At 39.8% G+C, this 144,179-nt stretch overlaps 1 protein-coding gene across 1 annotated transcript; it reads left to right on the top strand.

The window, feature by feature from the left end:
- The first annotated feature begins 25,532 nt into the window (after positions 1-25,532).
- On the top strand, positions 25,533-106,742 carry AAT (aspartate aminotransferase). The gene is made up of 10 exons (XM_089435857.1): positions 25,533-25,970; positions 98,178-98,415; positions 98,527-98,620; positions 98,754-98,857; positions 104,488-104,736; positions 104,911-105,024; positions 105,321-105,404; positions 105,627-105,797; positions 105,934-106,047; positions 106,259-106,742. Exons 1-10 carry the CDS (start codon positions 25,819-25,821, stop codon positions 106,409-106,411), a joined length of 1,473 nt encoding a protein of 490 aa, XP_089291983.1. The 5' UTR covers positions 25,533-25,818; the 3' UTR covers positions 106,412-106,742.
- The last annotated feature ends 37,437 nt before the right edge of the window (positions 106,743-144,179 follow it).

Raw genomic sequence — 144,179 nt, 5'->3', positions numbered from 1 at the left:
ACCCATAAGAAAAGCGTATTTCCTTCTGGCAGTTGCATGTGCCACATCCGTAGCTCGAACTAAAGTGCTCCAAGAGGATAAGACAATGTTTATAGTCCAAATATTATTAAGAGCTAATAATATTCGACTTTTCTATTTTTAGACTGACAGTCTAAAAATAGACTCCGCCCATATGTCTAAAAATAGAAGTCCATCTATTTTTACCAACATGACCAATCATCCACAAATAGCATCCTGCAACTCATAGACCATGATCCATATGTCTAAAAATAGACTTTGCGCCAAAAATAGCCTGCGGGCCCACTTAGTGAAGGCGACTCCTTTCCACTAAGCTCCATCATCTTGTTGCATTTTCAACATTTTGTCGAATTAGGAATAGTCATCTGAGCAACTCTGATATCTATGGAATATGGGAATCCCATCTCCCCAGGTATTACCTTCCCTCAGTCAATGTGTTCCCAGATATTATTCACCAATGTTGTGCCAACTATGACCCTATCAGTAAAGCAGTTATGACCCCATCCCAAACTGTTCTCTGTTACATAACTGTTGAATCTATCAATGAGATGTTACACTTCCATCTCACTTAGCCCCTTGCTCCTCTTTCCATGGGATTTTTGCTCGAGCAAGGCTCTCAATTGCCCAGTTCTGAAATAACCTGAATTGCTAAATTATTCATGAAACCAGATTTCCAGCCTCAAGGCCCACCTCCCTATGTGCATTCCTGGTTCACTGAAATAGGCAAGCTTATTCTTGACATGATATCCTTTATATTGGGATTCAAAACTAGTGAATTTTTTTATGAAACCATCTTAGTTATGTTGTCAATGTTTACTCCAGGACAGCCCGCTGCTGTCAAATATGATTATGCCTCTTTCATTGCCAATAAAATCAATGAGAAATTCATAAATCTGGAAAGAGAAGGAGTCTTCAAGTACACCTCATTCATATACCACCTTCTGCTATATTATTAGCCAAACAATTTTTCATTTCCCATCAGGAAATTGGATTCCAAATGAGAGAGGAGGTCTGTGATCTTTTGGACCTCGGTCTTCCACAATGTTTGTGAATCCCCTTATACTTACTGTGAATTCATTGACTTGTTTATACATCCAGCCTCCACCCTGTTGATAGGAGGTCATCCTCCTAGAATTTCTGGTGATATGAGGAAAATTTTGCAGTTGTCCAAACAGTACAGGATAGGTGAATAGTACCTCTACCAGAATCACACTGAAATCAGAATATATGGCTATGAACTGTGCCCTTACAAGTTGCCTAGGTATGTGCCTATGAGACTATTTTCACTGGAGTATTTCAGGCAGCTTATCAATGCAAATTTAACCCACTTTTGCAACGTAAAGAAAAAGGCACAGCTGAGAATAAAAACCCAGCTAGGCCCTTTTATCATCCATAAGAGAGAGGCATGGGAAGATGTTGATAATATATTAGGGGAAGACCTTAAATTGAAGAAAAGTTTCTAGTGGGTGCCATATGACCCAAATAGCTTTATAAGTGACAGAAAAGTAAGAAACAAGCTATCGGCTTATATACATCATAGGATCCCTCAAATTGAACAATTTGCTAATCAGGATGAGTGGGTAGAGGGTACATTAGTAGAAGAAATTACTGAACAAGAGAATATGGAAAAAGCCATGAAAGATTTAGAAAAAACCCTTGACCTGGACTCTTTTGGACAAGTATCCTTCAAGCTGCCTCAGCAAACCGGAGTGAGTACATCCTCTGCTGAAACTTCACAGCAACCTGTACAAGAAACCAGCGCACCAGTTACAGGGTCTTCTAAGGGCAAGGAAGTGGCAGACACGGAGCAACAAGCAATGACTGATCAGCAGGGGAAAATTCCTTCGGTCCAAACCAAAGCACCAGAGATCCTAGCATTATAAACTCCTCTGAATGAGGAAAAAGGCAAGAAAAGAGACAGAGAAGAGGCCACACCCATCAGTGGACCTGCAGAACAGCCGGGTGCAAAGAGGCAAAGATTGGATCCTCTGTCAGAAGAGGAAATCATTGAAGAAACAACTGAAAGTTTAAGAGGTGAGAGGGTTACCCAGCAGACTTCCCCAGTGGTGGACACATCAACTAGCTCACACAGGCAGGAGCTAGAAAGGCAGCATAGTGTGGAAGTTTCATCCACTAGGCCACCAAGTAAGCAGACCTCTGACATCAAAAGAACATTCACAGAGATAAAGACTAGAAATGACCCACTAAGGCTGCAGATTTACAATCAATATCTTAAGATGGCCCCCACAAAATAGCAAAGATTGATGTCTGCCTATGACATTAAGGAGGGCAAAATGATCATGAGCAATTTCAAGCCCAAGGTATAGCAACCACAATCAGCAGCTGATTACATCAGGACAAATATAGAAGTCTTGGCCAAGGATATTCATCCAATCGACCAGATTGAGCTGCATAAACAGACTGGAGAGATGGTATACTCCACGCTAGCTGACAAAGCTATGTTAGCTCATAAATTGCAAAACTCCTTGAATAACACCTCTGCTCAGTTGGATTTAGAGAAAGCTTCTTCTCTAGCAAAGGACAACAGGATCAAATCCTTGGAAGAAATTATCATTGAACTGGGACATGATCCCAAAGATGCCAAAGGCATAAAGGCACTAATGAAGAAGAAAGAAGAGGACATCGCTGCATTGAGAAAACAGCTTAAAATGCCTCCTTCCATGCATCCACAGACTGCAGATGTTGTGCAGCAGAAATCTGAAGAGGACATGATGGACCTGCTCATGAGACTGAATGAGAGATTGAGTGAGACAGAGCAGGCATTGGAGAAATCTCTACAAGAAAAGCAGGGAGAGTCGACCTCCCAGCCACCCGAAGTAGCTCCAACAGTCACTACTGCCCCTCCACACTTATAACAACAGTGCCTCCCACTGTCCCGGCATCAACAGCAGAGATCACCACAGGTACCTCAGCAACAGCAACAACACCAGGCAGCAGTACTACTATGACTACAGAACAACTAATAAAAGCCATGGAGGAATTGAAACTCCAAGTGTCAAAGCTGAAGCAAGTCAAAGAAAAATTGGCAAAAGTTGAACAGAGTTATGATAAATCCAAGATGAATGTGGTAGAGAAAACAAGGGAGATCAAAACATTGGAGAACAAGGTGAGAGCATTAGAAAAGGACCTCTCTCTGCATAAACCTCTAGCAGAAATCAGGGGAATTTTGTGGACCAACATCACTCAATCCCTTAGTGATGTGTGGAGGTCTATCCAAACCATTTATGAACAGATTGACTTGATAAGAGTGGCCCAAGTGGAGATTCAAAAAACAAGAGCCTTATTGGGACAGATGCCTGAGCAAGCTAACCGGCTAATACATTTTTTGAACACCAAGACCAGTGAAGAACTGGAAGCACTGGAAATTAGAGACAAAATAGGCACCATTCTAGATATAAGGAGAGTTCTAACCATGAGAAATCTAATGCAAAATTTGGACAGAAGATGTTAGGACGTGCAGGTAGAGATTAATTATTTCACAGAAAGTTTACAGTCCTGCATCAAAAAGGTTTGCCAAGTCCTTTGGGAAGTAATGATCGTCTGATGAAACAAAAAGACTATGTATATAAATTGAATACATATGTTGTTGATCAAGTTAATACATCATCAAGTACTTCAGGAGAGAAGGCACTTCCATCTGGCCAGGCCCTCTACGACAGCCTGGAAAATTTGTTTTACATTGAGCACGAGGTGAAGCATCTGTTCACCATCCCACCTAATTTCTTCAGATACACAGAGACTGACGAAACTTTAAGGAAGCTTCAAAGACATAAATTACCAGGACCGGAGTGGTGGCAAAGTATGTTAGAGATCCTATAAACTTATCTTTGGTCAATTCAAAATTTTGGACCATCTACTATAATGCGGAGAACAGAAATGAATCACAGTCATGCGGGTCAAAGCGCATCACATCAGAGTTAAAGAAAGTCCGGCCAAGGTAGAATAACTAGCACAGAGTATCAGTAGAAGACGGTTGTGAACCGACTTGCAGCACCTACCTCCAGTACATCTCATAAAGATGGAATAGCCAGCACAACATCAAATTTATTACATCAATTTATTGTTCCCCTGTTTTCGAGACTGTTCGTCTCTATCTCTTGCAAAAGAAGCATTAATCACCACTAGATATTATTTCTACCAGATATTCTGTAAGATATTTGACATTTTTGTATAAATACCCCGAGATGAAGTATTTGGGGTTGGTTGGTGGTGGATGTTCACAGTCTTGACTGTAATACTGAAGAATTTTGGAATAAAAAGCTGTTGGAACCATTTTTGTCGAGCTCACTGGATGAAGAATTGATGCTAAGGATCTGTTATAGAATTCTTGAATCGTTTTATGGATCAATAAGTCCCTCTAACTTGTGTTTTACAGTTTCTATGTTTTATCATCTATGTTTCATGATCTAAATAATAGAGAGAAAGAATAACTCAGAATTTTCTTGATTGCGCTCTGTGTTCAGTCTTTGTTATTACCAATGGTTTCTTCAGAATTAGAATAAACAGTGAATTCTTAATTGCTCCTGTTTCCCCTGATTCTTTCATCTTGAATATTTGCTAAGGAATTCTTAACTGCTCCTTAACAATACTCATCCATTTTCCCTCTGTCAACATGATGAAGGATTCTTAATTTCCCTTCACCCATTGGCTCCATTCCATCTTATTTCAGCCTACAAATTGTTCCATATTTGAGTACCTTGCTCTGTGACACCTTTCTCTATTCAGAAACCTAATCCAAGAAGCTATCCTCCTTTGACTCCATCATGCCCAATGGACTGAAACTCTTCAGTTTTACCTCACTGTTCTATTGAATCTCCATTTCTCCAACCAAACTCAAAACAAAACTCTTGTACTTCATAGTTAGCCTAATATACATCAAAACAAAGCTAAATTATAAAGAGAGAGCCCTCTCTGGATGCAGATTGGCTAGAATCTGTATCTAAAAGATTGATATGTGGTTACCTCGGCCGTATTCCCTTTCTTACAACTTTGGGGAACAACCTGAGTGTTAATAGTTAGCACCCTCCTAGATGCTACTTCATGTTACTTCTCTAACCATTCCACAACGATGTCGACCGGTTCATTGGGTCTGGAGAAGCTGTGACAATATCTCCATGGGTATTCCTCAGCCCAATGACACGCCCCATGGATCCAAGGAAATTTTACTCTTGCACAATGATCCCTCACAAAGCAATGTGGGTCGTGCGGATTGAAGCTTTTGGTGCCGAAAGTAAATCTTTTGAATTCTTCTGTCTCGGCATCAACATGCTTGAGATTTTGTATCTCGTACAACTCGGTGCACAATGGAAGAGTGGGCCAGGGTGCCTTCTTCTTTCGATGCAGTCTAGCTAAGAGTCATGCCGACATGTGGTACGACACTTCTTACATAACGAGCTTGTCCATGGCAAACTTTGGAAAAACATGTAGAGGTTTCTCCGCGCTGTACATCCATATGAAGGTGCCAAAAGGTAAGGCATACTAATCCGCTATGTCGATCAGTGCCTCCATTGATGCCTTCAACATGCAAGTTGGATCCTGCTCAACTATCATCTTGTACACAGGGGTGAAAAAATGGTTTGACAATTGTGTGATGACTTCGCGAAATTTGCATTCGAAAAACAGTTTTCAATAAGTGTTCACAGAGGTTTCCACTGATGTCCATGCCCACTTCAAGTTGGGAAACTTCTGATGAGCACAAATTGCATCAAGAATGTACGTGAACATGTATATTTTTGCTTGCTGACCTTTGGGTAGCTGCCGAGCTCCTGCTACCTGTTCCTTCAACCCGTGAGCCAACATTTCGAACCAGTTGCATGCTTTGCCTTCACTGGCCAGTTGGTCCAACATGATCACCCAACTCTGTGGGAAGGTATCTGTGCTCTTGTCCGTACCAGCAACATGCAAAGATGACCAAGTATTGATATGCCTTCCATAGTATCTTCGTGTTGTAAATCTGGTTGGGTGTCATCCTGAACTTGGTTGTCTCCTTCACCGAATTCTTCAAGATATCCCTGGAGTTTGCATTGCAGCTAGGTATGTTGAAGGGTGTCTCCATTATGATCATTGGCTTCGGCAAGTGGTACATCTACTGATAGTCATGTGCCCAGAAGGTAGCAATATCTGTCCCGCTGACACTACTTAGCAGCATCATCACGGGATCAGTGTGTGAGACGATCCAATGTATCATGTCCGCGCAAGGAAACATGAGATACCTGCATGCAATCCGGTACAAGTCAGACTTGTGAATGTTCACATAGACCCTGTGGTCTTCAAGATCTTCCTCAAATGTGATTGTGAATGCATCATTAATATCCTGCCATTTCAACTTGATGTCTTTGTCTACGATCAGCTTGGTGTCTTCGTAAATCGGCAAACTCATAGACACTCGCTCAACTTCTTCTCCAGTTGCACTTCCGTCAGTGTCCTTTCTCCCTGATCTCTTGGAAGCCATTGATCCTAAAATACTGAGAGACGGATGAACACCTGCTATACCTTGAGACATGCGACATGCATGGCAAGCAACTTGTTAGTTGAAACCAAAGAAAACTTGAGGACTCACATGCAACATACCCAGGAAACTGATCGCAAGGATTGCGCAATTTTCACTGGGAGGCCAAGAGACTAACTGCCGGAACTACGCAAAAGGTAGTCCAGACTGTCGGGAGGCTGGTTGACTATTGGAATTGCGCAATGCGCAATCCAAACTGACCTGTTGGGTGTTGAGATTGCACAATGCACAATTTCAGTCAACAAGTCATGAAGGCCCAAGGACTGCATTGCGCAATTTTCTGGGCCAGCAGACACTGCCTCTCAGAATTGTGCAAAGCAAGTCTAGAGGATAGTGTCTGGCTAGATTTGTGCATTTTCTGGGATGAAGGCAGAGCCTTCCATCTTAGAAATGCACAATGTTGTCCGGGCAAGGCAAAGTCCGGGCCAAGGTTGCCCAAACACGCTAACTGGTGACTGAAAACATATGAAGATCTGAGTGCATGGCGAAATTGAGTGCAGGGAAGAGTGAATGATCATGCATGGAAACAGGGAATACAAGATTCAAAAAATGGGAAAACATGCATGTGTGTGAAACGAGTCGTCGAATCAGCGACTGTCCGTGCAACACAATGTCATGCATGCGACAACAGTGAGATGCAAATGAAAACTGAAATGAAGCTTGTATAGGCTAACACCATCGTCTCGCGAACAATGTGTGAGACGATCCAATGTATCATGTCCGCTCAAGGAAACGCGAGATACTTGCATGCAATCTAGTACAAGCCAAACTTGTGAATGTTCACATAGACCCTGCGGTCTTCAAGATCTTCCTTAAATGTGTCTGTAAATACATCAGTAATATACTTCCATTTTAGCTTGACGTCTTTGTCTACGATCAAATTGGTGTGTTCGTAAATTGCAAAACTCATATACACTCACTAAACTGCTTCTCCAGTTGCGCTTACGTCGTTGTCCTTTGACCCTGTTCTCTTGGAGGTCATTGATCCTGGACTGATGAGAGATGGACAAACACCTGCTATACCTGGAGACATGCGACATGCATGGAAAGCAACTTGTCAGTTGAAACCAAAGCAAACTTGAGGACTGACATGCAACATACCTAGAAAATTGATGGCAAGGATTGCGCAATTTTCACTGGGATGCCGGGAGACTGACTGTCGGAACTGTGCAAAAGGCAGTCCGAACTGTCGGGAGGCTGGTTGACTATTGGAATTACAAAATGTGTAACCGAGACTGACCTTCTGGGTGTTGAGATTGCGCAATGCATAATTTCAGTCAGAAAGTCATGAAGGCCCGGGACTGCATTGCGCAATTTTCTGGGCCAGCAGACACTGCCTGTCAAAATTGTGCAAAGCAAGTCTGGAGGACAGTGTCTAGCCAGATTTGCACATTTTCTGGAAGGAAGGAAGAGCCTTCCCTCTTAGAAATGCATAATGTTTTCCGGGCAAGGTGGAGTCTGGGCCAAGGTTGCCTAGACCCACTAACGGGCGACTGAAAACAGATGAAGATCTGAATGCATGGCGAAATTGAGTGTAGGAAAGAGTGAATTATCATGCATGGAAACAACGAATGTAAGATTCAGAAAATTGGAAAACATGCATGTGTGTGAAACAAGTCGTCGAATCAACGACTGTCCGTGCAAAACAGTGTCATGCATGCGACAACAGTGAGATGAAAACGAAAACTGAAACGGTTCTTGTATAGGCTAACACCATCGTCTCAGGATCAGTGTGCGAGACGATCCAATGTAACATGTCCGTGCAAGGAAACGCGGGATACCTGCATGAAATTCGGTACAAGCCGGACTTGTGAATGTTCACATAGACCTTGTGATCTTCAAGATCTTCCTCAAATGTGCCAGTGAATGCATCATTACTATCCTGCCATTTCAACTTGATGTCTTTGTCTACGATCGACTTGGTGTCTTCGTAAATAAACAAACTCATAGACACTCGCTCAATTGCTTCTCCAGTTGTGCTTCCGTCGATGTCCTTTGACCCTAATCTCTTGGAGGCCATTGATCCTGAACTGCTAAGAGACGGATGAACACCTGCTATACCTTGAGACATGCGACATGCATGGCAAGAAACCTGATAGTTGAAACCAAAGCAAACTTGAGGATTAACATGCAACATAGCCGGGAAACTGATGGCAAGGATTGCACAATTTTCACTAGGAGGGCGGGAGACTGACTGTCGAAACTGTGCAAAAGGCAGTCCGGACTCTTGGGAGGCTGGTTAACTGTTGGAATTGCATAATGAATAATCCAAACTGACCTGCTGGGTGTTGATATTACACAATGTGCAATTTCAGTCATCGAGTCATGCAGGCCCAAGAATTGCATTGTGCAATTTTTTGGGCCATCATACACTGCCTCTCAGAATTGCGCAAAGCAAGTCTAGAGGAGAGTGTATGGCCAAATTTGCGCATTTTTTGGGAGGAAGGCAAAGCCTTCCCTCTCATAAATGCGCAATGTTGTCCGGGCAAGGCAAAGTCTACCCAAACGCGTTGACAAGTGACTGAAAACATATGAAGATTTGAATGCATGGCGAAATTGAGTGTAGGAAAGAGTGAATGATCATGCATGCAAAAAATGAATGCAAGATTTAGAAAATGGGAAAACATGCATGTGTGTGAAACGATTCTCCAAATCAGCGACCGTCCGTGCAAAGCAATGTCATGCATGCGACAACAGTGAGATGCAAATGAAAACTGAAACGGTGCTTGTACAGGCTAACATGCATGCAAAGGATAGCAAGCGTTCACAGAAATCAAGCAGACAACTCACACAAACCAAAACACAAAAGCGACATAAATGCTGCAAAAGCCAAGTAAAGCGGACTTACCCGGAAATAGCTGAGCTGGATGTGCCGAAGACTCCTAGATGTGTTGCGGGATGTCAGAGCTCCAAGATCGATGTGAAGAATGAGCTTTGAAGCGTCGAATAAATAAGTTTGAGGCTTATGATGCACATGCCAAAAATCTAGGAGAAAGCGACACTTGGAGGAAAGTTTCTAAAACGATCTTTGCATGTAGCCTCCAGTTGCTAAAAATAGATCCCTAAAATCTAGGGATGTTTTTTACATGTTGCTTTTTTCTATTTCGGGGAAAGCAACCTATGCATGCAAATCTGGTTTTCTGAGTCCCAGAGGGAACCGATCGACCTAAAGGCAAATGCAACAACTTGCAAGACTGAGAGAGGGTTTTACTCAATTTCTGGGAGGAGTTGCACTGGTTGTCCCAGAGGATTTGCGCAATTTATGAGCTGAGTTGCAGTGCTGGGCCAAATTGCACAGTTTTCTCTAGGAAGCTTATTTGACTGCATTGCACAATTTCTAAGCCCAACAGGCTGCCCAACAGATTTACGCAATTTCTGGAGGGAAGGCTGGTTCCCCTCCAGAATTGCACAATTTTCTGAGGGAGCTGCTCAGCCAGCAACTAGCTTAAGTCCAGAATGGTAGCCTGTGAAAGGAGTGAAGCAAACTGACATGCACAAGTTGGAAGGCCACTGAAAAACCAATGAAGCCTATGTACTTGACAGTGCAAGACATGCTGCTAGGATGGTTGGTAGGGAGGCTCCAAAACGAAGCTAAGGCAAAATTTTGGAGGGTGGTTGTAGTGGCTACAATAGAAGGGTAACCAGAAAAGGTAAAGTAAATGGATCTGAGGTGTAGGATGCCTTGGCTTGTGGTTCTCAATGTTGTGCATGCTATGCACAAATAAGGAGTTCTCTTCACCTAAACCTTATGTTATCTGGTAATTATGTTGTGATCATGACTATGTTGATGTTTATATATGTATACATGTATGCATTTATGTATGTCATTGCCTGACAAGATGATGATTGTTTTATGCTAATGATTACATATGTATGTATCTATGTATCTATGTCATTGTCTGACAAGGTTGTCATGGATCGTTCTTGTGGAGGAATCATTGCTTATGCAGGTGGATGGCATGAAGAGATTGTTGGTTCATGAGTAATTGAGTGGAAAGAGTAGCCTAACAGATCTCTGAGGTTAGTATCGTGTGGATGCAAATTGATATTATGTGATTATATTATGCCTATGCTTAATATATGGACAAGCCAAGGCCGAGGAATATATCAGCTAAATGAAAGCAGCGTGGTCTGCGGCATGCTAAGATCAGCATGGATGGCGGGAAGGCACTAGAAGCAAGGTTGCTTGGTAGAGACAACGTGGTTTTGGGGGTGTGGTACTATTGTTGTGCATATGTTGTACATATTGCATCTGTGATGTTGTGCGCGTGCAGTGTTGTGTATCTAGTGTGTGTACATGTTGTTTATGCAATGATTATGTACAAGGTGGTACATATAGTGTTGTGTGAATGTTGCATATGCAATGTCGAGTATATATGGTGCTATGTACATGTTGGATATGTGGTGCTGTGTACATATCGTATTGTGCACATGTTGGATATGTAGTGTTGTGTACATAAGGTGCTATGTACATGTTGTATATGCAGTGCTATGTGCATATGGTGATTGTGTGCATGTTGTACATATGGTGTCATGTGCATGATTGTATAAGTGGTGTTGTGAGCATGTGTTGTCGTGTACATGTTGTACATATGGTGTTGTGTGCAAGTGGTGTTGTGTACATGTTGTGCATATGGTATTGTGTACATGTTGTGCATATGGTGTTGTGTACATGTGGTGTCATGTACATGTCGTGCATGTCGTGTTGTGTATGTCTGGCATTGTGTACACATTGTACGGGTGGTATGATGTACATGTGGCATTGTGTACACGTTGTGCAGGTGGTGTTGTGTACATGTGATGTTGTGTACACGTTGTGGAGGTGGTGTTGTATATGGGTGGTACTGCGTACATGTTGTACATGTGGTATTATGTGCATGTCATACATGTTGTGTTGTGTACATGCAGCACTACGTATGTGCATTGTGTAGTCGTGGTATTCTGACATGTGTATTCGTTGTGTTGTACTCTGTGTACGTTTGTGTATTATGTCGTACACCAGGTGTAGGTGTATGTATGTATTGTGTTGTGTCGTACACCAGGTGTATGTATGTGTTGTGTAGTACACTCGGTGTAGGTAGTTGACAGACTCACCAAGTATGCTCATTTTATTGCAATGAGGAATTTAGACTCAACAAAACAAATCGCTTAGATATTTTGCAAAAATGTTTACAAATTACATGGATTTCCCAAGGTCATTGTGAGCGATAGAGATGCCAAATTTAAGGGTAATTTTTGGAAGGAATTTTTCAACCATATAGGAACCTATCTCAACATGAGTTTAGCTTACCATCCTCAAATGGATGGCCAAACAAAGGTTGTCGATAAATGTTTAGAAGCCTATTTACGTTGTTATGCCACAGACAAACAAAATAAGCGGGTTCAATGGTTACATCTCGCTGAATGGTGGTACAATTCCACTTACCACATGTAAACAAAAATGACTCCTTTTCAAGCTCTATATGGTTACGAACCTCCGAAATGGAAGGACTTTGCTATCATTAAGACGAAGCTGCCAGGTGTTAAAAACTAGTTAGAAGAAACCCAAAAAGTCGTACAAACTCTAAAAGAAAATCTAAATAATGCAAGGAATCATATGAAGCAGCAAGCTGACCAAAATAGAACCGAGAGAGAGTTTGAAGTTGGAGATTGGGTATTTGTCAAACTTCAACCATACAAGCAATTGTCCTTAAAACAAAAAGGAAAAAATAAATGGGCAACAAGATTTTATGGACCATATCATATCAACAAAAAAATTAGCCAAGTCGCATACAATTTAAGCTTTCCTGATAAAATTCGTGTTCATAACGGCTTCCATGTATCCTACCTCAAAAAGGCACTTGGTGAACATCAATAAACACAGACAACACTTCAGACTTTAGATGACGAAGGAAGGGTTATTATAGAGCCAGAAGGTATCATATCCACCAGGGAAAGGAAGTTGCGATCATGAGTTATCAAAGAATACTTGATCAAGTGGAAGGACTTACCAGAAGAAGAAGCTTCTTGGGAGACTAAAGTGTTTCGTCAACAACATCCGTCGTTACATATGCTTTGAGGACAAAGCATCTTTTTGGGAGGAAGGCAATGTTATATAAAAATTAATTATTCTGTAAACTATTAGTTTAATTAGGGCATAGGGCATGATCAAAGATCATGCCCATTCACCAAGAGGCACGTAGGGTTGTATTTAAGCTCAGGCCTCTCACTCTGTAAATGATCCATTCATTTTTTTATTATTAATTAAATATATATCGTGCTCATAATTGTTGATTCCTTCGACTGCATGTGGTCTCAGAGTTGTTCGCTCCTCAGACCCGGTTACTGTTGGGCCAGTGTTGTACCATCGTTGCTCCACCATGCACACACAGCCACCTATATCACCTGCCTCTTCTCCGTCGGCGATGTCCAGCACCAATTCTTCCGCCATTCCTCTCTGCATCTTGATTTCCGCCTTCGACTTTCGTCGTTCACCCTGAGTATGTCTTTCTTCAAATCTTCTATCGTCCCTCTCCGTCGTGCCCCCACCCTCGACTTCTTCCATCGTTGAACTGTTGTATTCCCCGACCTTCGTCGCTCCCCATCCACGTTAATGCCTTTAACCCTGTTGTCCCGACGAGCATGTCATACTCACTATCGACCCTGTCTTTTCCACTGTCGATTAACCCGTTCATATTGTGACTTATATATATTTTATATAGTTATTATAATTATATAAAAAAATAAAAAATAAAAATTAAAAAAAATAAATAAAAATAAATAAATAAATAAATAAAAAATAAAAATAAATAAAAATTATTACACTGGATAAGTATACCCCACCTCATACACGCTCGATGGTTGCATCAATGTCAATGGCCAATTTCAATAAAAAATTGATAGAACTTGAGGCTAAGGTGACCGAACATGGCAACAAAATCGAGGCACTGCAGGACACAACAAAGAGAATAGAGAGTCAACTTGAGGAGAACAAGAATGAATTTAAAAAGGATTAGGCAGACCTTTCAGTTAAAGTGGATAAAGCAATGGTGATGTTGACTTGTATTTGTAACACTATGAAGATTACACCCGATCAAATACCCCAGAATAATGAAGCTACTCAACATCTCAATTCTCCAGATTCGTCAAACTCGTCAGACTCACATGAGAAGCCCGAGTCTCCAAAGACATCTTCCACACCTAATCAAGGAAATAGTAACACAAATTTTGAAAATAGGCAGCTCTGGAATCCATACACCAATATGTCGTTTTCAAATCAATACCCCTTCTTCGCTTCGTCGATAGCAACATATCAACGAAGAGCAAAGCTTGAGCTATCCAAATTTAACGGTAATGAAAAATGCAGCGTTGCTTGGTTCAATAAAGCAAAACAATATTTCGAGATTTATGATATTGACAATGATGATGAAAAGATCAGGCATGCTTCCATGAAAATGGAAGGTGAAGCATATAATTGGTATATGTCGTGGAAGAAGACGACACTTGCTATTAGTTGGAGGAAATTTAAGGATGTGTTCTTTAAAAGGTCCCGAGGTGTCAAGGAAGAAGAGTTCTTCTCAACAATCACTAGATTGAGACAAAAAGGAGATGTGGATGAATACACTCGAGAATGGGATACTTTAGAAACATGAGTACCTAGGTTATTAGAAACTCGTCTCTTTCAATCGTACACCTTGGGTCTTAAACTCCATCTATAAGCAGAAATTGAGCTTCATGACATTACATCGATAGAAGTAGCAAGACAAAAAGAAAAAGTTTCTGAAAAGAAATTTAAAAAGATGTTGTGGTCAAAGGTTGAAAGAGTATATTTGAGACGAAGATTTCCCTAGTTTGTGAACATGGATAACATAAAATATGTTCCACCACATCTTCTTGAAGGAGAAAAAACTAACATGGAAATACAAAGGATGAAAGAGGGCAAGTGCAAATGCTGTGGCAAAAAATGGGACCCTAAACATAGGTATGCTAAAGGAAAGGAGACCAAAAACATGTATAAATGAAAAGCAACTAATGATTCAGACAATGATAAATCAGACGTAGAAGAAATTGAAGATTCCCCATAATTCTCTCCAGAATTAGATGACGAGAGCATTCTGCAAGCATCAGTATCAACCATGATAGGTATATCACAACCCCAGACATTAAAATTAAAAGGATATATCAAGAAGAACAGTGTAATGGTTCTCATTGATACCAATAGCACCCACAATTTTTTGGACTCAACCATGGTGAAGAGACTCAACATTTTCACATTTCCCATGCCCAACATGAATGTTATGGTAGCCGATGGTAAGAAAATTGAAAAAGTAGGGAAATACCATAAAGTCAAATTGCAGATTCAAGAATTTAATTTAGAATCTTTGTTCTACACGGTACCATTAGGAGGAGTGGATGTGTTCTTAGGTATCCAATGGTTCCAAATCCTCGGTACTTACTCTGCCAACCATCAAAAGCAATTTATAAAATTTAAATGGGAAGGGCATAAATACAAATTATATGGGTTCCAACCACCTGAGAACCAAATTGTATCATCATCCAAGATCATGAAAATGATTTGGAAGGAAGCACGAGCCTATGTAGCACAGTGTCATCAATTAGAAATGTTAATTTCGAATCTAGTCAACGAAGAAGCACCATAAGTCCAAGAGCTAATTTAAAAATACGAAAAAATATTCCAAAAGCTACCAATGAAGATGTCACCTAAAAGAGAAATCGAGCATACAATAGAAGTCAAAGCAAGAAAACATCCCATTAACATCAACCCATATCTATATCCACATCATAAAAAAACTAAAATTGAGAGATTAGTCCAAGATCTTTTAAAGTGTGGCATCATCTCAAAAAGTAAAAGTCTGTATGCTGCTCCAGTTGTATTAGTTCGAAAGAAAGATAGATCGTTTAGATTATGCGTCGATTATCTAGGGCTAAACAAAATAACAATTAAAAACAAGTTTCCAATTCCTTTTATCGATGAAATGTTGGATGAACTACATGGTGCTAGATACTTCTACAAATTGGACCTAAGGTTAGGATATTACCAAATCAAAATAAGATTGGAAGATGTAGCAAAAACTGCATTCTGAACACATGAAGGTCATTACGAGTTTAAAGTAATGCCTTTTGGTTTAACCAATGCACCAACAACATTCCAAGCTACTATGAACGAGTTATTCCGTCCATATCTAAGGAAGTTTGTGTTAGTGTTCTTTGATGACATTTTAATTTACAGTAAAACTTGGAAGGAGCACCTACAACATTTGGAGAAATTTCTTACTGTGTTGGAAGAGCATCAGTTCTATGCCAAGAAGTCCAAATGCACTTTTGGGAAGGAAGAAGTAGAATATCTCAGACATGTAATATCCAAGGAAGGAGTAAAAGTAGATCCTAATAAAATCAAGGCTATAAGGGAATGGCCCAAACCAGTTAATATCTCCAAGCTAAGAGGATTCTTAGGGTTGACCGGGTATTACCGAAGATTTATTAAAAACTATGCCCATATAACCACACCCCTATCGAACCTCCTAAAGAAGAACTCATTTCGATGGAATCATGAAGCAAAAAAAGTGTTTTGAAGACTTGAAGGAAGTTATGTTTAATGCCCCTGTATTGGCAACTCCAGACTTCTCAAAACCATTTGTAATTGAATGTGATGCTTCGGGTTTTTGCATAGGAGCAATACTAATGCAGGATGGTCACCCAATCGTGTTTGAAAGCAGAAAGCTCAATAAGCACGAACGTCTCAAGTCTACATACAACAAGGAAATGCTTGCTATTATGCACGCATTAGCCAAATGGAGACAATATCTCTTGGGAAGTAAGTTCTTAATACAAACATATCATAATAGTCTTCAACATCTCCTCCAATAAGAAACACTATCTACAAAACAATAAAAATAGATAGAAAAAATCACTACCTTTGACATGTATATATTACATAAGAAAGGGAAAGATAACGTAGTAGCTGATGCATTGTCAAGGAAAGATGAAGAACCATCATTACTTTCAGTTTCAGTGGTTGTGCCTGAATGGCTTAATGAGATTTGAAGTGAATATGAAAAAGACCCAGAAACAAGTGCTATAATCAATAATCTTCCTCAAAATTCAAAATTTGAATGGAATAACGATATTCTATGGTACAAGGGAAGAATTTATTTGAATGCAAATTCCAAATTTAAAGCCAAGGTTCTCAAAGAGTCGCATGATTCATTGTCAACCGAACATGTAGGATTTTTTAAAACCTACTATAACGCACGTCAACCATTCTTTTGGAAGGGAATGAGTAAGGATATTCAAAAGTATGTAGACAAATGTGACAAATTCCAGAGGAACAAAAATGAAAATATTATGGCACCCGCACTGCTTCATCCCTTCAACATCCCAAACCAGAAATGGGAGGAAATATCAATGGACTTTATTAAAGGTTTAGCTGTGTTCAACGACAAGGATAAAATTCTTGTAGTAGTCGACAGACTCACCAAGTATGCTCATTTTATTACAATGAGGAAATCAAACTCAACAAAACAAATTGTTGAGATATATTGCAAAAATGTTTACAAATTGCATGGATTCCCCAAGGTCATTGGGAGCGATAGAGATGCCAAATTTAAGGGTATGGAAGGAATTTTTCAATCATATAGGAACCTACCTCAAAATGAGTTCAGCTTACCATCCTCAAACGAATGGCCAAACAAAGGTTGTCGATAAATGTTTAGAAGCCTACTTACATTGTTATGCCACAGACAAACAAAATAAGTGGGTTCAGTGGTTACATCTCACTGAATGGTGGTACAATTCCACTTACCACACGTAAGCAAAAATGAATCATTTTCAAGCTCTATATGGTTACGAACCTCCGAAATGGAAGGACTTTGCTATCATCAAGATGAAGTTTCCAGCTATTAAAAACCAGTTATAAGAAACCCAAAAAGTCGTCCAAACTCTAAAAGAAAATCTGAATAACGCAAGGAATCGTATGAAGCAAAAAGTTGACCAAAATAAAACTGAGAGAGAATTTGAAGTTGGAGATTGGGTATTTGTCAAACTTCAACCATACAAGCAGCTATCCTTAAAACAGAAAGGAAAAAATAAATTGGCACCAAGGTTTTATGGACCATATCAGATCAACAAAAAAATCAACCAAGTCGCATATAGTTTAAGCCTTCCTGATAAAAGTAGTGTTCATAACGTCTTCCATGTATCCTACTTCAAAAAGGCACTCGGTGAACATCAATCAGCACAAACAACACTTTCGAATTTAGATGACGAAGGAAGGGTTATTCTAGAGCCAAAAGGTATCTTATCTAGCAAGGAAAGGAATTTGCAATCATAAGTTATCAAAGAATACTTGATCAAGTGGAAGGACCTACCAGAAGAAGAAGCTTCTTGGGAGATTGAAGCGTTTCATCAATAACATCCATCGTTACATATGCTTTAAGGACAAATCATCTTTTTGGGAGGAAGACAATGTTATATAAAAATTAATTATTCTATAAACTATTAGTTTAATTAGGGCATAGGGCATTCACTAAGAGGCATGTAGAACTGTATTTAAGCCCGAGCCTCTCACTCTGTAAAAGATCCATCCATTTTTTATTATTAATAAAATATCTATCGTGCTCATAATTGTTGAGTTCTTCTACTACATATGCATTGTATGTCAGGTATAGGTGCATGTATTGCATGGCGTTGTATGTCGTGTGTGGTTGTATGTGCGTGACGTACACTATGTGTATGTTCACATGGTTGAGGAGAAGGCACTGGGTGTTTTTGAGTGTGGCAACTGATCGAGTGTGCGTACGGAATAAGGACAAAGGTAGAAGCTAAGGATTGGTTAAAGGATATGTATTAGTATTTTATTTCAGTTTTATTATGCATGTGATTTATGATTTTGGTCTATGATGATTACATGTGGTTTATGATTTTGGTTTATGATGATTACATGTGATCTAGGATTTTGGTTTATGATGGTTACATGTGATTTGTGATTTTGATCTATGATGGTTGTGTTTTGAGCTAACTTGATGTGATATGTTTATATGCGATAATTTGGTCAAGGATGCTACTTTGACTCGTTGTAACAAGAAGTAAACATGATTGCAAAGTGCACCTTATTGACAAGATACCAATGAGGTATGATTTGAAGTTATTATAATTTATGTTGAGTCTAATGAAAATTATGTGCTTATACAGGAAAGCATGAAATGCTCTGTTGGGTGGTCAAAACTAATGGCAAGCATTAACAACAACAAGAAAAGGAATTGGAACAAGTAGGAGTATGCTGGTAAAGCATTCAGGAGGAGGGCCATTGTTGGACACTAGTAACCAATAGAGTCCATTGATTTCCATGAGCATGCTATGGCCGATATGATGGTTTTAAGGCAGGTATATGCCTTGGTTTTTGTATCTTACTATGTGAAGAAGCCTTGCCAAGGGATGTACTGCCCGGGATGGGGGTGCCAACGAAACTTGGAAGGTGTGTGACTGCACAGAAGGGGGTGACCGGATTGCCCAAGGGACTGTGTAGTAGAGAAGGGAAGGGCGAGGATGGATTTGTTTTGGTCATCAACATTGCCAAATGGAATCAGGTGCACATTGGGAGTGTGCCCTGGAACAATGAGCCGGTAATTGTTCCTTGAGAGGACAAGTGGTGTAGTATTATAATGCTGGACATTGGATGTAGATTTGAATTTGATAGTGGATTTTGGACTTCCTGGGAAGGAGGTGAATCCTAGTATTACTCCGATGGTGGAGGTGTGAGCCTCTAGATTCCCTTGTTGCAGATGCAAGCATCATATCATTTTATTTGTTGGTTTAGAAAATGTGTATATGTGTATATTATTGTAAATACTGTATCGAGCTCCATAGATAGTATGATTATTTGTTGGGTGAAGCAAATGTGGATGAGTATATGTGGTTATTATTGTAAATACCGTAATGAGTTGTGTTATAAAGCTCCAGTAAACGGTATGTTTATCATGTTTCAATAGATGGTCATTGTAAATACTACAACGAGATGTGTTATAAAGCTCCATGGGCAGTATGTTGTGTTTTCAGTAGTATTGTTGGTTATAGGTGTCATTGAACGCCGAGGACAGTGTTCCCCCAAGGGGGAGGGTTCTGTAATAGACCTGGTTAAAAATCCATGTAAAAAAATATAAGACCATAGTTGATGGGACACATATTCCAAGCTGAATGTTGGGTAAAACATCCTAGTGTGGGTGTTCATTGGTTTATTATGGTTGAAGAAATTGGCAAAGGCAATGACAAAGGCTTTGGATATGCATGAAGCATTTATTTATGAAAATAATGGAAATTAGGAGAAAAGAAAGGTGAAGGGTCATAGGTTGCATGTGAGGAGAAAATTGAAGGAAAATAATGGAAAATGAAGAAAATATGGGCCTCATTGATAAAAAGGCTTCTGAGGATCAATGTGTAAGCTTTTGCTAAGCTTTGGCATTGGATCAAGAAGGCAAGAGGAAGCAGAGATCAAGCAAGGAAGAGCGGGATCAAGCAACTACAACAATATTCTTTGTAGCTATCGATTTGCATGTGTATTTTCCTTGCTAAATATAGCATGCATGGCATTGCATGTGGTTCTTTTGTTGTTATGGCATGGGTTTTGCCATGTGTAACAATGTTTTCAGCCTACCCTTGCCACTTCTGGATAGTCATGGTGTGATGGGGTTCTCATGTTTTGGTTGAGTTGGATTGCCAGATGGATTCCAAGATGAGTGAGGTGGATCTCCGAATGATAGAGAACATGGCCTAGTGGTCCCTGAACCGGACTGTGGATCATGGTAAAGCCACTGGTCTAGTGACCCTTGAGGAAGACTGTGGGTTGCAGTAAAGCCAGAATTGTGTTACCTCGGTGGGCCTATGGATCCTTGTCAGTCAATGGCAGGATATACAGTAAATCCAAGAGGTGGATTGCTCTTTGTTGGGCCTAGTAATCCCGGGTTGGAATATTCGGTAAAGCTTGGAGAGTGGGTCTCAATTGAGGGCCTAGTGATTTGTGTTTGGATTGCAATAAAGCCTGAGAGACTAGGAGACAAGAAATTCCTCATGGTGTAAGTGGAGAAATATGGTGGCATCCATGCTTGTTTGGCCTAGTGATTGGGTGGATCATGGTAAAGCCTCTTATTACATGTTCGTTGTGTTGGCCTAGTGATCCGGGATGGATTAAGGTAAAGCCTGGTTTCTGTTGATGAGGGTGAGGTGGTTTAGCCTCAGGATGCATTGGTTGGTTCTTCTGGTTTGAGTCCCACATTCATGCTTGGAATATGGCACGAGGGTGAATGGCTAAAGAGAAATTTGACTCAGTCATTCTATGGTCTAGTGTAACGTGGTAGTCCCATCCCGTTTTTGGATTTTGCATCATCAATATGAGGTTAATTCTCCTTCTATTTCTATGAGTACTATACAGATTTATATATGGATCATATGGTTGTGATTTCAATGGTATTTCCGCTTCTATTATGCTGATTATGTATGCGTTTTATGATAGTGGCTATGTATGGCTCTCATCATGTTTTTACTTGTAAATGAATGGATAATGTATCTATGACCTAACAGATGATGATGCAACAAATGATATGAGGGAACAATGGTTCTTAGCGATTCTCAGATAAGTATGAGATCCCTATGCTTAAATATATTGTTTACACATGTAGATTACATATTTGTGATATGTTTGATGAAATGTCTGTCATAACTAGAAGGGGTCTAGTCAAAGTCTTATTCAAGTAATTCCATTTGTACTGTCACTTCTCTATTATTTTACTATTTTGAATATGTCATTCAATTCTCGGCAATAACTTGGGCTTTGGGCCTGAAACAGTGGCTCAAATCTTGGAGACGCTGGCATAGCACTGTGAAAAATAGTCCTTGGACGCTGGCTTGTAGCCCTCTGGGAGCGTCCAGAGGTCCCCGAACACTGGCATGCCCATAGCATGAGAGCGTCCATAAGTCAAGTGGTCCAAAATCTCAGTGGGACCCAGGGTTTGGTTAGCAGAAGGTTGAGATGGTTCCTAGCGGTCCTATTGCTAATGTTGAAGCTTTGTATGGTGTGTTTCCGTCGGTTCCACTTCCTTAACGTGACTTAGGAGGTCGAATCATATCATAGTGGCCTCTTGTTGCATGATTATCCAGATTGGCCGGTTACTTGGGTAGATGTGGGAGGAGGGTGTTATAGATATGGCTTAGATGATCATGAACTTCCAATCCCAATTTGTTGACCAACTCTGTTGCAGTGAGATTCACCTGCTATCTTGAGTCAAACAGAGCATCAATATTTGTATTCTTGATCTGTATCTTAACGTGGAAGAATTTGGTCATTTCTTTTCCTTCCTGTTGTTGAAGGCTAGTCATATTCAACTCCTTCTACATTGATGTACATACAATCTTCTCATCCATGTCTGAGTTGCTTTTAATCTGGCTTCTCGAATGAGTGGCCATGAGATTCTTCTTCTTATTATCTTTCTTTTTGTTCTTCGGGCTAAGCTCCATATGCAACTTCTAACACTTTTCCTCTATATGACCATCAATATTAAAGTGGTTGCAGTGGTTGCTAGGATTCTTGGACTGGTGTGTTGTACATATCATCTTTTTATCTTTCCCCTTTTCCACTTCTTCTTTCTCTCCCTAAAAACATCCCGATGTTCCTTCTGCTTTGATCCACTTGATTCCCCTTTCTTTTGGCCTATGTTTTCCATGTATAGTTCTTGTACACAAGCCTCATCCACCAATTTGGGTTCAAACAACATCACTTGCTTCCGCAAATGGCTATGTGGACCCCCCAGATACTTGAAGCGTACATCCAGGTTCTTTGGGGAGATACCCAACATTATGGCCAACTTTGTTAACTCTATGGTGTACTCTTGCACACTCTACCCTTGCTTTTGCCTGAAGTAATGCCACACGATCCACTAGTCCTCTACATACCTAATAGGTAATTTTGTGACTTTATGAGGGTTTTAAAGTCCCCCCACTTAGTCACTGGAGGATCTCCCTTCAACTTTAAGGTCTTTGTGTGGCTTTCCCACCAGGTTAAGACATACCTCTCTAATTTCAACCGTGCAAATGAAATCTTTTGTTCTTTGATGGACATTGAAATAAAATTCTAATTACTACAATCAATGTTTTAGCTTCAGAGCATCGATATCACCTTGGTACGACTTGATATCAACCTTCACTTCCATTTTGAATAGGGTTCGTGAATGGTTCATGACACTTGAACTAGGTTGACCTATTTTAGGTCCTTTCTTCGACTTGTTCTCTGTTATTTCCCGATCTCCCCTCTAATTGGTCCTTTATGTTAGAAAACCCCATCTTCTTTGAATAGCCCAAGCTTATTGCTCGGGCCCAACATGGGGAGATTCACATTATGACTTATATCTGCCACTTGTGCTTCCAACCACGAAAACCTCTTCTTTGCAGGATCATAATAATTATTCATAGATTCGTCACCCATGACTAGGGTTTTATGACTTTTGGCTTAGCTGATCTAGATTCCTCGTAAATATCCACAATATAACCAAAGAAAATTGCTCTGGTACTAATATGATCCGTAAAATGTCGTGGATATTCCACTGGATAGTTCGTCACAACATATCTGATAAATTATACTTAAAAAATATGAAATCTACATCATGAGGGTTTGTTTCTCTTTAAATTTCTGGATCTGTAAATTATTATTTATTGTGCATGCATGCAAATTATAATTATGCAGAAAATAGAGAACAACGAAATTAAAAAAAAAAACTCACAAACCATGACTTAACACAAGATATAACTTGCTAAAACCTTTTGGGAGAACACCCAACTGGAGGGTGAGGTCGCTCTGCTCTCTTTCTTTGAATAGAAAATGGTTGCGAGTACAAAAAAGTAAGGCATGTAGCCCATAGGCTACTAAAATGCACAAATCCTTTGTGTGCGCTCTCTCCCTACCCATCTCGGATACTTTGCTCCTAAAAAAGAATGAAACCCCTTTCCTCCTAGTGGCCCGATTATAACACATCCTAATAACCTACTACTGGTTAGGTTTGACTCCCTCAAGTCTTAACCAAAGTTACAATATGGACTCCTTTAGAGTCTTTTCCATCATGATCACATGTCTAGCTCCTCTTCCTTCTTGCAATTGGGGCTGACGTGGCATCCTCTAAAATTATGGTGGACAAAATAGGAAAGTCAACTTCCAAGTGGCGTAACTTTTGTATACAAACTCCAATTGAGGCGATTCTTCTGTGTGTAGAATAGGCAAAAAAAGTGCGCACTAAAGCAGAAAAGTTTTATCCTCAAAAAACATCATTTGATTCCTTAAAATGCTCCCAGAAGGTTTCAAACCCCAATTTGTCAAACTGGGTCCCATCGGTAAAAATGGTCTTGTGAGTTGATTCCTCCACTTTTTCTACTTTTTCCACTTTGAAAACATCAAGATGATGACAAACAATACCATGATCCAATACAGATCAGAGGAGGATGGCTTTGAATGACCCCATCAGAAAGCCCTAAGGGATCTTGAAATCTAGAGGAGGCATAATAAGATTGCACTATTTTGCCTACTTGGGATCATACTTATATTCTCTAGTCACCTTCACAATCATATCTGAAAAAGCTTCCATTGGAATTGATTTGTTTTGGAAAACACAAAGATTATGAGCCCACCAAATAAATTACATGAAAAAGAAAAGGAGAGAGCCAAAATAAACCATAGAAACATCATAAAGCCATCTCTGGATGCTATCTTCCAAACTAGGAGCATCCCAATTTGATTTGGGCCCAAATTTTTTTACCATGCAATTCCAAACTTGAATACTAAAAGGATAAGAGATGAAAAAGGTGGAAAATCCATTCCACCTCACCTTTGCATAAAGCACACATATTTGGATTAATCTAACCTCTCTTCAAACCATTATTTCAATGAGAAAATTATTACTCAACACTAGCCATAACAAAATCTTCGCCTTGAGGGGAGCATGGATCTTCCACATTTGATCCCACCACCACTTTTTTTCCCCTCGAAAGACAAATTTACCCTGATTGTTATATCTAAGTTTAGGCGTGAAGTTTCATGTTGAGGGATTCTTCGATCATCATAGAGTGTCCTCATCGTTTCATATAACCTAATAAATCTAGAAACAAGTTTACCAACATATATAGACCACTCATTAGTCAAAAGGCCTTCACGATTGATATCACTAACATATTACCGATCACCTTGGTCAATGTGATCATGAAGAAGAGATTTAATATCCCACAAAGAAAAAAAACCCATATTATGTAATTTGGAGATAAAATCCTTGAACAATTTGAATTTTTCATCTACACCCAGCCACATGTCTTCACTTCAACGAACTTTTTTTCCATTCCAAATACAACAAACTATCCAAAGACTAACAAATAAGAAAACATGAAAAAAAAAAACCTCTCTCATAAAACTATTTTTAATAAATTTCCGAAAAAAAAGACCATTTTTTTAAACAAAAGACCACCCATATCTTTTAAAGTCAAAAAATATGGGTGGTCTTTTCTAAACAAAAGACCACCCATATCTTTTAAAATCCAAAGACCATTGTTTGTTTTTTAGTTTAGTAATGCTCTGGAAAAATATAATATTTATTGTTTGTTTGTTTTTTATGGTAATGAATTAATGGCGAGACATTCACTAAGAACTAAACATTCACGGATTGGAGCAGCTTATTCCTTGTGACAAATCACAATACAAACTAAGCATGTCATTTCTCAAAATAGAACACTAGAACCACCTCAACCACTCAGTTTTATATTTATTGTTATGCAGAGCCATGCTTATTTTCCAAGAGAAGGGGACAGTGAGACCAAGCTTTCAAACAAATGTGAGATTGAGGGAGATTTACTCCTCGATCGGATATCGATTAAATTAAAAATAAACAAATTTAAATGAATTATTGACCATGAATCTGATCAGCGATGACCTTTAGCTAGGCATCCGAATCCCAATTATAATTCCGTCGAAACATCAAACTCACCAACCACGAAGTGGTCTATTTGTACACGCACACACCAACTCCCGCCTACCCACCGAGCAGCCTCCGAAACCATTGTTTACTGTGAAAATGAATAATAAAATGAACCATTACGATCAACCATCATATGTTTGGCTCTCCATCCGTGGCATATACAGTGCCTTAATTAAAATTGGCACCGCACTGAAATTCTGAGAATATTTGATTACGGAAGGAAAGAGGTCACCAGAAGAGGGATTTAGTTACATTTGGCACACTAACTACGAAATAATGTCTGCAAGCTTTAAGTGCCCAGTATCATTGTCAGGTGTGGAGAATATATGTAACGGGGACAAGGCTATTCCCGGGATCAACTCGAGGACTTTGTTCACAGGGAGTTCATTCTTACAACGACATCATAGTGCCAACAAGATCTTTTTCAGGTATTTTTATTTTTTTCCCCAAATCATCTTTCTTTTCCTAACTTTAACGTGTAAAATCTTCTAACAAGTTAGATTTACATACCCCAGATCTATTGCATAGAAATTGATCGAAATACTGGAGGCGCATAAAACCTTTAGATATTTTTAATAAACATTGAGGTTTGCCCTTGTACTTCGTACTATTTATCCCTCGGTCTGTGTAATGTTAAGATGAATCGTTGCCAGTTTATGAATGCAATAATAGAGACTATTGATTTGATTTTCCAGTCCCAGGGTAGAAACTTGAGGCGGAATGCAGTGATGCTTGTTGTTATAGGCAAGTTGTATGTTGCATTATGTTAAATTTATTATTTTTTTTTCGAAAGATTTAAGATTACAATTTAATTAGACATTAAATTGATATATAAGACTTTTTATTTTGTGTAACAAGGAACCCTTCCATGAAGTTAGTTGACTATTTAATTTATAAAATAGATATATATCTTATCCTCTTTAAATTTGAACCAATAACTTACCAGGGACCTTTCAAGTTGACTACTTAGTTTATAAGATAAATATATATCTTATCCCTCTAGATTTGAACCAATAATTAAAAAAAAAAACACATGTTCTTAACACTAAACCTACTCAAACTCTGTGCATTTCTGGGAGATGCTACTGTACTTTGATCCAGCATAATACCGTCTTTGTAATTAGTCAGAATGGTCTGGCCATCCTGTCTCGCTGTCAAGATTCAGTGCAAACTTATTTAGTAATAGCTACTTTCATCCAGTATGATCTTTCACTTCCAATATATTTATATTGAATTTAAAATTTGTACGAGAAGAACTTCTTTTCATACAGAAGGGTATCCACCATTCGTTTTTGTTAGATGTAATATATTTCTCATTAACATGTTTTCCATATTTTTAATTTGTGAATTTTGTTTTTTTGTTCATAAGGTTCTTTCGATGCCTGATTTTTCCCCCTCTTTCTTAATTAATTTCTCCTCCTTAAATAGCGGTGGATGGTTATAATAAACATGTCTCTTTGAAGTTTCCCTGCTGAACTGTTTATAGTTCTGGAGTTTGGTTTTAGTGCCACATTGCTTTGATTGTCAGCAAGGAATATCATTTTCGTGCGTAATCATTTACTGAATTTTTTGAGTTTCATATGAGTTAAATATCTGGTTATATGCAGATACAGTTAAGTTGTGACATATAATTGTGTAGGAAAATCCTCTGATTTAAGTGTATGATTATTCCTCTGCTGAAACATATCCTTGAGCACACTCCAAATTTATTATGTCTTCCATCATGTAGATTTGTTATGAGCTGTGGATAGGTAGAGTCCTGTAGCTAAAGAGGTGACGAATACTTGCTAAAACGGTAAATCTTCCCTTAATATACATATGTACATAATTTATGGCTGCACCAAATGTTGGCCCTAGCAGGCACAGGACTATCTAAATCACTCCCGTACACCAAGGTACCAAACTGATCAGAGCCCACATTTCAAAAGCTTGTTGGAAATCTGGTAATGCATTACTGGTGGAGAATATAAAACATCTTTTAATTTAATAAATTTCTGCGACTTGTTTCCACTCAAAAGTTCTTTTAGTCGCTGTCAACTTGGTCAAGAAGAAAAGCTCTATGTGAAAAATGATGTATGAATTTATGGTAGAAATTCATACTGCCAAGAAACCTCTTCAATTCGGTGCCTGTCTTTGGTGTCGGGCAGTTCTTCAACACCTCTATTTTTTTCAGGATTTATGTGCACTTCCTGTGAGTCAATGATGAAATCCAGATGGCTGTGGACTCTTGTCCAAAGAAACACTTATTCATCACAGCTTGAAGTTGATTTTGTCAAAGGAGCTCTAAAACAAATTGCACTTGTTGGAGATGATTTTTCCGAGTCTTACTGTAAACCTAAGTGTATTTAAGATAAGCAACTAAAAACTTACCAAGATGAGAATGGAAGATGTGATCAGTATATCTCATGAATGTCATAGACTGTGGGTGCGTTGGTCAACCCAAACGCGATCAACCAGTAGTTTCAGTATCATCTATACAACCTATATTTTGCTTTTAATATTGTTTTCCAAACATCAGTCAGTTACATCCGGATTTGTTAATAACCTGAGGCTAAGTCAACCTTTGTGAAGCAGTGTGCTAATCTCGAGCCGACGGAGGAGACCATCTATATAAGGAAGGGGGTAATGGTTAGCTTTAATTTTGTGAGAGCTCGGTAGTCGATACATAACGTCCTTTCCCCCTCTTTTTTGGGCACCAACAGTGCTGGAGATTTGTACAGTGAAGTGCTGTGTTGAATTTTAATTTTTTCCCTCAAGGGGTTTGGTTAATTACCTTTCCATTCCTGCATATTGGGGTAAAGACGTTTGATATGGAGATTAATCAGTCAGAGGGTAGTTAGGAATAATTTCAATGTAATTCTGAATATTAATCAATGCAAGGATGTAGAAATTTGGGTGCACACTTTCTTAAAGATGCCGGAGAGAAAATAATGAATAGACTTTTATCATCGATGCTGTAATCAATACGTCTCTCACATTGAGTGGCTTCATGACCTTGGAGTACATCACCTTATTTCTGCTGTGATGTGGCTTTATGAGACAATGGTAAGCAGTTTCCGTACTTCTTATGGGCTTTCTAGGTGTAATCAAGACTACTTTGGTGTCAAACAAGGGTGTCCCCGTTCAAGTTTTTCCCAGCCAATTTTGGCATCTATATTAGTGGGCTAGAATAATTAATCAAGGATTATACTCAGACCAGGATTGTTGCCTACTTTATCAAATTCTGATTTCACTCCTTTTATTTGTAAATGATGTGGTATTGTTAGCATCCACTCCAAAGGGGTTTTAAAGGCAGCTTGATGCTTAGGATTGGTTATGCGATCTTAGACCATTATACTCAATATTTGGAAAACCAAGATCATGATTGCATCAAGAGGATTTAATCCCTCTCAGTGCTTGGTAGATTTGGCATTAAGATGGATCTATGCTGGTATTTAATACAGCCAAGGAGGCCCTCTCTAAGTGAAAATTTTCTTTTTTTCAGCCATTGATGAGAATTACAATCTCTTATACTCAAGGTTGCAACTTACGGAACCCACCTTCAGTCTGAAACTTGCATCCCAACCACAAGTATACAAGGGTATGCTTCCTTGGCAATACTTGAGACACTATGCTGCCAAATCCTATTTATAGGACATGGTATCCAAGGCAAAATTCTTTTGATTACTCATCAAGGCTTTTGTTTTACTTAGATTTGAGGTCTGAGCCCCTAGCCTTGGTTAATGTAATGTACCCAAATATTGGATTACCTTGTGAGGTGATTATGAGGGATTTCCAGAGCTTGTGTTAGCCTGGTCATAGAAACAAGATTACTACATTGGTGGGCCCAGAGGGTTTTTGAGGAGTTTCATGGGTCCTATTGGCATTGCTTACCATATTTCATCAACAGGATCAGTTCCGCACGGTTTGCTCTTGGTTATGTTGCATTCCGACGATTCTCGTAACACAGAGTTATCAACGGGCATATTTTAATTAATTTCACTTAAGGTGTTGTTTTGGGCTAATTAATTGGAGAAACACCTTAGTGTAATAGCTCGTTGGAGTCGGGGTGAAAATATCTACAGGGTAGGATGATGAAAATTGGCTTTGGGTGGCTTGTGTGACCACGGAAGCAATCGAGCATTTTCCGGCGTTAAAAGTGGCTTTAATTAGTTAATAAAAGTGACTTTATTTATTTTTTTAACACAGAAGTGTACTGTATATATATTAATCCGCGCCCGGTCGTGGCTAAAAACGGGAGATTTACATTTTCAAGACATTGATTGATGGGTTTCATAAGTTGCCAGGGCAGAGTGGCTACTAATGTACTAGTGTAGACTTTAAAGTATTGCGAAAGGAGCAAAATGCATTTAAAACTAGACATTCCAAATAGACGTTTTGAAGCAGACTAATCATCTGGGTCGGCTGGATGGTTGAGGTCGAAGCCAGTGCTTTCTTTTGTTGGCTGGGAGGTCTGCATAACAAGTTGAATTTGGAGGTCCTCAATCTTGATTTTGAGTGCATCGACTTTGTCTTTGAGCTATCGAATTTTCTTGCTCTTCTCTACATTTAACTCCTGCATTTCGCTTGCCTCGATCCTCTGTTGTTGAAGAAGCCTTTGCAATTCAGCCACATCGACTCTCAATTCAGTGTGTTCACTTTCACATATTCCACAGGCAGGAAGAGAGAAAGAGGCCAGAGGGGGGCATTTTACCAATTATGCTCAGTGTGACCTGCCACCCTGCTTGAGTGCCGACGGCGGCATCCCCAGGAGCCAACATCCATGACAATTGACACTATGAGACCTCTCAAAGTGAGACTTTACAAAGTTCCCGGACCAATTCTGTCCGCCAGGCCAAACTATAATTACATGCGAGAAACTCTTACTAGACTGGGGGTTTGGGAATCCCCCAACCACCGAGACCATCCAATGACAACCCAAACTCTACCAAAGATACCTATCCCTTACAACCCACTGGATAGAGCCGGACACCTTCACCATGCAAAATTTCGAACTGTTATCCCACATTTTATAGACTGAGCCGAATAGGAGCCTCGTGTGGTGTTGAGAGGCGGCTTGCATGCCTCCTGGATCCCACTAAGTTTCCATGATTACCCTATTATTCGAAACGACCTTCACCTCACGTATTTGGAACTTCAAGTGAGTGAACCATCCGATCCAAACCAAGGGGAGTAAATGTGGCTCGCTCTCTGAGGAGTTTCGCATGGAGTTTATTTGATTCTTCAGGGAATGGACCCAGATACGAGGGACAGACTGAGGAGTTCCACTCTTAACCTTTCTGCCATGCCAATTGGCTTCACATGCCCTCAATTACAGCCTTGTGGCAGGGGAGGAGAGAGGGTATTAATCAAATGATGCCAGATGGGAGGAAAGAGGGGGGACGCCCAGAGGAGGCGAGGAGGTAGGGTGAGATGGAGGCTTGGAGGAAAGGTGAAGAGGAGGCAGGGAGGGAGGGAGAGGGGGAGGCAGGTAGGGAGGGTGAGGTGGAGGATGATGTGGAGGCGGGTAGGGAGGGTGAACGCGCCCAATGGGAGGGAGGGTGAACGATCTCAAGGGGAGAGAGGTTGAGGCTATAGAAATTATATAATCCCTTTTTACCATGCTTAGAGAGGAGGAGTGGAATTTTAACATAGAATTTGAGACATTCATTCTTAAACTTAGGGGATGAGTAGAAAACCTTCAATTTCATTAACCATGGTATGACCTTCGTTCATTTGGCATGCCTTATTGGCTTGTGTATCCGCTTCCTTATTTAGGCCTCTTAGAATGTGAAAAAATTGCAATTTCTCAAAGGGAGGGAGCATGCCAAGGGCTCTTTTGAGAATCTGATTGAGCTTATTATTCTGGGCTGAAGAGTTGGAGCTCATGTGCTTTATGACCAAGAATGAGTCACCCAGTGTTTTCACTTCCTTAATACCCTTTTGATGAGCTAAAACTAGTCCAAGATATAACCCATACGCTTCCACTTGGTTGTTGGTCTTCCTTCCCAAGCCCCCGACATAACGATCAACTATTATTCCTTCGGGATTAATGAGAATCCCTTCCCTTCATGCCACCCCACCCTGGAAGCTAAAAGTCACTTTATTAAACAAGAAAGGAAAAGTGCTTTTATTCGTTATTTGAGGGAAAAAGTAAAAGGGTGGCAAAAGAGTGAAGTGAGATAAAAAATGGAAATGAGGGGTCTCTCCTCATTCTAGCATTTTGCCACTTGAGAAAAAGAAATTTGGAGAGCTCTTGGAGAAGAGTCTAGGGTTTTTGGAAACCCTCATTGCTGGTTGCTAGTTTTGGTGTTGAAACCATACACCCTAGCTAGTTTGGGAGCGGGATTAGTCAGATTCCGACATTGTGCTTCAAGGAGGAGAAGGCTTTTGCAGAAGGGAGTAAGTCCATAGTGTTATTAGTTGATTTTATGGACTAACTTTTGGTTTTCTATGTCTTTATACAGGCTGAGCCCATAATAGCCAAGATGTTGAGTCCCATCTCTTTATAAAGGCTAAGTTCTGCCATTAATAAAGGGCTGAGGTTAACTACTGTGTGCTGGACGAATTTTGTTGACTATGTGGCTGAGTTCCCATTGCTAAAAGAGGCTGAGTTATCTCTGCTGTTGGAGAGTTGATTTGGGTCGTTTATGAGGGCTGAGTTTATCTCTGCTATGCTGGCTGAGTATGAACCATTTTATTGAGGGTCAAATCTGATCTTTGAAGGGCCGAGTTTCACCAGTTAAATGAGGCTGAAAGTCTCTTCCTTAGTTGGCTTTGTTGGCCGCCATATTTAGCCTGTTCGTGGAGCTAAGTCTCATTGTTGCTAACTGTGTTCATTGTTAATTGGTATTTCTGTCTGTGGGTGGGCTTAGAACTGATTAAAGGGACGAGTTTACTTAGGAGCTGAGCTGATATTTTGCAGGAGGCTGAGCCTCTCTCTCTGGTGCCCATTCAAACTGCCCAAGGGTAGCATTTTCCTTCCTGCTGATAACGTATTGAAGGCTGAAGAAGTTCATGCTTGCTGGACTATTTATCAGATTTTATCTTTGTTGACTAAGCTTCCAGACTCGTGTTTTGGAGTGCCAATTCTACAGCAGATTTGTATGTATTTGTTGCTGATATTTATTATAATATTCCTTTAATGTTTCTGTAGAATGCTTCATCTCTGTCATCCAGGAGCTGATACCTTGAAGATTATACTGCTGAAGCTACCCATTAAAGTGGAATGATATTCTAAAGCCTGTAATTTAAAAACTTAAGTCAGATTCCTCTTTCCATTACACTCTGTTATCTCTGTTTTAAATTAATGGAAGGACTGAGTATCACTGAAATTATTGTAGAAAAAATTGTTTGCTGGTAGCCCTCCAAGTTTTAAATTTTTTGCATGTATGTTTAATGCCCTCACCCCAAACAGTTAGGAGATATAAAACTTTTAAAATGCAAATTTATTTGAAACACTTTAGAGCTACTACTACACTTCTTTTCAGCTGATATGTAAGAATATACAACCAAACACACTCAAAAATTTTACACACAGATTTTGGTTTAATGACCCTGGGAAAACCCACAAGGGGAAAACCAGTGAAAGGATGATTTTATTGCTTCTATTTCACTGAGAAATCTACACAGCAAATAATATTTAAAGTTGCTTATCTCCCCTTTAAATTCTGTTGCAGCCTCCTTGAAATGTGTGTCAAAGACTTCTGCTCCAAATTTGGAAGTTTAAAACCATTGTCAAATCAATACCAATGTTATCAGAACCGAACTGGTGATCGAACCGAAAAACCTTGTGGACCAGGAACCGGTCGGAACCGAACCGGAACCGGTAAAAAACCGGTTTATAAAAAACACATAAAATACTAATATTTTAAAGAAAAACATATATATTCATGTGCATCCATATGAATCCAAACCATTTATATACAAATATGCAAAATTTTTCATTTACATAGCATGTAAGGGTGCACAACCAAAATAGCATCGAGTGCAATCCATCTCTGAACCGAAAATACATCAACAAATAGGCTCTATATGGTCTCTAGCATCCAAAAAAAATTGTGCTACAACAAATGCCTACATATCATCAAAATCATTGCCTATATTGGGGTCTTCGCCATCAATATAACCATTTAGGCATTAAAATAAGATAGAAAAAACGTAGCATGTCATGTCAAGATTTTGTTTGAGTGATGGGTACATTTTTAGTAGAGTCATGGTAGAGGAGTTCGACAACCAATGCCACTATCATCAAAGTACATAGAGGGCTTGGTGCTCTTTATTAAATACTAGCTTCCATACCCTCGTACATGACAAAATCCAATGGAAACGTTGCAATCCCCCCAATCCTGAAATCCTGAAAAACTGTTAAGTCTACTGGATTTTGAGTGAAATCTAAAATTCTACTTTCTCCATATGAAATCCAATGAGGTTGGAACCACTCTCAAACATCTCGAGTCATTTCATGGTAATGTTAAAAATTTAAGTAAACGGATGAAAATGGGAATTTAACATTACCATGAATTGCATAGCAATACTAGGGCCATAGGCTTGATTATTAGGCTAGCCCAAGGGAGATTAAGAAGTATGCCAACTAACTAAAAAATAAAAAAATAAAAGACAAATTTTTTTGTTGCACAAAATCAGTCTGTTCAGTGAAATAGGCCGGCCCGGCTTGGTACCGAACCGGCCAGTTCTGTACCGAAACTGGCCTGTTCCGTATCGAATCGGTCATTTCTGGTTCGGAGGGCTGGTTCAGACCAGTTTTGCCTCCAAATTGGTCGGACCGGCCATTTTGCCGAAACCTTGTTTGGTTCCAATAACACTGATCAATACTCGGAAATGACATATGTTCAATGATTTACTCTTTTGCTGTAAGTCTTAAGTCTGGTGCCAAGTGTCCCTTCTCTGCCTTGACCTGTTTGTTTTTGTCATCAACAAACCTAAAAGTGCAGCCAGGCAACTGTGACTGTGGTCGAATTTGTATGGTATGAGCTGCTCTTCTCTTCCATGAGAATTTCCCTAAGAATCACTCAGCCTAACTACAACCAACGTAGACTTTTGGACTTGTAACTTGGCTTGCTAACTGCTTAAGATTTTGTGAAAATTCTATCACTGCAACAACTGATTTACTTTACCTGCTTATTTTCCAATAAGTTATTTATGAAATTCCTTCAATAAACATTAGAATAATTCTGCTGCAGATATCACACCATAATACAGAAACAAACACATGCACAAGAATCAACACATTGATATAGATATTTTGGACAACAGTCCCCGGAAAAACCCAATGTGGGAAAACCGGTTCAGCAAGGGAGGATTTTATTATTCAGCAATTCTTTAGTGCAACAGGGTGCCAAACTAGCTTACCCAACAGTGAGAAAATTCTCCAGCACTTCTCCCAGTCTCTGCGTCAGCCTGGCTGACCTCTGCGTAGCTCCCAGACACTCTGCGTCAGCACTGGGCCTCTCTGCGTCACCCACACATGCCCTCTAATGACTGCGCAGTCTGCTGTTGCCTCTGCGTCTGCCTGAGAGGCTCCGCTTTTGCCTCTCCAACATCTGCGCTAGTCTTTTAGTGTTGTTCCTAACTCTCTGTTCCATACTTGCTGCCTCCTGCTACTCTCCCTAGTTCGAATTTCTCAGCTAATCCCGCTCCAGAAATCGAACTGATTGGTCTCCCTCAGTTTGTTCTCCAACTGACCCTCAAGCCTCTTCTTATACTTTTCTTGTTGGTCCATCAATGGCCGAGATTAAATCTCTAATTGTTAAAATTGGAAACCAGGGCAAAACTTCATGTGGGTCGTCTTATTCATGGCTGATAATATTTTTATTAGATTCCTCTCGTCGAGAGGTGTAGGATTGATATAAAGATCATCCGATTCCGATAAGTATTCATGGAGATATGAATTTATTTTGATTATGGAATTATTATCAAGCCGACCTACAACTCATGTAGGCTCAGAAGTCCAACAGTCGCATCTATTCAAACACTAACGTTGTGTATAAATATAAGAGGACTTCTCCTCATTTGCACTCACTCTTCTCATCACATCTCTCTCTCTCTACTACACAGAAATGAGTCTCTTCTCTACTGTGCAGAAATGGGTCTCTCTCTCACATATGTGAAGCCGGAAGCTGTTGACCCTGAAGCTGCAACTGCAGATCCAAAGATTGACCCGCGTGGCCTAGAAGATCTCCTCATATGAATTGCGCTGTAGGTTCATCTGAACCTCCTCTGAAAGTCGCTACTTTTGGTGGTGGAATGAAGTCAATCCGATGAATGGTTTGCAAGATATCAACTGCCTTAGTTTGAAGCCGGAAATTGCTGAAACTGAAGCTGCAACTGCAGAAGTAAAGATTGACCTGCTGAACTGCGTTGTAGGTTCATCTGAACCTCTTTTGAAAGCCGCAACTTTTGGTGGTGGAATGAAGTCAATCGATGAATGGTTTGCAAGATATCAACTGCCCTAGTGTGAAGCTGGAAACTGCTGAAACTGAAGCTGCAACTGCAGAAGTAAAGATTGACTTGCGTGGCCTAGAAGATCTCCTCATCTGAACTGCGCTGTAGGTACATCTGAACCTCCTCTGGAAGCCGCAACTTTTGGTGGTGGAATGAAGTCAATCCGACGGTCGGTTTGTGAGATATCGTCTGCCCTAGTTTGATAAAGAAGCTGCTAATGCTGATGCTGCTGATCTAGGGTTTGCTACTGCTGATATGAATCAGATTTATTGTACTATTTCTCTCTGTTGAATTATTGAAGATAAAAGAATATTTGATCAAAGGGTTTCCCCACACATTGTGGGGTTTGTCCCTGCCTAGCCGCCACATCTTGTGTCTCTTGTCTTGGCTTGTTTTCTGTTGATCGTTTAATGTTCTATCTGCACTTTACTTTATGTACATGTGATTGCTAATCTGTGGAATATAATAAGAAAAAGAAGTAAACTGTTATAAGCATAGAACATACCATAACTTAACACTAATCAACGACTAAGATTAGATTTGGCTTGATCCATGACTTTTGGACCCTTCTAACCCAGTTTTCTATTAATACCCATTAATATTTTATTTTTCCTAAGTTTAGACTTAGGAACTTCATTAAAAATATTAATTATTTTAATATCTCCCAAACCGGTCAGAGTCTGCCCAAACCATTTATGAGTCTTGGAGATCTCATGTGCTTTAGCCTCGCCACCAATTTTCATGGGTACAACACATCCGATGCTACCCCAAAATAACACTCCCTCTTAACGAGGACTGTGCTCTAGTAATACTCCTCACGAGTACCACCCTGATCGTCTAGTATCGGTCCCTGTGCTCATGCTAGGCCTCCCTGCCCAACATCCTCTGCACTGCTGCATCCTGTACTGCTGCCCATGGCCCTGCTACTGCCACTGGTGCATCTGTACGACAGCTCCCTCTGTATCCATGCTGCTGTTGGCCCTTTCTCCCAACACTGCATTTGCACTGCAACTCCCTCTGCATCTGTGCTGCTGTTGGTCCTTCTTCCCAACACTGTATCTACACTGCAACATCACCCCCATTTCTGCTATTGAAATGGATTCCTTCTCATCCCCATCTTTTCCCTGAAGTAATCAAGCTTTGTTCTTCCAAGGGCCTTGGTAAGGATGCCTGCTACCTGTTCTCCTGTCGGAGTGTAGCTTAACTGTACAGCTCCTCGTTGGACACAGTCTCTGACAAAGTGACACTGGATATCAATATGCTTTGACTGATCATGAAACACTGGATTCTCAGAGAGCTTGATGCAACTCTGATGATCGCACATGATCCTAGTCGCCTCCATTTTTTCTTCTGAATAGGTTCACAAGCAGTTTTCTAAGCCATATGACCTCACACGAAGCTGTGCTCACCGCCATATATTCTGCCTCAGATGAGCTCAGAGCCACAGACTTCTGTTTCCCACTGCACCAGGAGGTCATTCCTGATCCAATGTTGAAATAGTACCCAGAGGTACTTTTCTGATCCACTGAACTTCCTGCCCAATCTACATCAGTAAATCCACTTAATCTGATATCCTTACTCCTGGTGTACAAGAGTCCATAATCGACTGTTCCCTATAAAGACCTGGAACATGTTTGGTTGCTGCCTAGTGCGCCCTCTTCGGTTCCACCATGAACTAACTGAGGGTGTTGACAGCGTAGCAAATGTCTGGCCTGGTATCCACCAGATACATCAGGGACCCTATGAGCTGCCTATATAAGGTGGGATCAACATCTTTGTCTTCTGATGTATCAATCTTCTTCCAGTTGGTGATCATTGAAGTAGCCATAGGTCTACATTCCTCCATCCTGAATCTCTTCAGGATTTCTGTAGCATATCTCCCTTGCCCAAGGAAGATCTCTCCCTTTTGCTGCCAAACTTCCAACCCTAGGCAATAATGCATTCGTCCCAAGTCCTTCATATCGAATTTCGTGGCTAGATTCTTCTTGCAATCCCCGATGAGCCTGGATGATCCTGTCAGAAAGAGATCATCCACATACAATACTAAGATTAGCAGCTCATTCTCTATGACCAGACAGTAGAGATTTGGATCTGCGTCACTCTTGACAAATCCCATCTTCTGCAAGTAGCCATCGATTCGACCATACCATGCTCTAGGTGCCTATTTCAGCCCATACATGGCTTTCTTCAACCTGCATACATGAGACTTCTTCTCATGTATCTCAAATCCCTCTGGTTGTTCAATGTATACCTCTTCTTCTATCAGCCTGTTCAGAAATGCCGTTTTGACATCCATCTGATCAATCTCCCACCCCATCTGTGCTGCAAGACATATCAAGGTTCTAATAGATGTATACCTGGCTACCCGGGCGAAGGTTTCTTCGTAATCAATTCCTTCCTTCTGAGCATACCCCTTAGCCACAAACCTGGCTTTATATTTCTCAACATTGCTGTCTGCAGCGTATTTGATCTTGTAGATCCATCTCGAACCTACCACTGCGCTGTCTTGAGGCCTTGGCACTACCTCCTAGACATCGTTCACCATCATGGAGTTGTACTCCTCTACCATCGCATCCAGCCAAACCTGATGTTAAGCTGCCTCCTGGAAACTGGCAGGCTCTCCATCCTAAGCTACTAGTGCCTGATATCTGTCTCGCTATTTTCGCTCCCTCTTATTGTTTCTTGGCGCACCGATGAAGTCGTCTGCATCTTACAGAATCTGACGAAGTTCCCTGCTAGTTCTTCCTCTGCCAGCAGGTGGTTCTGTTAGCTCCTCCTCATCTTGTGAATCTTCCGACCTGAGGAAGAATTCTTTACTTCCGTTGGTTGAAGAGGTTTAATCAATGACTCCTCTTTTCACTGCTCCTTGGAAGGCATTTCTCGAGATTTTTGAAAGCTCTGTCCTCCATGAACTTCACATCTCGTCGAACCACTACCTTCCTGCTCCCTGGAAGATAGATTTTTTATGCCTTAGCATTCTCGCTATATCCCACTAGATATCCTTTTTCCGCAGTTTGATCTAGCTTTTTCCTCTTTTCCTCAGGTACGCGGCAATATGCTGAACTCCCAAATATCCTGAAATGACTGACTTCAGGTGTCTTCCTCGTGAAAACTTTCTCTGGAGTAATCTTGCCTAATGCTCGATGAGGAGTCCTGTTCTGAACATAGACTGCTGTGTTGCATGCTTCTGCCCACAGGAATTTTGGCATATCCTGATCATACATCATGGCCCTAGCTGCTTCTACAATAGTCCTGTTCTTCCTTTTTGCTACTCCATTATGCTCCGGATTGTAAGGAGCTGTCCACTCTCTTCTGATGCCCTCCTTAGCGCAAAAATTAGTGAAGTCCTTATCAACATACTTTCCACCATTATCTGAGCGCAAAACTTTTATTTTCTTCCCAGTCAGATTCTGCACCAGAGCCTTGAACTCTTTGAATCAACAGAAAACCTCGTTCGTGGTTTTCAGAAAATAAATCCAAATTTTCCTTGAGTGGTCATCAATGAAGGTAAGGAAGTACTCGACACCACTAAGAGCTTTAGTGGACATAAGTCTGCAGATATCTGAGTCTATCAATCCTAGTACACTATTGACCCTATTTTTACTTCTAGGAAATGTTGCTTTGGCATACTTTCCTAGAGCACATCCTCTGCATACATCATCTCGTTCCGTACTAAGATCCGGAACTCCAATCACAGTGCTCTTGAGAATTCTCAGAGCCCCTTGGTGCAAATGTCCCTTTCTTCTGTGCCATAATTTTTTCAAATCCTTGTTTCCATGACTGCCTATTAGTGTTATTGGTGATTCTAGTTGTAGTCTATACAACCTGTTACTTTTGATCCCGATCTGCACTTTCTTTTTCCAGCTCGGGTGTTTGACGTATTCTTTCTCCTTGATGAAAAAGACATCATAGCCTTTGCCTTGAAGTTGCGACATGGAAAGTAAGTTCATCCCCAATCTTGGTACATGCAGCACATTGGTAGCACGAAACCACTCTCCCGGTTCTGTTTGAAAAACTATGGTACCCCTCCCTACTGGAGTAAACTTTGCCTTGTTCCCCATAGTGATCTCAAAGTTCATCTTCTCCTCCCGATAATTTGAGAAACAATCCCGGATTCCCGTCATATGCCAAGAGGCTCCACTATCTATATACCATACCTCTAATGATGCAGAACTAATCATACAAGCCATTTCTTCTTCCAGCTCGAAAGCCAACATAGAGAAATCGAAATCACTCTCTCTTGTGCAATTTTCTGAAAATCTATGCGAGTCTCGTGACGTAAATGCCTCTGCATCATGGTCTCGACCCATAATTGATTTTCCCTTCCTGCCACTGATTTCTTGCTCTGATACCATGTGAAAATTCTATCACTGCAACAACTGATTTACTTTACCTACTTATTTTCCAATAAGTTATTTATGAAATTCCTTCAATAAACATTAAAATAAATTCTGCTGCAGATATCACACCATAATACAGAAACAAACACATGCACAAGAATCAACACATTGACACAAATATTTTGGACAACAGTCCCCGGAAAAACCCAATGTGGGAAAACCGGTGCAACAAGGGAGGATTTTATTATTCAGCAATTCTTCAGTACAACAGGGTGCCAAACTGGCTTACCCAACAGAGAGAAAATTCTCCAGCACTTCTCCCAGTCTCTGCGTCAGCTTGGCTGACCTCTGCGTAGCTCCTAGACACTCTGCGTCAGCCCCTGCCTCTCTGCGTCAGCACTGGGCCTCTCTGCATCACCCACGCAGGCCCTCTAGTGACTGCACAGTCTGCTGCTGCCTCTGCGCCTGAGAGGCTCTGCGTTTGCCTCTCCAACGTCTGCGCTGGTCTTCAGGTGCTGTTCCCAACTCCCTGTTCCGTACTTGCTGCCTCCTACTACTCTCCAGACCAATAGTTCGAATTTCTCAGCTAACTCCGCTCCAGAAATCGAACTAATTGGTCTCCCTCAGTGCGTTCTCCAACTGACCCTCAAGCCTCTTCTTATACTTTTCTCGTTGGTCCATCAATGACCGAGATTAAATCTCTAATCAACGACTAAGATTAGATTTGGCTTGATCCATGATTTTTGGACCCTTCTAACCCAGTTTTATATTAATACCCATTAATATTTTATTTTTCCTAAGTTTAGACTTAGGAACTTCATAAAAAATATTAATTATTTTAATATCTCCCAAATCGGTCAGAATTTGCCCAAACCATTTCTGGGTCTTGGAGATCTCATGTGCTTTAGCCTCTCCACCAATTTTCATGGCTAGAGCACATCCGATGTTACCCCAAATCAACAGATTTGGCCTGCAAACCTCCTCAAGATTTGGCCTGCAAACCCTTAAGACTCAGCCTGCAAACCTCCTTAAGTCTCGGCCTGGAACCTATCACGAATTTCTAGGACTCCGTGCCAGAATCTCTCAACGAAAAACTCGAGATTGTCTCCTTGCTGAACTGTTAATTTTAGGTAACAATGGTATGTTCTATGATTTAGAGCAATTTTACTTCAATTTCTTTATTAGCTCAGTATCAATATTCAAATTAGCAATCACATCAACATGATAGTAAATGCAGATAGAACATAAACATAAATAGTAGAAGATAAGCCAAGACAAGAGGACACAAGATGTGGCACCAGCCAAGGACAAACCCCAATGTGGGGAAAGCCTTGATCAAATCTTCTTTTAGTCTTCAATAGTTCAGCAGAGAGAGATAGTACAATTTACAAATCTGATAATTTATAATAGCAACAAAAGAGCCCTAACCAGAAAAGTCAACGCTGGTCAACAGGGCAGATTTGACCCTCAACAAATCGGTCAAATTTAGTCAACTTTGGCCTCCAAACAGTAAGATAAGACAACCCTCAAAACAATCAAATTCAGCCCAGTCAAAGTCTGGTCAAACAGCCCACCTGTGGTCATCTCTAGCTGCAGTCAACGCTGGTCAAACTGTCCATAAATTCGGTCTCCTGAAATTTGGGCCTCCTGAAATTTCGGATGTGTGGAGAGAGAGAGGCCCCAAAATCTGTACCCAATCAATGAGGAGAGAGAGAGAAGTGTGAAGATGAGTGTGTCCAAATGAGGCTAAGTCACCTTCTATTTATATCAATGTTGCGAAAATCGTTATCGGGAGTAAATTGGCGAGGGGAAAAAATCAGAAAATATCGTAAAAATCGGGATAAAATTGGTAATTAAAAAATCAAGATTTTTTATTTTTATTTTTATTTATTTATTTTTTTTGTTTCCCCAAAAAAATCGCGATTTTTTGAAAAAATCACTGAATTAATCGCGCGATATTATCAGGAAAATGAAAAAATCGCGATTTTTTGATGTTATTGTGATAAAATCGCGATTTTCGCAACACTGATTTATATGCAACGTTGAGGATGAATAGACGTGACTGTTGGGCTTCTGAGCCTACATAAGTTTGTTGGCCGACCTTGACAATTTAACCATAATCAAAATAAATTCATAACTTCACTTGTACATGTCAGAATCGGATGATTTTTAGATCAATCCTACACCTCTCGGAGAGAGGAATCCAAGAAAAATATCCGCTGTCATAAATAAGATGACCCATGTGGATTTTGGCCATAGTTGCCAATTTTAACACCCTCCTCTCAACTAGGGAGAACTCCATCTGCTAATTCATCCGCCAATCTGTGCTCTCTGCCATCAATGACTGCTCTGCACTACTCAGCTCTGCTAAACTACGAAGAAGAATAAGAGATCAAGAATATATCATACCATTCTCTACCGACTCGAAGTCCATCCCAATCAAAGGAGAGTGTGTCCTACCACTCTTACTGACCCGAAGTCAGTTCTAATCAAAAGAGAGTGTCTCATACCACTCTTACTGACCCGAAGTCAGTTCCAATTGATCCCAGATCAATATTGGTCATCCTAGCATAGGGAGTATGGTAGTACATGATGCATCCATCGATAGTACTATGGTCCCTATCCTCATTTCCCTACTCATTGGCCAGATGAGAGGTACTTCCCATGAGTCCCAGACTGCATGGGTAGGATGTCTTAGCAGGAGAAGGATGAGCCACTCATCCTGCCTACATGTCGCCAAGGGGTATCGTAGGAGAAGGTTGAACCACTTACCCTGTACACAACAACCACTAGGGAAGGCTGAACCACTCACCCTATGGTTGCTCATCGCTCCAAGAAGTACCCCAAGCCCCCCGGAGCTCTCAGAGCTCAATGTCCATCTCATACAGGACCCTCATAAGAGGGTCTCTCCACGACTCCAAGTCGTTCTCGGAAGGCCAAGAACTTGACCTTCCCCAAGGGCTTTGTTAGAATGTCGGCAATCTGCTCATCAGCCCGAATGTGATGGAGCCTTATTGCTCCTCGTTGTACCATATCCCGGATAAAGTGGTACCTGATATCTATATGCTTGGAGCGATCATGAAACACGAGATTCTCTGATAATTGGATCCCACTCTGGTTGTCGCAGAAGATCATGGTGGTATCCAACACATGTCCAAACAACTCATTGAAGAGCTTCCTCAACCAGACAGCTTCACAGGAGGCCATACTAACAGCTATGTATTCGGCCTCGGCGGTGCTCAAGGCAACCGATTTCTGCTTCCTGCTCATCCAGGATATCGAAGCAGAACCCAAAGAAAAACAACATCCAAAAGTGCTCTTGCAATCCACCACACTACCAACCCAATCAACATCAGAATAACCATGCAGCCTCACATTTCGGCAGTGTATCTTAGTCCATGAGTGATTCTGCCCCAAAGATATCTCAGAAGATTCTTGGCGGCAATCCAATGTATATGATGAGGCTCAACCATTTGCTGGCTCAATGTGTTAACTGCAAAAATATGTCCGGATGGGAGTTCACCAAGAACATCAGTGCTCCTATGAGTTGACGATTCTCAGAAGCATTTCCCAATTCAGGTCCAACAGCACTACCACATAACTTCTTAAATTTAAGTTCCATCGGAGTAGTCACAGGCTTGTAGTCCACCATCCCAAATCTTTTCAATATCTTCACAACATATTTTCCTTGAGAGAGGAAAATTTCACCTGCCTTTTGCCAGACCTCCAACCCTAGGAAATAGTGCATCGGTCCTAGGTCCTTCATCTCAAATTCAGAAGCCAACTCCCTCTTACATTTGTGAATGAGAGGGTCTGCACCTGTCAAAAAGATGTCGTCCACATAAAGTACCAAAATGAGAGGTTTATCATTTTCAACCTTAAAGTAAAGGTTCGGATCAACTTCACTTCTAGAATCCCAGCTTTATCAGATAGCTATCGATCCTCTCATACCAAGCCCGAGGTGCTTGCTTCAATCCATAGAGAACTTTCTTCAACCTGCATACATGAGATTCCCGATCATGAACCTCAAACCCCTCGGTTGTTCCACATAGACTTCCTCTTTGATTGAACCATGCAAGAAAGCGGTCTAGACATCCATCTGATGTAGGTTCCATCCTTGTGAGGCAACAAGGGCTATGATCGAGCAGCTGGTGGTGTCTTGGGCAATAGGTGAAAATATCTCATTCTAATCTACACCTTCCTTTTGAGAGAAGCCTCGAGCGAAAAAGCGAGCCTTGAACTTTTCTACACTTCCATCAGCTCCATGCTTGATTTTGTAGAGCCATTTAGAGGTGACAACCGATTTGTCCTGGGGTCTAGGGACCACATCCCAGACATCATTCTTCATAATTGACTCGTATTCTTCATTCATAGCATCCTTCCATACTTGATGCTTCACGACTTTTTCGAATGATGAAGGTTCATTTTGAATGATAGTGCTCATGGCGGTCAAATATCCTTGATACTTATTCGGCTTCGTGCTTTCACGGAAAGTCCCCTATGGTGCAATGTGTCTCTCGACATCTTTGAGAGTCTCCTTTTGGAGTAGAAGGATCAATAGGATCCATAGGTTCATCAACATCAGGCATCGTTTCGTCTTCTTTTGCACCCTGATTTCCGGTGTTAGCTTCTTTGCCCTTCCTTAGGATAGGAAGGTTGTTGATTTCCTGAGGGCCATATCTTCGTCGAAGGCGACATCATGACTTATCTCAACTTCCTTTTGACCAACCACATAAATTCTATATCCCTTAGAATTTTCACTATAGCCCACAAAGATTCCTTTCTTCCCAGATGCACCCAATTTACTTCTTTTCTCTTTCGGCACATGAAAATATACGGGATTTCCAAAAATTCTAAAATGAGAGACGTTGGGTTTCTTACCAGTGAACATTTCTTTGGGAGTCTTGGAGTCCAATGCTTGATGAGGGCTTCGGTTTTGAACATACACGGCGGTATTTGCAGCTTTAGCCCATAGGAACTTTAGAAGGACTTGATCATAAAGCATGGCACAAACTGCTTCTACAATAGAGCGATTCTTCCTTTCAACCACACCATTCTACTCAGGAGTGTATTGCGTTGTAGTCTCCCTCTTAATGCCAGCTTCTCTGCAATAATCTTGGAATTTACTGGATTCGTGCTCGGTCCCATTATTAGTCCTCAATATCTTGATTTTCTTCTCGAATTGGTTTTCGATCAAGGCTTTGAAGTGTCGGAACCAGGTGAAAACTTCATCCTTCTTCAAGAAGTAGATCCAGGTCTTGCGAGAATAATCATTTGTAAAGGTGAGATAATATAAGTATCCTCCCAAAGAGTTTACGAGCATCATACCAGATATGTCAGAGTGGATCAATTGCAATATATTTGTGGTCTTGCTATTACTTGAGGGGAATGGTCCCCTTGTAGGTTTTCCTTCAGCACATCCCGGACATACACCTTCATGCTCTACTTTGAACTCGGGCATACCTGTCACCATCTGTCTCACATTGGGTAGGGCAGTGTTGCGGGGGAGCGCCCCTCCCCCCTCGCTCCCGCTCCCGATCCGCGCTCCGGGCGGGAGCGACTCGGGAGCGGGTCGGGAGCGCGCTCCCTAAAAAAAATTTCGCTCCCTGCCTTTTCGGGAGCGTTTTGCCTTTTTTGCATTTTTTTTTTTGTAGTAATGTTCGAAATGCAATTTTTTTTGAAAGAAACAAATAGTTTTTGAGTGGGGCAACTTAATGATCAAGTCTAGGCCCTAGTATTGATATGCTGTTCATGGTAATGTTAAATTCTTAAAGTAAAAGTGACATTTTCTTTAATTTTCATTTTCATCCTTTTACTTAAATTTTTAACATTACCATGAAATGACTCAGGATGTTTGAGAGTGGTTTCGTCCTCATTGGATTTCATATGGAGAAAGTAGAATTTTAGATTTCATTCAAAATCCAGCAGACTTATCAGTTTTTTAGGATTTCAAGATTGGGGGATTGCAATGTTTCCATTGAATTTTGTCATGTATTAGGGTATGGAACTCATATTTAATCAAGAGTACCAATCCCTCTATGTACCTTGATGTTAGTGACATTGGTTGTCGAACTCCTCTATCATGACCCTTCTAAAAATGTACGCATCACTCAAACAAAATCTTGACTTGACATGCTATGCTTTTTCTATCTTATGTTAATGCTTAGAGGGTGATATTAATGACAAAGATCCCTATACAGATACAAAGGTAATGACAAAGATACCTCTGGATATTAATGCTTGGAGGGTGATATTAATGACAAAGATCCTGATTTTGCAACAAGACTAAAAAATTAGACATTTCTCGAGGTGGCAAGAGGCCCAAGCATAAGAAATAGATAATAGATTTACTTCTCTTTTCTAGTTTCTAGTAGCTTTTATAACTATTGACTCTTTCATATTTATTATGATATTTTTTTAAACAATATATGACAATTTAAGTTTGAAGTTGGCAATTATAACTCATTAGTAATGAACTATGAATATGATGCTTCATGAAAGTTGAAAGTTGTTTCATTTCATTTCATTTTATAACATTTCATTTCATGTTAGATATTATTTGTTGTAATGGTTACACTTAGCTTACAAGTACAACTTTGGTGATCAATGATGATAAATGTTATATATTGAATTTTGAAAGCTTGAAACTTTAAGATTGATGAATCATGAGACTCAATATGTTGTATGTTACTATGTTACTAACTTGCGGACGTGGTTGATGAAGATTATAACTTCTAGATGATTGTTGTTATATGGTTCAATCTATGCTTTTTTATGTTTTTTATATCTAATTCATCATTCTACATGTTTTTGTTGACATATATGTATCAAAAATTAAAAAATATAAAAATATATATGTTTTTAAAAAATCGCTCCGGGATTCGCTCCCAAACCGGGAGCTTCTGAAAATGGTCGCTCCCGCTCCCGCTCCCAAGTAACATTGGGGTAGGGCCTTATAATGAAGATGGGAAAACCTTCGGTGCCATAGGTTAGATTGTAGAGATGTGCCGCAAGACATGGCTACCAATGGACTTCCTCCAACTTGATACAAAGTGTCAACCCTGAACCCAAGAGTAAAAGCATCTTTAAAATTTCTTTTCCAAACATGTACCATTCCATTGATGAATGCCACCTTGAATCCTTTGTCCTCCATGGCTGAAATGGACACCAGGTTCTTCTTAAGATCAGGTACATATAATACTTCTTGCAAATGAATAGTGTTACCTTGATTCAATTGAAGGGTAACATTCCCTACTCCCTTCACAGGATAGGTGGCATCGTCTCCAAGGATGATCTCCAAGTTTGTCTCCTTTTCCATCAGATTAGAGAGGGATTCCTTGTATCCGGTGAAGTGCCTTGAGGCACCACTATCAATCAACCAATTTCTCAAGGTGTCCGGAGGAGAGGCAGTGGAGAGGGCCAATATAAGATAATACTCTTTTTGCTTATTGTTAACAACATTGGATTCATCATACCTGGAGTTCCTTGATTTCTTGGAGGGTCGATCATTTCCTTGATGTCTCGCATTCCTTTTTCCTTTGCCATTGGTCCTGCCATTCCTTTGATCGTTGTTGTTGAAGTTGTTATGATAGTCATCATCTTGAGGTGTATCCCTTCTATTAGGACACTCCCTTGCGTAGTGGCCAAACTTATTGCAAACAAAGCACCTTCCCTTCCTTCCATTTTTGAATCCCGGTCTTCCTTGACTTTGCTTTTTTGAATATGCATTGTTTTTCCTCTTGGCATGAGTGGAGAATGCAGTGGGGTTGCTTCTATTAGAAAGCATTTTGTTAAAATTGGCAACTAGGTCCTAACTCCATGTGGGTCATCTTATTAATGGAAGCTGATATTTTTCTTGGATCCCTCTCACCGAGAGGTGTAGGATTGATCTAAAGATCATCCGATTTTGATAAGTATTCATGGAGATATGAATTTATTTGTGTCATGGGACAATTCGTCAAGGTCAGCCAACAACCAAATAAACCCCACTTGTGCTCAACGTTTTAGTATAAATAGAGGTGGCCTTCAAGTCATTTCAACACACTTGGATCTCTTCCTCTCTACTTGTCTTTGGGTTTTAGTAGGAGGAGAGATCCTAAGGGATAACGCTGCCCTAATCTAGAGGGCAGAAGCGGAACTGCCAGAATTGCCAGGAATAGCCGGAATTGTCAGAAAAGCCGGAACTGCCGGGAAACGTCGGAACTGCCGGAACTGCTGGGAATAGCCGGGAATAGCCGTAATTGTTGGGAATGGCCGGAACTGTCGGGAACAGCTGGAACTGCCGGAACAGTCGGGAAAGCTGACGCAGAGGGCAAAAGCTGGAATTGCCGGGAACTGACGGAACTGCCGGGAAAAGCTGAAATTGTCGGAACTGTCGTAACTGTCGGGAATAGCTGGAATTGCCGGAACTGCTGGAACTGCTGGGAACAGTGGAAATTGCCGAAACTGCCGAAACAACAAGAGCATCTGTCTCTGAAGGAGAGCAGCATGCAAGGGACAACTAACTAACATTGGGACAGTTGTATGGTACTTAGCAGCAAATACACCAAGCATGCAATGTTACAACTAGCATGCAAGGGACAGCTAGCATGCAACACCAAGCATGCTAAGGACAACAAGCATGCTAGGGACAACAAGCAAGCAAGATGCAGCCAACACATAGGTCAGTATGGCAACATGATGCAGCAATGGCATATAATGCAGTACAATGATAGGTACAGTCATGATTAATGAAGCCCGATGAGATGCAGCATGGTGATGATGGGTGCAGCATGATGCAACACGGTGAGGTGCAACATGATGACAAAATGCAGCACAACAATAGGTGAAGAAGTCACCTTGGAGAATTAGTTGAAGCAGCATGTCTTCAACTGATCTCATGTATCATCTTCTTAGAGATGATCTATGCTCTTATTTAGATAAGTCAAAGTGTTGACTTCTGTTGTAAACGTACTATCTCTCTCTCTCTTTGCTGAACTATTGAAGAACATATAAGAAGAATTGATCAAGGGTTTCCCCACATTAGGGTTTGTCCCTGGCTAGCGCGACATCTTGTGTCCTCTTGTCTTAGCTTGTCTTCTGCGATTTATGTTTATGTTCTATCTGCAGTTTACTTTAATGATGATGTGATTGCTAATCTGGAAAAGATATTGACCTAACTGTGAAAATTGAAATAAATTGCTCTAAGCATAGAACATACCTAAAATTAACACATTTCTTGCTCCACCATTCTTGTTTCTTCTTGAATGCATCTCGACATCAATTCTTCAAATCCTGGAATTTGATCATTGTTGAGTACAGTGGTTCTAAATACATACCACTTAGGTGGGAGTCCTCCAAGGGTGGTGAGAGTAAGTTCCCTGTCAAGAATGACTTCTCCAATCGAGAGTAGATCAATATTGATCTCAGTAATCCTCAAGAAATAGGATTGAATGTCCTCGTCCTTGCCCTTCTTAGTATCCTTAAACTTATTTTTAAGAAAGAGAATTTGATTAGCATTACTAACCTTGAACATGCTCACCAACCTGTCGTAGATCTCCTTGGAGGTCTTCAATTTAGAGATATAGGCCACTAGATGCTTGTCAATGGAATCCTCGATAATATTCTTCGCTTTGACTTCAGCCCTATTATACTTGGTCTTCGCAACAGTCGGTGCATTTGAAGGAGGTTCAGGGATTTTACCCTGCACATCACTTCTTTTTCTTCCAATGTCAAATCAAGAGACATCTTCCATCCATAGTCAGATTTATCATGGAGCTTGTCTTCAGTCGGGAAGTAGGATGAAGAACCCATTGAACCTTTTGTCCTTGTCCAACTGTCTTTGGTGATTGCTCTTTCACTGTTGCTTGGGCTTTGTCTTCGCCTCAGCTTTGATACCATGTTAATTTTAGGCAACAATGGTATGTTCTCCGGTTTAGAGCAATTTTACTTCAATTTCTTTATTAGCCTAGTATCAATATTCAGATTAGCAATCACATCAACATGATAGTAAAATGTAGATAGAACATAAACATAAATAGTAGAAGACAAGCCAAGACAAGAGGACACAAGATGTGGCACCAGCCAGGGACAAACCCCAATGTGGGGAAACCCTTGATCAAATCTTCTTTTAGTCTTCAATAGTTCAACAGAGAGAGATAGTACAATTTACAAATTTGATAATTTATAACAGCAGCAAAAGAGCCCTAACCAGAAAAGTCAACGCTGGTCAACAAGGAAGATTTGACCCTCAGCAAATCGGTCAACTTCAGTCAACTTCGGCCTCCAAACAACAAGATAAAACAACCCTCAAAACAGTCAAATTCAGCCCAGTCAAAGTCTGGTCAAACAACCCACCTGCGGTCAGCCTTAGTTGCAGTCAATGCTGGTCAAACTGTCAAGAAATTTTGTCTCCTGAAATTTCGGCCTCTTGAAATTTCAGCCACCTGAAAGTTTGCTCTCCTAAAATTTCGGCCTTCTGAAATTTTGCTCTCTTGAAATTTAGGACGTGTGGAGAGAGAGAGGCCTAGAAATCCGTACCCAATCAATGAGGAGAGAGAGAGGCCTAGAAATCCGTACCCAATCAATGAGGAGAGAGAGAGGGAGAGAGAATTGTGAAGATGAGTGTGTCCAAATGAGGCTAACTCACCTTCTATTTATATGCAACGTTGAGGATGAATAAATGTGACTGTTGGGCTTCTGAGCCTACATAAGTTTGTTGGTTGACCTTGACAATTTGACCATAATCAAAATAAATTCATAACTTCATTTATACATGTAGGCTCAGAATTGGATGATTTTAGATCAATCCTACACCTCTCGGAGAGAGGAATCCAAGAAAAATATCATCTGTCATAAATAAGATGACCCATGTGGGGTTTGGCCCTAGTTGCCAATTTTAACATGAACATTGTCTCTTCCTCAACAATATTCGTCCTCCTCTCAAGCGCCTATGCTATTCTTAATTGAACGCATGAGAATAATGAATGAGCTTTCTCTTCCTTTTCCCTTTTTGTCTCTCATTAGAGAGGAAAACCTAACCTTATTGATCAAGGGTTGAGATTAAATCTCAGCCCATGAGATCAATGGATGAAATCAAGACTTCAAGTCCCCCACTTGACGCCCTCCCTCATGTGGTCCCCCTTTATTAATGAGCCTCCTAAACACACCTTTTAATGTTTTTGTACCATGTGCATTTTTTCTTTCGTAAGGTCACTTTTAAAACATAAAAGTCACTTTAATATTAAAGTGTAGTTTGTACTTTTCACATACAGTCACTTTATAACACTAGTGACTTTAATAAATTAAAATACATAGTACATAACCCATAAAAAGTAACTTTGCTCATTGACATAATAAAACTCATAAGGTCCCAAAGACAAAAGGGTTATTAATGTGTCTTCCAACGCCAAAAGGGTAAATGCACTAGGAACACCTCCTTGGTGTTGAAGAATCTAGGGCACATGTAGTTAATGAGATTCTTCTGGACTTGATAACTATTTGTGAGGCATTTTAATTTTCTTATTAGCACGATCTTCCCTTTGACATTATTATAGTGTGTGTTTCTTATTTCGCCAAATAGCTACCAAAAACAAAGAGACAAGAATACATGGAGTTGGCATTTAGCCAGGGCCAAAACCTCTCCCTCATGGAGAGGAAAACCCGCACAAAATTCTTCTTATAGAGATTCCAATTGACAAATACCAAAACCATGACCCTTGACCTATTAGGCCACTCCAAGATCAAGACACCAATCCTCTTCCTTTGTCACTGCTAAGATCATTATCATAGCTGCACCATGACTGCTCCTTCATTGAGATCTTCACCATAGCAACGCGGTTTCCATATATATGATTGAGATCTGTTCCTAACTCCACCGGGATCATGATTGTCTCATGGCTGCACCTTTTAGACAGAGTGTCTTCTCATCATGATTATGCCAAGACTATGTGTGCCACTGTGGGACCCTGAAATCATCTTCTTCACCGAGACTGTGACTGTTTTTTCCGTTACAATGAAATCTTCGCTGCTACAACTATGCTGAGACTGTAATATTCTTTCACCGAGATCTGTACCATCAAGGAGGAGGCTCTGTAATCATTAATGAGATCTGTACCTATCCGAAGTTCAGAGAGATTCCAAGTTTCTACTCTTCATTTGAAGTTGTAAGACTAGTTTGAAGTTCTGTACCCAATATGTCATCTGAGATTCTGTAGTGGACTTCCAAGAAATCTCAGACAAGTCCGAGATTCTTCCTGTGCTTTTGCGGATACCTCAACTGGGTATATATGGGTGTTATGTCTTCATTTTGAGCCGACTTGTCCAGCTGAATCACTGTCTTTTATATGAGCCGACATGACATCAATATATATATTTTGAGGCCGACATGATGTTCTCTTCATTGTTTTGCTTGCAGTCTTCTTCTTTGAAGGATGGTGCTTGTCTTAGAGGGCTACTTGACACTAGGTTGACCCATGTACATTACATAAATGCTCAAGAAGAGCTCTTTGTCATGATTTTGATTCTTTGACTTTCCTAGACCTATGGAATGAGCAAGAAACTCATTCATATAATTTATAAAAATAATATTTCATTTTCTTAACAAGTACAAAAATCAAAATTACATTGACAAATACCAAACCTAGTTACACTTTTCTTCAACACTCCCTCTTAACTAGGGAGGTATTTACAATGGTACTTGGTTATTCTCAATATGAAGAATTTCTTATAAGAAGAATCGAATTGGTAATCCCATCTGTATAGCATCATATCAACCAGCGTTGTCACAATGCAAGGCCTTGATTGACAACTCCATCTCTCCACGAGACCATGAGCTACAATGCTGGCGAGACCAATGATTTATAGACACCTTCATCATTGTCTCTCAAGGTACATACCCACCTGGGTGTTCACTGAGTATGACCTTCTAGGACTATTCTTATCTTGGGTTCCTAGCCCTCAAAGAATATTGGTCCTCTTGCCTACTCTTGTCTTGGATGCTCTATACATCCTCAAAGAGCATCAGATGCTAGATGATTACCCAACCCTCCATTCTTTCGTCCTAGGTGAAGACAGGAATGTTGTGTCTATCACGTGTCTTCATTTCCATCCATGGTCTTCACCTAGACTTATGGCTGTTAGTCCTGGTCTAGTGCATGACACATGAAATAGAAAAACACAATTGTCACCCCTTTGTAATTGGGGGTGATCTAATCCAAGCTCCCTCTTGATCAGGGACCTGTCAGAGCTCCCTCTTAGCTAGGGACTCTTCTATACATCAACAACTTCTTCTTTGTGGGTCCTTCAACTGCTTGATCAACTTTTCTTCTTGATGTCATGAAAGTTAGTTGAGCTTCTTTCTTGTAGGGCAACTGTCATCGATCACTTTCCTTCTTAGTTCGTCATGTCATTTCTTTCTTCATGGAAAGTGGTCTTCTTCATATCTGGAACCTTCGTCATATGACTACTTCTTTCTCATCATGCTTCTTCCATTCATCACATGAATGCTAGTTGTACTTGTAAGTAGCCCTGCATGAACTTATCCAGATATTATTCAAGAAATCAAGTATATCATTAAATCAAATTGTACCTTACTAGGTGGCTCTTCATCACGACATCTTTCTGTAGGTATCAACATCCTGCACACATATTGACATATCTCCCAAAGATATCCATTGTCAAGGGTCTTCATCTTTTTCAGACTTTCATCAGAGTCTTCATATCTTTCCGGGAGATTTCCTATTTAAATCTTCTTGGTCTTTTGGATGTTAATTGTTTTTATCATGGTTGCATATCTCACAATCTCTTCCTTCCTCACACATTCCATCAACAACTTTTAATCATAGTTTCTTCATTGTAGTTAATCACCTCATACTTCATATGAGGACATATTATGTTGATTTTACCTAGTGCAACTTATGACTTTCTGCATCCTTTCAGAGGAGGAGATCTTTGTCCTTCTATCATGTTTCTCAAAATAGAGGTATTGATCTGCAACCATATGACATGTCATTATAAAACTTAAATGCAAGTATACATACCTCATTTTACCTTTTAGGTTGTCCAGGCTTCTTTCAACGTCTTCCTTGATTGAAATATCTTCAACCCCTTGAACTGCTCTTACGTCATCATATCATTATTCGTGAACTTCACTGGCTGTAATTTCTATTGAAACACTTGCTTCATCCCTGGATTAGTGAATCTTTTAGTGAAGATTCCATCAGAGAACCTTGAGGATCTTAAAGATCCCTATCCAACAGATGTTTCCCTTTTGTTGTATGATGAGCATGTTTCCCTTTTGTTGTATGATGAGCCTTCTTTAAATGTTTGACTTGTGCAAAGTTGTTGCCTACAACTTTCCTTCTTTCATAGAAACCCTAAGATGTTGATTGAGGTATCTTACTTATCTTTGAAAATTTAGACACCCTCGTGATGATGTCACGAGATCTAGTTTCTTTCATGATGTTACACCACATCCTATCATATATTGTAGTCACATTTTGTGTAGGATCTAGGAGCCTAAAAAGAGACTTATAGAGAGAGACTAACCTAAAGATTTCTACTCCCTCTTTTTCAGCTCCTTCCATCCTATCTAGTAACATGAATTTTCTTCTAATTTCATGATTCCTCCACTAGCTTCCCTAATGCCTACCTTCATGAACTCAAAGGAGACCTTATTCAATGACTTCATTCATCTATGAGGACCATAACTATTGTTCTTATTTCATGCAAGGACCTTGTTATGAGGATTATGACTATCGTCTAGCATTTCCATTCCCTTGCAAACCGAATTCTTTAAATCAAAAATTGATTAAACATGAGAGATACTTACTTGGCATGTGAAGAGGAGATCTTCACCTTGATGCTTCCTTTGCTTGAGCTGCCCATCATGAATTGCTAGTATCCTTTTACCAAGACTTCTTTGGAGACCTTCTAGCACCATGACATTTTTGATCTTGTTATTGCCGAAACTGGTTTATGATCTTGAGATCATCTTGATTCCTAATTCCTTTTATTGGTAATTTTGACTCCTACATTTGAACACATTGTTGACATGCTCGTGATAGAAGTATGTAGAGAGGCACTATGATGTGAGCCCGAACTTGCCACCGAATAACATAGATAGAGATAGTAACTGGATTGTGTATAGAGAGACTGTCTTATTACCGACACTGTCTTCTTCAACAATATTTTGTTTGACTGATATCATGGTAGTAAGGAATCCGGAACTTATTCTTGTAATTTAGCATCAAAACTGAGATTATAATTTATGCTGAAACCATGAGTGCTTCAGTGATCCTCTTCATCTATGCGAGAGTGTATACTCTGTCCCCATCCGAGCTTCATTATATTACTGAAGTCTTCATGAGGTCTGTACCTAGATCCATTGAGATCATGATTGTTATACCATCATCATCATATTTATGCTTAAGATCAGGATTGCATAGTGTGTTACTATGAGACTTTCTCCATTTGAATTGTACCGATACTGTGTATGTTGATGTGGGATCCCTGAGATCCTTGTCATCATTGTTATGTAGAGATTGAGTTTTCCTTTCTATACTGAGACTTCCATAATACTGTTAAGTATGATAAAACAAAGTGTTTCCTTCTTGTACTGAGACCCTTATCATGATGCTTATGCCAACACTGTAGCCAGTGCAGTGACATTCATCTGAAACTACAGTGACCATCCGAAGCCTGAACCTTTATGTTGAAGAGATTGTACCACTGTTCCTTGTCCGAGATTTCTGAGATATGTACGAGGGTGTCACTGTGATTACCACAGAGATTTCAGAGGTCTGCTATCCGAATTTTGTTCTTCATACGAAGTTGCAGAGAAGTCCTCCTTCACCTTAACTGAGATTGATATTGACTTGTCTTGCTGGTTGAAGACTGATCTTTTAAGTGTCCCTTTTATGCCCTTCCTTAGACTGCAACCATAGCTTTGAAACCATGTTGAAGAATCTAGGGCACATGTAGTTAATGAGATTCTTCTGGACTTGATAACTGTTTGTGAGGCATTTTAATTTTCTTATTAGCACGATCTTCCCTTCGACATTATTATAGTGTGTGTTTCTTATTTCATCAAATAGCTACCAAAAACAAAGAGACAAGAACACAAGAAGTTGGCATTCTGCCAGGGCCAAAACCTCTCCCTCTTGGAGAGGAAAACCTGCACAAAATTCTTCTTATAGAGATTCCAATTGACGAATACCAAAACCATGACCCTTGACCTATTAGGCCACTCCAAGATCAAGACACCAATCCTCTTCCTTTGTCACTGCTGAGATCATTATCATAGCTGCACCATGACTGCTCCTTCATTGAGATCTTCACCATACCAACGAGGTTTCCATATATATGATTGAGATCTATTCCTAACTCCATCGAGATCATGACTGTCTCATGGCTGCACCTTTTAGACAGAGTGTCTTCTCATCATGATTATGCCAAGACTATGTGTGCCACTGTGGGACCCTGAAATCATCTTCTTCACCGAGACTGTGATTGTGTTTTTCCATTACAACGAAATCTTCCCTGCCATAACTATGCCGAGACTACTTTACTGAGATCCCTTAAGCCGAGACTGTAGTATTCTTTCACCGAGATCTGTACCATCAAGGAGGAGGCTCTGTAATCATTAACGAGATCTGTACCTATCCGAAGTTCAGAGAGATTCCAAGTTTCTGCTCTTCATCTGAAGTTGTAAGACTAGTCCGAAGTTCTGTACCCAATATGTCATCCGAGATTCTGTAGTGGACTTCCGAGAAATCTCAGACAAGTCCGAGATTCTTCCTGTGCTTTTGCGGATACCCCAGCTGGGTATATATAGGTGTTATGTCTTCATTTTGAGCCAACTTGTCTAGGTGAATCATTGTTTCTTTTATATGAGCTGACATGACATCAATATATATATATTTTGAGGCCGACATGATGTTCTCTTCATTGTTTTGCTTGCAGTGTTTTTCTTTGAAGGATGGTGCTTGTCTTAGAGGGCTACTTGACACTAGGTTTACCCATGTACATTACATAAATGCTCAAGAAGAGCTCTTTGACGTGATTTTGATTCTTTGACTTTCCTAGACCTATGGAATGAGCAAGAAACTCATTCATATAATTTATAAAAATAATATTTCTTTTTTCTTGACAAGTACAAAGATCAAAATTACATTGACAAATACCGAACCTAGTTACACTTTTCTTCCACACTTGGTATCCTTATTTTCAACATTTATGGCTGTGGTGAACATATTTATATGGCATTTGTATTTCTGAGTTTGTTATACAATACATTCAACTGGTTAAAACATTTAATATTTTTGGCAATTTGTTATCTCTTTTGAAATTCCTTGGTAAAAAATTGCACCTACAGCCACTTGTATCCAAATTGTTGTCGTCAGACAAAACCAATGTGCAAAAAGTCGATGTTGGGAATAAATCGACAAGGGTCCGGAAATTGCAAATGTTTTTAAAGTGAGGAGGTTTTCGAGAAACTTGGCAAAGTTTAAAAGATACAAAAAATTCCATTTTTTTTAGCATCTAAGGTATCCACAACATCAGATAAATGCATTGCCACATAAATATGAAAATAAAGCTAATATATAAGATGTATAAGAAGTTGTTGATAGTGCTAGACCCACCAACATTCAGGGGATCTCCCCGATATGAAGTCCCAATCAGACCTCACATAATTTGGTGTAGGAGTCCCATTCGGTATAATGGCCCGATTGCCAAATACTTAAAGATTTGCCTTGGCTCTAGCTGTCAGCACAAGAGAGTGATGCAATGGTATCCTCGAAAAGCAAGGTGAGTGTGCAACGCAACTGTGTCTAGGTTCTCTTACTGCAAAAGGGGGAGAAAAGTGAGCCTCCAAGTGAGAGGTAATAGTACCACCCAGGAAGAGACACACACAAACCAGAAGGACTTGTCCAATATCTAGCGGAATGGTCCACAACGGATGCGACAGTGGTTACAACCAATGAACAAGGGAATATCTGTCTAACATCCAACGAAATAGTCCATAGCGGATGTGATGGTTGTTATAACCGATAAGCAAAGAAAGGTCTATCTAATATCCCGCGGAATAGTCCACAAGGATGAGACAACAGTGACAACCATTACAACACATTCCCAACAAGATAAACACTAAAATAACCGAAATAGTTCAACTATCTTAGTACATGTGAAAGCAAACATGAAATACAAACGTTCACAGAATAGTCTTACAAACATTCATAAGTCATGCATGAAGAACTTGCTGCCCTTAAAAGGCTTCTGTAATTAAGCAAAAGTTCCAAGACACATTTACATTGTATGTCACTAGCCCCAGTAGTGGGACATTGGAGCCACTCTTTGCTCCTCAAAGAACTAGCTGATCTCTCTAATGCCTTGCGGGAGGAGCCAAGGTGAAAAGTCTCTGGCTCATAGAATGAGGGGGTATATATAACCAAGGGGTGATGCCTACCCCTTGTGACTCTTTGACTACCCTCATGACTGTTCAATTTCCTATGACTTTTCAATTTACATGACTCTTCATATTCATGTGTGTCCATTGGACTTCCACTTTACAATACATTTGATTTACAATATGCATGGCCCACAATAGTGATGTGGCATATGACAACTCATGACACGACTTGACATGACACTACTGACATGGACTGGCTTGATGATGTGGCAATGTCAAGCCGCTATTGCTGTTGAGTGATAGATGTGTTCTTGGATATGCTTTCTCTTCTCCTCTGCATAGCTTGATGATGTGGGGTCTTCAATGATCTTCGGTCTTGGAAGGTGGTTGCACACTTGTGTTCCTTTTGCTTGCTCTTGGTAGGTTCATTCATCCGTTCAGCTACAAGTGAGTCTTTAGGCATGCTTCCTCCTTCTTCTCCTTCTTCATCATCTCGCCATGATTTGACAGTGTACCTATTCCTACAATTCACTCATGATGGGACGACATCAATCCAAAAACTCCCTAGTCTAAGATGATGCATTACTATCCATGAACTGAGCCCGGGACAAGTGATAGGCTGGGAGAGAGGGCCCAGTAACTGTGCATTGCGCAGTTCCAGGTGACAGGGAGAGGGGTTGATCACTGAGACTGCACAGAGCGCAACTCAGGCTTGACTGAGGAACTTTTGAGCATAGTCCTCACTGAGGAGAAAAATTGTGCAGTGGCCACTGGGAGTCAGGATTGCGCAGTTCAGGCAGACAGTGGTTGATGCGGGATGGGACCCTGGGAGACAGATTTGCGCAGTTTTCAGAGGCAAGGGGGACTGGGCAGCAAAGAGACCTGGAGGACAAATCTGCGTAGTTCTTGAGGTTAGTGAGCTCCGATTGAGGGAGGACACTGGGGACACCTTTGCGCAGTTCTAGAGGACAAGGGAGGCTAGGTTCTTTGCGTATTGCAAGGTTCCAGCAGGCAAGGGGAAAAGCTTGAGGACTGAAAGTGTGCAGTTCAAGTCAGACTGGGAGGAACTGCTGCGCAATTTTGGGGGTCAAGGAAGGTTGTTGGGCTCTGGAATTGCGCAGTGCAACTGCCCTGGAGGACAGTGACTGCGCACTGCGTAGTTCCAGGCAGCAAGGTCACAACACTGAGGGCTGAGACTGTGCAGTGCGAAGTTCAGTTAGGGTCTGGTGCAACTGAGTTGCCCAGTCGAGAAGATTTTCGGAAAAGTGGCTAAGTGCGGGAGGAAGATAGACTTGTGATGAACTTGAACTTGTGATCACACTTAGCATACTTTGACGACACGACAACATAGACCACCGAAGCAACAAGAAAGCATTTCCCTCTGTGTGACTGTCTCATAACAAGAAGCGACAAGTGCGACACTTGAGATAGACTTTAGGACGACCGTGACGACACTTGTGCGACAATGCTCAAAACTTTGTGTATGAGTGCGATGGGTGTTTACATAGCTAGGAAAAATCGTATACACAAAGACCAACCTTCGAAACCACCAGAAAAGGTCCGCAAGCATGACAAAACAGTCAAACATGCCAAAAGATGACAACTGATCCAACAAGCAAAAGGGGTCAAAGGACTTTAGGAAAGCTCATGAAATGAGCTTAAGTGTTTGCAACAATCAAGGGAAAGACCAAGGAAGGCTCCGAAATTTGAGTGCAAGCCAAAATTTTGGAGGGTGTTGCAGCCGCTACAAAAGAAGTCTAGTCTACATCACATATCAAAATAGTGAATCAAGTCCTGAATCCTGAGTCCTGACTCAGTGTCAACTCTCAAGAGTCAAAATATCAACAAAAAATATAATAAATGTATATCGTGATTCATTATCATGAGTCATCTACATGTCACAAAGTAATCAGTCACTGAGATCCTCTACCCCATTTACGGGAATAGGGAATGGCTTTGCCTTTTCCCCTAGAGGAAGAAGGTCCTACCCCTGGGGCTACAAATGGACTCTGTCGTCCTCTAGAAGCAAAAAAAGGGGGTGGCCTCTGTCCTCTACTGCTGCCCATCCTAGATGGTGTCACCTCCTCCTCCTCTTGCTCCGCTTCCTGTTCCTGCTCCTCCTTCTCCTCTACCTCTTCCTTCCCCGCAGCTACTACCTCCTATGCCTCTAGTTCCTCCAGATCCGCCTCTAACCAATTAGGGACTGAGTCCATGATAGGCCTCTCAGTCTCAACCCTCCATGCAACAGTGGTGTCAATATGGTCCAATGAGATGGCTTCCATGTCAGGGGTTTTCTGAAGTTGTCTCACCCACAATCGAAGATTGTAGTAGACATAGACCATGTCATTGAGGTGTTGGGACTCCAACTTGTGTTAGGGTCATAGATTGTAAATTAGTACTTGGAAAATTTAAATATTAAAAATAATAAATTATAATTTGTAATGAATTCAAAAATTTAATTCGATTTTTTTTTACTTGTTGCTATGTATTTTGTCAAATACACTCCAATTGCGCTCACACTTAGAGGAACCGCATGTTTGGCTGAGTACTCAAATGGCAGGCTTTTGGAGATGGGGTACTTTGCCACCATAGCTTGTCCACCAAACATCTACAAGTTAAAAGAAAAAAGAGAAACATAAAAAAAAGTTAAAACATTGAAATTCTAAACTTGAAGCAAATTATGAAGAGAATGAATTATGAAATTTGAAAGTTGAAACAAATTGAAGCTTACGTGACATTTTGGTTGTCCTATTCTTAATAGCCATGGTAAAACCAAATGTGCCACATGCCATCCCATATCTCTCCATTTCTTTAGAAATTTCTTCATGTTCTTGCTTAGATGCCACCATCCTCTCAACACAAGTGAGGAATCCAGCCATCGCCTCGGCATCAAATCTGAAACCACTGGAGTAAGTAAATGAGGGGTTGAGGTAGATACCTACAACATGAATGGGGCGATGGAGGGTATTGTTCTAACGCTCATCAATCACTCTCCATACCAACTGTTGTTTTTCAAACCCCTTCTCCCCCTTATCTTCATACTAGGCACAAATGACTTCTTTGGCCCTATCCATGGCCTCATACAAGTAGCCCATTGCGGGCTTGTATCCATCAACCAACCGAAGAATCCTTACGAAAGGTTCCAAAATGGCACACACCTCCTCCACTCCTACCCAAAAGCTTTGATCATATGAAACTAATCTGTATATGCCCTCTCTCTCTAGCATGCAACGAATAGATAAAGCACACCACTCTTGTGAAAGAAACATGGTCTTCACATCCCACATAGAATTCAATAGAGATTGAAGAGATATGAAACTAGTGGCAAATCGTGTAATGGCATAACACATCAACTCCTTGTTGTTAGTGAATCTTCTCATCAAGCTAAGCACAGATGCATGATTATATATAAATTTTGTTATGCTCTTGGATGATTCAACAATATCCCTCACAAAAGGAATCTTCCCTATATCCTCCAACATCAAGTCAATACAATGTGCAACACAAGGTGTCCAAAACAAGTTAGGATACCTCTCCATAAGCAACCTGCCAATAGCAACATAATTTGCAACGTTGTCCGTTATGACTTGGACAACATTTTGTGGACCTACTTCCTGAATGAAAGTGTCCAACAACTCACATAATAAACGTGCATCTTTAATCTGTGTAGATGCATCAACAAATTTCATAAACATTGTCCCCTTGGGACAACTAACCAAGAAGTTAAGAAGGGTCCTACCATTTTGGTCAGTCCAATCATCTGACATGACTGTGCATCCAGTGTGTTTCCATGATGACCTAAACTTCTCCAATCTAACAGTACAATCAACCTTTTCATTTTGAAAAAGAGGCCCTCTCAACTCCGCAAAGGTAGGGGCTTTGTACCCTGGGCCAACAACAACAACAACATCAAACATAGGTTGGTAGAATGGATTGGTCTTGGCAATGTTGAAAGGAACATCACTCCATAAAAGACACTTATTGACCAACTTGTCAACGTCCTCCTTTTCCTTTTTTTTAAGTGCCGATTTAGTCCCAGGTTGTGCACCAGGTGTGGTTCTAGGAACAAAAAAAGATGAGAAAGCTGAGGGGTTGGGCCATGTGGGTGTGGAATGTGATGTTGAAGAACCACTCTCACTTCCCCCCACTCTTGAGGCCCCTACAATTTGACTTTTTATCGCTGCCTTGTTGTCTTTGGCATCATCTTTATCATGCAGTGATTTAATGGCCTTCCAGATGATTTCTGGAGTTGCATCTGGGAAAAGTTCTATATTTTGCCCCAAAATTTGCTCCAGATGGAATTTTAATCTATTGACACCCCCTGACATATGCTTGCCACACAACTTGCAAGTCAAATATTGTTTATTGACCCCCTGCCGCCCCCCCTCTCGGGAACAAGATCAGGTTTACCATATTCCCACAAAGGGTCCAAATTCCTTAGCATTTTGTTTGAAACTTTGAACTTGAATTTGAACCTAGGGCACAAAAAAAGTTGAAAAAAATTAAAAATTTCTCATCACATAAGAAGCAAACTTAATTGTAATTGTTAATTAAAATTTTTAAATGCCTCTTCTCACTCACTCAAGTTAACAGTGAACACACTCAGATTCACTAAACAAGGGTTTGAATTTTTGAAACATGTAAACAATCTAAACATTTTGATTCAATCTAAACAATGTTTTGATTCAATCTAAACAATGTTTTGATTCAAATTTCAAAGCAACAAGAAGCTAAAGACAAACAGATAAACGAATTTAAAAAGCCATTTGTGTTTTTGTTTTTTGTTTTTTTGTTTTTTGTTTTTTGTTTTGTTTTGTTTTGTATTTTTTTTCTCCGAAGGAAAATCGTAATTTTATCCATAGTGAGCAAAATTACATGTTGTAGATGCTAAAGAGCATATGCATAATAACCAGGTCCTGTGTCTCAGGATCTATAGAAACTCATCCAAAAAAGCTAATCTACTCTTTTCTACCTTTTTTTTTTTCCACTTTTCGCCAACCACTAGTGTTGGGTGTGGATGTTACAATAGTCATTTGACTCTCTTGTGTAGTAGCTGGGAGTTCTTTGTCAGAATCAGAGCCTTTTGACCCATGATTCCGTTTGTTGCCACTTACCTCTTTCCCAGGGGTGTGCTACTCACTCTGCTGCTGTGGGAAGGTTGGCTTCAGAACTAATGCGGAGCTGTGCTTGATCTCGTCCTTCTGTGAGATGTTCTGGGTGGTCTGATCATTGTTGTCTGTGGTGTTTTCTGGGGGGTTTGCTTCGTCTGGTGCCTCTTCAGGGGATTCAGTGCATTGCCATCCTTTTGGCTTTTGAGGTTTCTTGTTTCTTTTAGGATCTTTTTTAGCTTGTGGGCATGCACTTTGAAGGTGTTCTGTTGTAAACAGGCACAACAATGAAATGCCGTATTTTCATAATCTAGTGGTTGTGTCCACTGAATATTGTTGTGAACCAACATAATGCAATCAGGTAAACCTTGGCTAAGATCTACTTCAACACAGAGTTTGGAAAAAGTAAAAATGCCTTTTGACATTCTATTCGCATCAATCTTAAGAAATCTCCCCAAGGAGTTCCCAATTCCTTCTAATACTTTGTGGTGCCAAAAATGTAGCGGTAGATTATGTATCTTGACGCATACAGGCATTTTGGATACCGCCATGGTGGTAGCATCAAAACCTGGGAACCAAGGTATCATGAAGAGCCCCACATTGCCCCAAAACCATGGTCCCTCATTTAAAGCATAGTCCTTATCTTTCACTGTATGAAATCTGACAATCAGAAACCCCTTAGAACATAGGTGAATTTCACAAAAGCCATTTGTGTTACAAGGACTAAGAGAGAAATTAAAATACATACCTGGTAGCAGCAAATTGGCACCCCGAGTCTCTCACGTTGAGTAGTGGAAAAATCTCCAAATCCACGCCACAACGCTGGTAAATCTCCTCCTCTTGGGCAGTAGCAAACACTTCCTCTCTCCACAGGGATGAATGGTAGAAGTTAGAGTGAAAAATGAGTGAAAATTTCACCCTTTTCCTCACTTATACACGACTTGAACACCCTACGCTATTTTTTGGATCGACTCCCAATTTTATCAAGACTTTTATGATAAAATCACGAGTTTTTCAATTTTCAAAAAATCGTCAAAAATTCGGCCTATAACATTGGCCAGCTCAAAAACTCGGGTTTTGCCGATTTTATCGTGACTTTTTCCACACTAGACAAAACTTAGAGAGTAAAGGGGGAAATTCTAAGATATTCCTAGAGGGTATATTACAGTGGTAGCAAGCATGTTCTTGGACCACTGTTGGGTTTAAAGGGTAAATTATAACAAGGGAAAAATGCTTACAAGTCAAGAAGAACTGTTTGCCCAAATTTTTTAAGATTATGGCAACCTTTGCAAAGATGATAGAGCACATGGAGGTATGGGTGTTATCAAAGGCAACAAATAAAAAGGAATAACAGATCCAAAGATGAAAAGGTAGCTAAGGACCAGGTAGCAAGGATTAAAGGGAGCCCAAAGGAGAATAATAGTTCAAATAAGGATAGGAGAAAAGTATTAACTCATACATAAGAGTCAACCCATGTAGTTGAAGGTGAAGACCATGACCAAACCTCCCATGATGAATTTGGAAAAGTCATACCCATTGAGGATGAAGCTAGCACAGAGTCATCCCAATAGTTTGGTAAACGAGTTTCGGATGAAGGAGAGTTAGAAATGGCTATAGAATGCCTATTGTCACTTAGTGAGATTGTTGAGTTAGATGATGAGTATAAAGAAAATCACGAGGCTACAACAATTGATGGTGATCCCCAAGAGGTGTGCAAAGATGATAACACACAGGTTGTCAGCGGTGCAAACCCAAGCCCATCAGTTGATGAAGTAAATGTTGCTCATAAGCCTACTTGTGCCCATAACTTGGAAAACCAATTGAAGATGAACGTAGACAAGATTATGGTAGCCATGAGGCAATATGATGATACACAGGCATTGGTGGTAGATTATTGTTGGAGTGCAGTGACACATGACAATTTGGGAGGAGAGCCTTCACTTGTAGATTTTCAGACTCTCAGAAAGGCATTGGTAGAGATGAAATCTAACTACCTACACCTCCTTTCAGACAAAAATCACCTACTCATGATACCATGATGCGCTAGTAGGGAATGAAGAGGAAGTTGACAGGGTTACACTTGAGCTTGAGATTGCTTAAGAGTCCTTGAAGAGCACTTAGATGGCCCTTCAAGAATCAGGGTTGCAGGTTAAGCAACTTTGTATGGGGTTGAGTTGTGGACACTCATCAACCTCCATGGTAGACAGTCAATTAACTCTGGAAACCATCACACAAGAGGATGTTAGGGGCACTCATGATTTGATAGAGGAGCCTCTTGTGATAGTTGAGCATGAAGAGCACCTAGATGAACTGGCACTTGCAGAGAGGTATGTCCAAGAGATTCTTAATTATGCACACCTAGATGAACTGGCACTTGCAGAGAGGTATGTCCAAGAGATTCTTGATTATGCACCCATGGGATGTGGAGACAGATATATTTCAGACAAGGATAAATCCATCTAGGTTCTAGGTTCAATTGACACGAGTGGAGTGGATACTGGAATCCCAGGGTGGCATTGGGATCCAGGTGGGGCTTTCCATCGTATACTAGAGTTGCAGGATGACTATGGTATTGATGGCATGGTTGATCCAATGACCGAGCACACACATTCTTTAGAGGAGTCCCAGTCAACATTAGTGGCCATTCGGTTCATGAGCAGACTCTTTAGAGGAGTCCTAGTCAACATTAGTGGCCATTCGGTTCATGAGCAGGCTCTGGAAGATGTCTTGGCACATCGTTTGTGTGCGGGGTCATGGGCAAGATTTACTCGGATGGGAGGGCATTGGCATGCCACCAGGCAGGGTATTGTATGGAGACGATGCCCTTCCCATGATGCATCGAGCACAGGAGCCATCGAGGATTGACACAATAGTGACATCCCCATTAGCATGTGAGGACTTATTCCACTCAGGTCTACCAGGGTAGATGAGGAGATATGACTCACATCATGGTGGGTTCACTTGTAGAGTGGCAAATACATTAGCACATGCGAGATACCAGACAATAAAAGGTGGTACGGTTGTAGGTAGTGGTATCCAATGGTGCAGAGAGATATGCTGTGGAGTGCAGTGTTATGCAGATGAGTGCAGGGATACATGGTTGTATGTAGTAGTGTATGATGTTGCACAACTGGATTTTGGAGCGTGGCCTCCAGAGAGATCTCGTGACAGGGATGTTGGGCATATTGTTGGGTTTAGCTTACTTAGGATTGATGAGGGCATGAATAAGCATCTCTTGGTCATACTCCTAGGGACTCACACACCTATCTTTCCTCCGTATTGCTTATTGGTTGTTGTGCCTTGATGCTCTCGTCATGAGTAGCGAGATGTGGGAGGTTCACTTGAGACGGTTGGATGGGACACAGTGCATCAAGAGAGAGACTTCTGAGTTGTGTCATATGGTCAAAATGCGAGTTGGCAGAGGTAGGCTTGGGGATGACCTGATCTACTGTAGAGATAGCATAGGTTCCGCCCCTGAGCTCACACTCAGGGAGGTGCATGACGCACTTTGGGCAAGACATTCCAAGGTGGTCTATGAGCATGAGATACAACATATGGTAAACCTCTCATACAAGAGGGTGTTTGGACACCAAGCAGTATTGGGATTCATCAACAGATTTATCTGTGTGATTTGGCAGGAGTAGGGCAGCTTAGCAAGCACCAGGTTGATTATTGATACATGGTGTATCTCTGTTGAGTGCATGCAGGGATCAGAGGGGAGCCATGGATGGGTTCCAACAGTTAGTAGTACTTTGCCGTAGAAGTCAGTTATGTTCAGAGTGGCGCAGCGACAACATGGCAGTCTCCTTTTGAGATCATCATGGAACATGGCATTGCAGGTCTTGACAACTCAATTACCATTATGGATGAGCTGGTATTTACAGGGGAAGATCATTCAGATCTTCTATTGGACTTCATTTTGATGGAGGGCGCATCACTTCTCAGTGATTTGTTGATGGTATCAGAGGAGGCAATGGTTAGTTCATGTGGGCGAGGACCCTTTTCAACAGGTGCAATATTGTACTTTTAGGAGTTCACTCTTGAGGTACATGGGATTGGTTTTCCGGTAGAGCAACTTCTTGAGGAGTTGGTCGGAATTTCGCATTTTCATGACGCTATACTTATTGGCAGTATGCAGAGGGCCTTTGGTGTCTATTCCTTGTTGGGGAGTGAGTGGAGCGAGAGATGCTTCACGATGATTAGGATGGTTTGGGACCTTGGTATTCGCTTGGATCAGCTTGTGGAGCGACAACATGCGATGGGATTGCTTGAGGACTAGCAATTTTGGGGAGGTGTTGATCGACAAAAATGGCCTCATCAACATGTAAGGGGCTCCACCCAGTCGGGAACTTAAAGCAACTCCTTTTCTGTTGAAATGGTGGTTCCGACTGTTTCAATTGGGTCTAGTTAACCTCTCTTTATCTCTACTAGCTTAAAGTATGAATTTCCCTTACCAATAGAGAAGAGACATCATATCGACCCTTCTTGCTGATCAGGCAAGAAAGTGATCCTTAAGCTGACTTTATGGCCCAGCCAAACCACTCTAAAGACTGTCCCTGTATGAGGGGACTTCTAGGATGCACAAAGTAGAACTAAATGCAAAGTACAATCTAAGTTGCATCTAATCCTAGACCTATCTTGATTGAAGGAAGGATTAGTCCTTCTCTCAATCAAGAGCAAGCTAAAAGAATGGGAAAAGAAGCATGTAGGACTTGGAATTGGAATGAAGGAAATAGACCAAGGAAATAGTTCACGAGATCTAATCCTTATTAAAACAAATATAAACAACTAAATGCCTAATAAATAGTTACCAGACACTTAACTATAAATAGCTCCAACTCGTAATAAAAATATATGCATAAGAACAAAAAGATTCATGTCACAATATTAAAATAGTTCAAATACATGACATGTGGAAAGCAGGACTTCTATAAGATTAAACTGTTAGATAGCTAGCAACTCAAGGAGATAAAAGTTTGTCCTTATGCAAGTTCCAGTTTCAAAACTCATTTTTGATTAACCTTGCAAGATAGCTTGACCAGATTCTAAATGAGCATTTCAGTAAACAGTCAATAGTAGTGCTGAAAAGCCACATACATACTCATACTCCAGAAATGAATTTGAAATATGAAGAATTTATTTTCAATAATAGAGCAAGCAATAGTGCTGTACATTTGATTACATAAATAAATATTATTATAAAAATGAATCAATTACATAAAACATCAGAGAATTACAATAGTGCAGGTCCTCTGCTGTCTCTAAATCGATTCCTTGTCTGCACAGATGGATCCGATCTCACTACAATAATGCAAATGAGTCTTAACTCCTTCTATACAAACATGTTGTAAGCTTTAGTATTACTCTGCCTCTTTTCTCTCGGATTTGAATCCCTTTAACTCAGCCCAACGATGGGTTTTTATACATGATTTAGAAACAATAACCATTTCCCCGAGTCTCTCAACAACAAAGTTATTAAAAATACAATGAAACAAAAGGATTGCTTTGATTGGGACCTGGCAAAACGTTGATGGGACAGTTAAGAACGAATTACCCAATTTAGTCTGCGCAGTGCTAAAATTAACTCGGTGGTTTTCAATAACTTTCTGCTAATAAAGGATTCATTTGCGGCCTGGAAGAATTTCATTGGATGACAAATTGTAAGCATTGACATGCATCAGAGAAATTCATATCGGAAAACAAAGCATATCAGATGTTTAAACATAGACACACAACAAATCTTACGATATATGGGTGTTATGGAGCGGACGCGATACCAATTCTTATACCATTGTTTATATGCCCATCGGGTCCGGCCTAATATCGGAAATCGGGAGTGTGAGCCAATAACAAAACCTATGATGCACCAGAAAGCTGGGATTTAAATTGAACCTTTTTAATAACCACATCGGGTCTGTGAAGCTAACAGGTGGCATGCAGAGGCGTATATCGGAAGGTTTAAGACATCAGAGGTTTTATGACTGTTACCATATAAAAAGTTCCGATGTAAGGGGTGGATGCGATGTTCTGATTAGACCATGGTTAATACGTATATCGGGTCCGACATATTGGAGCCTGGAAAATATCGCAAGTCGGAGGGGGAGGCGCATTGGGATATCGACGATTGGAGGGAGTGTTGTATCGGCATATCGGAGATCGGAGGGAGTGTTGTATCGGAGTTTTTAAAAGCTTGCTTAGTTGAAAATCTTCGATAAGTGTTGACCCCGATGGGAGCGGGAGTAATGATGTGGCAGGTAGGTCCTCCGACAGCCGCGTTATGGATTGGACTTTGAATATCAGGGATTTCAAATGAATTCCTCCGATATATTAATATGTGCACCACTTAAATACTATGAATGATTCTTGGTCTTCTGGGGCTATGTATAAAACAATGTTGCACGACTTGTACTCGTATAAGACTCGTCATGACATTGACATGTCGACTCGTATAAGACTCGGGAACGACCCTTATAAGACTTGTATAAGATTCGTCAAAATACAAAAAAGAAAACTTAAAATATGGTAAATTTTAAGCACAAAAAAGAAACTAATGACAATTCCAATCCTTATAAGTTATAAAAACCACAATATATGCAATAATTCATAACATCATCTCATATCTATAAAAGTACAACATAACATATTCGATTTTTGTAAGCAAAACATTTAGATACTGAATAAGAAAAGGACTCATGATTCCATAATTAAAATAAAAAATGTCAGCAAGTTCAAAATTCAAATACATGTCATAAATGATAAATGATTGTCTCATAACAATCTTGAGTCTCATCACTCATGGACGACTATGCCTAAAATAAGCCCTCGTGGAGCTAGTGGTAACATCGAAAGTTGAAGCAACTGTGAGGCGGGTTTATTTGGAGTCTCCATTTGAGATGGAAAACTAGAGAGATCCTCAGTCTCTTGATCAAGCCAACTCAAATAAGGGGCCTCCTCCTCCACAACCCAATCAGACTCTAAATCAATAGTATCCAATAAAATTGGATCTATATCCTTTGGTTGCACTTGTTTTGTGAGCATTCGAAGGTTGTAGTAGATGAAAACGAACTTCTCCAACCTCTCATGCTCCAACCTGTTTCTCTTTTTGTTGTGGATGTGCTTAAACAATGACTAATTGCGCTCACAAGAAGAAGCACTACAGGGTTGACTCGGAACTCTGATGGCGAATTATTGTAATTGTGGTGCCTCAGTGCCATAATCTATCCACCAATGTGTTGTGTTGTCGCACAAAGTGTCTAGGCGCCGCGACAACGCTCAGAGTAAGGGCTGTCACTCTTGATCCTTACTCACTTTGTTTAGATTCTCTCCTAGGCAAGTCAAGGGGGGTAGTCTCTAAGGTAAATGGATGAGAAAACTTGTGGAACATGGGTTCTTAGATTTTAATGATGAACAACTTGATGAATTTAAATGAATCTCGATTAACTCAGATGAATAGATTAAACGCTAATGTAACCAAGACACGACCACCAACTAGAGATAATTATAGACCAGTGCCTTTAATTTGAATTAACCATAGATTAAGTAAGAAAACAAGTCATTCAGAATAATTTTCCAATATGTGACGAACAGTGACAATCATGAATGATCAATATAAATGCCCGAAACTTTAACATGCAAGAGATTCCAGATTTAAAATGATTTTCATTTACTGCCCAGATCTAGAATTAATTAATTTTCTCTTATTGCCAATATAACTTTTGAAACATTAATCGCACTTGACAATAGAGAAATATCAAAAAACGCATTTAATCACCAGATAACACCAAGGAACTTTAGATTTAAATTTTAACTATTCCTTAAGCAATAATTTTTAATGGTAACTGAAGAAATCAAAATCTTTTAATGCAACGGAAAAATGAATCAAAGGGTTAAAAATTAAAATTTTAAAGGGCCATAGGCCACATAATTTTTTTTTTTTTAATGTTAAAGCGTAAACCCCTTTAATTTATTTTATCTCCTTAGTCACCAAATTTTTTTAGACTTTTAAATTTTTTTAATGTTTAAATGTTTTAAAGATTTTTTAGATTTTTTTTTTTAAGATTTTAAGATTTTATAATGTTTAAAACTTTTTTAATTTTTTTAATGTTTTTTGATTTTTAATCTTTTAGATTTCCTAGGATTTTAGATAATAAAATCAAAACCATAAAAAATAAAAATAAAAAATCAAAAAGTTAAAAAATAGAAGTCAAAACAGCAAATCGAATATAAAAAAAATAAAAAATCAAAGAACTTAAATCGAATTTAAAAAAAATGAATAATTAAAATACATTCTAATCCTAGACTTTAAATGTATATACGAACCTAAACGTAAAACAAAAGAATTAATCTAATGAAAATGAACCCTAACCTAACGCATTCATATAGGTGAAAGTAAAATAAAAATTTTGAAGTGTATTTGCTGTTTGCAGTGCAGGTGTGCGGGAGAACTCGATAGAATGACGCGGACAGGTTCAATGGCAGAGGATGGACGACAGAGAGGAAGGAAAGGGAGAGACTGCATGGAAGGAGGAGAACTCGACGACGGATGGGGGATAGGCACGTAGGCTTAGAGACAACACGCGGATGGATGCTACAGAAATGATAGTAGCGATGAAGGAAAGTGCGGACAGGGAAGCTTGAAGGCAGGTTGAGCGCGCTGTGAGGGTCAAGGAGAGGGCAGCGTTGAGGAATTCACGCAGTGAGTGAGGGTTAGAGCTGCGTGAAGAAGAACAGGTATGCGTGCAGAGGGAGAGCAGTAATGAGAGATGCAAGTAGGCAACGAGGAGGAGTCGTGGATCTGGACAGAAAACACAGGTTTAGGGGGTTGGGTAGTGAAAGGAAAAGAAGGGTTTTGTTTGTTGTGCACGTGGAACAAAGGGAAATGAGCGATGGGACATAGATGAGGCAGCCGCAGAGGGGTTTTTTTGAAGGCGCCAACAATAATGAGAGAATGCAGATAGAGGCTTCAGGGCTAAAAGAAATTTTTTGAATTTTGCAGCAAACCCCAAAACCCAGGCAGCAGATTAAAAAACAAACGGACAAATGATAGCCATAAAACCTTAGCAATCCTTAAAAAAATGTCAAATCTTTTTGCTTCAAAATTATTAATTAAACCCTTAAATTTTTTTTCTGCAGATTTAATTTTTTTTATGGAATCCACCTGCCTCAGATTTATTAATGAAACCCTCACGAAGTTTCCAGATCCAACAATAAAAAATAAATAAATTTAAACCCTGGGCTGCAAAATATCTGAATAATATCCTTGGAAAATGATTTGACGAACCCTAGAGATCCAGATCTTACCCTCCAGGGCCTAGATCTGGACTTTATCCTTCAGATCTGTAGCTGCAAGACAACAAAAAACACCCAAACGATATATACAATGACCCAAAAAAAACTAAAACCCAGAAAACCCAAGTCAGAAAATTGAAAATAATTACAGATCTATGTACATGAATGACAGATCTATCAGATCTAGAGAGTGTGAGTCCAACTCCGCTCCCAGATCTGATAATTTGAGGCTCTCAATAGCTAGATCTATCGATTTAGCACACAAAAAAAATTAAATTTTTTGAATTTTAAAGGAGGTACTGAGCTCAAAACCCTTCATGCATCACCCATAAAAAATATCTTATGATAAGCCCGGGATCAAATTAAGCTGGGCTCTTCAAAAAACACGGATCAGGAGTTGGCTGGTTCAACCGAGAACTTCCCTGAATGCCCGATTATCTAAAAAAACAAGACTTTCCTGCAAAACTCAATTCAACCATCAACATAGAGTGAGAAAACGATAATAAAATTCAGATAAATAGAGATACCTGCTATTATATTCAAAACTTAAATTATTATTCAAACCCTAGCGACTGAGCAAGATACCTGTACTCAAATTACTCTTCAGAAAGCTATCATTAATAGCTAAAAAAGAAATCTGTGCATGAAAATGACACATCTTACAGTATTTCCACCAAATTCTTTCTTTATTGCTTATAAAAAGATTACAAGAGAGCTTTTCGCTTAGTACATGATCCAAAGATCGGATGAACTCACTGAAAAATGACCTCCTATTTAAAGCAATGTTTTACGACTCCGACTCCGACTCCGACTCGGCCGAGGATCGACTCCGACTCCGACTCGGCCGAGGATCGACTCCGACTCCGACTCTGACTCGGTAATGACTCGGCCGGCTCGATTTCAATGACTCGGTCGTTGTAAAAAATACATTAAATATTTATTTTTTTTGTAAGAAAACATAATTTTAAATATTTTAAACATAATTTTAAAGATTTTCATTCATGTTTCCAAACACACAGCATTATAATATAGATGGAAGACAACATATGATCAAAGTAGGCTCATGAACCAATCCATTATATCAAAATGGTACCCAATGGCAATACATAGTCAACTGTCATACATGATCAAAGACTCAAAACAAAATACAAATAACCAAGGAGGCTAGAAATGGCCTCTACAACAAAAGTAAACTGTGATGGTGACCAGACTCCAATACTAGTACTACTGGCTAGTAGCTACTGCCAGAGGAGCCAAGATCATCTCGACCAATCTCTAGATCATCATCATCAGAGTCAGACAAGGGGCCCCATGGCTCCTCCTCATCATCATCGTCTCCAACTGCAACTGTAGAAGTGGTGCCAGTACCACTAGCAGGCTGTGCAGCAGATGCAAGCTGAGATAGAGTAGATATGCGGCTGCGCTTCTGTCGTGGCTGAGCAGAGGAAGCACCTACAACTGGAGTCCTACTCCTTGCTGGCTGTGAGACTGAGGCTGGTGGATTGGGATCTGCATTCAACTGAACAAGCTGAAGTGGATGTTCCAGTTCAAGTTCATCAAGATCCTCATCAGGATCAAACTCTGGTGGACGACTCTCCACTACCCAATCTGATGTTGGATCAATGTCTTCCAACACAATGGGATCTGAATCAGGTCTTTTGTTCAGCAATTGGTTCCGTCTGAGCCGAAGGTTGTATTGGACAAAAACTAGATCATTCAACCGTTTTTGCTCCAAACGGTTTCTCTTCTTTGTGTGAATCCTCTCAAAGACAGACCAATTGCGCTCACACCCAGATGCACTGCAAGTTTGACTCAAAATACGAATTGCAAACTTTTGCAATTGAGGGCACTGGCCACCAAAGGCCTCCCACCATTGTGCTGCAAAAAACATAGGAGTGTAATGAATTATGAGTTAGATGAAGGCTGAAGCTCAACAAAATTACAAATTATATCTAACTTTCAAATTATAAATGATTTAACAAACTTTAGTCTTTAATAAAAAAAGTAAAACTGTAAAACCATTAAGAAATTGAAAATTGAAATTTTTGTTTACCTGGCTCATCTGCTTCTCTTGCAATCTTTGCTAGGTTCTTCCCAAAGGTACCTGTTGCATTGCTGAAGGATCTGACCTGTTGATGTATCTCCAGCTGATCAGACTCCGATGGGATCATGCGTTCAATGCAATCAACCAGTCCATCTCTGACCTCCCCCCTTAAAGCTCCTGACTCCTTAGCTTTATAATGATACCGTGGGTTCAAAAAATACCCAGCTGCATGTATAGGGCGATGGAGTTGATTGTTCCATCTTTCATCAATGATTGCCCAAATGGGCCCATACTTTGCCACTCTATCCTTGTATGCTGTCTTTATTTGCTCCTTTGCTTGATCCATAGCCTCATAAATGAAGCCCATAGCCAACCTTTCCCCATCCACCAACCGCAACACCTTAACTAGTGGCTCAGCAAGCTTCACAATCTCTGCTGCCTTTCTCCAAAAAGTTTCATCATGGACTTTCCTTTTCAATTCTCTGCCTTCTGGTTTGTTAGACCAATTGCTTTGATTCCATTCATCACTGGAAAACATCTTTTGCAAGTTTCTATGTTGGGAAAGCATAGATTGCAATGTCAAAAAATGTGTAGCAAATCTAGTGATGGCAGGCCTAATAATATCCTTGCCTCCAGTGTGTTTCATCATGAGACTCAAAACCAGTGTATGATTGTAGATAAATTTTGTTATGCTTTTGGCATTATCTACAGTGTTTCTGACCCAATCTAATTTTCCAATATCCTCAAGCATGAGGTCTATGCAATGTGCAGCGCATGGGGTCCAAAAGATGGTCTTGTGTTTTTCCTCTAACAGTTTACCAGCAAGAACATAGTTAGAGGCATTGTCTGTGATGATTTGAACAACATTAGCCACCCCCACATCCTCAATAACCTCATCCAATAGCTGAAACAACAAGTGGCCATCTTTTACCTTATCAGATGCATCAACTGATTTTAAAAACATGGTTCCCTGTGGGCAGAAGACAAGAAAGTTTATGATGGTACGGTTTCTTTGATCAGTCCATCCATCTGACATGATGGTACACCCTGTTCTTGCCCATGAGTCCCTGAACTCTTGCAAATACTCATTAATGGATTGAATTTCTTTCTGCAAACGAAACCCCCTTAGCTCTTGCATAGTAGGGCCTTTGAAGCCTTTTCCAGCAGCATGTATGGCATCAAACATAGGCTCATAATATGGTGAACGAGCAGCATTAAAGGGGATATCAACATCATACCACCATCTAGCTATGTAGTCACAAGCAGTCTCCCTCAATTCTTTCTTCCAATGGTCATCTAAAGTGGGTTGAATTTGACCTTTACTAACTTCAGGACCATGTGCATCTGATGGAGAGGAGGGAGTGAAATAACTTTTGATAGTCACATCACCCTTCATTCTACCCTTTCCCTTATCTTGAACAGAACCAAAAGAGGGAGGAACATAACGGAAAGGGTTGGATGCCTCAGTTTGAGGGATAGAGGAAGAACCCTCAAAATCATAGTGGGGGTTGGTAGCCATCATTCTTTGTATCTCCCTCTTCCTCCCAATTTCAGCCTGTATCTCTTTTTGCCTAGCTTTATCTTCTTTAAATTTCTCAAAGCTGGCCAACAAATTCTTTCTAATCTCATCAATTTCATCAGAGGTACATGCGGTAATTTGGCCTCTAATCCCTGCCAAGTGTTGTTTCAGCCTATTAATCCCCCCAGGACCTTCCTTAATTTTCCTATGGCAAAACTTGCAATGCATCTGATTATCAACCATTTCAACATATGCCCAAGCAAGATCTTTTGCTCTAGGTGCCATTTTTTGACTAGGAAAACAATCTGAAAATGAAAAAAAAAAAAATTGATTCAATGTTCATTTATTTGACAAAAAACACTCTCTAAGCTTTCTTGATATGCACCTAAAATTTACTAAGCAAAAACAGATTTATAGAGGTGGAAAAAAATACCTCCAGGCACAAACTGCCTCCTCAAGCTTGCTCCAAGAATCAGCTCCTCAATGCTGCTCCAAATGGCTGCCCAAGAAGCTCCTCACTCCAGCTACAATGCTCCTCCAAGACTCCTCACTGCTGCTCCAAAACAAGCTCAAGAACTGCTCACTAATTCTCAAAGAAGACTCTCACTCAAAAGCATAAGACTGCTGTGAGTGAATGAGAGCATTTGGCTGTCTTAAATAGGGTTTGGGAGGGGGAAATGGACCCCAAAAGCATTTAACAAATTACAATTACCCTTTAGAATCCATTAACTGCATTTAACTTTTGCAAAAATCACATAAAAAGTGAAATTTCATGAGCTGTTACGCTGCCCAGCCGGCCCTACATTAACTCGGCCGAGTCATAACGGACCCGGCCGGGTTGACCGAGTCACATATGACTCGGTCAACCGAATCGGGTTTCCAACCGTTTCATTCCCAAGGCCATCAACTCGGTTCGACTCGGCCGTTTTGTAAAACAATGATTTAAAGATAAATCCTCCAACGGCTAGTTCGAGTGATCCTCGTCAAAGCAATTTCGACCATTGATTAGGATCAAAATTTCTTTTAATCTCATCCATCGAAATTTTAAATTATTGAGGAAATTCGAATTTTTCAATTAAATGCATTTTAATTAATTCAAAAATTAAATTTTTAAATTAATTTATTCAAATATTTGACTTTGATTTAACCCCAAGGACCAAAGGCTTAAAATTTAGCAAAATAATCAATTTACCTTAGTCTCTGGACCTCTTAAAATTTAATTTTTAAGGACCGACAAATTTTGCCTTCGAAGAATTTAAATTTACCTAGGACCTAGAATTAATTAAATTTCTGGCTTAGGATTTTAATTAATTTTGGCCAAAAAATTTAATTAATTAACCTATGAGGGGATAAATTATTTTTCCAACCCTCAAGACACTTTACATAATGATTTTTACATTTTTTACATTTCAAGGGGGAAAACCCATTTGTGATAGATCTTCACAGACTATCCAGTTCTACGACACAAATATAATCTAGCAGATCAAGACATTTGTAATAAAATAACCTAAATAAATAGTTAGGATTATTCCCAAATCACTTTTACATAAACTCGATCTAGAACACTACGACTCCCTTAAGATCCAAGTGACAAAATCCATTCCGGCTTTGGGGTAAGGCTGAAGGAAAACTCTGCCGACCATTCGAGAATGGATCGGTGAGACAAAAAACCTCTCGGAATGTAGATCGTCACTAGAAAAGTAGGTTTACTTAGGTGATTACATACACGACATGGATCTGCGGAGATTATTTACATTATACACATGCAGACTAGGTTTATAAGATGATGATCAAGCTGATGATGATAATTGGACGTCATGAACACATCGATCAGGCACTATCCTTTTTGCGAAAAAGGGGGGTGTAGTGCTATTTGTCGTTGACACGTAGTGGTCAACAAGCTGTAAAAAAATAACAACGAAGATTATCAGTTTGCAATGCCAAACATATAAAAGAGAACTAGCAAAATTACAAGCTAAGTTCTAACAATTTGCACTTACAAGGCATTTTCTTGTCCTTGAGACGTTGGCTTGAGCTGAATCCAAACATGCCAGATGCTTCCTTGTACATATCTCGTTGTATGTTGATTTTGTCCTGAATATCTTGATCCGGGAACATCTTCTCAATGCACATCATGATACCTCTCATCACCTCGGGATCTCTTTGAATGTTAGACCCCTCATTATAGAATAAGCTTAGATTGAGATATGATCCTGCTGCATGCAATGGTGAATGTAGTTGCCTGTCCCACCTAGAATTAGTAATTTGCCATATGGGGAGATATTTAGATTCATTTCCCTTATAGAAAGTCTTGATGGCCTCTTTGGCCCTGTCCATACCCTCATAAATATATCCCATTGCAGGGTTCTCCCCATCCATCAATCTCAAGACTTTCACAAGGAGCTTAATGAAGCTGACAATCTCAGTGACTTTGTCCCGCAAACTATCAACAAAGACAGATGTTTTCACAGACATTGCTTCTGGTATTGTGCTATCTTTCCAAAATACCCATTGCTGGCTACAAAACATTCTTCTCAAAGCTTGGTACTCATACAAAAGGTTTTGGAGGGAAAGAAAGTTTGTAGCAAACCGTGTGACCACTGGGCGACTAAGCTCACCCTGTGTGAATTCCATCATAAGGTTCAACACCCAAGCATGATTGTAAATAATAAATATACTTGGTATTTTGCTTGCATTCTTGCTCAACATCTTGTGCCCACTCCAACTTCCCAATGTTCTCTAGCATCAAGTCTATGTAATGGGCAGCGCATGGAGTCCAAAAAATGGTGGGATATTTGGCACAAATCAACCTTCCAGCTGCTGCATAATTTGTTGCATTTTCTGTGATTACTTGGACAACATTTGCAACCCCAACTTCCTCCACCACATCAGCCAACAATGAAAAAATCAAATGTGCATCTTTTACATTTGCAGATGCATCAATGGATTTTAGGAACATGGTTCCTTTAGGGCAAGCTACAACAAAATTTATTATTGTTCTACCCCTTTGATCTGTCCACCCATTAGACATAATTGTACAACCTGTAAATTTCCATGAGCTTTTAATGCTCTCCAATTGTTCCTTGACACACTCAAGCTCCTCATCTAGCTCTTTCCCCCTAAGTGCATTATAAGATGGGGCTTTGTATCTAGGGCCAGCACTTGCAATGGCATCCACCATGGGCTGATAAAAATAAGACTTTGCATAGTTGAATGAAAGACTGTTATGGTACCAAAACCTCCTCACTGCCATATCTGCCTCCTTCCTCTTCTTTTCATTGAAACTGTCCAAGGTTGGTTGAGATCCTGGAGTTGTACGAGGACTGAAGAAAGAAGAGGTTATACTCCTGTTTGCCACAACACTTGAAGAGGAGTTACCAATACCTGGACTTTGAAACTGTGTTTCACTCTGAGATGAAGATCTACCTATCCCAACAATCTCATCCTTCCTTTTTGCCCTCTTAGAACTTGCTTCTTTAATGGATTCCAAAGCAGCTACCATTTCAGTAGTGACTTCATTAGGGCAACTTGGACAACATCCCACACCATTCCCATGAATTTTGGCTAGGTGGTATTTCAGCTTGTTTATGCTTGCATGTATTGTGGCATTGCAATAATTGCACTTGATATTGTGGTCATTATCGACGATGATTCGTTGACCATGTGCCCATGTCGAATCACGACAGTGTTTGAAACCCTTTGGTGGCATGGTGATAAAATCTGGAACAATATATATATATATTTATTTATTTTTTCTTATAATTTGAGAAACTCAACCACAGGCAACCCTAAACCTCAAAAAAATTTGTAAACATAAGAAAAAACATGGAAAACATTCTAACTAGGTTCATGAAGCCTACTTGAAGCTTAGTCTAATCTGAAGAAGCCCCCTTTAGCTTCCTTTAGCCTTCTCCAACAGCTCCTTCAGGCTCATTTAGCTTCACTCTCAACACTCACACAAATTAGCTAAACACTCAAATGATAAGTGAATGAGAAATGGAAGGGAGAGAGGTGCTTATATAGCATTTTTTCCCTCCAATTTCCCTTTCCCTCCACCTCATTTCCAAAAAAGAAAAAAAATTTGAAATTCTGGACAGTTTGTGCCTTTTCATGCCCGACGGGTCTTATACGGGTCCGATAAGGGTCTTATGGGCTACCCACGGGTTTGATACGGGTAGTTGGGTCTTATGGAAAATCCACCGGGTCCGGGTTTAGACCGTGGGTTCTCTGCGGCTGACCCGGCCCAGCCATAGACCCGTCCTTACCTGCTGGTTTAATCCTTCAATGGTATAAAATAAAAATAAAATATTTACAATTGAAAATTAATTATTTACAAACAAGGAAATTTATAAAATAAAAGGTAAAATACACTATATAAGGCCAAAGCAGTGAAAAATATCCAATTTTCAATTAGGCGCTATTTACAAACTAAACAACCCAAATGAGATCAAAAAGTTATGATAGGAAGATAGGAAAATATTGAACTCCTTGAAGCAATCCAAATTCTCAAAAGCAGATAGTAATATGAGTAACCATTCAATCAAAGGGTCCCCATAATGAAAATTAAGTGAATAATGGGGGGTTGTGTTTTTACCACAACAAGAGGGGAGACTGTAATGTCCCCAAATATTGGATTACCTTGTGAGGTGATTAGGAGGGATTTCCAGAGCTTGTGTCGCTCGGTCATAGGAGTGAGATTACTCCATTGGTGAGCCCAGAGGGTTTTAGAGGAGTTTTATGGGTTCGCTGGGATTGCTTAACATATTTCATCATCAAGGTCAGTTTCGTACGGTCCGCTCTTGGTTCATTGTATTTTGACAATTCCCGTAAAACGAAGTTAAATGGACATATTTTAATTAATTTCACTTAGGATGTTGTTTTGGGCTAATCACTTGGAGAAACACCTTAGTGTAATAGCTCATTGAAAATGAGGTGAAAAGATCTACAGGGCAAGATGATGAAAAGGGGCTTTGGGTGGCTAGTGTGACTGTGGAGGCGAATCAAGCATTTTCCGGCGTTAAAAGTGGCTTTAATTAGTTAATAAAAGTCACTTTATTAAGTAAGAAAGGAAAAGTGCTTTTATTATTTAATTGGAGGAAAAAAGCAATGTTCGAAGCCCTCCCCCCCTCCCCCCCCCCCATGGTTCCAAGCCCCGAAGCGCGCCCCGTACGGAAGTGCCTAGGAAGCTTGGCCGGAAGCGCGCTTCCGAATTTTTTGCCGCTTCCTGGAAATTCGGAAGCATGGTACGAAAGCGTCGAAGCGCGCTTCGTATGACACTTCGGAGGAGGAAGCGTACGCTTCTGGAAAAGCTTTCAGAAAAGCGTTTAGAAAATCGTTTTTTTTTTTTTTTTTTTTTTAATTTTAGGTGAGTTTGCTTGTTGGGGGTGGGTCCACCTTGGGTTAGGGTGACGAATGAAGGCAAAAAAAAATATAAATATAGCAGATGCTCCCTCATGGTAATGTTAAATTCTTAAAGTAAAAGTGACATTCTCCTTTATTTTTCATTTCCTTTTACTTAAATTTTTAACATTACCATGAAATGACTCAGGATGTTTGAGAGTGGTTCCAGCCTCATTGGACTTCATATGGAGAAAATAGAATTTCATACCCTATTCAAAATTCAGCAGACTTCACAGTTTTCAGGAATTCAGGATCAATGGGATTGTGGCATTTCATTAGATTATATCAAGTATGAAGGTATGCGATTAGCATTTAATCAAGAGCACCAAGCCCTATATGTACCCTAGTGTTGGTGGTGTTAATTGTTGAACTCCTTTGTCACGTGGCACGCCCTTAGCAAAAAATTACCTTTCAATCAAGTCAAAATCATCGATCAAGCATGTTAAGCTTTTTCTACCATATTTTAAGTCTTGAATTAGGCAGTTCGATCAAAATTGGGCAATGTTGACTAATATCCCTAGACAATCGAGGTAGAGGCAAAGGCTAGACAAGAGGAGAAGAATCTAGATTCTAGATGGTTGATGCATCTAAATGGTTGATGCTCGAATAATTAATCATTAATGTACAATGGATGTTATATCTATCTTGATTTATGCAAAAATATGCATGTTTTCATGTCTTCTACAATTAATTTGCTATTTGGGATGTTTGTTTTGAGTATAAATGCAAATATATATATATATATATATATATATATATATAGCAGACACTTCCGCGGACGCTTCGCTTCCTAGATTTTTGGAAAATGACGCTTCCGCGTCCCGCTTCCAAAAAACGCTTCCGCTTCGTGCAACATTGGAAAAAAGTAAAAAGGGTGGCAAAAGAGTCAAGTGAGTTATAAAAAATGGAAATAAGGGGTCTCCTCTCATTCTACCATTTTGCCACTTGAGAAAAAGAAATTTGGAGAGCTCTTGGAGAAGAGTCTATGGTTTTTGGAAACCTTCATTGTTGGGTGCTAGTTTCGGTGTTGAATCCATACACCCTAGCTAGTTTGGGAGCGGGATCAGTTAGATTCCGACATTTTGTTTCAAGGATAATATTTTTGCAGAAGGGAGTAAGTCCATAGTGTTATTAGTTGATTTTATGGACTAACTTTTGGTTTTCTCTCTCTTTATACAAGCTGAGCCCATAATAGCCAAGAGGTCGAGTCCCATCTTTTTATGAGGGCTGAGTTCTGCCATTAATAAAGGGCTGAGGTTATGTACTGTGTGCTGGACGAGTTTTGTTGACTAAGTGGCTGAGTTCCCATTGCTAAAAGAGGCTGTGTTATCTCTGCTGTTGGAGAGTCGATTTGGGTTGTTAATGAGGGCTGAGTTTATCTCTGCTATGCTGGCTGAGTATGAACCATTTTATTGATGGTCAAATCTGATCTTTGAAGGGCCGAGTTTCACCAATTAAATGAGGCTGAACGTCTCTTACTTAGTTGGCTGAGTTGGCTGCCATATTTAGCCTGTTTGTGGAGCCAAGTCTCATTGTTGCTAACCGTGTTCGTTGTTGAGAGGTGTCTCTGTCCGTGGGTGGGCTTAGAACTGATTAAAGGGGCAAGTTTACTAAGGAGCTGAGCTGATATTCTGCAAGAGGCTGAGCCTCTCTCTCTGGTACCCATTCAAACTGCCCACGGGTAGCATTTTCCCTCCTGCTGATAACGTATTGAAGGCTGAAGGAGTTCATGCTTGCTGGACTATTTATCTTTGTTGACTGAGCTTCCAGACTCGTGTTTTGGAGTGCCAATTCTACAGCAGATCTGTATGTACTTGTTGCTGATATTTATTATTATATTTCCTTTATTGTGGGTGTAGCATGCTTCATCTGTCATCCAGGAGATGATACCTTGAAGACCATACTGCTGAAGCTACCCATTAAAGTGGACTGATATTCTAAATCCTGTAATGTAAAAACTTAAATCAGGTTCCTCTTTCCATTACACTCTGTTATCTCTGTTGTAAATTAATAGAAAGACTGGGTATCACTGAATTTATGGCTGTGGCGAACATATTTATATGGCATTTGTATTTCTGAGTTTGTTATACAGTACATTCAGCTAGTTAAAACATTTATGTGGCATATTTTTGGCACTGTGCTATCTCTTTTGAAATTACTTGGTAAAAAAGTGCACCTACAACCACTTGTATCCAATTTGTTTGACGAAAAACACTCACTGAAAACTCAGACAAAACTCAGAGAGTAAAGGGGGAAATTCTAAGATATTCCTAGAGGGTATCTTACAGTTAAACATATTACAAAATGGTTTTGCATTGAGAGAGTCCAGACTATCATGCTTCAATATTTTATTTGGTGGAAGTGTTGGAAATACTGAAGGGGGGGGGGGGGTGGATGAATCAGTATTTCTTTTTCCGACTATTGTTTTACCAGTTAAAACTTAAAACATATATATTCAGAACACAAGATGAACAACAAGAATAGATGCTTTTATTAATATAAACTGTGCAGTAAAATAGATACAATATATAGATGGTTGCAATTAGTTGCCAAGCACCAACTTGGACTTTTGTGATGCTCCAACCTCAAGAGCTCCAACTCTATTTTGCCAAGGCACCAGTCTTGGACTTAGGAGCACCAACTCCCAAGGACTTCAATCCTTCCAATCTCTGGGGCACCAATCCCAAAGACTCCAATTCCTCTTACTTCTGAGGCATCAACCCCAAGGACTCCTATCCTACTTACTTTTGAGGCACCAGCCCCCAAGGACTCCAATCCTTTTTGCTTCTGAGGCACCAGCCCCAAGGGTTCAGACCCAATATTGTCAAAGCACAATGGATAGTGATATTATGCTCTCAGAACTCTTCATTATTGAGTTCTGTCTGTTTACAGCTTCACAGTAGTCTCCATGCTACAACATCAATGACAACCAAGCTCTACACAAGAACCACTTCTCTGTTTCAAGCTTTTGTTCTACCAGTCACAGTAAATGCTGCAGGTGTGGCTGCTTCTCACTGTTCTCTGCTATTGCAATCTTACTTCCCAGACATACATTTGCATATGCTTTAATACCAGTGCTGACTACTACCCCTTCGACTATCTGCTGTCCTGTTGGCCCTCTTTCTGTTCTGCTGGATCCTCTCGCTGCCTCTGTCTCCTCCAGCTTATTTTCCACAACATTCAACATCCCTTCAACAACATTCAACAACATTCAACCATGCCACTATTCTCTGTTTTTCCTGTTTTTATTCATACCTGATCCTATGATTATCGGTTCCCACTTTCTCGCTGGCTCTTTGGCTTCCTCCTACATCACTGTAGATTCCTCTGCCTCACTTGATCCTTCGGCTTCCCTCCGCAATCGCTGTGGCTTCCTCTGAGCTGTTCGAGTTCACTGATACTCCATGGACATGTAACTTCATAAGAGAAGTCCAAGGAAAACTCAGAGAAATCATTGTAACGTGTTACACCATAACAACGTTTCATTTTCCAATCATTATGGACATACATAGGGTTTTTTCAGTTTAACGGAGATGTCGTGTCCCAATCGCAATCACACTCGCCACAAATCACCCCATTTAACTGACGTTCTGCCTCTTAAACCATCGGAACAGCTATTGTAAGCCTTTCGGCCTAAAACACCCCGTGCAAGCCAAATATTTCATTACACAGAGTATATGAGAAAAACCAGTCAAAAGACTAAGGGGTGGACTTCAAGCAATATTACACCTGCATCTAAACTGTATCGGGTCTGCAGCTTAAATCGCAATCGGCGATTCGCGACTCCCGACGGTCCTTTATATGTCGAGCCCATGACACCGCTGATGGCCGATGACCGATCCACCACTGGACGCGATATTATATTAAGCCAAGTTGTGATGTCGCATCGGGTCTGCAACGTTCATCGCAATCGGTGCTTGGGTGTGGCAAGGCTTCATAACATATGCGATTGTGATGGATGCGATAATAGATTAACTTATATTGCAATGTAGCGGCGGGTTTGCATATATATGTATCGCTATCGGCGATCGCAAAGGGGCTGCTTAACACTGTATGACTTCCGTTCCCGAAGTCCCGATGCGATATTTTGTGCCGGACCCGATACGACTCAACAATCCCGTGTATAAGATTTCAAGTCCGCTTTCCGCCTCCGATAGTGTAAAAGCATATATACGTGAGTTTTGGCCTCCGATAGTGTATTTGCTGGGGATGCATAGTTTTGGCTGCCGATAGTGTTAAGCATATAAATATGGGTTTTTGGCCTCCGTTTGCGTTAAACGCATATATATACATGGTTCTCTCCTCCGATAATGCATTCGCCTATTTATATGTATATTCTCCACTCCGTTAACCCTGTATATATATATATTGCTCTACTGTCTTAACTCTGCTTATATGCTCCTCCACTTATGCACCTTACTCTTGGCATATGCGATAGCTCTACTCCTCCGATAGTTCTTCCTTTGGTAGCCGAACCTTTGGCATATATTACTTCTCCTGTAGCGCCGATAGCTTGTTAATGCATATATAAATGGGTTTTGGCCTCCGATAGCTCCCGATTGTGTAATTTGCTTCCTCTGATGGCTCTGTTTTGGCATATATATATGTTATATATATATATATATATGGCTCCTCCGTTTGCTCTGTTTGCTCCTCTTCTTTGGCATATATATGTGCTCTGTTCTGCTCGCTCTATTTGCTCCTGTAGCTTTGAGAACTCAATTTTGGCATATATATACTACATATATATATGGCTCCTCCTGTAGCTCCTCTTGCTTATGGCTTGGCTATCCTGATGGCCTTGCTCCTGTCTCTTCATGGATCTGCTCTGCTTCCCCTTGGCTTCATATCATCATCTAGTATCTAGAATATTGCCATATTGACATCAATGACAACCTAAGTCAACAATCTCCCCCTTTGTTATTGATGGCAATATTCTTCTTCTCTCCCCCTTTGACATCAATGGCAAAGGAGTGCTCTGGAACTCCCCCTATCAAACTGCTTCTGTTCTTCATGAATGGTAGATCTTCATGGGTCTGTGACTCCCCCTGTCGCAGTGCTCTTCCTCTTTTTACTCAAGATAGAAGGATTGATGTTTTATCATCAATTTGCACATTATTCCCTCTTCATGTCTCAAATCTACTTTATCATGGCTTCTACAATACTTAAAGGTGCTCTACTTCAATGCTTACAATCAGATTTCAAATAGCTATACACCAAGTGTCCAAGTCCAGGCTTTTATGCTTCAATCCATATTGTTGTCTCCACAGGTAACATTGAGAGGCCTTCATAGTCCGAATCAAGAGAAAATGCCCCTGAGATTGTCTTTCTTGCTATCTTTCTTCAGATCTGAGTTCCTTTGTGTCTCTGTGCTTCTCCTTAAGTTACTGCCATCTAGTATTCAATCATCATTGCATTTGGACAAAAATGTGAGGGGTTGTGCCTTACTGTTGCTATATTTCTTAAGTGATCTGTATTAGCTTAAGTTATGCTTGACTGCACAACATTCTCCTTCCTATGAGCCATCTTTTCCTTGTGTTCTTGTACATGTCTCTACATGTTATTTCTGCTAGCAGATTTAGATATACGATCTGTGATTGTCTTTTAAAAAACATTGTACTGATTTGCATCTATTTTCAATGCTTCAGTTTGTTATATGCTGCCAGCTGATCTTACTTCAAACTCCATTCCAGATGTATCTGTTTGTTTGAAGACTGCCTCTATTAGTGTCCAGAATTTATCTGTTCTCACATTAAATCCCTAAGTTAAGACATAAACTTCTGTGATAACAACACCATGGTTGTTTGCCCTATTTTCTCTAGCATTAGATGACTTTCTCTGTTGCTTCAAATTCTACTTAGTGATTAAGTGGAAAACATCTTTAACAACAGTGCAAAGACTGGTTACAGGATCATATGCTTCAATGGAGTACCCCTGAGAAATGATCTTTATCAAAGAATGACTGTTAATATAGTTCAAGAAGGATTTCATAAGGACCCTTTCATTAAAAGCTTCAGCGATAATGATCAAGAATTACAGGCTCCCCCTAACTGTATGCATCATCTCCTTTTGGCAGAGTCTTCTCATAAAATGCTTAGATTGTCAAAATTCAGGCCAATGACATATGTTGTTGGCTGGAGAGCTCAAGGGACTTTCAGATTGTATTTCCTTCCTTCTCCATACTTGTGTAACTTTCTTCTTTTGCATGGTTCTAGCTTGTGTAAGAGCCCAAGTTAAGTTACAATCACGTGCCATATGACCAATGTTGTGACACTTGAAGCATTCTACATTGTTCATGAATAAGAACTCATGATTTCTTCCTGCAAAATTGTTTCTTGGAGATTGTTAGGGACTATAATATCTATCTCTATGATATGCTTTACAGTCTTTTGCCACGTGACCAAAGTTTGTACAAGAATAACAATAGCCAAAAAATGAACTTTGGTACCTGGGAGATGGACGTTTCCTTGATGTACTTCTGAAGCCTTTCTGCCTTGAGATCCTTTGTTGATAACCATTGCCTCTCGCATCTTTGACATCATCTACATTTCTTCTTGGAGCAGGATTTCATCTCTTGTAGCCTTGATTTTTCTCCTTGCATTTGCTGGAACTGGGAGCATCACCATTTCTTTCTGGCTTCTTCACATCTATTTTGTTTAGAGCATTTTCATTCTTGTTTGAGGGTTCACCTGCATGCCCGAGCCCTGATTTATCAGATGGACATCTGTGATAGCTGAGCATGTCATCCAAGGCTTGAGAGCTCTTCAAGATTTTGTTCATCCCTTCAGCCTTTGTTCTGAGGAAGATAATCTCTTCTTCCATTCTTTCACACTCATTATTCTTCTTGGCAAGTTGTTTCTCAGTTTCTTCCTTGCTATGAGTAGCTTCATCTACTTCTATTTTAAGGGAGATGATATCTGACTTCATTTTGAAGATTTCTTCATCCTTTGCTTTCAGTTGACAGATCATGGTGTTTCTTTCCTTTCCTGCTTCATTAACCTATCCTTCTATGACTTCCAATGCTTCCATGGTCTTTTCAGCTCCTTGTGCTTGTTTCCTTGCTTCTTGTAGTTGAGGCTTGAGAGAGGAGACCTCTACCTTGTGCTGACCAATCTCTTCTTCAAGTTTGTTCAAGCTCTTGTGCCTTTGTTCAAGTTGACTTGACAAGGTATCTTCCTGCTTCTTTGCTTTATTCAATTGATTCTTAAGCTTGACAAGCTCTTCATTCCTTGTTTGATCTTGGTCACCAGCTAGTGCTATCTTCTTAAGTTCCTTATTTTCCTTTTTCAGATTGTTAATCTCTTCCATGGCAGCCATAAGTTGAGTGAGGAGATCTTCTACAAAGTCTTTTTCATTCTCTTCATCTTCTAGGTCTGTTTTAGCCTTGATGGCATCATTCTCATGTTCAGCTTCTATGATGGGTTTTGGATTTCCTTCTTGATTTCCATCATCTTCTTGACTGATGGTCATGGTCAATGCTCCTTTTGAGTGAAGATCATGAAGTTTGTCCCATATGCCCTTTGCTGATGAATCTTTTCCTAGATTGTTCTTTACAGAATCAGGTAGTCCATTCAAGATTGCCTTTACTGCTTTTGCATTGTACGCCTTGGATTCTCTATCCATTCTGCTATCATTAATCACTGATTTCTAGATTTCAATGCCTTGAGTCTGTAAGAAATTCCTCATTCTTTCTTCCCATATATTAAAGCTCCCATTGAGCTTTGGAGCCTCCTCAAATTAATTGTCTTCTATTTTAGCAGTAGAGGGAGACACATCCTTGGGAGGATTGGAGACTTTCTTCCTTGACTTCGCCATTTGTGTTCTAAAGGTCAACCTTCAAGCTGTTAAGCCTTGAATGAAGGAACCTGGCTCTGATACCAATTGTTGGAAATACTGAGGGGGGGGGTGAATCAGTATTTCTTTTTCCGACTATTGTTTTACCAGTTAAAACATATATATTCAGAACACAAGATGAACAACAAGAATAAATGCTTTTATTAATATAAACTGTGTAGTAAAATAGATACAATATATAGATGGTTGCAATCAGTTTCCAAGCACCAACTTGGACTTTTGTGAGGCTCCAACCTCCAGAGCTCCAACTCTATTTCGCCAAGGCACCAGTCTTGGACTTAGGAGCACCAACTCCCAAGGACTTCAATCCTTCCAATCTCTGGGCACCAATCCCAAAGACTCCAATTCCTCTTACTTCTGAGGCATCAACCTCAAGGACTCCTATCCTACTTACTTCTGAGGCACCAGCCCCCAAGGACTCCAATCCTTCTTGCTTCTGAGGCACCAGCCCCAAGGGTTCCGACCCAATATTGTCAAAGCACAGTTGATAGTGATATTCTGCTCTCAGAACTCTTCATTATTGAGTTCTGTCTGTTTACAGCTTCACTGTAGTCTCCATGCTACAACATCAATGACAACCAAGCTCTACACAAGAACCACTTCTCTGTTTCAAGCTTCTGTTCTACCAGTCACAGTAAATGTTGCAGGTGTGGCTGCTTCTCACTATTCTCTGCTATTGCAATCTTACTTCCCAGAAATACATTCACATATGCTTTAATACCAGTGCTGGCTACTGCCCCTTCGACTATCTGCTGCCTTGTTGGCCCTTCGGCCCTCTTTCTGTTCCGCTGGATCCTCTCGCTGCCTCTGTCTCCTCCAGCTTATTTTCCACAGCGTTCAACAGCCCTTCAACAACATTCAACAGCGTTCAACGACGCCATTGTTCTCTGTTTTTCCTGTTTTTATTCATACCTGATCCTCTGATTATCGATTTCCTCTTTCTCGCTGGCTCTTTGGCTTCCTCCTACATCGCTGTAGATTCCTTTGCCTCACTTGATCCTTTGGCTTCCCTCCGCAATTGCTGTGGCTTCCTATGAGCTGTTCGAGTTCACTGATACTCCATGGACACGTAACTTCATAAGAGAAGTCCAAGGAAAACTCAGAGAAATCATTGTAACGCATTACACCGTAACAACGTTTCATTTTCTAATCATTATGGACATACATAGGGTTTTTTCAGTTTAACGGAGATGTCGTGTCCCAATCGCAATCACACTCGCCACAAATCACCCCATTTAATTGATGTTCAACCTCCTGAACCATCGGAACGACTATCATAAGCCTTTCGGCCTAAAACACCTTGCGCAAGCCAAATATTTCATTACACAGAGTATATGAGAAAAACCAGTCAAAAGACTAAGGGGCGGACTTCAAGCAATATTACACCCGCATCTAAACTGTATCGGGTCCGCAACTTAAATCGCAATCGGCGATTCGCGACTCCCGGCGGTCCTTTATATGTCGGGCCCATGACACCGCCGATGGCCGACGGCCGATCCACCACTGGACGCGATATTATATTAAGCCAAGTTGTGATGTCGCATCGGGTCCACAACGTTCATCGCAATCGGTGCTTGGGTGTGGCAAGGCTTCATAACATATGTGATTGTGACGGATGCGATAATAGATTAACTTATATTGCAATGTTGCGGCGGGTCCGCATATATATGTATCGCTATCAGCGATCGCAAAGGGGCCGCTTAACACTGTATGACTTCCGCTACCGAAGTCCCGATGCGATATTATGTGCCGGACTTGATACGACTCAACACTCTCGTGTATAAGATTTCAAGTCTGCTTTCCGCCTCCGATAGTGTAAAGGCATATATACTTGAGTTTTGGCCTCCGATAGTGTATTTGCTGGGGATGCATAGTTTTGGCTGTCGATAGTGTTAAGCACATATATATGGGTTTTTGGCCTCTGTTTGCGTTAAACGCATATATATATATGGTTTTCTCCTTCGATAATGCATTCACCTATTTATATGTATATTCTCCACTCCATTAACCCTGTATATATATATTGCTCCGCTGTTTTAACTCTGTTTATATGCTCCTCCGCTAATGCACCTTACTCTTGGCATATGCGATAGCTCTACTCCTTCGATAGTTCTTCCTTTGGCAGCCGAACCTTTGGCATATATTACTTCTCCTGTAGCGCCGATAGCTTGTTAATGCATATATAGATGGGTTTTGGCCTTCGATAGCACCCGATTGTGTAATCTGCTTCCTCTGATGGCTCTGTTTTGGCATATATATATATATATATGGCTCCTCCGTTTGCTCCTCTTCTTTGGCATATATATGTGCTCTGTCCTGCTCGCTCTATTTGCTCCTGTAGCTCTGAGAACTCAATTTTGGCATATATATACTACATATATATATGGCTCCTCCTGTAGCTCCTCTTGCTTATGGCTTGGCTATCCTGATGGCCTTGCTCCTGTCTCTTCATGGATCTGCTCTGCTTCCCCTTGGCTTCATATCGTCATCTAGTATCTAGAATATTGCCATATTGACATCGATGACAATCCTCGGTCAAAAGGAAACAGGCCCTTTCTCAATGTATTTTACAAGTAGAGTCTGGTGCTTATATTCTTCCTCTTGAGAAAACCTCTAGGCTTATTATCTACCATCAGAGAGTATGGTAGATGGCAGAATCCTCCTCAGAACATGATAGTATAACATGCTTGTATCCTTCTCCTAAGGATCAGGGTACTGCTCTTGCCTCATGGCCATTGTTTCTCTAATCTATTGATCCAATAGGCTCTTCATTTATGCCATTTTTCTAAGTATACAAGAAATCCTGATTTGAAATGGGCTCAGCCAACTCATGTAAAAGATACACTTTTATTACAATGAAGTCAAATTGTACAATGGAGTTGATCCCCTTTCATATCATTGGCAAGGCAGTTGTGCTACCTTTACAATGTAATTCCTTTATCTAAAAATGATCTATCATTTTCTTAGATTACATCAACTGAGATTTATACGCTAACACCCCCTCTTAAGGCTTATAGTACAATTTAAAACATTGGCTAAACCGTTCTTCAAATATTCTCTTTGACAATTCTCTGATTGAATTCATGATTGCAGATTGGCACATGTTGGCCTGCACTTTCATAAATGGCCATGTCAATTGCTTCTTGTATGTTTACTCTGAAGGGAAATATATGAAGCACTATACTTGGGTAGGAATCTGCTTTGTTTTATTGTTTGTGAACACTGAAAACCCTTCAACTCATTAGGCCATCTAGCGAACATGATTGCTTAGAACATCTGGGACTAAATCTAGTGTTCCACGTGGACATATTCCCAAAGTAGGGGGTGCTCCTCCACGTTTCCCATGCTCTCGAAAAGGGTGGGGATGGCACCTAGGGAAATGGTTTCCCACATCCCCCTTTTGGGGAAACATGGGGAAACACAGGGGAAAATGTTTCCTCAATGTGGGGGATGCATTTCTCCAAAATGGGGACTGTTGACCTTGCCGCCTACACCTACCTACAAGTCAGTGAGAAAAGCCTTCAATGCCACAAGGTGTGGTTGGTGGCAGGGAATTCAGAGAAGGGGCTGTCACACTAATCCCGACTCTCTCCGTTTGAGCTATCTCCTAGGTTAGCTAAGGGGGGTGGTCCCTAATGAAAAGTTAAGTTAAAAGATGTGAGTTTCTAGGAGAGTGTTATAGTGAAAATGGATTACTTTTAAGGATTTATGACCAAATATGATGTGAGCAACTTGGAATAATAATGCCAATCATTAACATGAGAAAAACCATAAAACCAATGCCTTATAAGGAATTTGCTCAAAAGATATATTTTCTCAAAGTAAAATGCAATGGTCTTAAAAGAGAAAGCAAAGTAAACTTGAAATGTAAAAAAAAATTGTTAGCACAAGATATGTAAGATACAAAATGCTTTTGAGATAATCAACTTTATAAATCAAAACATGTGAAACATATCTTGTCAAAACCCAACAATTAGTAACTCATTTGGAAATGTAAAAAAAAAGGAAGTGCTAAACCAAGACATCAATATGCAATTAGACTTGAAGCATGAAAATGAAGCACTAGTTTGAAAGGATTACAATACTTGTTTTTGAAATAGACTTTGCATATGAAAACTCAAACCATCAAAAGACAGTAAAGTAAATGTAATGGAAAGTGCTCTTGGTTAATTTTATTAACTATCTCTACAACAAGTTTACAATTTAACTCTTCAATCCTCAGACCTCACCCTCGCTCAAAGATATGGATCTCACAGTGAGGAGTCAATAGCGGAGTAGAGGATCCCTAAGATGTCTACTTCAACCAACTTATGTTGGAGGTAAAGTTTTAATGAAGCTTGGAGCCTTCCTACACTAAAATGCCTAGATGAAATGCAAATTATGTTAATTCCCCAAATTAAAATAATGATACATGCAAATGCTTCAAAGAGATTGTCATTGATTTGCAACGCTTGAAAATTAAATAGTGTTCAACATAAGTTGCAATAATAACTTCAATTGGAGGAATAAAATTAGCTTATAACTGTTGCATGTGTTTCATCAATGAATTAAAATGATACAAGTAATTTGCTTGAAAGTAAAATTTGTTTCAAATAGGCTGACAATAAATTGCTCCAATATTCCAGATAACAATGTAGCATAAAATTGAAGCATGTATTCAAGTGCTCATGAAACAATTTACTAAGGTAAATGGAAAGGAATCAAAGTTTGTTAAAAATATAAACTGCTTGCATGTAAATGATGAATTGCCCAAAGTAAAATGTAAGCTTATAGCTTCAAGCAACAATGAGGTATAGAATGCAAAGCTCAAATATAATTGTAACAAACTTTAACTTAATGAAATGTGATAGTGAGGTTGTGTTAATTCCCAATTAAAACATGCAAGTAAGTGAATGAAGTATGAAAGCTTAAACCATGCAAATGTCAATCCACCCAAGAGAAACCTCCCTCTAAATGGGGAGATAGGATACCATGGAAGAAATCCCAAGCTCCCACAAGCAAATTAGATCTTTTATTAATATTACAACGAGGAAAGGGCCCTTTAAAGTCCTCATAATAATTGTTTGAAACTTGGACACTAGACCTCCTTCCTTGAGAAAGTAGTGACAAGATCTCACAAAACTTATGCCAGGGAAACAAGGTGTGAGTTTCCTCCAAATTCCCATGGCTTAGAGAAGAAAATGGGCAGCCCTCTAGTGAACTTGACATGGCCAAAAGAAGCCTCAAAAGGGCTCATGACATACTTGGAAATTGAACCCCCAACATTTGCAAAGGTCCTGCAAACACTTGTTAGATGTTGCGGGAGGTTGCTCTTCAAAATCTGCCACATAGGTGTTAGCAAACAATCCAAACAATGACTGCAAAATAAGTTAAGTATTAGTGAAAAAATCAACAAGATAAAATATATATGTACAATTATAAAGGCTAAGCTAAAGAGTGAGAGTAAACTCTCGTTTTTGCTTAGCCATCTTCAAGCTCTTAGATAGCAAATGAAAGAAATCAAGTACAATGTTTTTTAAAAGAAATTTAAATTTAGAAGTTCTTGGCTTGTGTACAAGCTATGTGCCAAAACCCTTGCAAAACAACTTTGTAAGATAAGACTATGTAGTGTCAAAGAACAAATGAGAGCTTCTTTAAGAATGTATCAAGAGTGGGTTGGTCTCTCCAAAGACTTCCCCTCACGCTTGATTTTGTGATCCCAACAAGATGTTCCCTATACAAAACTTCAATCAAGAATTAGTTCCATATAGATTTAGCAATAAACAATGATAAGAAACTCTAGAAATTTATTTAAACCAACTAGAGCATTCTATACCTAGAGCATACTTTTAAATCAAATGTCAATGCAAGATAGCTCTACATTAACAAATCTATAAGAACATATGGAAACAAATTAGATCAAAACATGAGTAAAAAGAATTATACCAATGATCAACAATTCATCACACACTCCCAAAGGAGGAACATCTCATGAATGAAATCCCAAAGTTTTTATTGATATTTTTGAAAGTGTACAAGGCACCAGCGCTTCCGCAAGCACAATAGCTAGTAACAAATATATACAAATGAGAGCTCAAGGCTCTATTATATAGAACTATGGGAGCCAATCCCAATGTAGGAGTGATTAAACAAGTGGCATGAGGTGACAATCCCAAAAAGAAATTCGAATTTGTTGAATGGAGCTCCAATGCCAAGTGTAAAAATCTAATTTTGGCAAGTGGACATCATTTTCTTCTTCTCATATGTGCCAAATTCGAATTTTATGATGGAATGACAAGTGTATATGGGTGCTAACCCATGTGGGGACAATTTCCCACAAAAATCTCTACCAAATATTCTCCCAAATCCTTCCAAATGTGCATAAACTTCACAAATTCGAATTTTCAAGTAAGCAGCTTTCTCATTTAACGCTAGAAATTCGATTATATTTGAGCACATGTCATTTTCTTGATTTTAGGAGTCCACATCACCTTGAGACTTCACTTTAACTTCCCCATAATTTTCCACCCTATTTCCACAACATTTTAGCATGTGTGGATATTTATTTTTCTTCATTTATTTAATTTCTGGCTTAATTAATTGCCAGATTTCCCACTAAACTTAGGAAAAGTGGGTTTTGAGGGTTTAAAACACATTTTTAACCCATCAAAGTGTGTCATAGTAGAAAGTTGAGGGTGAGAGGTGCAAATTTCATTACTCATACCCCATACAACTTCTTTAAACATCACTTATTACATTACAAGTATAATTTTATTAGCGATTTCCGCAGTGCGGAAAATCTAAAAAATTAAAAAATAATTACTTAGACCTAACCAAATTCCATGAAATTTTGTGTGATCTAGTATGGTAATATATATCGACTCTAGACAGTAAGATGTGTTAGGGGTTCAACCTTCAAACCGTCACCTTGGCTTTGGAGTAAAAAGTGAGTGAAAAAACCCAGAAAATTATCTGCCTCTGGAAAAAAGGGATAATTAACCAGATAAAAAAAACACTCCAATGTGTACTCATTTGTTGATCGAGTCCCAATATCCTAGGCCTGTTATAGACTCAAAACTCATCATTACTAGTATCACTTATTCCAGTTCTCCGTAGGGTGTGGAATCTGAGTACAAGAAAGATGATGAAAAATAGAAGTAGAGTTTAAAAAACTCTATTGGCTAATGATAACTGATGGTACAAGTGTCCTCTCGAGCATCCTTGGGCATGGAGTTTTTCATATAATCATCAGGTGCCACTCCAGTGGTCAACAGAGACTTTTGGGCATCTCTCCAAGAAAATGAGTGCTTCCAGGTGTCCACCCATGAAAGGGGGATTTTTGGGCATCTCTCCAAGAAAATGAGTGCTTCCAGGTGTCCACCCATGAAAGGGGGATTTTTGGGCATCCTCCCAATTTTTTGCTTATAAAGGTTAAAAAAATAAAAAAATAAAAACAATATATAAAAAATTCCTACCCCACTTTCACTTTTATTTACCTTTTGTTCACTTTTACTTGATGCTCATTTTATTTTCAATGTTCATTGTCCATTGTTAATCTTCAGTTTTAACTTTAGAGTCTTCACTCTAGATACTAATGACCCCAGACTGAGTCTTTGACATGTCACTCCTATTTTTGAGTTTGAGTAATTTCAATTTACTATTTCAGACTTCAATATCTACTATTTTTCTTAGTACTAATTAGATTCTAGAATGATGAATTTAAATCAATGTATCAATATTTTACTATTTCTGTTCCATTTGTGGCTTATGAATCAACTTATTTATCTCTGAATCTGAATCTGAATCATGAATCATGTTTATATCATTTACAAATTCGAATTTAGTACTATTTAACTGTTTTCCATTTATTATTAACATTGCACAATGATGAATTTGCATGGAATGAATTGTTATTGTTGGGATTTTATCATTGTTGTTTTTATATTTATATTTTTAGAGGTGGGGACCCCTATGGTAGGCACCTGTATGGCCCCCTGCCCCCCTGAATTTCCCGAAAATTTGGGGGTGCTTCCACACATCCCCATGTACGTCTCCCTGCTCCTGTGCTTCCCTGTCACAGAAACTTGGTAGAACATTGACTAAATCTGTATGGTGGTAGCAATGAAGTTTAAACTTCGAATTCAATTAATGTTAGGCAACTCATGCTTGTTCTTTGTTAGATAATGCGATACAGTATAAGATTTTGGCATCTAACCAGATTTCCAACATTATATACATGTAATATTTCTTGGGTTCTGTGATATATGTATAGGACGTTTGGAAAAAAGGGGAGCTGTTGCTTGTTCAACATAAGAGCCATGGCTGAGACGGACAGTGGAAATGGTGTACCACAACTTGATATCTCACTGAGTCCAAGGGTGGCAGCCCTTAAACCATCAAAGACAATGGCCATAACAGACCTTGCAACTGCACTTAAGCAAGCTGGAGTTCCTGTTATTGGATTAGCAGCTGGTGAACCTGATTTTAATACACCAGATGCAGTAGCTGAGGTGAGTAGTCCACACCTAATGATAAATTTATACATTCACTAACCTTAGAGGATAATTCAGTGTCTACAATTTGGGATGGTTTGCCCTACTCTGACATGCCCTTGGATTCAGGCAGGCATTAAGGCAATTCAGGATGGCTATACTCGATATACACCTAATGCAGGAACTATGGAGATTAGAACTGCTATTTGTCATAAGTTAAAAGGTTATTTTCTCACTCTACCCTAATCGTTTCATTCAGGATTTTGTTTCTTGGGACCTCTAAAATAATCATTTATTTGTCACAAATAATTTTCTCTGATTGGAAAATTAACAAGACTGCTTGCTTGGATTCACAGAGGAAAATGGCCTCTCATATACACCTGACCAGATATTGGTTAGTAACGGAGCAAAACAATGCATCATGCAAGCTGTTTTAGCAGTTTGTTCACCGGGTGATGAGGTAAGATCAATTGCATCTATTTCCCAACCACCCAGGTTCTTATCTGAGTGACAAGAAACAGATTATTTTCAGGGAAAATTAATTACTATTTTATGTGGGAAGTCAAGGGTTTGCTTTGACCTTTCATTGTTCCTGCTGCTGTAGTATGCTTTGACCCATCCTAAACTATCTTTTTCTGCAAAGTCAAACAAGGGAAAATTCTCCACAGTTACAGTATGTCAAATGACAAACTGAAACCCATTTTCGAAAGAAAATTAATAAAATGACTTTGGAGAGCCAACATTCTAAATTAACTCTAGAGGGGTTTTAAATGTGGGGCCCCTGTTTTGAGGCCAGTGATTGGGGTCCAGTTTAATAAGGTAGTAACATTATACACTCCAGTTTGCTGTGTGTGTACCTACATATGCTATCATTGTATACATACATGTTTCCTGTGTTGCGTTGCAAGCATAGTAGCAAAGATTTAGGCTTTGCTGCAGAGAGATTTGGCAGCAATTTTCATGTATGGATATGGTATGGGGTCCAACCCATGAACGGCAAAAAAGACCCAAAAACCTCCAAAGAAGAAAACCCTATAAAAAAAATTGACAGATTTCAAGGAATGTGTTATTTTCTCTGATCTATTGTAAGTTATGCATCCCGAGGCCGAAGTTTTTCCAATTCAAGTGATTATTGCTCTGCTTCACGAGCACCTGAAATCTATCAAGAGAGGCCTTTAGATGTATTTATGGGCTGCTTTTTTGCTAATCTCAATGCATTTATGGGTTATCTCTTTGTGCTGCATTTTACCTCCAACAGAAATAATTCCAGGTACTTCAGCTTCTAAGTCTTAATTCAGAATGAATGATAATTTTCTTTCCTGATTCATCCCCTTAGAGCCTTGTTTAATAGATAGCGCTAATTTTATGTACTTGTATTTCTATGCTACAGTGATCATTACCGAGTATACTTCTGTGCGGGAGTCATACTAGGCTTTTTTCGTTATGTATCTTTTCCACACTGAATTGTAATTGTATTTATATCGATGTTCAAATCTTGCTACTACAGATTTGGGGTGTCTATGTGTCTTCTGTCAGACAGAATCCCCATGTCCATGTGTCCTGTGATTTAGCATGATGGATGTTATTGCAATAAAACATCCAGAAACAAGCATGGACTAGATAGCTCACTCTAGGTCCAAGCAGTGTTGCGGGGAGTGCCCTCCCCCCCGATCCCGCTTCCAATCTGCGCTCCGGGCGGGAGCGTACTCCCAAAATCGCTCCCGGAAAAAAATTTCCGCTCTCGACTGCTCCTGACCGCTCCCAGCGGGTGAGCGACAAAAAAAATTCGTGCGCGGAAAAAAAAGAAGCCGGTGGAAAAAATAAAGCGTCGCTGGTTTTGGGGGAAAAAGGGAGGGAAGGGAGGGAGGGAATATAAATAAACCCTCCCTCCAATCAATTTCATTATTTTAGAAGAGAGTGAGAGCAAGAGGAGAGTAAGAGAGGGTGAGGAGCAAGAGAGAGTGAGGGGCAAGAGAGAGCAAGTGAGAGTGAGAGCAAGGAGCAAGGTGCAAGGAGAGAGCAAGTGCCAAGGAGCAAGGAGCAAGAGAAAGCAAGGAGGGGAGATTGGAGGCCAAAGAGGTAGGTTCTAGCAATTTTTTTTTAATGTTCATGAATCATTACTAAATAAAATTATAAATAAATAATTTTTTTTCTCCCATTCCCATTCCCATTCCATTTTTTTGCAGATTCAAACATCATGGTTATATTTCTTGGCATTTTCTTCTTCTTGGTTCCTTTTTTGGTTATTATGGTGTTGGAGAGTAGAAAAAGGAGGGTTGAAAATGAAGAAGGGGATGAAGAAGGGGGTCATAGTGGATTTGATGAAAACCCTGGTGAGGAGGAGCTGGAGGAGAGTGAACATGAGTCAGCTCAAAAAACTAAACAAGACCAAACTCCATTGTGGAAATATGTTAATAGGCCTGAAGCAGGGAAAGGGGGTGGAACCACTAAATTTCATTGCCCCCATTGCAACAATAATTACACAGGTTCATACACCCATGCCAGAAAGCACCTTTGCGGGAAAAGGCCATGGGATGGAGATAAACAAATAGGAATCAAAACTTGTTCAGGTGTGTCAGCAGCAGATAGAGCCAAATACATAAGGGAAGAGGAGGAAGCCCAATACAAATCTAAAAAATCAAAGGGTTTCTTTGAACCAAGCTCACAATCACATGCACAAAGAACTCCTTCAGCATCCTCCCAAGGCAGTGGATATGGAGGCATAGGGTCACTAGGTTTAAGGCGTAGAAGCATATCAAGTTTCCTTGATGAAGGGTGTAGGAATGATGTGGATTCAAAAGTTTACAGGTTTCTCTATGCATGTGGGATACGATTCAATGTTCTTCGCTCACCTTATTGGCACGAAATGGTTTCTGCCATAAATGATGCCCCTAAAGGATACAAGAGTCCTAGGGACAAGGCAAGAATTGTTGGACTTGATCATGAAAAAGCAAAAATATCACATTCTTTGAATATAATGACAAGTTCTTGGATTGAACATGGGGTGTCCATTATCTCTGATGGATGGACAAATGTAAAAGGCAAGCCATTGATAAATGTATTTGCCGTGTCTGTTAGTGGTGCCATCTTTCTTTCAGCATATGATTACTCAGACAAGTTCAAGACCGACATCAACATTGCAGAACCATTACTTGAAACAATTGAGCGTATTGGGCCATACAATGTCATCCAAGTCATCACTGATAATGCTCCTAATTGTAAGGCAACGGAAGCAATTATTGAGGATAAATACCCCAACATATTTTGGTCTGGGTGTTTGGTTCACACAATGAACCTTTTGATGCATGATATTGTTAAGAACAAAAACGAACAATACAAATGGATTGGTAATTTGTACAAGAGAGGCAAAGAAATGATAAAATTTATTACAAATCATAGCAATACCCATGGCCTTTTCCGCAGTCACTCAAGATTAGAGTTGTTGAAGATTGCGAGGACTAGATTTGGTAGCTATTACCTCACCTTCAGGTGCCTTTTGAAGGTAAAAGAGTCATTGGCTAGCATGGTATCAAGTCCACACTGGCAGGTATTAAAGGAAAGGGTTACAAATGCAGCTGATAGGCAAGTTTTTGAACAGGTGGAGGAGGCCGCTCTTGATGGTATGTTTTGGGCACGTGTGAGGCAAGTATTGGATTTCACCAAGTCCGTTTATCACATGATTTGGTTTGCAGGTACGGATAAACCAATGATTGGCGAGGTGTATGAGCAGATGGATACCATGTTGGGGCAAATAAAAGATATTGTTCATAACAATGATCCCAACTTGTATAAACTAATTCACGATTGTATGTGTTTACAGTGGGATAAACTTAATGTTCCACTACATTGCTTGGCACATATCCTTATGCCAAAATACTACTCTGCATCTTGGTTGGGCCAACCTGCACCAGGGGGTGGGGTTAGGGTCAAACCCCATATAGATGAAGAGGTATCTACAGGATATTTGCAAGCATTAGAAAAGTTGATACCTGACAGGGAGGAATGTGCTAGTGTGCGTCTTGAATTAGGCAGATACTTCAGTTGCACTGGTTTGTTTGGTACCTTTCATGCAATGGAAGATAGAGACAAATTTGATGCTCTCACATGGTGGGAATCATATGGCGGCTAGGGACTTTTGCCAAAATTGGCAAAAAAGGTTCTCTCGCAGGTTGTAAATACTTCTTCTGCAGAGAGGTGTTGGAGCACCTACAACTTCATACATAATGTGAAAAGAAACAGACTCAATGAAAACCGGGCAGAAAGCTTGGTTTATGTGCACTACAACTTGAGGTTGTTGAGTCATTACTGTGATCGGGCTTATGAGGATCCAACATATAAAATTTGGGACAACCACCCAGAGGATGATAATTTGGAGGATGGCACTATACATCTTGAAGAACTGGAAGCAGAACTTATGAGAGAGGAAGATGAAGCAATAACTATGCCACCTCCACCATCTAGTAGCAGTGCTCGAGTTCCGAGTCTTGTTCCTTTGCTGTCGCTGCCTCCATCTACACCCTCACGTGGAGGGCATGTGCCTTCTGGTTTTGGTCGTTGGTTTGTGCGGGAGGAGACTCCTAGAAGACCACCACGACCTGCTCATACATCAGACACTTCTCGTGGCAAGGGCCACATGAAGTAGTAGATAATAGATTTACAGTTTACTTGTCTTTTCTAGTTTCTATTAGTTTTCATAACTGTTGAGTCTTGACTCTTTCATATCATAATGATATTTTTTGTAAACAATATATGACTGTGACAATTTAAGTTTGAAGTTTGAAGTTGGCAATTATAACTCATTGGTAATGATTCTGAATTATGAATATGATGCTTCGTGAAAGTTGTTTCATTTCATTTCATAATTCATTTTATAACATTTCATTTCATGTTAGATATTATTTCTTGTAATGGTTAAACTTAGCTTACAAGTGCAACTTTGGTGATCAAAGATGATAAATGTTGTATATTGAATTTTCAATTTTGAAAGCTTGAAATTGAAACTTTAAGATTGATGAATCATGATTCACAAGACTCAAGATGTTGTATGTTACTAACTTGTGGACGTGGTTGATGAGGATTATAACTTCTAGATGATTGATGTTATATGGTTCAATGATCAATCTATGTTTTTTTTATATCTAATTCATCATTCTACATGTTTTTGTTGACATATATGTGTCAAAATATAATATATATATATTATATAAAAATCGCTCTAGGATTCGCTCCCAAACCAGGAGCTTTTGAAAATGTCGCTCCCGCACCCATTTTCGCTCCCGCTCCCCGCTTTCGCTCCTACTCCCAAGTAACACTGGGTCCAAGATTAACTCGAGAATGAAAAGATCAAGGAACCTTAAAGATACTAGGAGTTGTGACGGGTACATGTTGATATTGGGAAATATTAGCAGTATAGTGTTAAGCTTGGAGGGAGATTTATTTACTAGAATCTAGATTAATCAGCAGCCTTCTGAAAATACTTGACAATGATAAAGAATCAGACAGCTTCTCGTAGAAGAAAGGATCTCTAAAATCCTAGCAAGTAAAAACTCTTGTAATTTATCTCTCTTAACATGGATGACATGGGTTTTCTTTCCAGCCTTTTCTGTGAGAGCAATGGATTATAGTTAAAAGAGGTTCATTTTTCAAATGTTTGATATAATGCCTAGTTGTCATGTGGTTAAAATATGCTTGATTGCTTGTGCACTTTGTGATTTAGGATCTCAAATAATAGTTATCTTGGTCCACTAAAGTATAATTTAAAATATCCAAGTCAACAACTATCTTAACAGACAATCTCAAGTGTTAAATGCTTTCATCTGTATATCTTTTCATATATGAAACAGACATCTGGTATGACCCTTAAAGAACTTCTTTTGGCTTCATAAAACTAGAATGTGGACCGGCTCCTGTACAAATTCATTTCACTTATGATTGTTGTCCGCAGCTTTTAAGTTTTTCCTCTCTATAATGTTTAAGTTTGGGTACATCAGTTGTGTCTTCTAAATCAGGCTATGGGGATTAGTTTATTCAAATAGGCCTTCTTGTTAATTGTCCATGTATTTGTAATTCTCTCTTGTTAGTTTGTTTCAGGTTATTATTCCAGCTCCATTTTGGGTAAGCTATACTGAAATGGCTCGGTTAGCAGATGCAACTCCAGTGATAATTCCAACTTTATTATCAGATGATTTTCTATTGAATCCAGAAGTATTTTCTTCAAAGCTGAATGAAAAGTCAAGGTTATTGATTCTTTGTTCACCTTCCAACCCAACTGGATCTGTTTATCCAAGAGAATTGCTAGAAGAAATAGCAAAAATTGTTGCAAAGCATCCTAAGTTACTGGTTAGTTACCAAAATTTGTCAAGAATGTTCTTTCATTGTTAGTTATGTTCTCTTTCATTCAATCTTCTTTCCAATACATTAACCTGATTGTAGCTATTTGCTGATGTATCCAGCAAGCTGAAATTTGTGGAATTAAGGAGCCTATTTGACATGTCCTCTTCTGATTTTTTTCAGGTTCTGTCAGATGAAATCTACGAACACATTATGTATCCACCAGCAAAGCACACGAGCTTTGCTTCTTTGCCAGGAATGTGGGAAAGAACACTGACTGTTAATGGATTCTCTAAGGTAATTCTTTTATCATTACTCGTTTGAGATTCAAACATCAACACTGAGGGCCATGCCATGATTTTTTATAATTGTAGGGACAAACCACCTTAAAACATGAGGTCTTTGTCATATATAATGAATTAATTTTCTGCTATTAACTTAAAAACCTTTAGTAGTATTAATCCAATAATCCTCTTAAGCAATGATAGCCTGAGAATTATTTGTATATAGCATGAATGTGAATGGACTGTAACTGACTTGTTTGAATTTCTTGGAGAGTGTGACTTATAAAATTTGAAGTATCCTGTCTCCAGGCCTTTGCAATGACAGGTTGGCGACTTGGGTACTTGGCAGGACCAAAGCACTTTGTTACAGCTTGTGGAAGAATTCAGAGCCAGGTTTGTTGGATTACTGAATGGCATATATTTGTCTTCAATGAATTTGTGACATACTAGTTGAAATAGTTTTAGACTGCCTTCCAATATTTAGCACTCCCTTACACTTTATTTCCTCCTTCAGGGTTCAGACCATATAGTGTTTTATCATAAAAATACATTGTTCACGTACATTAGGCACTGGCTGACTATAGGCTTCTGTTGGAATGTCCTTGGTACTTATAGTCCACATCAGGTGCTAGCAGTATCTCTCAGAAAGCAGGGGTTGCTGCTTTGGCCTTGGGATATGCTGGTAGTGAAGCAGTGTCTACTATGGTCAAAGCATACAGGGAGAGGAGAGACTTCTTAGTCCAAAGATTGCAAGCCATGGAGGGTGTTAAATTACCAGTGCCTCAGGTATGCTTCATTTTGCTTGAGCATATGTCCTAGATTATGCACCTATTCGTTGAAATACTGTATTTTCTTATGACTTGTAGCCTTGTAGGAGTAACCTTGAAATGTTTTACTAATTTAGTTTCTTCTTCTAATGAAGGGTGCTTTTTATTTATTTCCCGATTTTAGTTCCTACTATGGAACTGAAGTGGAAGGTTTTGGTGTTATCAATGGCTCAGAAGCTCTCTGTCGTTTCTTCCTAGAGAAGGCACAAGTATGTGTAATTGTTATTCTTTTCATTATAGTGCAGCGACCATTTGGAGTTGACACAGTTATCTGATATCATTGCATTCATTTTTACATGGTCTGGAATTATGGAAAACTTACTACTGTCTGAATTTTTTATAACTTGCAATTTTGGTATCCTCATCACTATTGTTATTATTTATTGGATGGATGATGGTTGAAGCTTGTCATAAATGCAGGTTGCTCTTGTCCCAGGAGATGCCTTCGGCAATGATGACTGCATTCGTATTTCATATGCTGCATCCCTTGACACGCTTAGAACAGCCATAAACAATATAGAGAAGTCCTTGTTGCTTCTGCGCCCTGCTGCTGCAGCATCTAAGGCAAGCTAACTACTGAGTAATATTTAGTGATTCTGAAGAGCAATAATGTTTCACATGGACCATATATCTTGAAATGGCCTGAAAGGTGGCCAGACTATATAAAGAACACTGGAAAAAATGTTCAAGTTTAGGTAGAAGTTGAGTTGAATGTTTCAACCATCTCTAGGTGTTGAAAATTTGCTATTGCTGTTATATGTGTTCATTTTACCAATGTTCGTAGTAAAAGTCAGTTTCTTGTTTCCAGTCAGGACTTGGGATTCTGAGCTCCTGTTTGAGGTGATCGTGTAAGCAAATCTATTTATGTCACTTTTATTGTAAGATAAAAAATTGTTGATTGCTATGACCATTTTCTACAATGATTGATGCAACTTTAGCTTTGATATATAATACACATTAAATATTTCTATTCTAAAATGAAGAAGACAAAATGCAGAGAGAACTGGACTAATTCTCTACATACAAAGCTTTGGTAGACGACTAGCATGAAATAGCAAGGTCACAATAAAACATCTTATCCTGTATAGGTAGACAATTATATTGCGTGAGCTTTCTGAATACAGTGAACTGAAAAGCGTAGGGGCATCAGACCTAGACTCACATGAAGAACATTTCTAAGTCACGATAACCAGGAAGGTTTACAACTGCAGGCAGAAAAAAGATAAAGATAATAGTCAGAACAATAATCAGTAACTGAGATTGAACTATGTCCAATCAAAGCATGAGTAAGAAATGCAAAAATGAAACCTGGTACAAGGGAAATGCACTCAATGTAGCTTAACTGGAAATTAACAAAAAACAATTGAGGACATGACATCGGATTAGGTAAAGCAACTCTGAAACAAGGATACTTTCTATGGTTCCATGTATGTTTCATGATCTTCAAAGACAGGTTGGGGACTTAACCAGAAATCATTTTTAACTTCATCATCAACAAGGCAAGACAAGTTTGGGACTTCCCCAGAAATCATTTTTTTATCTAAGTTGCACGAATTGCTCAAATGTCTGGAAGTTTCCGAAACAGGTACAGCTGGAAACATGACCCCCGGAGAATGGAAACGTATCGTCATAAATATGTATGTATGTATGTAGTTTTTTTAAAAATAAGTTAATGCATTATCTTGCAAGAAATGAAACACAAATGACATTTTAGAAGGAAAACCCAGTCTATATTAACTCTCATAGATGATTACATGATTCAAAATCCAAAATTATCCTTTATAGATGAGGTTGCACATCGAAGATTCGAAAACCAGCCTTTATACATGAGGCTTTACATTCAAAATCACGCTTTATACATGGCTATATGTGTTGAAATGAAATAAAACATGAGCTAATGACAAGTACAATTACATACCTTATAGTCCTCATCTTCATCTTCATTAGCAAAAATAGAACAAGGTGCTCTTTTAGTGCAACTAGAGCGTGGATTGATTAAAGATAAATTAGTTTGTGGAGTGATTAGAGATAAAATTTAGTGGTAGATTAAATAATTTTTGGCCATAAAAGTGCCCCACACCCTTCTTGGGTGCTTGAGTGAGCCCCCATAAGCAAAAAAGTGACGGAAAAAGGGAAAATTTGGGCCGAAACACCACCGAAACGTTTCTGTGGCATTTCCAAATCAAGAAACGCCACTCAGGCGTTTCAGTAGCATTTCAGTGTTTTGGGTACTGGTACAGCATGAAACGCCGGGTTCCTAGAAGTTTCGTGCAACATAGCTTTTCACTTGAAGTTCACCAAGGCAAGATAAGTTTGGGGCGTCACCAGAAATCACTTTTCACTTCATGTTCACCAAGGCAAGACAAGTTTGGGGCTTAACTGGAAATCACTTTTTTACTTTATGTTCACCAAGGCAAGGTTGGGGCTTTACTTGAACTGTTCTGATTGGCTGAGAGTTATGATGACGAGGTTTAGCTGAGCACTTACATTGGCATTGCATTCAAATAAATTGGATTTGAATAACATTCTTTTAATATTCTTTGACAGAAGTTTAAGTACTTTATTATTGGCCATTGATGTCTTTGAGACATCCTTGATGAGAGAAGGTTTGGCTTGAAATTATTTGTTTATACTGCAACTTGTGTGCCAGAGGACTAAGTGAGCAACTCTTCCAACAGGATAACCTTGTGATCTGGATACTTCCACTAGCTTTAGCAAGGTGGTCGTACACCAGTGAAGTCTTACAGCAGATTTTTGCCCTGTGCGCAAAAAGGAAAAAAAAAAACTGAAAAATTATTAATCCAGCTCCTAACTCTTCTCATTATTTTCTCACTGCCCCTTAGATTTATGTCCCTGTGCCCCCCCGAGCTTTGCTGACCATATAGGATGTTCCACTATTACATGATCTTAGATTCACTTAGGAATCAGGATAAACTATTGTTTTTAGAGCAGCTTTAAAATTTTCTTCATTCCCTGTTTCACCATGAATTGTTTTGAAATTTGAAGAATAACAAAATTTATTGCAATCATGGTCATGGACCTCCCACTTGGTATTTGTCTAAAACAAATCCATTGATTCTTTGTTCACAATGAAAGTGTAAAGTAACACTAGCTGTTACAATAGTGTTGTTCAAAGTCTCAGGAATGAGAGCTAACTTGGTTATATTAATTGCATATAAAATCCATGCAATATGGATTCCTTCATTGTGAGCTTTAATGTAATCAAATAAGTTAAAGGCTACTTGCATTTCTTTATTTTTATTTTATAAAGATATAATTAAGAACATCATCAATACATGACTTAATCTATGAATCAATAACGCTATCTTATGATTGTCATTTGTGCCTTACTAGGACTTTCAAAGAATCTATAATTCTTGAGCACACTGGTTATTCTCATGAATCTCTCAAATTGACTTTTGTTTGTAATAGTAAGAGCATTTCTTGTATGCTTTTTCCTGGTTTGTGGGTTGAATGTTATTCACTTTTAGTGATAGGTCCCTTTTTCATTTCAATTATTAAGTCTAAATGTATTCATTAATCTTGTCAATTATAAAGTAATGATTGCATTTGACTTGGTGTCCGACTGCATTTTGTTGCATTCATTATATATCATATAAAATGCACAATAATTTACACAATATCTCATGAAGTAGGATAATTGGTCAATGACTTTGGCCCTCTGGACTCTCTGGAATTCAACAATCAATTTTGATGAAAATCACCTTTAAATTGATTAAAATTGCAGATTTAATTGCACAAATTGATTCAGCAGCCTAAAAACCCTTGTGGCGCCTGGATTATGCAATTTTAACCCTTTCAATTTGCAATTCCATGAAAAAATCTGCCTATTATGTAAACTTGCAGACATAAATTAATTTTGTAAATTATAGTGTGATCGTCATAATTGAAATGATGTCCTACTACATTTTGTTATATTTGCATTATCTTAATACAATAACTTAACACGGTATTTCATGGAGTATGATAAATGATCAATGATTTTTCCCTTCTGCCTCACTAGAATTCGGCAATCCAATTTTTTGCTGAAAATGCTTTCAAATCAATTGAAATTGCAGATTTCAATTGCACAAATTGATTCAGTGGCCTCAGAAACCCTTACAGCTTCCTAATTATGCAATCTCAAAACTTTGGCTTTTCAATCCCATGATTTTTTTTTTCTGCTGGATTCTTGTGGAAAATCTTCAATTTATGCGACTCTGTAAACTTGCTAGATTGAAAGGAGTTCCACCCATGTTTGTTCAAGGCTATCAATTGCATTCGCAGATTTCAATTGCACTAATTGATTCAGTGGCCTCGACAACTGTTACAGCCTTTGGAACATGCAATCCCAACACTTTGGATCTACAACTCCATGAAAAAGTTATTCTGTTGGATTTTTGTGGGAAATCTTTGATTTAGGCTACTGTGTAAACTTGTTGGATGGAAAGTGGTTCCACTCGTGTTTGTTCAAAGTCCCTAGTCAAAATGGGGTCAACTGCCATGAGAAAATTGTGCATTGGTTCTAATTGTCTACTTTAAGCTACTTATTCTAGTATAGTCAAAGGTGTCATGCTCAATACATAAAATGATTATTTGTTCAAAACCAATAGTATAGTAAATCCTATTCAAGAGTATCGAGAAAATAATCATTTCATGGATTCAAAGGTTGACTGACAAGATGACATCATTTCATCTAATCAAACCAAAAGCTGGTTGAGGACTTCATGCTCGTATGGTTGGATATGGTTTTCCCTTCTCAAAATATCATCTAGAAGTGCTCTACTAGAGATTATTATAAGGTTGTTTTGACATCCAATATCTCATACAACCACCTAGTTTATTTGAGCACATCCAAACAACACTCATAATTGAGAGCAAACTTTGCCTTGAGTATGAGATCAAAAAGCATTGCAAGAACAAAAACCACATTCCTTTTCCTATCCTATATTGAGCCAATCCCCTTGGCTCAAGAAAAATGAAGCTTAATCAAAACAATAATAAATAAAACCAAAGAGTTAGATTACCATATACTCCCTCATGCATGTCATGTTTCTAGTATATCAGAGATTTGGACACTCACTATAGAATGTCAACTACTTAATCAAAACAATAATAAGTAAAACCAAAGAGTTAGATCACTAGATACTCCCTCATGCCTGTCACGTCTATAGTATATCAGACATTTGGACACTCACTATAGAATGTCATATCAAATACTTGTGGGAGATGTAGCTGTTCAAGACATGCCCCCAACATTTGTAAAACTTGAGAGATACCAAAAAATGTTCAAAACATGTATGCATATGGGTCTCAACATGTGTTTGATGCAACTATTTTCTAATTGTTCGCAAAATTTATAATTTTATGTCTATTCATAATTCATGTGCTTTTATATTTATGTGCCTTGATGTATCATGTTTTGGGGGTTTATGTACCTTGCGTCAAACACCCATATCCCTATGTCCTCATGTTAGGTGAATCAACCAAGGAGTTATTTTCAAGCAAAGTGGTCATACAAAGGCTATATGGCCATCTACATTTGCCTTTGGGCATATTGGGATAGTACTCACACTGCAAGGGGTGTCACCCCAATGCTTTAACAATTGTCACATATGCTTGAAATCTAAAGAATATATCACTTGAACTTGGGTTTGCAACAAAGGATTGAGCATAACATAGATCTTGTTAGTCAACAAAAACATAATGTTTGTTTTGTGTCTAATCAACATGTAATTTTTGGTTTTCCAAATATGAAATAAAATTTCAACTTTGCAAGTATGCGAAACCATATTGAAATCAATAGTCTACAACATGTTCTCTCTTAACAAAGCAACCTTTCAAGAGAGTTGTGTGTCACATATTGTTTGCAAAGGCTCTTTGTGCATTCCTAGGAACCTAAGCTTTATGACAAAACCAAAAATATGCTTTAATCTCTCAACCTTGCTTATAAAATCACACAAGGGCTAAGTTGGCCCAAAATGACAAATGCAATTACTAGCAACATGATAAAATTGGCAACCAGGGAAAAACTTCATGTGGGTCATCTTATTCATGGCTGATAATATTTTTATTAGATTCCTCGCGTCGAGAGGTGTAGGATTGATATAAATATCATCCGATTCCGATAAGTATTCATGGAGATATGAATTTATTTTGACTATGGAATTATTATCAAGCCGACCTACAACTCATGTAGGCTCAGAAGCCCAACAGTCGCATTTATTCAAACATCAACGTTGTGTATAAATATAAGAGGACTTTTCCTCATTTGCATTCACTCTTCTCATCACATCTCTCTCTCTCTACTGCGCAGAAATGAGTCTCTTCTCTACTGCGTAGAAATGGGTCTCTCTCTCACACATGTGAAGCCGGAAGCTGTTGAACCTAAAGCTGCAACTGCAGAAGCAAATATTGACCTGCGTGGCCTAGAAGATTTCCTCTTTGGAACTACGCTGTAGGTCCATCTGGATCTCCTCTGAAAGCCGCAAATTTTGGTGGTGGAATGAAGTCAATCCGATCAACGGTTTGCAAGATATCGACTGCCCTAGTTTGAAGCCAGAAACTGCTGAAACTGAAGTTGCAACTACAGAAGTAAAGATTGACCTGCGTGGCCTAGAAGGTCTCCTCATTTGAACTGCGCTGTAGGTTCATCTGAACCTCCTCTGGAAGCCACAACTTTTTGTGGTGGAATGAAGTCAATCCGATGGTCGGTTTGTGAGATATCGTCTGCCCTAGTTTGATAATGAAGCCGCTAATGTTGATGCTGCTGATCTAGGGTTTGCTACTGCTAATATGAATTAGATTTACTGTACTATTTCTCTCTGCTGAATTATTAAAGATAAAAGAAGATTTGATCAAAGGGTTTCCCCACACATTGTGGGGTTTGTCCCTGGCTAGCTGCCACATCTTGTGTCTCTTGTCTTGGCTTGTTTTCTATCGATCGTTTAATGTTCTATTTGCACTTTACTTTATGTACATGTGATTGCTAATCTGTGGAATATAATAAGAAAAAGAAGTAAACTGTTATAAGCATAGAACATACCATAATTCAACATGGTATCAAAGCTGAGGTGAAGACAAAGTCCGAGCAAGAGCAAGAGAAATCACCAAAGAGAAGATTGGCAAGGCTATCCTAAAATAACTATGGGGTCCTCAACACTCTTTCCTACCGAAGACAAGCTCCGTGAGAAAGTTGACTATCATGGATGGAAGATGTCTATCGATTTAACCCTAGAAGATCCAGGAGTGGTGGACCATGTAAGAGGCAATATTGTTGAGCCTCCATCAAATGCATCCGCTGCTGCATGGAACAAATGGAAAACCGAAGAAGTCAAAATAGAAGATCATCCGGGACTCTATCAATAAGCACTTGGTGGCCTACATCTCTGAACTGGACACCTCCAAGGAAATCTACGATAGACTGGGAAACCCACGACTCTTGGAGAATTACCATCCGAATGGTACGTGTTCAAGACTACTCTTCTGAACTATAATGTAATCCTTGGTTTCAAGGAATTAATGGCTAGATGCATTCAAGAAGAAACAAGGGAAGAAGAGCAAGAAATGCCCATGCCTAAAGGTCTTCCTGCTGCCTTTTCTTCTCATGCTAAGAAAAGAAATAATTCTGGGACTAAATCAAAAGGAAATGCTGGACCTAAGGGTGGAAGAAAAGGACGATGTTACATCTGCGATAAAGCAAGTCACTATGCAAGGGAGTGCCCTGATAGAAAGGACTCACACCAGGACGATGATCAAAATCTCTCTGATGGCAAATCAAAGGAATGACAAATTCAACAGCAAAGGTAAGAGGAGAGCTCGGGATCGAGGAAGAGGACAACCATTCAAGAAGGCTAGAAAGTCTAGGATGTATTAAATGCACCTGACCTCAAAAAGAACCTAGTGTCCATCTTGGCAATGGAAGACAAAGGCTTCAAGGTAACCTTCAGAAATGGCAAGGCATGTATATGGAAAAATAATGTTAAAGATGCCTTTACTCTTGGGTTTAGTGTTGATTCATTATATCGGGTCAATGGAAGTCCGCTAGGTGTCATGTCTTGTGACACAACTCTTCAGTTTGAACTTTGGCATTGGAGGTTTCATTTCAAAGCTCTACCCGATGTAAGACAGATGGTAACAGGGATGCCCGAATTCCAAGTAGAGAAAGAAGGTGTATGTCTGGGATGTGTCGAAGGAAAGCTCAAAAGGGGAGCATTACCCTCAAGCCAAAGCACGACCTCTGATATATTACAGTTAGTTCACTCAGGCATATCTAAGGCTGGCATTAAGAGGGAGACTACTACACCACGTACTCTTGAGCAGAATGGTGTGGCGGGAAGGAAGAACCACACGATTGTGGAAGTTGTCTGGGCCATGCTACATGATCAAAGACTTCCGAAGTTTCTATGGGCTGAAACTACAAACACTGTCGTATAGCATTGGGTTACAAGACTCCTGAAGAAAAGTTCACCGGTAAGAAACCTGATGTTTCTCATTTTAGAATTTTTGGAAGCCCTGTATATTTTCATCTGCCGAAAGAGAAAAGAAATAAATTGGGTGCATCTGGAAAGAAGGGAATTTTCATGGGCTATGGTGAAAATACTAAAGGCTATAGAATCTATGTAGCTGGTCAAAGGGAAGTCGTAATTATTCATGATGTCACCTTTGACGAAGATATGGCTCTCAGCAAGGTGAACAATCTTCCGACTTTGAAGAGCTCTCAAAAAGCCGACACCAGGGAACCGAAAGAAAAGGATGATGAATCGATGCCTGATGTAGAAGAACCCATGGATCCGATTGATCCTCCTCCACATGAGCCTTCCTCTTCTAGGAAGAGGCCTTCATGGCTTAGGGGGCTACTTGGTGATGCTGAAGGACATGCTGGACCCCGAGGAACCTTTCGTGAAAGTAAGAAACCTAATAGGTATAAGGGATACCTGACCATCATGAGCACGATCATACAAAATAAGCCTTCATCATTCTCAGACGCCGTCAAACATCAAGTATGGAAGGATGCTATGATCGAAGAATATGAGTCTATCATGAAGAATGATGTCTGGGAAGTAGTTCCCAGACCCCAGGACAAGACAGTTGTTACTTCCAAATGGCTTTACAAGATAAAGCATGTAGCAGATGGAAGTACGGAAAAGTATAAGGCTCGTTTTGTTGCTCATGGTTTCTCCCAAAAGAAAGGTATAGACTATGATGTGATATTTGCACCTGTTTCCAAATATACAACCATTCGCTCGATCATAGCCCTTGTCGCTTCACAAGGATGGAACCTACATCAGATGGATGTCAAGACTGCGTTCTTACACGGCTCGATCAAAGAAGAGGTCTACGTGGAGCAACCCGAAGGATTTGAAATTTATGATCGAAAATCTCATGTATGCAGGTTGAAGAAGGCTCTCTATGGGCCGAAGCAAGCACCCCGAGCATGGTATGAGAGGATCGACAGCTAGTTGATGACGCTAGGATTCACTAGGAGTGAAGTCGATCCTAACCTTTACTTTAAGGTTGAAGATGACAAGCCTCTCATACTGGTGCTGTATGTGGATGATCTCTTTCTAACAGGTGCAAACCCTCTCATTCACAAATGTAAGAGGGAGTTGGCTTCTGAATTTGAAATGAAGGACCAAGGACTTGAAGTATGGCAGAAGCTAAGGGAAATTTTCCTATCTCAAGGAAAATATGTGGTAAAGATATTGGAAAGATTTGGTATGATGGACTGCAAGTCTGTGCCTACCTTGAGGATCTTAACTTTTAGAAGTTATATGGTAGTGATGTCGAACCAGATTTGGGAAATGCCTCTGAGTTTCAAAAACTCATTCGCGTTGATGTTCTTGGTGAACCTCCGTCCGAACATATGTTTTGCAGTTAGCACTGTGAGCTCATATTTGGTTGAGCCTCACTACATTGATTCCAAGAATCTTCTAAGATATATTCATGGCACAATTACTAATGGATTGAGATACACTACCGGAAATATGAAACTGCATGATTATTCGAATGCTGATTAGGTAGGTAGTGTGGAGGATCACTGGAGCACTTTTTAGTGTTGTTTCTCTTTGGATTTTGCTTCGATATAACGGATGAGCAGGAAGCAGAAGTCGGTTGCCATAAGCACTGCTGAGACCATATACATATCTACGAGTATGATCTCGTATGAAGCTGGCTGGTTGGGAAGCTCTTCAGTGAGTTGTTTCAACACAAACCACTATGATTCTCTGTAACAACCAGAGGTGGGATTCGATTTTTGAGGAATCCCGTATTCGTCGATTGCTCCAGCAGATAGACATTATCTAGGATATGGTAAGACGATGAGCAAGGAGGCTCCATCGCATTAAGATGATGTACATGTTGATACACCTTGTCAAAGCCCTGAGAAAAGATCTAATCTGTGATTTTCCCAAACGACTTGGAGTTGACAAGAAACCCTTGTACGAGGGTCCTGCATGTTGCATACATTGAGCTCTGGGAGCTCTGAGGGCTTACGGTTCTTACTAGAGCAACATACGACCATAGGGTGACTCACCCTCCCCTAGTGGTGCGCACTGGAACAAGATGACTCGCTCTCTTGTGGGACAAGATGATTTTCTCTCTTGTGGAACAAGATGATTTGCTCTCCTATGTAGCAGGATTGATGTGTTCTCCTATGAGGCCTGGATTGATGTGTTCTCCATGGCGATTGTAGCAGGATTGATGTGTTCTCCTGTGAGGCCTGGATTGATGTGTTCTCCATGGCGGCCTGGATTGATGTGTTCTCCATGGTGATTGTAGCAGGATTGATGTGTTCTTCTGTGAGGACAGGATTGATTAGTTCTCCTGTCGAGGCATCCTACCCATGCAGTCTGGGACTCATGGGAAGTACCTATCATCTGATCAATGAGCAGGGAAATGAAGTTAGGGACCATAGTAGTACCGATGGATGCATCGTTGTATCTACCGTACTCCCTACACTGGGATGACCTACATTGATCTGGGATCAATGATACTGGTCTGGGACCAGTGGTAGGAGTTGTACCATACTATGACACTGACTTCGGGTCGGTTGAGACTGGTCTGGGACTAGTGGCACATACTCCGAGACTGATTTCGTGTCAGTGTAGTACTGGTCTGGGACTAGTGAGAGTGGTACATATTATGACGCTGACTTTGGGTCGGTTGAGACTAGTCTGGGACTAGTGGTACACTCCCTGAGACTGCAATACTGGTCTCGGACCAGTGGTAGGAGTTGTACCATACTATGATGCTGACTTCGGGTTGGTTGAGACTAGTTTGGGACCAGTGGTACATACTCAGAGACTGACTTTGTGTCAATGCAGTACTGGTCTGGGACCAGTGAGAGTGGTACATACTATGACGCTGGCTTCGGGTCGGTTGAGACTGGTCTGAGACCAGTGGTACACTCTCTGAGACTGCGATATTGGTCTAGGACTAGTGGTAGGAGTGGTACTTACTATGAAGCTGACTTCGGGTCGGCTGAGACTGGTTTGGGACCAGTGGTACGCACTCTGAGACTAACTTTGAGTCAATGGAGGATGATACTGGTCTAGGACCAGTGGAGTTGTACTCACTATGACGCTGACTTCGGGTTGGTTGAGACTGGTCTGGGACCAGTGGTACATACTCTGAGACTGACTTTGAGTCAGTATGATACATCCTCGATCATTTCTTCTTCTTCATAATTCGGACAAAAGCAGAGTAGAACAGAACAATGAAAGAGCAGAGAAGAATAGAGAAAAACAGTATCGATCAGTGCATGGCAGAACAAGACAAAGTAGAATAGGCAGAACAGAGCAGAGCAAGGCAAGGGTCAGGCTGTACAGGGCAGTGCATTTGATGGATGAATAGTAACGATCGATAGACAGAGTACATATGAAGTTCTCCCTGGTTGAGAGGGAGTGATAAAATTGGCAACCAGGGAAAAACTTCATGTGGGTCATCTTATTCATGGCTGATAATATTTTTATTAGATTCCTCTCGTCGAGAGGTGTAGGATTATTCCGATAAGTATTCATGGAGATATGAATTTATTTTGATTATGGAATTATTATCAAGCCGACCTACAACTCATGTAGGCTCAGAAGCCCAATAGTCGCATCTATTCAAACATCAACGTTGTGTATAAATATAAGAGGAATTTTCCTCATTTTCACTCACTCTTCTCATCATATCTCTCTCTCTCTACTGCACAGAAATGAGTCTCTTTTCTACTGCGCAGAAATGGGTCTCTCTCTCACACATGTGAAGCCGGAAGCTGTTGAACCTAAAGCTGCAATTGCAGAAGCAAAGATTGACCTGTGTGGCCTAGAAGATCTCCTCTTTGGAACTACGCTATAGGTCCATCTGGATCTCCTCTGAAAGCCGCAAATTTTGGTGGTGGAATGAAGTCAATCCGACGAACGGTTTGCGAGATATCGACTGCGCTAGTTTGAAGCCGGAAACTGTTGAAACTGAAGTTGCAACTGCAGAAGTAAAGATTGACCTGCGTGGCCTAGAAGGTCTCCTCATCTGAACTGTGCTGTAGGTTCATCTGAACCTCCTCTGGAAGCCACAACTTTTTGTGGTGGAATGAAGTCAATCCGACGGTCGGTTTGTGAGATATCGTCTGCCCTAGTTTGATAATGAAGCCGCTAATGCTGATGCTGCTGATCTAGGGTTTGCTACTGCTAATATGAATTAGATTTACTGTACTATTTCTCTCTGCTGAATTATTGAAGATAAAAGAAGATTTGATCAAAGTGTTTCCCCACACATTGTGGGGTTTGTCCCTGGCTAGCCGCCACATCTTGTGTCTCTTGTCTTGGCTTGTTTTCTATCGATCGTTTAATGTTCTATTTGCACTTTACTTTATGTACATGTGATTGCTTATTTGTGGAATATAATAAGAAAAAGAAGTAGACTGTTATAAGCATAGAACATACCATAACTCAACACAACAAATCCACCATGAAGAAGTGATTAAATTTTATTATATATATATATATATATTTATTTATTTATTTTTTCGCTAGTTGCAATAGAGATTTCCAAATTCACTAGGTTGAGATTGGGGTGGTTCTTCCATAGATTGTACGGTTGCAAATCTATCAACAAGGCAAGACTAAAGAAACTATAGCTATCTTAGGACTTATAGAGTGAGAAGCCTCTTGTATAGCCATACCAATCGTTCCACCAATTTCTTGGATGCTTGGTGCCCAACTTAAACAAAAGGTTGTGCGAAACAAGAATTAGGATCTAATCAAAATAGTATTCAAATTACTTAAATGGAGTCTTCTTTAGCATATTCCAATGAATCTAGTCCCTCGTTTTAGAAGGTAAGGCATCATAGAGTAGTTTGATTCCTTTGTGAAAGAATTGAAGAATTGAAAAAATGGGTTTTTAGCAGGAAGGTTACCTTCATCCAGAATGAAAAGGAATCACTACATTAAACACTCATTCACATAATGCCAAACTTGAAGCTTCACCTTTAGCCATGTAGAAACACTTTTATAGACCCCTGAGATTCAAAATGGTCATGGAAACACAAGATTAATTAATTTTAACATATTCAATATCCATTTTTCACATTATATTAGTCCTTGTCCATGAATATTGGTGATTTCTAGTCCACCTTGAGCTTAGGGAGTGCAAAAGATACTTTGAAAGCTTCTTTCCTGCACCTAATTAGCAGAAAATAACTTGTCAACCCTAGTACGAGATATTTAATGGGCTTTGGGCATGCATGCTTTATTATCTTTTCAAACAATATCAAAGTAAATGGGCGGTGATTAAATAGGGTGGCTTGAGCAATGACCAACATTGACTCGGGACTTTGGCTATTAAACAAAAAATGATTTTGCTAAAAAATTATGACCTTATCTAGTGATTCAAGTACTCTATTGTTTCCATTCGGCAAAACAAAGTGTTTCCATGTAGGATGAACACTTTAAGATATCATTCACATAACTAGATCAAAGATGAATATACCAATGTTTGGACATGCACGATTTATGATATCTTCAAACAAAATCAAAATAAATAGGATCCAAGGGATAAAAAAAATGCTCAAAATTGAAAGTGTGCGACAGAGCTTGAAACCTATACGATTGGATAGATCTCGACGGCCTAAATCCAATGCAACTCATTTCACTCAAATCCGACATTGGATGCTCCCAGAGTCGCATTCTGTTCGTTTTGGGAAACAACTAAAAAAATTGAAATTTGGGTTGTAGGGATGCTCAGTCAGTAGTCCGTACGTTGACTGGGCCATGACTTGGTAGGGTGACTAGGTCCTTCATCGACCAATGGTTGGTTGACACTTGGCATCAGGCGATTGGTTGATGCATGCTTTATTTTTATTGGTTGAACGTTGTTGTGGTGGCCCAATGAGGGAGTGCCATGTGGCCTCCTCATGGCTGACCAAAATTTGTATCGAGGTTGAAAAACACCCACGGGAGTCGAACTCGAGACCAAGTACCAAGCAGCCAAGAGCCATACCATCGCGACACTGCTATGTCACTTGATATATAATGGATGCGAATTATATTTAAAGTTAATCATTGGCATGGTTGGGGGTAGAGCTGGGGCTAAGCCCCAGCCCTGGTCAACACGCCCAAGAGGAACAAGGGGTGGGACCATGGGCCAGGGCTGAGCCCTAGCCCCATGGTGATGACACCCACCACAAATCATACACCAGAGCTAACCCCTGAACCGTGGGTGGAGACTGTAGGATGGGGGCTAGCCCAAGTTCTCATTTGGGACCACATGACCTCACTACAATGGATGGAGCGCTCAGTCCTCAACATGGAATTTAAGCGCTAAACCCAGATTTTATGGATTGATATGATCGCGTGTCAAGCGGTTGGGGGCTCGATCGGCAGGGGCAGGTAGTTAGCCCCGACCCCTAGGCACGTGGCCTAATTTTTCGGAACTGGGGGCTTAATGGAAAAGTTGACCATCCTACAATTTCGCCCAGGTCAGGTTTGTGCCATTTCTGCATTTGGGGTACTCAAGCCAAGTTGAGGCCGAAATAGAGGATGGTTAATTGCAAAATTTGGGAAAATGAAGAAACAACGTTCAACTAAAAATGGGGTTTTTTTACTGTTATGGAGCCATTGGAGAAGGGCATCATGAAGACCATGGTTGGAAACTTCATCATGAAATGAGACCCAAAAAGTTTAACAATGAAGGGAAACAAAAGACTGCTGCAACTACACAACATGATTTAGGATTTGACTCTGGGGATGAAACAAAGATCACAACCATGGGATTCAAAGGTAAGGACTCTATTGAAAATACTAATTCTTCAAGTAGTAACCTTAATGAAACTCAACAAGGAACAAATAGACCTTTCCCACATTAGAGTCATTTCAAAACATACCAAGATAGACACACCGTTTGATAGTGATTCACAAACAAACTTCATTTTTGAAGACACTGTCAAGAAATTGAATTTGGAAACAACTCCTCATCCTAAACCATATCCTTTAGGTTGGATGTCATGCAAAGTTGCATGTGACAAAAAGATGTAAATTAAGGTTTGCCATCACTACAAACTTTATAGATGAGTGTAACTTGATGTCACTCCACTTGATATTTGTGGTATTGTTTTGGGAAGCCCATATCTATATGATAGGAGAGCCATCTTTCATCGCCATGAGAAAAAATCACTTGTTTAAAAATGGAGTGAGTACATTGTTAGAGCACATAACAAGAAGTTGAATTTGACACTTGTAAATGATGGACAAATGAAGAGGTTAGTAAATGCTAGTAAGAACTTTGTACTCAGATGATAAAACCCAAAGAGGATGTTGAAAATGAAGCATTCCAAGGATGTGATGCAAAGTTAAACTCTGATTTGTATGAGGTTATTAACACATATGATGAGATGTTTTAGGAGCCCAAAGGATTGCCTCCTAAAAGAGGTATCCAACATGATTCTTGATGGAACATGGTAAGCCCACATGTTTCCATTTTGAAACATTTAATGGTGCAGTAGTTAACTATCCTACTTATGATAAGGAACTCTATGCATTGGTGCAAAGTGTGAAAACATGGAAACACTATTTGATGGGAAAGGAAACTATCATTCACACTGATCATCAACCATTGCAATACTTGCAATCACGAACTAGGCTACAACAAGAAAGGCACTTCGGATGGATGGGTTTCTTTCGACAATTCCACATGGTGATAAGGTATAAGAAAGGTACCTATAAAAAGGTTGTTGACATGCTTTCTAGACCAATTGTTAGCGCTTCAATTATTCTTAAGCATAATTCCACCATGCATGAGAGCTATGTTGAACAATATGCTTTAGATGAATACTTTAAAGATGTATATGCAACTTTGTGTCAAGGAAACCAAGTAGAGGAATTGGATTACCATGTGAATGATAAACTTTTGTACCATCTTGGCAAGCTATGCATTCCACAGGGTGAAAGAGTCAACATCATAAGGGAGACACATACTTCTCTTATTGTTGGCCATTTCGATATTGGCAAGATAGTGGCACAATTACAAAGGTATTGTTATTGGCCAAGAATGAATGAAAATGTATAACAATATGTACGATGATGTTCTTTATGTGCTACAAGTAATCCTAGCAATAGAAAGTTAGGATTGTATACTCCACTTCCTGTTCCTTCCCGTCCTTGGGAAAGTGTTTCTATGGACTTCATACGAGGACTGCCTATGTCTAAAATAAATCATGATTATCTTTATGTTGTGGTGGATCGTTTCAACAAGATGTGTATTTTGATGCCTTGTAAGAAGCAGGTTACAGCTGAACATACTGCACAAATGTTCTTTCAACATGTATGGGTACATTTTGGATTTTCCCAAATCCATTATTTCTGATCGAGATTCTCGATTTGTCGGGAACTTTTGATCAAGATTATGGGCACTCATGGACACCAAGTTGAAAAAGAGCACAACATTCCATCCACAAACCGATGGTCAGACATAAGTGGTGAACAGAACGGTAGTACATCTTCTTCATGGTTATTGTAGCAAACATCCCAAGCTTTGGGATGAACACTTACACTACATTCAACATGCTTATAATTGGGCAAAGCATTCATCGACTCAAACATCTCCATTTGAGGCATGCTTTGGTTACTTACCAAAATCTCCTTTATATTTTATCTTTGGGAAGGATGTTGCTATTGATGGTCATAGTGACATTGACAAGGCCAAGCGGTTCATTGAGCAAGTTCAATTGGTGCATCAAATGGTTCAAGAACAATTGGAAAAGAGCCAAGCCAAGTACAAGACAAGACATGATAAGCATCATGTTGATCATAGTTTCCTAGTTGGAGATGAAGTATGGATTTGCATTATCAAATAAAGGCTTAAACGAGAAGGTAAAAACCTGAAACCAATAAGGTATGGTCCTTTCAAGATTGTTGAAAAGATTGGTAACAATGCTTTCCGTTTGGATTTGCCTCCTTATATGCAAATGTATGCAGTTGTTAATGTTGATAATTTGAGACTATATGAGCCTCCTTTGATTGATGATCAAGGAGAGCATGTTCAGATTCCTTCAATAGAAGATTTCTCTCCAGAATTTCTTGAAGAATTGCAATAGGATACCATCCTTGACAGAAGGACAAGAACTTCAAAACGAGGGAATGTGGAGTACCTTCGTGTTGGTATCAAAGGCACAAATCCAAGAAAATCTAAGTGGATTGAGAAGGGAAGGGTGAGGGAACTATACCTTCATCTATTTGTTAACTGAAAATGTGCTTTTGGAGGTCCAAAATCTTCCAATGGGGAGGAGTGATCCAAGGGATAAAAAAATGCTCAAAATTGAAAGTGTATGACAAAGCTCGAAGCCTATACGATTGGATATATATAAACAACCTGAATCCAATGCAACTTCTTTCACTCAAATCCGACATCGGATGCTCCGGAATCACGTTCTGTTAGTTTTGGGAAACAACTAAAAAAATTGAAATATGGGTTGTAGGTATGCCTAGTCAGAAGTTCGTACACTGACTGGGCCATGACTTGGAAGGATGACTGGGTCATTCATCGGCCAATAGTTGGTCGACACTTGGCATCAAGCGATTTGTTAAGGCGTGGTTTTATTGGTTGAATGTTGTTGTGGTGGCCCAATGAGGGAGTGCCATGTGGCCTCCTCATGGTTGACCAAAATTTGTATGGAGGTCGGACAACACCCCTGGGAGTCGAAATCAACACCAAGTACCAAGCAACCAAGAGCCATACCATGGTGCCACCACAATGTCACTTGATATACAATATATGCGAATTATATTTAAAGTTAATCGTTGGCATGGTTGGGGGTAGGGTCGGGGCTAAGCCCCAACCCTGGTCACCGCGCCCAAGAGGACCAAGTGGTGGGACCGTGGGCTAGGGCTTAGCCTCAGCCCCATGGTCATGTCGCCCACCACAAACCATATATTAGAGCTAACCCCAGAACCGTGGGCGAAGACTATAGGATGGGAGCCAGCCCAAGGTCACATGTGGGACCACGTGACTTCACCACAACGGATGGAGCGCTCAGTCCTCAACATGGAATTTAAGCACTAAAATTTTTTATGGAGTGCTATGACTGCGTGTCAAGCGGTTGGGGGCCCTACTAGTGTGGCCGGGCAGTTAGCCCCTAGGCATTTGGCCCCCATGTGGCCTAATTCAGTCGCTGTCATGCTATATGCATGACAATGTCCAGAAACCCAGAGTCGCTCTCTCAGGCTTTCTTGCCAACGTCCAAAGACTCATTTAGTCAGTGCTATGCCAAAATCCCCAAGATTTGAGCCACCTTTTCAGGTCCAGAGCCCAGGTCACTGTCCATAATTGAACCATCTCTCCAGATCAGTAAAATAACATGGAAATGACAGTACTAAAGCAAATACTTATTTAAGACCTTGAATGGACCCCTACTAGCCATGATAGGCACTTCGTCAAACATATCATGAATATGTAAACTATAGGTGTAAATAACATATCTAAGCATAGGGGTCTCATACTTATCTAAGACTTTCCATGAAGCATTGATGCCTCAAAACATTAACTACCATTCCATCCAATAGACCATAGGTACATTTTTCATTCATATACAAGTAGAAACATGATGAGAGCCATACATATCTGTTGTCATAAAACATATGCATAACCAACATAATAGGGACATAAATACCAATGAATGGACTGCGATATAAACCTCATACAATCTAGTATAATGCTAATATAAATACAAGGAGAAATAACCTTTCATTAATGATGCAAAATCCAAACCTAGGATGGGACTTCCATGTTCCACCCGACCGTAGAATGGCTGAGCCAAATCTCTCTTCAGCCATTCACCGTCGTGCAATATTCCAAGTATGAATGTGGGATCTCACAGAAAACATCAATCAAAACTCATCCAGGGCTTCCAGAGGCCATCCACCTCAACCCATCAAATAGTGATTCCACCTCACAGTCGGACATCACAAAACCATCATCAAATCGGTCTCTATCCCAACCATCCAGGGCTCTAGAGCATTTGTTCCAACCAAGGCTCCAGGATTAGTAACTCAACCCACAACTGCTGTCAGGCTCCAGAGCGTTTGTCAAACCAAGGCTCTAGGACTAGTAACTCAACCCACCAAGGCATCCAGAGCGTTTTTCCAACCAAGGCTACGAGACTAGTATCTCAACCCAAGCCGTTACAAGGCTCCATATCGTTTTTCCAACCAAGGCTCTAGGAACTAGTAACTCAACCCAAGCCAAGGAAAGATGAGAACCAACCAAGAACTCAAAAATGAAATAAACCCACAATCACCATGGCTATCCAGGAAATGGAAAGGCTAGGCAATCCACTATTAATCCCGACCATCCTCGATGCCAATGAAAGATCACAACCAACAAACCACTTGCATATGCCATGCATGCCAAAACTAGTGAAGGAAACATACATGTAACTTGGTACCTGTAGCTGCTGATCCCGATGCCTTCTTGTGCTTTCCTGCTTTCCTTTGCCCTCTTGCTCCAAGGGTCCAATTATTCCACACCCTCCAAGAGTGTTCCAAGAAAACTCTAAGTCTCCAAGAGTATGAGAGAGAGGGAGAATAATGAGAGAGCTCCACCCAAACCTTTCAAAATCTTACCCACTGATCCTCAGAATCCTTTTTATCAATGATGCCTCTATTTTCTTCATTTTCTATTATTTTCCTTCAATTTCATCCTCAAATGCAACCTGTGACCTTTCACCTTCCTTTTCTCCTAATTTCCATTATTTTCATAAACAAAATGCCAATTAATGCCTCATACCTTCCCAAAGACTTAGCCATTTCAGTTGCCAATTTTCTTAGCCATAATAAACCGAATCAACTTGGAATACATGTCCCATCACCATGGCCATATATATATATATATATACATGGAATTTTCACCAGGGCTGTTACACTTGATTGGTAAGGAATGAGGCTCCTCCTCATTCCTTTATATACTTTTCCTTAGGCTAACGTCCAACCCTTCTTAGGGGTCTCTATAATTGAATCTGACTTGTTTTTCTTAGGACAATTAGCCCACATAACCACACATTAACTTCAAAAATTCATGACTTTTCATCGACAACTTAGAATTGGACGATTCTCGATGCGTTGGATTTGTCTCGTCATTTACTATCATCCTCATCCATCACATGTCGCAATATCATCATGGTTTCGGCCCAAACATCGATGGGTGCAAAATCCCAAGCTTAGGTTTCAAGCCCACAAGGCCACTTGTGGAGCTCATTCCTCCAAAACCTCGATCCTCAAGGCTTGGAGGACCTCGCAAGCTACAAAAATAAAGAATCCCTCTTAGTGAGGGAGGTAATTCTAAGATTAGGAAGTAACCATCATCATCTGGCGACACTAACCCATTTGGTGTCCACCACTGCAACATACTCAGTAGAATGAACCCTGCTATCTCGGTAGTGCCTCTGCCTCATCACACCTGAACCTAAAGATCCCAAACCTCCATAGGGCTGCTCCCTTTGAGGCTAGACTCCCTCTGAGCCTACACATTCTTCACTAGCTTAGTCTTGCGAGCACTCATCCTCCTGGATCAAATAATACTCATGGAAATCTCTCAAATCTCGGATATGAAACATCACAATCCAATGAAGACTCTAGTATGCCAATATCCAGTCCATCACATGAATCCATCTCGATCATGCTGATCTCGTTCATACCAAATAAGTCCTCGAGTTCTTCCAACCATCCATGACAAGACGTAGGAAGTCCATGATTTGCAAACCTCCACACAACATATTGAAGTGCACCAGGTGTAGCACTGATCCACCAAAACTCCCAACCCATCTCACCATATAGCCTATTGAGACCACATCTCCATGTATTCAGTTGAACCCTCTGCTCCATGATCTATACACCCATAACTTCATCTGAGTTGCTTCGCTGTGCACACTCTGATTCCCTGTTCCTCAAAGTAGCTCAGATATTCTTTGATACTATTTTGTTTTTCTACGACGTTGGTGTTTGGGATAGAATCATAAATCTCCGACGCTACCAAACCAAGAATCACAACGAAACTACTTTGCACAGTGGAATATAAACAACAATAAATCTATTAGTGCACAAAATATAGACAATTTTTTACAAAATATTATACAAATATGTACAATAAACCAACTTTGTTATATTAATCAAACTGAATAATACAACAGTCTAGGGCTCCTGTACTAGGGATAATGGCCCTCAAATATCCACTGATACAAGAATACAAACTGGGGCTTGGTGTAAGTCCATCGACAACCAATCTACCCTCAACAAGATACTCTGACCATATGGCTGTCGCATGCTCCCTCAACTCCTCTTGGTCATACCCTGTACTTTCCTGGTCCTTCAGCTCCTGATATGTAGCACTACCTCTATCAACGATCCAAGTCCATATGGACACTAAACCTTGGCTATCCAATCTTCTCACTAGTTGTGCCTTGGTCCATTTAGGGCACAACACATCGAGACCCCTGTTGATTTGTTCACAACTCTCAATCTTCCCAATGCTACTCCTTAGCTACTCAGGGACTTCAACCCACTATGGTATTCCTACGCTGCTCTAATGAAGACCAACACAGGGCACGAAGGGCTGCCACTATCACTGCAAGATGTCCATCTCCCACAATGAACATGGGCTAGGAAGACTTCCCATCATATGCTACTTCTCCACACACAAGTCTAGAGCTTCTCAACTACTTCGGCTCACCAAACCTTGAGCTCAACAATTGCCACTATAGAAACAAATTATGTCCATGAAGATGGTGCACATCGGGCTCCAACTTGGGCACTATCACGATGTCCTCCAACATACCGTAAATGCCCAATCCACGTTCACACTTGGCCCACTCTCACGCTGCCCTCCAACAGACCATGAGTGTCCAATACCAACTGTGTCATCTGCACTCTAGTTAGGGCATACGACACCTATGGAGACCCTTCCACATGGCTACGAATAGACTTCTCAACTTGTCCTCTCCTAGGACACCCAACCAACTAGTACTCATCCATTGTCAAGGAGTCATCTACAATGTACTATTGCTGCCACCTTGCCTTAATTTCTATGCTTCTAGAAGACTAGTTAGGGCACCCTACTAGCCCTAACCCACTGCTCCAACATTGTGTGTTCTCCCAAAGGCTGCTCCTTTTCGCTGTCCAATTATAGGAAAAAAAAGCTTCTCTAGGGTGAGGCTACTTCTCAACTTACCCTACAACAATTATGTACCAACCAACAATAAGAATGTTTCCCTTACATATGGAGACATCCCCTGTACTACTGCGCTATCACCTCCAGGAGAAGCGACCTAAGTGAAAACCTATCTTATGCCTAGTTTCCCTCAAAATAGTCCCTTCTACGTGTTTCTGTAGCGACCCTTCTCTGTGGCCTAGTAGACAGAGGTGACCCACACACAATCAAGCACAAACTACTTTCAAAAGACTCAAACTCAATCCTGCATATTCTTTGCCTAGAAGTCGTCCACTTTCTGATCTCTAAAGGCCTTGAATCTGAGCAAGATCTTCCCCATGGAACTCGGCCCTGGTTAGGGAATTCTAGGTCTGCATAAAACTCATATTTCTCCACTTTACAAGCCTTCTGTCATTGTGCTCCAACAAGAGATGTTTGCGGCCTAGTTTAGGGAGCTTAGTAGGCTACTGACCTCCCTAAACAAGCCTTTTTTCTTCCCTGCACTTGCAACAAAGATGCACAACTTACAACAAAGAAAATTCCACTGATTTTATGCCCAAAATCATTCCCCAACTCACTCGGCCTAGAATGTCCCTCCTTCGCTAGTTGCATCTTCCAAAAGTGATCCCAAACAATGACAATAATGACATAATTCTTTTCTTCCCTGGGTCTCTTAGGGTTGCGTCCTTCCTAAGGTAGAATATGCTTCCTATTCGCTTCACATGAGATATAGATTCACTTGATTAGTAAGAATGAGGCTCCTCCTCATTCTTTTATATACTTTTCCTTAGGCTAACATCCAACCCTTCTTAGTGGTTTCTACAAGTGAATTTGACTTGTTTTTCTTAGGAAAATTAGCCCACATAACCACACATTAACTTAAAAAATTCATAACTCTTTAGCGACAAATCAGAATTGGATGATTCTCAATGCATTGGATTTTTCTCGTCATCTACTATCATCCTCATCCATCACATGTCACAATCTCGTCACGGTTTTGGCCCAAACATTGATGGGTACAAAACCTCAAGCTTGGGTTTTAAGACCATAAGGCCACTTGTGGAGCTCATTCCTCCAAACCCTCAATCCTCAAGGCTTGGAGTACCTCCCAAGATACAAAAATAAACAGTGATAAGTCTTTGTATTCCTTGTAAATCTGGAGAGTGGATATGGTTTTCTCTGGATTCCCTTGTCAGCTTGGTTGGAGGCATGTTCTCTGGATTCTTTATAAGGAGAATTCATTAGTCCCTTTGCTTGTTTTCTTGGTCTTTGTAGTGAGCTATGGACTCCATTATTGATTTTAGGGTGGAGGTATAACCTTTGGACTCCCTTTCTAATTTGAGGGTGGAGGTACAACGTCTAGATTCCCTTGTTGATTTGAGGGTGGAGGTATAGCCTTTGGATTCCCTTGCTGACTTGAGGGTTGAGGTATAACCTCTAGATTCCCTTGTTGATTTGAGGGTGGAGGTATAAACTTTGGTTTCCCTTTATGATTTGAGGGTGGAGTTATAACCTCTAGATTTCCTTGCTGATTTGGGGGTGGATGTGGTGGACGTTTGGATTCCATGTTCTAGCTTGTGATAGTAAAGTTACAACTATAATTGAAATAGTTGAAGGGTGGAGGTGGTGGACATCTGGATTCCTTGCGAGATATTGACTACATGAAGTAGCCGATGGGTGGAGGTGGAATGTCCTCTGAAATCCTTGTTTCAGCTGGAAGATTTGATTTAATCCCTTAAGAACTCATCTTCAAGCTCTGGAATCTAGCTCGGGGGTGAATACTGCAAGAAAGGCTTCGATGCAATGTGTCTAAGGTTGGGTGGAATGTTGAAGTACCAATCTCAGTTTCCTAGTTCAATCTATCAAATATAAGTCTCACCTTATGAATCTTGTGTTATGAATGCTTTATGGTTGTTTAATGTACATATTTATCATGGATTGTAATGCCGAGGTTTGAGGTGTGACTTGTGACTAGGATGTTTATATGGCTGATTGGTATGGTCGTCCATATTGTATTGGTATTAATTGAATAGTGTAATGAGTTCATGTATAAGAAGTGGTTACATATATGACATTCAACCTTGAATCATTATGATGAATCTTTGCACTTAACATGAAAGGCTGGATTGGACAGAGATTAGAATGAATTGACTATCACACATACATACATACACACATATATCCTTATGTGGCAGAAGGGAATATTGCAGTTCATATATTAGATCTTTATTTACTAAGTATGTTATTGTGTTAATCTCTTAACTGTTGAGTTTACACTGCTGAAAGTATGGAAATCATGACCATGAAGTAACTCTAGATGTATATGCCACCAGAATGCATCATAGTCACTGGAGGGCTAATTGTGTCCCCATATCTAATTCTTGGATTGTAGGGGAAACAATGTGGAGCCTGTTTGTTTTATTATTGATCCTTGAAGGCTGATATATTAACGCTTGCTGGCATGCTATTATACTTATTAGTATTTGCTGGCAAGAGAGCTAATAATTATTTAATAGTATTTAGGAGTGGATTTCTCTTGTATTCATTTTGAGTCCTTAAATTGGTCTGAATGGTTGAGTATAGAAGAGATAGACAAGTCTTTGATAATCAAATGAATGCCTACATAAAATGACTTGGTTAATAGGTCAATATTTACCTGTAAGCTTAGGATATATATATATATGAACACATAGTCCAACTATGCATTTGCAGGTCAAGTTTGGACCGAATTGATACAAGCTCAAGAGGGATAATTGGAAGGGCTTGTATATACTTGTGTATGTCTACATATTATGTGTTGGAGACCTAGGAAAAGTCCCCTTATACATTTATTAATAGATACCAAGGTGTGGGGCTGGAAACATAGAGATTTCAGAGGAAAAGGGTTTAAGACCCAGTTAAACCATGCGAACTAGAGCCATGACCAAGGGCATAGGTGGGAGAGATCCTAGCCGTCAGATGTCATAAAGTGTTAGATCTATCCATATGTCCTAGAGGTTTGGTAACCTAGATATTTCTATGGGAGGTCAGGCAATTCTTGCCAGGTTTTAACTTGATGGGATGACGTCATGAGTGGGGCCTATTGTTATGCATTTGGCACATCGACATTGGGGAACCCCAAATAAATTATAATGTGAAACCTAAGATTTACCGTGTAGAGGAATTTAGCTAGGGCTCACTGCTATTAAGGTAGGTAATGTGGCGACCTAGGAGGTGGACACGTGTCAGTTGAATTTGGAGGTTTTATGGGCCTAAGTGGCTTGAATCGAGGTGACACATGGCATACTTAGAGTGGAGCCACATGGAGGGTGACATCACCCCAATGGAAAGGGCCGCTGATGTCACCCCGACGCCTTGTCCCTGATGATTTATAATGGATTTGGGAGCAACCCCATTGGGATTCAATCCTTGTTTGATGTGGTGCAATAGAGCCCACCTACACAAGTGTAAGGGAGACGCGATTAGCTATAACTAAGTCGTGGTGGTGGGTGGCCAGGTGGCTGCTCCACGTAACCTTGACATTTTGAATGCATTACAATTTTTTTTTGGCCATGACGACATGAAGTGGTGATATCGAGTGCATGCTCATATTGAATAACGAGATGACATGTTGGAGGAGGGTCCATAGGCGATCCACGTAACCCCGCTCCATTCTCCTTGGAAGTTTCAACAAGGGACCGCATGGGTATCATCAAGATTTCATTACCAAGGGAATGTGGCCATAAAGGGTCCTGTGCCCACATACCATGCGTACAATATATATATATATATATATATATGTGTGTGTGTGTGTGTGTGTGTGTGTGTGTGGGCTTGGTAAGCCATGGAAGGGGTTAATACGTAACACTAGTATAGATAGGTCGACAACTAAAGTAACGTTTCCATGTAGCGGAAAGGTCGCTGACTGGGGTAGCCACGTTGGTGTCACGTGGGTTCCACATAGCACGTCAAAATGACGTGAAACTATTTGATAAGCCAATCTATGAATGTCCATATCTTGACGCAGGAGTTGGATTGAGACAAATTTTATATCGTTGCATAAATTGTTTTTAGACCCCATTTCCATAATGGGACATTAGAGGTCAATTTTGCACAGTAGCCATTTCCTTTCATTCTTGGTGTGGTCCATGGGTGCTAAGGGGGTGTGTTATAGAGTGGTATTAGAGTTACCAAGTTCAACACTTGGAGTAGATGGGCTCTATTGCAGAAGAAATGCATAACAAAGGTTCAACTCTAGACCTTGGTAATAAATTGGTGCTATGTTACAGAATTAACAAAGCAGTAGATCCAATGCATAGATCTTTGGAGATGGGTGGAGCTCTAACTCAGAGTATTATAATTGGATGTGAATGTATTGGTGTGCTATTCATAGCACTAATTTGGGATTGTAGACTGATGATTTTTTTTTTTGATTTCTTGATAAATGCAATGGTATTGCATGTGGTTTCTATTAGTCATCTTAAAGGTCTGGACAATCTATTGCTGTGACTATGGATGTGGGTTGATTCTTCCTTATTGGCATAACTTCTTGCATGGATTTGTGTATAATTATTTGAAGAGTACTAACACTACTAGATAAGTGGTGTGATCTTACACACTTGGAATAAGTATGCAAGTGATATGAGGGAGTTTGGGGAAATCCCTGTGTTGCTTGTGTTGCATAGCATAGTTGTTATTGTCGATTATAAATATATATTGATCGGATGGGAGAATCCCATGTTCTATGTGTTATACGATGGAGAGCCTCGGTGGATTGGATGATATTGTGACTATGTTAGAGAGTCAAGTGTTTTGATAATTATTGGTTTATGAAAGCAGGTGCGGGCTATAACACTGTAATTATGGATTATGTATTGATTGCTTGCTTGCGCTAGTTGTAGCACTACAATTGTTGATGGTATGTTGATTGCTTACTTGTGCAAGTGGGTGCTAGGTGTAGCATTATGATTTAATGGATATGTGTTGATTGTAATATTTCTTGCATATATTACATGATATATTTCATAAATGTGAAAATTATAAATTATAAAAATGACAGATGCTTAAATTTTAAATGGTTTTTAACTAACCTTTTGAGACTACAGATGCCATTGATCATTGGCCTTGGAAAGGAAGCTTGATTTAAGTACTGTATATGGCCTTGGTGAAGAGGTTGAACTTAATGGTCATTAATGGCCTTAGAAAGAAGACTAATATTTTAAAATTTAAAGGTTGATTTTCAAACTGATAATAATAGTCTCAGTTAAGAGGTTGATTTTGAGTTAATGCTAAGATTTTGGTAAAATAATTATCTTTCAAATTGAGGAGGGATTGATTGTCATTTAGTTAGTATATGCATGAGCATGTGGAATTCTGATTTTTTAAAAATGCCTAATCATGCTTTGGATCTTGAGACATGTGGCTAATGAGAATTTTGGAGATGTGTAATCGACTGCAAGGTTTGTGCTGGGCTTAGCATGGCGAAATGGCAGTTAGTATACTTATTTATATCATTTACTTAATGCACTAATAGCTGAGTTTGTGTGACAACACTTATAAAGATTCAGTAGCAGCAATAAAAGGGAAACTTGTAAGAACTCTCAAGCACTTGAGACAACAAGGTTTAATGCTAGAGGAGAGGGGAGAGGAGGGGGTTTTCCCTTAAGATCCTCTGATAAGTATTGAAGGAATCCTCCTAGGAGAAATTGGAGGGTAATTACAAGTTTAAAAGGGGCTTCCATGAATTCTTGAAGAAGGCTCAGGATGAGCTTTTATTCATGAATCATTTGAAACACTGGGACTCATGGAGATTGAGTTGTTGGATATTTTATGTTGTGTGTCCTTCGATCGATTTTACATTTAATTGCATTTTTGACTGTTGATGTGCATAAGGCCATGTTGTTTTGTTGAAATTTTACTGTTGTGATTTCCCTTTTGTATTGGTTATTCTCGTTTTACTTTTCAATTTTTTTCCTTTCGACTATCATGCTTGGGGGCCTAGGGAAAACTTGTTGGGCATGGAAGGAAAGCCACAAGGCTCTAGTAAACGAGTTGAGAAGGAACAACATAAATATGACCTAAAAAAGGCCTTTCATATAAATACAAGCATGAACAAAAATGAGAAAGGCCGGGCTAGGGCGATGGTTTGAGAAAGACCATTGTTGGTGTATGTTGGAGCATCACTCCTGAATGTGATAACATGTATAAATGAGGAAATATATATGGCTGAAAATTGACTGTGCAAACAATGCTAACATAAAATAACAACTAAGAGCATTGGTACTAACAACAAGGTGAAAGTGTAAAGGGAGAAATTAATATAAATTAATTCCTTTGGGTGCATGAAATTGTTGTTGAAATTTTATGCATGCTTGCATAAAAGAAATGTTGGCATTACGGCTAGTGTGTTTGCCTTGATGTCAAGCTGTATATCTTGTCACTCTTGTCACCATGATCTTGTCACAATATGTCACTATTATTTATATGCCTAGCTAGGTCATGAATGGATGATGACTCTTCATGATTGCATAGTTGTTGTAGGAGTATTGGGAGTTGTAAAAGGCTGCACAGGGTCTAGAACAGTTGTAGGAGGATGGAAAAGGGCTGAAAACTCTTGAAAGTGAAGAAAACTATGGTAACACAAGTGACTGATTGAGGAAGATTTGCTTATGATTACAGAGAATGATGATTTTTCTGAGATTTTATTAAGACTTGTCAAGGATTGGACAAGTCATACAGGTGCTGAAGAAGGCATCCCAAAAGTTGGAAGTAGTTTGAGTGAAGTTTGACTGAGTTTTAGGCCTAGAAGACAGGGTAATGCAGGTTTCCAATGCAGAGGGAGAGCTATAGACCAGGGTAATACATGTTCTTATTTCAAGGGGTGCATTATAGCACCTTTCCCAAAAGGAGAGGGAGATATACTGTCTATAAGTGTGGAAAAATAAAAATTTCGGGGCTAAACCATGGAATTTACCAAGGTATTCTTGTGTGGAAGGTTGAGTAATGTTTATTTGATCCTACCAAATCATACCATCAACAAATCCCATGGATTTTCCTGTGGTATTAACAATTCACAGTGGCTATAAAAGGGAAGCAAAGATGATCAATTCAGTGCGCGATTTGAATGAGTTGTGTCTCCTCTATTCTTGAATAGGTACTTGCATCGGTGGGGGGGGGGTTAAGTGATCTCAAGGTTCTTGGTATGATAAGTTATTTTTTTATTTGATCATTAGTTACAAGTGTAAGAGACATGGATCAATGTTCTCATTCTCTTTCTCGAATCGATTTATTCCCTTGATTGGTGAGGCTTAATTTCTCCATGCGCATCATAGTTTCTCCATAGACCCGATTTCACAACAAAGACTTTTCCTTTGTTGAAAAATGTGTATCCTGCATACATATGAAATTATTTTTGTAGATCGAAGATATGTACTGAATGTGGGTAATTGTAATTTACTTTTGAGACCTATGTATGGTTCAGAATTAGAGACTGCACTAAGTTGACAAACAATTAGCAAGATTTCTCCTAGAGATCATTATTTTGCTCGTAGTTCAAGTTCTGAGTTTGAATATGCAATGATGAATGAATGTCTTATTATGAGATTACCTTGATCCTTTCATTATTTAGGGCAGAGAGCCATATGAATTGGATCAAATGAATTTGATGTTGGATATACATGCTTTTCTTATCACCTTTGGATATACATGTAATCTGTAGCACTGCGTGCACTGTGACTCCCCATAGATCATATCATTTTGAAATCTTCCATGTACCGATGTATATATGTAATTATGAATACCTCCCTAGTTAAGTGGGAGTGTTGAAGAATTGACTTATTAAAGCATGAGTTTTTGTTAGGATATTCCGACACATAGGAAATAATTGGGTATAACTTGTTCTAGTGTATAGTTAGGTAAAATGTGTTTCTTTAGTATGTACCTTTTGTAACTTACAATCCGACGGTAATTATATGTTGTAGACATGAAGTGATCCGACGGTTCATTCTCTCCTCAGTATTACCGACACTTGATCCGTGGATTAACACCCAATTGGTCCATGATATTTATTTAAAGAGCATGGAGGGTCATTTGTCCAGTGACTGTTCATGAGAGAAGCTTATGTAAATTTTCTTTCTTTTACATTAATAAATTGCATGAAGTGGTCACGTTTTCTCAGACAGTGGACTGTTTCCCTCTTTGAGGGTTTTAACCACGTCAAGAATACCGATGCACTAATTTGTGATCTGTTTGTGAGAGGTGTCCTTTGGTTTTCTATCTAAGGAACTCACCCCGTAAATTCCTACATGGTATCAGAACTATTTGAGGGCCGCATCTGTTGGTGATCCAAATCTGAAGCTGATACAACTATATCTGACTGTCGTTTCATAGATCTACTATTTCTGACTGCTTTTAGGCTTAGAGGACTACTCTATTGTGTTAGGAGCATCTGTTCCAATGAGGAACCCCTTTCGTTTCATGGGAAAAGGTTTCGGGTAGCCCTAACTACGTCATTTTTAAGATCTGGAGGTATACAATCTTTATTTGCAGTTATAGTTATTTATCTCTCTATTCATTTCAGTTTATAGACCTATTTAATTTTTTTTTTTTTTATTACCGTATCTATACCTTTCATTTCTGCATATGCTCTTTGCCCCACAACTTTATGCGATCTGGGAAAACCAGAAACAAAAAGAAAGGATTTTTCTCATGCATATGCTCTTTTTTGCTGCGCCTTAGTGTGATCTCAGAAAATTAGAAACATTGAGGAAAATATATAGTTTCCGGCCAAATTTAACTTTAAGTCGTAAGACTTGGATGTTTTTTCTTGTTCGTTTAGTTTGTGTGGTTGTTTTTTTTGTTCTATAGGCAGAAAGGGGGTTTTCAAGTAAGCACACACCCCAAAGCTTCAATGTTTAAGTTACAATTTAGTGGATAGTACCATTGTACAAGTGACTTTCACTTATCTATAGAAGTGGATCACATAAACTAATATTTTTTTTTTAAGTGAGGTAATTATATTAAGTTTGTAAAGGGGGGGGTTAAATATAACATTATCATCAACTTCCCAAAATTCACGTGGTTTGTTGGCATCTTAAATAACTTTTCTTCAAAAAGCCATAACTTCTTCATCCAGAAGCTGTTTTTTTTTAATCGACCTAATTTTTCAAGATCTTTCTATTGGAACTCTTAGTTTCAGCATATACAACTTTAGTTTCTTTTAAAATGGAAATTCCATGCCTAGTTATTCTTGATAGCACCAAGTACTTCCAATGGCTATCCTACATGGTGGATTTACTTAGAAGTAAAGGTCTTTATAGAATAGCCTCATGCCAAGAGTCTAAACCTCAAGATGAAGATAAGCAAGCCAAATGGGAAATTAAGAGAGATCAAGCACGTGGGTTGATAGGGATGTATATTTCTCTAGACCTTAGATTCCATATCGCAAAAATTGATACCCCCATTGAAGAAATGAAAAAACTTAATAAAGTTTTTGGAATTAAAAATGAAATCAGAGCCCATCAACTCGAAAATGAGTTACTTACGTTGGACCCCAATAATTTTTCCTCCATTGAATATTTTTTGTCCAATTTCAAGACCCTCAGAATTCTCTTGGAAGGTGTTAAGGTTAAGAAAGAAGATGGTAGCCTTATATATTCCATTCTTACTAAGTTATGACCAGCCTACTTTGTGTTTGTTTCCACCTTCCATTCTACTAGAGAAGCCTTTATTTCTCAAGGACACGACTACAAGTTGCCCTCTTTTGATGCCTGTTGTGATTCTTTAATAAGAGAACAAGAAAAAATCTTACATATTGGTCTTCTTAATACCAGAAACTCTTCTAAGAAAGGCTTAGCATCCCAACAAAAACTAAGTTCAAATAATCCTAAGAAGCAACATCCTAAAAAGAATGGTCCTAAACCAAACAAGGGTCCTAAGCCATTTCATTCTCAAAATGAAAAATCAACTCAACAAAATGATAAAGAAACTAAAAACAAAGGGAAGAAGACTAATAAACAATGCAACTTTTGTAATCGTGATGACCACTTAGAATCCAAATGCTTTAAGAAGATGGAAGCCTTGGAAGCAACAATGAAGAAGCATACCTTGCATTTGGAGCACTCTTCAACTTCAACTTCATCTTCATCTTCAGGAATAACACTTTATGCATGTGGTTGTCAAGCATCTCAGTCTGGTTATGCACTAAATGTATATTCTTCTTCATTCTCATGAGTGGCTCATTGATTCTAGAGCTTCTTATCACATGGCCAAAAACAAAGCCATGTTTTCTTCTTTAAATGATTGTAACACCAAAAATATATATGTTTGTGATGATAGATCTCTTAGTGTTGTAGGGACTGGAACTATTCATATAGACAATGGTCAATTTAATGATGTATTATGTGTTCCTATCTTATCCCGCAACCTTCTATCTGTATATCAAATAACTCTTTTAGGTGATGGTAAAACCGTTGAATTTTCACCTCATGATGTTGTAATTAAGGACCTAAGACATCCTAGATAGATTTTAGCTATTGGCATTGCTGATGATTCTACAAGGTTGTATAAGTTTAAAAACTTTGGGTCATCAACTCTTACCTTGGTATTTGTTGCTCATAATGATGATGTGAGCAAACTTTGGCATGAGCGATTTGGTCACTTGAACTATCGCTCCCTTAAGTAAAGAAAATATATTGACAGGTCTTCCTACAATATCTTGCAGAGATGGTGTTTGTTCTGGATGTGTACTCGGAAAATATCATCGAGATAGTTTTGAAAAACTTGCCTCTTGGCACTCCTCAACCCCTTTACAACTTGTGCATAGTGACTTATGTGGTCCACTTCCAGTTGTTTCATTCGCTGGCTACAAGTATTTCTTAATTTTCATTCATGATTTCTCTAGAAGCACTTGGGTATACTTCTTAAAACTCAAGAGTGAAGTCTGTAACATGTTCTTGGCCTTTAAGACCTTTGTTGAGAAACGACATCAAATTATTAAGCTAAGATATGATAATGGTGGAGAATATATTAGCAAAAATTCCATCAAATTTTGCATTGAGCATGGAATTAAATTGCAACATACTGTTCCATATACTCCACAACAAAATGGTGTAGCTGAAAGGAAGAATCACACCTTAAAGGAAATGGCTAATTGTATGCTTCAATCTAAAGGACTTAGTCTTAATTTTTGGGTAGAAGCAATTAACTGTGAAAATTACATAGAAAATCACACTCCTACTAAGGTTTTAAAGGATATCACTCCAAAAGAAGCATGGAGATCAATTAAACCATATTTAAGTCACTTTTGTGTTTTTGGAAGTGAAGAATGGGTCCATATTCTAGACATAGTTTTAAAAACCGGCCTAGCTAACTGGTTACCGGTCTAACCGGCCGGTTAGCAGGCCCACCGGTTGGAACCAGAGAAAAAACCTGGTTTAAGAGGCTGGATGGAGGAAAAATGGCCCTAAGCGGTCCTAAACGACCAGTTTAGGACGAAACCAGATGATTTGTAACAAACCGGCCAGTTTCGTCCTAAACCAGCCAGTTTAGGACGAAACCAGACGATTTGTAACAAACCGGCCAGTTTCGTCCTAAACTGGCCGGTTACCAGCCATGCCCACTGCAGCCCCACTCAACGCATTTCTCAATGAGGTTTAGGGGTTTTGGAGGGAAAATAAGGGTGCTTTCCCTTCAAAAACACCCTCTCCAAGCCTTTAAGAGGCCCCTATCCCTCTCATTTGTCTCACACATCTAATTTAGAGTGTTTATGAGTGTTTGTGAGTTTGTTTGTGAGCTTGGAGAGTGTTGAGTTTTTGCTGGAGTAGTCATCTTGGAGTTGGAGTTGGAGCTATTTTGGAGATAGTTTGTAGTTGTCAGTGGAGTTGGCATCTTCAAGAGGAGGCTAAGGAAGCTAATTTGCATTTCCAGGTAAGGATTTTCACTTGAAAATTCCTCATTTGACTGCTGTCCACAAATTTTTTTTTAATGTGTTATAAATTTATAAACTTCTCACTTCTATCATCTATGCTATCAAATCTCTAGTTCTATGCTATCAAATTTTGTAGCTTGCATGTGCATTTGTTTTCCTAAATTTAGCTTTGGTTTTCCATGTTTTTTTTTTGCTAAGTAAGTCTAAACTATTATTCACAGTAAAAGAGTAAAATTACAACAAGCTAAGCATGGTGAACCAACTAGCCTGAGAGTAAGGCCGTTTGAGCCAGACATTGTCCAAAACTGAGAAATTGGACGAGATTTCCCACGCAGGGGATCCAGACGAACACAAACAACATGCAAACACAACTGAAACTAGAAATTGATCTCGACACAGCAACAGAGACAAAATTTGACACATTGAGCCAAAAAAACCTTTTCAACTGGGCCGCAAAAACCAGTTGAGCAACTGCAACGCTTGATTACTCGTCAGGTGACTCCTCCACGATCCTGCACCAACCCCCTTCATTCAGGTCCTGAGCTTGGGCCGCTGCATTATCTTGCATGTCTGGAGGAGCAGGAGCCATAGGATTAACATTGACAGCGCTGGCCGGCGGAACCATCCCGAGCTGCATATCGGAAATTGGCCTCGGAGTATTGGGATCACCCACATCCTGTTCATCCTCTGTGAGTGGCATTGGAGCACTGGGATCGCCCTCATCTTGGGCTTCCTCTAGAAAGAGGACAGAGACATGAGCCGTGATCCGAGGGCGATTAAGGGAGCAATTGAAAGTAAAGATAACAAAGCCAAAGGAGGGCAAATTCGAAGAGCTTGGAGAGCTTGGGTCGAGGAATTGACTGGGCCTCAGAATGCCCTCATTTCCACGAGGTCGAGGATCCTGAATCATGGCGACAGACCTAGAGGATGGGCGTGAAGGGTTGCCCCGTCCTGAGCCTCTGCGGCTGAGCATTCTCTGGCGGGACCTCGGCATTGCAGAGGGGATACCACGAACAGCTGAGGGAGTACCACGAACAGCAAAGGGAATACCACGAACAGTAGAGGGGATACCACGAACAGCAGAGGGAATACCACAAACAGCAAAGGGAATACCACGAACAACAGAGGGGATACCACGAACAGCAGAGGGAATACTACGTGCAGAGAGCGCCCTGGTTTGCGTTTGTGAGCCCACCACCTCAGGTGTGAGCTGTTGATAGAAACCAGAGCTCGTCCCCTACGAAGCCCAAGCACCTGCAGAACCCATAACCATCCAAAACAACATGAAACACAATAGCATATATCCATGGCCGAAACCGGCTAATAAACAGTTCCCACAACCTCGATACTCTCCCGCCATAACTGTGGCATTCATGGGAGCTGAAGACTGATATCCATCATTGCATGCGAAACGGGACGACATTTTAATGCTGGTTTCAGACATTCCTTTACCCTTAATGACACCCACCTGCAGGTGCTTCTCCTCCCACATGGCCTTTTGTCCGATGATCATGGCTGGCAGGTGGCTTCGCTGCTTCGCCCACCCCAGTCCCATCATACTAAATGCAATTCGAATCACCCGCATCCAGGGTTTGGTTTTCCATGTTGCTTAGGTGCAATTTTTTTTTTTTTTAAATGGAAAATTTCTTTGCAAATTGTAATTATTTCAAGTAGACATGGCTCCAAAAGGAAACGACAATGCATGGGCTCATTGTGATGTAATTGATGGAAAAATGATATGCAAATTATGCCATAAATTTATTGGAGGTGGGGGGATTCTTAGATTGAAACAACACTTGGTTGGGGTAAGAGGCCAAGTAAAGCCATTTGATGCACCAAATGCAGTGTTAGGTCCTATTAGGGCAGAATACATTTCCAAGCTTGAAATTTTTTATGAGGATAAGGCTAGGGAGAAGGCCATCCAAGATGACATTGCAAGGAAGAGGGAATTATTAGAAGCCATGAAAGAGAGTGGGTATGATGATTTTGAGATTCAAGACTCAACTTCTATCCCTTCCACCAATGACCCCTTTCACTATCTTCATCCTTCTTGTGGCCAACCATCAAAAGGAACAAAGAGAACAAACATCCAAGGTTTTTTGTCATTTTCTGCCAACATTGCCTCTTCTAATCCCACTTCCTCCTAGCCAAGTTGTCAACCCACTTTGGATTAACATTGGAAAAAACAATGCAAAGAAACTTCTCATCAATACATTGCTAGATGGTGGTATGATTCAGATATCCCATTTAATGCTGCTCGCTCACCTTATTACCACGCTACGTGGGACTCAGTTATAGTTGCAGGAAAAGGCTTCAAAGGCCCTAGTATGCATGAATTGAGGGGAGATTTTTTGCAAAAAGTGATATCTTCCATTGATGAGTATTTTGTTGAGTTTAAATATTCATGGCTCAAAACATGTTGTTCCATCGTGTCAGATGGATGGACCGATGGAAAGAACCGCACTATCATTAATTTCCTTGCTTCTTGCCCTCAAGGAACTATGTTTTTGAGATCAGTTGATGCATCTAATAAGGTGAAGGATGCAACCCTTCTATTTGAGATTTTGGATGAAATTATTCAGGAAGTTGGGGAGTAACATGTTGTGTAGGTCATCACCGATAATGCCTCAAACTATGTTCTTGCTGGAAAGATGCTTGAGTCCAAATATAAGACCATATTTTGGACTCCATGTGCTGCACATTGCATAGACCTCATGCTTGAGGGCATAGGCAAAGTGGAGTGGGTAAAAAACAATGTAGAGCATGCCAAATTCATTACAAAATACATTTACAACCACTCATGGGTATTGAGCCTAATGAGGAAAAACACTGGGGACAAAGAGCTTGTTAGGCCTGCAATTACGAGATTTGTAACTCACTTCCTCACGTTGCAGTGTCTCAATGGTGTTATAGACATATTTGGGCACTGCAACCCCAATCACATATGTCCATAAACCAAGGGCTTCTAAACCCCTAAAAGTGTTGTTTCATAGCCTAAAGGAAGAAGGTCAGTTGATTACATCATCTCCTAAAAGTTCTCCATGAAAAACTACTCAGAACTGGTCAAAACCGGACCATACAGACTGCTCCATGCATAGGGTGCGATGCATCTCACCTATTACACAGGGGGGTGCGATGCATACTGGAAAGCCCTTCTGTAGGGTGCGATGAGTGAGAGTAGACAAATGGCAAAAGCAGTTTGCTAGGTGGAAACCTAGAGAATCTTCTAGAAACTGCTCATATGACACTTGCCTCTTTGAATTCGCCCAGGGATGAGTAAGAGATCTGAAATCGCCAAGTGGAACCAAGAACTATCAGTAAAATGACACTAATCAAAATCCCAGAAGCTGACTCACTCTCCTGTAAACATCTATATATGGATCCCTCATCCAAGAGATCCAAAGGCTGGAATTTTTTAATTTGCAAGGAAGTGCTGTTGGTTTCTCTTTGAAGACATTGTTGGGTGATCTTGCTTTGTATGAGGTGAAGAGCGCTTTCATGCTGGGAGGATGATGCTGGATCAGACAACCTGGTTGTAATCCTCTCTTCTACTACTTCTATCAATAAAGCTATTTGACTTTTCCTCCATATGCTTGTATATCTCTGAATCTTGTATTTGTATATGCATTTATATGGTTAATGTACATATGATTCTACAATGTTTATGGTTATAGATCTCTATGCTTTGATGGTATCTTGGCTGCCTTGACTCTATAGGTGTTCTTTGAAGTGGGACAAGTGAGAAAGGAGTGGCGAAAGCTC

This window comes from Pinus tabuliformis, chromosome 5_2 (genome assembly GCF_031772625.1).
Source record: "Pinus tabuliformis cultivar Carrire ecotype Pingquan chromosome 5_2, CPIR1, whole genome shotgun sequence".
Taxonomy (NCBI): domain Eukaryota; kingdom Viridiplantae; phylum Streptophyta; class Pinopsida; order Pinales; family Pinaceae; genus Pinus; species Pinus tabuliformis.
Note: the sequence above shows the minus strand (reverse complement) of the source record. Positions and strands in the feature narration are given on the sequence as shown.

Bases quoted from the DNA above. Each gene is read 5' to 3' on its own strand.
- AAT (XM_089435857.1), top strand. From the start codon at position 25,819: ATGTCTGCAAGCTTTAAGTGCCCAGTATCATTGTCAGGTGTGGAGAAT. The intron at 25,971-98,177 runs GTATTTTTATTT...ATATATGTATAG, and splicing joins GCCAACAAGATCTTTTTCAG to GACGTTTGGAAAAAAGGGGA. The intron at 106,048-106,258 runs GTATGTGTAATT...TCATAAATGCAG, and splicing joins TCTTCCTAGAGAAGGCACAA to GTTGCTCTTGTCCCAGGAGA.